Source organism: Miniopterus schreibersii (genome assembly GCF_964146895.1).
Source record: "Miniopterus schreibersii genome assembly, chromosome: 1".
NCBI lineage: Eukaryota > Metazoa > Chordata > Mammalia > Chiroptera > Miniopteridae > Miniopterus > Miniopterus schreibersii.
Window position 1 is genome coordinate 13,392,733 of NC_138101.1, and position 118,274 is coordinate 13,511,006.

At 38.0% G+C, this 118,274-nt stretch overlaps 2 protein-coding genes across 2 annotated transcripts; both read left to right on the forward strand.

The window, feature by feature from the left end:
• Positions 1-35,739: 35,739 nt before the first annotated feature.
• Positions 35,740-64,422, forward strand: PI4K2B (phosphatidylinositol 4-kinase type 2 beta). The gene is made up of 10 exons (XM_081123092.1): positions 35,740-36,164; positions 42,242-42,378; positions 44,036-44,236; positions 45,043-45,174; positions 46,490-46,643; positions 47,984-48,045; positions 50,681-50,780; positions 54,132-54,265; positions 54,827-54,886; positions 60,693-64,422. The coding sequence occupies exons 1-10, from the start codon at positions 35,873-35,875 to the stop codon at positions 60,864-60,866; spliced, it is 1,446 nt and encodes a 481-aa protein (XP_080979218.1). The 5' UTR covers positions 35,740-35,872; the 3' UTR covers positions 60,867-64,422.
• A 7,011-nt stretch (positions 64,423-71,433) lies between these two features.
• On the forward strand, positions 71,434-115,851 carry ZCCHC4 (zinc finger CCHC-type containing 4). The gene is given in 14 exon segments (XM_081161554.1): positions 71,434-71,580; positions 72,281-72,399; positions 73,090-73,172; positions 81,642-81,917; positions 82,334-82,414; positions 90,850-90,922; positions 94,733-94,883; positions 96,242-96,342; positions 104,973-105,094; positions 105,319-105,394; positions 107,843-107,894; positions 108,409-108,553; positions 112,672-112,717; positions 112,719-115,851. Coding segments are annotated over 14 exon segments (1,476 nt in total). The 5' UTR covers positions 71,434-71,453; the 3' UTR covers positions 112,743-115,851.
• The last annotated feature ends 2,423 nt before the right edge of the window (positions 115,852-118,274 follow it).

Consider the following 118,274-nt stretch of genomic DNA (forward strand, 5'->3'; position numbering starts at 1 on the left):
TTCTCCAGTACTGCCCAAGAGAGATGGAGCATCGATGACTCAATATGAGTCTTCCTTTCCTCGTGGCAGTTTCAGCATTTTAATCGAGAATGACTCACCCTGCCTCATCTGTGACTGTATTACTTAAAAATAGCCACTCCCTTTGCAATGGGCTCAAATCCTCTTTGGAAGGAGGTAGAAAGTAAACATGCTCTGCACCCTTCTCATCTTAGTTTCATTTCCCTTTTGATCAAACGTTATACTGACCATTTGATATCTGTGTTGGTATAGTTGTCACTTCTTCATCTCCCTAGACACTTATAAGTAAGCATTCTAGATTTTTTTTTTCAGTATTCTGTGAGTCTGAAATCATTTGATCAATGATTCAGTTCTACAGAGCCTGAAACTGTTCTACAAAGAACCAAGACCTTTTTGTGAACCTATAGACTTGAGTAAAAATGTGAGCTCATCTCCGTGAGAAGCCCATTAACCCTGACACCTTCTTTTACCCCTGACTTGCATTCCCAACAAATGGACAGACATACACTCCTTGATCAATTCTTAATTATCTGCATGTGGCTCATTCAAACCATTTATTTTTGATTCAATGAGAAGACTAGTTGGAAAGGGCAGGCTCTGAGTTCAATAGATAATGGGTTCACATCCTGACTCTGCAACTTCCTGGCTCTATGATCTTGGACAAGTTACTTCATTTCTCTGTGCTTCATCTCCTAATCTGTAAAAAGGAGCCAATAAGAATACTTACTTTGTGTGAGATAAAAGATATATAAAGTAACTGCACTCAATAAATAGTAGCACTTAATAAATAGGAGCAATTGATATTATTTGCTGGACATTACAGGAATGCGGAAAGCAAGCCACAATCAAAATCCTTTACAAATGTCTGGTCCAGGAGGCGAGGATGTAGCCTGCCCGTAAGTCAATGTAAGAGTATGAATGCGATGTGCCGTGTGCCTGAGGAACCCATCCAACTTAGACATCAAGCTTAAGTGGGAGGGAGCATTGGAAAGTGGTCTAGGGCTCTGTTCAAAAGTAGATAGAAAGTGGTCCAGGAGGAATGACGTGAAAGAGCAATAGTGCGGAGAAAAAACAAGCCTGATAGGCCTCTCTGGGGAAGGCCTTCAAGGCCAGTTGGAACTTGAATATTCAGATTGCAAAAGCAGCCACAAGGACTTCCCCCTCCTAGTAGCCACACCCTTAGGTAATTCTGCCCCACACTGACCCTGAATTTGGTCTTGCAACTTGCTTTGACCAGTAAGATGGGTGGTAGCAGATGTGGCTCAGGTAGAATGAAAAGGGCTTGCACATTTGGGCTGACCCTAACGCTGCACTTGGAACCTTTCTGCTGCCATGTTAACAAGCCAGCTGAAGCCAGTGAGATGCTGAGAAACTCATGGTCCAGTGCAACAGTCAGCACTGTCAGGGGAGCAACAACCAAGTTCCCTGCAGCTCACCACACGCAACCCAAAACAACCCACAGAACAGTGAGCAAAATATAGTTGTTGTTTTAAGCCACTACATTTTGGCATGCATTGTTAATGCAGCAAAAGCCTGCTCATAATGGAGAACCATTGAAAGGTGGGGACAGGTGAGCAACATGAGTAAACATCCAGGTGGATGTGCACTTAGAAAACTAGAGGCACATCATAAATACTAGACTGGACAAAATAATTATTAATGTAAATTTGCTTCAAAATGAAGTTGATGAGTGATGACTGAGTGTAGAAGGTAGCAATTCATGATATCGTGTACCCTTGCTATTCAAGGTGTTGTGTTTGGATCAAAAACATCAACATCACCTGGAGCTTACTGGAAATATGGAATTTGGGCTCCATTCCAAATTCATTGAATCAGAATATGAATTTCAACATCCACAGGTGATTCTTTGGACTGTTAAAGTTTGAGAAGCACTATCCTACCTAAAAATGCAAACTGAATCTACATTGAGCACCACCTAGTCTTTCACATTCTGGTCAGATTGTTTTTACTTCTTTGGATGCTTCAGTATAGCTTCCTTCGCACCTGCTCCTCATTGCTTTAGTAAAAGCAATGAAGTTGTATTTTATCTTTTGAAGCTGTATTTTCATTGAGGAGTGTGTCTGTATTCTTCGGAACTTTGAGTAGGGCCCATAAATGAGACTGCTTTCTCCATCCAGATTTTGGGACACTTAATAAGACAAAGGATAAAGGCAGATAGAGGCCAAAATTCATCTTAATCACTGATAAAGTCTAGGGTTAGAGACATTGTCCAATGGCTTCCTATACAATATCCAGAATTAACCAGGCTTATCCATAATCAGTGCTGGCACAGGGAAGTCTGGCTGCTGCCTTCCCCAAAGACAGGGAAAAAGAAAGGCCTGGCTGGGGGGCAGCGGGGAGAGAGTAGCAGTGAGTGAGGGGCTGAGGAGAGCCAGCAGAGTTATTTCTACTTAAAAAGAAGCACTAGGAATGGGCACAAGTATGTGTCTGGTGGTGGTGAGGGAGACATGTTCTATAAAATGTGGTCATCATAATTGCTTAGAAGTTTCTTAAAAGTCAAATTCTTCAGAAATGATCTTTAATGATGACTGATTGATGGTCTGATCTTCTGTTAAAATGAAATAAAAATTATGATTTGTGGACGGTTTTAAAATGAGATCAGAGTTTAGGCCGAATGGTATCGATAGCAGTGAACGTGTTTGAAAGTTTATGAACAAGAATAGTGTAAAAACTGAGATGAAAGAAAAGCAGTGCAGGTTCGGGGGAAGAAGCAGGACTTTCTGAAGGTTAATATTTGGCTCAGGAGTGGAGAGAATGTGCGAATACTTCCGTGCTACCCCATGGCCTCGAGTTGCCCTCAAACAGTGTACTGTTACTGTTAATAATGATCATGATAACAGTGGTTAAGCTCTCGGAGCACTTTCTGCGTGCCAAGTCCTGAACTAGGAGAACAATATTTTATTTAAGCCTCATAACAAGTCAGTGAGGTCGATGTTTTTATTGCCAGTGTTCTCATTTTGTGGATGAGGAAATCGAGACTTAGAAAGGGTGATAACTCATCCAAAGTGGAACAACTAATAAGTTGTGGAGCGAGGATTCAAACCCAGGCCACGAGCTTCCTCTTTCAACCTTGTGCCTGTTCTCCGTGTGTTATGCCCCAGCCCATTTGACACACAAAATTAACCACCAGAGTGGCAGAAGCACTAAGTGAAAGGAGTCCGGGTTACTCAATTGCCAACTCTAGGAGAAATCTTGCCAGACAGAATATCTTTCTTGGACTTTGCTGTGGGTGAAAAAAACACCTTCCAGTCCTGGCTGGTGTGGGTCAGTTGGTTGAGCGTCGTCCTGTGCGCCAAAAGTTCTCTAGGTCAATTCATGGTCAGGGCGCGTGCCCAGGTTGTGGGTTATGTCCCTGGTTGTGGTGTGAGGAGGCAACTGATCGATGTTTCTCTGACCCCGATGTCTCTCTCTCTTTGCTCCTCCCTTCCTCTCTCTCTCAAATCAGTACAAATAGATGAAAAAAAGAAAACCTGCTATTGTGTTGGAGCCATTATATAGTTATTTCTGCTGTGACACAGAATAGAAATTGCTGGGAAAAACCACACATTCAGCAAAGTTGTACATTCAAAATAATGCTTTTAGGAATATTAGGGTGATAGTTGAAGGACTAAAAATTTATGTAACTTTGTAACTAGAGCACTGACAAAAGCAGTAATTGGTTCCTTGAGAGACAACTTGGACAGTCCAGGCAGGAAGCTCAGCATGGTTGGAGGTTGCCTCAAGGCTTTTAAAATGCTATTAAAAAATAATTGTGGGAAATACAGAGATGGGAAACAGATTAGCTGTTGCTAGGGGTTAGAGATGGTGGTGGAAGGGATGGGCATGGCTCTGAAGGGATAGCACAGGGAACTTTGTGGTGACGCAGCAGTTTTGTAGCTTAGTTGTGGTAGAGGTTGTACTGATCTGTGCATGTGATAAAATTGCATGGAACTGCAGACACGCACACACACACACACGTAAAACTGGTGCACTCTGAATAAGCTCTGTGAATTGTACCAATGACCAGTGTCAGTTTCTTGGTTGTGATATTGTACTATAGTTGTGCAAGATGTTACCATTGGGAAAACTGGGTGCAGGGTCTATGGAACCTCCCTGTGCATTTTTTTTGCAGTTTCCTACAAATCTATAATTATCTCAAAGTCAAAAGTTTAAAAAAACAAAACAGTTGGGTAGAAATGCTGTCTGTGGTTTTAGAAATCACGCAGCTAGAAATGGAGACCTGAGCTCCAGGTGGCCAGAGGAAAGAGTGCGGTCTGTCCTAGAGGGCTGGGCGTATGGCCGTTTGGGAGGAAGCCCAGGGTGGTGTTGCACTTGCTTTGCTTTTCTTAAGCAGTACCTAAAAGGGCTCTGCCTGTGTGCCAGCCGCGCTGAGCACTTCCTCCCTTCCTGTGGAAGGTTAGAATTCTACTCCCCCTCTTCAAGCTGTTCTTCTTTCAAAGTATGAATGTTTTGAATTTGACTTGTTTTCTGCTTTTGCTTAGGACCTAGCTGGCCATTTAGAAAGGTATACTTGAGTGCATGTGGGACATTTTCAAAATATAGGCCATAAAATATTTTAAGGGACAGAAAGTTTTCTGGGAAGACTTGAATCATGTGAATAGACTTGCCCTTCGTGATGTTCAGGTGTCTTTGTGGGAACGAGCTTCTGCAGATTGTTGTTGTCCCGGTGTATAAAGGAATACAAGCAGCTCAGCCAAAACATAGTGACTGTAAAAGCCCCCAGCTCAGAGGTCTTAACCACCAGTGCACAGGAATCACTGGGGCAAATGCAGGTTACCTATGTCTCCCACTCCCAGTCTCTGAATCCTTGGTTTGGGAATGAGGTAGAGGCATATGCAGTGTAACAACCACCCCAGGCATGTGGATGGTGCCGACCAGAGGCTCACTTTTTGAAAAACACAGGAGTTAATCCTCAACAAGGAGGAAGCTGGCTCGCTACCTTTTAAGTATTTAGCTGAGTTCCTGCTGAAATAGTGTAATTTGGCTGAACAGTGAGCTGTGGAGGAGATGAGTAGAGGCAGTGCTTCAAAGACATGCTGAGCAAACTGAAAAGCCAGTTAAAGCACCGTGACATTGCTTCCAAAGCCCGGGATTGACAGCCGCTGACAGTCGTGCTTGTACGAGTGTCACCTCTGAATACAAAGAACATTGGGTATTTTGACTTATTTCAGCAGGAATAAAATGTTAGGGAGGAAAATCGTCCCCTAACTGGTTTCCTTCTCTGAAGCATCACTGTGGAATAATAATGCCTTATATTCATGCATCAGCTTCCCAATCACCAACTTATTTGAAGCCATCACAGAGAGATCTTTTAAATCATCCACCCCGAGGCAAATGGTACATTTCTTAAAATTCCTTGAATGTTGAAAAAAAATGTACTTTTGAAAAACACATCCCAAGTTCTTTATAACTTAGGAACAATTCCATCTCAGGATGTCAGATGTCCAGCTGAAATAAAAGTCAATACAAAGAGAGGGAGAAAGCTGATTAGCAGGTGGTCAGGACATCAAGGAAAATTCTATGCCCATGTGACACAGTGTAGCATCTGAATTTATAAAAATTATGAGAACCTGATTTGCCAAACACTGTCCTGAACACTTGAAGAACACGCCTCTTATACCCTTGGGACTCTGAGCTCTGTCTGTTCCATTTTTAGAACTTGGGTTTGGAATATTCTTGACTTCTCAGGGACAAGAACCATTGTCTGTTGATTTTCTATATTCCACATTTGCTACCCGATCCAATGTATAAAAGATATTAAATAATGTTGAAAGAATGAAGTATTTTTCCTAGAATGCACTAATCAAGGGAAACGTAGAATGGGGTGGTAGGAGGGGAAGGGAAAGATATCTCTTGGTCCCTTCCCCTCTTTGCTAATAAGTTGTTCAGATCCAAAGAGTTAACCAGGGTAAATAAGGTGATGAAGGACTTCTGTTGGCCAGAGGAAGCAGTGAGGAGTAAGAACCTGCAAGTATTCTCAAAAAAGCTGGACATCTTCAACAAATAAGACCAAGTTCCAAGGCAGTTTGCTCTAATTAGGCATTTGGATCAAATATAATTTAAAGCTTCTAGAGAATTTCCCCTAGAGAGATGATATGCCCATAGATTAAAAAACAAAACAACAATGCCCCGAGACTTGGTTTTATTGACCAAATCAGGCCAGTTACCTAATTTCATGAGCTCTTTTTTCTTTTCCAGTTATACTTATGTAAGGGGGGGAACTAATGTAAGGGGGGGGGGGACTTTTCCTCTACTCTCTTGCGTCTAGTGACCGGGGGCCCTGCAAATTAGACTGACAAGACAGATTAACAGGAGAAAAGTTTATTTTTATGCATTTGGCCTTTGTGAAAAAGTGAATACCCAAAAGAGTGATTAGGCCTGAGAACTTGTATATAGCTCTTTTTAACAGGATATGATGAATTGTGGAGATATGACAAGACGAAGGGAAAGAGGGTTGGGCTAGGGGTTGGAAAATGATTAGGAAATATGGGGGCAGCTAATGGAAGGTAAGGGTTATTTTAGTAGGGTTGGTTTGCAGACCTATCTGGGCACTGACTTTCTGTGTTCTTCATGGCCATTAGTTTTTTTGTACATATAGGGTGTCCAAAAAAATGTATACACACACTTTGAATAACTATAAAGATGATGTTTATTAAAATACATTTTATTTTCAAAATTGAGCTATCAGCTGTTAAATTGTATATACATTTTTGAGGGACACCCTGTATGCATGAACATAAGTGTAGGAAAGGAAAGGAAACTGGTGGATTTTCCAAAATATCCTGTGATACCTTGTGGAACATACTCGTGATATGTTTACCTTCTACTGGTGTCTCCATCTTAGGTCAGGTGCATCATTTTCTTCATTATGATATCTCACATGGTTTCATTCCTTCCACCCCATTTTATTTTATTACATATTTTAATTGGTCATTTCTTCTATTCTCTTTTCTTTACTTTTGCAAGCTTGGTCAAGTTTCTGTATATTCACAGTTCCTCCTTATTTTAGTCCCTAGTTTCCTGAAAGTTCTAGGCTTTTGAATTCCTCTAGTATTTATAGTTCCCTCTTTAACCTACATTTTTATGATTAAAAGTAGTTATTAATAAGCTGTCATATGCCAGTCCCATTGTTAGGAACCATGAAAGATACAAGGAAAGGTCATTCCCACTTCTGTAGGTTTCAAGATGTTTACTATTTCATTACTTTATGTCAGTAGCTCCCAGTCAATTACCACTCATCTTTGTACATTTTAGCTCACAAAATTAGGCTCCAGTCCTCTCTTTTCTTATTCTCTTTCTTCTTGTGGATGGATTTACAATTTCTTAAAAAGCCATTTATTGTCGTTTTTAGTGAGGACTTTGTAGAGAACAGAGTAGAATTATGTGCTCAATTTTCCATCTTTAACCAGCAACCTTTATTTTTCAACTAATATAGAAAAATTAAATAATGTTTATGCCACTCTAATAAGCTATTTTCTTGCCCACTTTCTCTAGGCTTTTATAATTTTTTACTTATTTAAACAAAAATTGGCCATATAGTTGTTCAGAAAGACAACCTTCTTGAAATATATTGTTTCTGTAGATCGATTTCTCTAACCATAAGCTAATAAAATTATGTCAACAACAAAATTATGTCAAAAAATCTTAAATAATTGAGAATTTTAGAACTATCTTTTGAAAATAAAACAAAATTGAACAACTTGGATCAAAGAGAGAAATCAAAACTGAGAAAATGATATGGAAATTAACAACAAAGAAAATATTTCATACCTAAGCCTGTGCATAAAGGTAACATTACACTCAAATGGAAATTTATAGGCTTAATGCTTTTATTGTTTAAAAACATCTAAAAACATAATAAGTGGTCAATTTAAGAAACCAGAAAGAGAATAAAATAAAACAAAGAAAGTTGGAGAAAGTAATGAATAAAAGCTAAAGTTAATAAAATATAAAAGAATAGAAAGAAAATACCCTAAGCTTGTTTTTTAAAGAACATTGAATAGGTTTGGGTCAAGATGGCAGCATAGCTTCTTCACTGGTTCCCCTGCTTCCACTCTTTACCCCACTACAATCAAAGTGATCTTTTAAAAACATAAATTAGCCCGGCCGGGCGTGGCTCAGCAGTTGAGCGTCGACCTGGGATCCAGGCGATCGGGGTTCGATTCCCGGTCAGGGCACATGCCCGGGTTGCGGGCTGCAGCTGATCAATGACTCTCTCATCATTGATGTTTTATCTCTCTCTCTCCCTCTCCTTTCCTCTCTCTGAAATCAATAAAGATATATTTTAAAATAAATAAATAAATAAAAACATAAATTATATCCTGTTGCTCTCCTGCTCAAAACCCTTTAATGCTCCCAACTGTGCTCAAAATGCAAGACACCTGTCTGTGCCTCAGGTCTCACCTCCTACTATTTGCCACCTTGCTCACTCCACTTTGCCAAGCTCGCCTTCCTGATATTCCTCAAAAACCCAATGTTCATTCCTAAACAAGAACCTGCCTTTTGCATTTTAGTTGACTCTGCTGGGAGTGCTCTTCTCTCAAATCCTTGTATTGCTGACTTCTTTCAGGTCCCTGCTCAATGTCACCACCTCAGGAAGGCCTTCCCTATGGCAGCCCCTCCCACCCCAACATTCTAACCCTTCACCCTGCTTTGTTTTTCTTTAAGTACATATTTCTGCCTGACATAATAAATTATTTGTTTTTGTCTGCCTCCCACACTAGAAAGTTCTCCAGGAAGGCAGACTTTTCTTATTCACTGCTCTATTCCTAGAGTCTGGAAGGTTCTTGGCTCATAATAATGCTCACTAAATAATTGTTGGATGAATAAGTGGAGATTGAGTTCCTTATTGTCATTTCTATGGATTGACAGCCCCTAAAGGTGGGGTCTCTGATTTTGAGGTTTGAGTGGTGGTCACAGGTTAGGTTTCTCAGAAAGCAGCCTCTGAGATGGAGATTGGTGTGCAGGCAATGTATCAGCATCCATGCAAGGAAGGGAAAGAAGCAGGATTGGGCAGAAGGACAAGTAGACCTGCAATACAATCTTCATAGGAGCCCCAGCCAACTCTACTAAGAGTTCTGAAAACAGGTTGAGCCTTTGAAACTGTTGGAACTTAAAAGTTGGAGCAGTGCGACAAGGCAGCCCTGCAACTAATGCAGTCCCTGTAGACAGCTCAGGGCTCACTGCCAGCAGCACACCCAACAGCTGGAAAGTTAGTTCCTCACTTCTGAGTGGCACAGCAAGGCCTCTTCCACAAATGGGAAGACATGCGGTCTAATCGTAGTAATGCCAAGGAAGTTGATAGCTCTTTACCCAGAGACCTCATAATGTGGCATCTATTTCCTTGACAACATTACAATGCTCCAGGGACTGGTTCTTGGCCTGCCAAATCCAAAGCTCTGGTGGTGTGAGCACAGAGAAAATAGACCAGTCTCAGTGGTGGACTCACATTAATTCAGGTTCACAGATAGCAATGCATGCAGCTGGATGGCAATTTATTTTACAACGAGTGACATAACTCTCATTAAAACTATAGGTGTCAGCAAGATTAGTCCATTCTTTCCAGAGCCTCCTGTCTATACCATTCCAGGCTGCATACTGCAGAACCCTGGGCCTGCCATTCCTGTGGACTGCAATGTGAATGGTACACCCCCACCCCCACAATTATTCAGTGCATCAGAGCTGAATAACTGGTAGTTTCACTGTTGAACACAGAACCAGAGGGAGGAGAGTCGGGTAGGGAGAGTTTAGTAGTGGTCCTCAGATAAAATGGCTTAAGGCATTCTTCCCCTCCTCAAAGATAGTCTTGCCAATAGAACCACAATATTTCATAAAATCTGTTGGTCAAGTTCCCGTCCCATGTGTAGCTTTTGAATGAGACCTTCATTTTCATCATGTTTAGAACCAAGAGCAGAAGGCTTACTTCACAGGTGAATTAATTGCCTCTTTGTATATGACACTTAGATATTAAATACTAACTAAGTAACTGAAATAAGCTATAGCTTATTTTTAAATGTTGTTCTAATAAGGCTTAAAAAGCATTTTTGTATTTTTCAGAGAGCAACAACAAATATATGCCAATATATACTATATTTTTTTTGGTTCTCTGTGCTAACTTAGGTAATTAAGAAACACAGAAGTGCTTGATAAATGAAAACTCTAGTTCAGTAATCAAACAGACAGCAGTTCAATTCCCTCTTCTGTCACTTGGCAGATTTGTGATCCAAGGCAAATTACTTGGTCCCTTTAAGCCTCAGTTTTCTCATCTATAAAAAGGCAATAATAATAAGCAATTCATAGTGTAGCTTTGAGGATGAAATAAAACTATATGAATAAAGCATATAAAACAACACAGCATCTAGCACACGGTATATGTTCAAAAATGTTCAATATTATTGAGTAGAATCAGGAGTTGGCAACCTTTTTCTGTAAAGGGCCAGACAGTAAATGTTTTTGGCTTTGAGGACCATGATGTCTCTGTCCTGACCATTCAGCTCTGTAGTGGAGTGCAAAAGCAGCCACAAATAACATGTAAGTGAATGGGCATGGCTACGTTCCAATAAAACTTTATTTACAAAAACAGGCAGTACACTACATTTTGTCTGAAACTAAGCACTTTGCCTAAACCACTGGACGATGTGAACTGACCAATTTCATGGCACCATAGTACTATTTATTCACTACTTTTTCCACTTATTTTGTTGTAGACTCTCGAATTGATGCTCAAGGATTCCTACAGCTAAACTGCTTCTCCTCGCTTCTTCCTTAATGAATATATCACTAGCGCTAAGGGGGAAAACGGTTTCTACCCTTTACCCCTTCAAGTTAATGGCTTCAAAGCCCAAGAGAAAAATAAACTTTCCAAGTGTTCTTACTGGACTCCACATACCCAGCGTATTTATATAGCCATTTTACATTTTCAAATGTTCTAACAGGTACCACATAATTAGGTTTAATCTTTGTGCCACCACAGTTAAATATTCTGAGTTCAGTGTCATTACTACAGAGCTCTGCCAGTGTGAATCTTAGCAACCGATAGGTGGCGTCCTCATTTAATATTAATACTGAATCCTCACTCAGTTGCAGCCCCTTCCAATTTGATTAAATAAGGCCCCTCTCAAGCCTTTCAAAATGGCTATTCATATTTAAGGTGAAATTATTATGTAACCCCCCCTAGAATTTCATCCCAATGGCTTTTTAAAAATTTTATCTTTATTGTTGAAAGTATTACAGATGTCCAATGGCTTTTATAAATGTACTTAAAATTACTATTTCCAGTTCATGATGGGTTGACTTTTGCTCCTCCCACCCTCCCAAAAAAGATATGTCTACTCCCTAATCTCTGGAACCTGTGACCTTATTTGGAAAAGGGTCTTTGCATATGTAATCCAGCCAAGTATCACAGCATGAGATTATCTTGGGTTACCTGGGTAATTACCTACATCCAATGACAAGTGTCCCTAGAAGGGACAGAAGAGAAAACAGGGAAAAGCCATGTAGGGAGAGAATGGAGTGATGTAGCTTCCTTGCCAAGGAATGCCTAGAGCTGCTAGAAGCTGGAAGAGGCAAAGAAGGATTTTTCCCCTAGAGACTTTGGAGGGAGCACATCTTGCCAACACGTTGATTTTGGACTTCTGACTTCCAGAACTGTAAGAGAAGAAATTTTTGTTGTTTTATGCCAACAAGCTTGTGTCATTTGTTAGGAAACTAATACACAGTCCAAGTAAATAAAACCAAGTCCAAAACAAGGTAGTTTAACAAAATCATAAAGTTTCTAACTCAACTAATTAATCAAAATGTTCAGCCTTCTAAACTGTACATCTTCTATGCATATATCATTTTGAACATGAGTGTTCATATCATTTGTGAAGCAGAATTATATTGGAGACTTGTATTTTGATTTCCCTAAATATAACAAATATTGTCTCTTTTCTACTCCCATACACCATTTAAGAACAATGAGGCATTCAATTGTCCACAACAACTTTTCCAAATGCAATATTAGAAACAGAGCAGGGACCACACAGAGATAAACACACTTTATAGCATCTCGGAATGCGTCACTCTTGTCTTATTTATTATGACCTCGCATAGGCGCTTGATCAGATACACTCAGCAAGCATTTATTGTGTACCTACCAGGTACCAGGCACACAGCTAGGTGCTAAGGAGGCAAAGATGGATCGGGCATAGTTCTCGTGGTTTAGTTGAGAAAATTAAAGTTGACTGAGAAAGACAAATAAGGAGTCAGATGTGGTGTGTGTGATGAGTGAGAAAGCATGACGGTGAGGGGAGCCCAAACAGGTGCCCCTCACCCGGGGCCAGGAGGAGGAGGAGATGGAACCAGAGCTGAATCCTGAAAGCCTGGTTATCTGGACTGGAGGTTGGGATGCATGGTACAAGGTGGCAGACATTAGAGCATAGAGGTCTGGGAGGCTGCCAGAAGCTCAGTATGTCTGGGTTGACTGGGGGATTATATTAAGGAGAGGTAAGAGATGCAAACAGGGCTGCCGTGGTGAAGGGCCTTGGTAAGGGGTTCAGGTTTCATCCTTAAAACAACAGAGTGCCATTAAAAGGTTTTGCATCAGTGACTGAGTGATACGATTAGACTGTTTTTTTGGGAAACGTTCACCTGCTGGTGTGTGCATCCTGGCTTTGAATGGGGCAGCAACAGCAGGGATGCCAGGTTAAGAGGCTGCTCAGCCATCATCCAGAAATAGGGGTGAAGAAGAGGAAAAGCCTGGAAAGGGCTTTAAGGGGCTAGTACTTTAGCACTGGGTGTGGGGGCGTGGGAGGGGAAAATCGCATTCAAGAATCACTCTTGCGAGTTTTTGAGCTCCTGACACATTAAGGGCTGTCTTTTTATTCATTTCTGTGCCAGCCCAGCCACTTGTATAAAATAAGCCTTCAATTTGTTAGTGGTTGAATCAAATTTCCAAGGTTTCTATTAGAAACTGAGGTCCCAGGTACTTTCCACGGTGCTCCGGATACCCTTCACTTTCAAGTATATAAAGCTGTTATGAGAGATAATTTACAGCTCTCAGAAGGGCCTCCTGTTTTTGTTCGTCTGCCCATTTAGCGGCTTCTTACTGGATTAATGGCCTGGTACATGAATCACTGTGGCTACCTGCGCAGAATTAAGTGCTAGCTGGAGGTTTCAGGAGAGCCATCTCTGATGCCTCCTGGAGTACCAAGCAAAGGTCAGCCACAGCTGAGGCCCCCCACCCCTGCCCCAGGGCTCTCACAGTTATCTGTAGCATGCATATTTATACTCATTCTGTAGAAAGACCCCCTTTTGTCTCTCTAGCTACAATCCCTAACAGAATTCCTACAGCACTGCCACTGAAGCCTTTTTAAATCATTTTGTGACTGACCAAGCAAGCAAATCATGGTGCTTCTGAACTGCTGGGTACGAGAATCTCAGACTGGCTTCCGGAGGTCAGAGTGCCTCCAATGTGTTTCACAGACAATCTTTTCTACCTAGAAGAGAACCAGAGAATGTAGGACTAAAAGCTATGCAGGAGCAGCAGAGGTAGCAACAACCTGGTGTCACTGCAGAGAGGTGACTTGGCCAGGTTGGGCAGAGAAAGCCTCACAGAGATGACCTGAGTTAGGTTTCTAAAGACCGAAGTTAGCCAGAGTTTTTGGGGGGAGTGCTATAGCGCTGTTGGAGATTTGGAGCTGGGTGATCCATTCATGCTTCTGCATGGCATAGCATAATATTTAGCATCTCTAACTCCTGCCCACTAAGTACCAGTGGGTCCAAATGCCCCCTGGAGGACTGTGCTTTCCTGGGTGTGAACCACTGATGGAGAACAAAGGGGAGTGTTCCAGGGTGATTCAAATGGAAGGGATTAAAGTGTGGAGGAGGAACGCCCGGCTGAGCGTGGCTCAGCGGTTGAGCGTCGACCTGGGATCCAGGCGATCAGGGTTTGATTCCCGGTCAGGGCACATGCCCGGGTTTCGGGCTCGATCAATGACTCTCATCATTGATGTTTCTATCTCTCTCTCTCCCTCTCCTTTCCTCTCTCTGAAATCAATAAAGACATATTTAAATAAATAAATGAATGAATGAATGAATGAATGAATGAATGAATAAATAAATAAATAAATAAATAAATAAATAAATAAATAAATAAATAAATGTGTGGAGGAGGGACACATGAGACTCACTCGCCCACCGCTGGGCAAGCACTGTGACTGTGGTAGAGGGTGTGATAAAAACATTGAAACAGGTTAAAACTGAGGTCTGTCATTAAATGCTAATGACAACATGTACAAATGGCCCCAAAAGACCATGTTAAACACCATTGTCAGATCCAATTAATAAGTCAGGGGCAAAAAAGGGAAAAGAAATCAAAGGCATGTATGTAGTAGATGGGATGTGAGCTCTGAACTCAGACCTACTTTGAATTCCATCCTCACCATCTACTAGCTATTTCCCTGGGCAAGTTACTCATGTTCTCTCAGACTGTTTGATCACTTACAAAATGAAGATCATAACTCCTCAAAGAGTTGGTAGCATGTCCTCAATCTGATATTAAAAATATTTGAGCCTGGAAATTATTGTAAATCAATATAAGTGCTCTACCATTGTATCAAACTCTTTGTAAGCAGCTCCTCTAAATTTTGGTTGCATGTTGCTCGAAATAGTTGGCTTCTTTCCTATCTTTTCTGTTAATCAAAGTAATATTTACTAACTTTAAGTGTCCAATTTGGTGAATTTTGGTAATTTTGTACCATCATTTAACCACCACCACAATCAAGGTATAATATGATTTTCTTACCCTAAAAAGTTTCCTCATACCCATTTGTATTCAATCATCTCCTCTCACCCTGACCCCAGACAACCATCGGTCTGCTTTTTATCATTGTAGCTTTGCATATTATAGAATTTTATATAAATGGACTCTGCCAGTATAGAATCTTTGTTTGACTTCTTTCCCCTAGCGTAATATTTTTGAGATGGATCTATGTTGTTGTCTGTATCATATTTCTTTCTGTTGCTGAGTATTTTTCCAAGGTATGAATAACCGCCCTTGGTTTATCCACTCAACAGTGATGAACATTTGGATTGTTTCCAGTTTGGGGCTATTATAAATAATGCTGCGACAACCATTCATGTACATGTTTTGTCTGGACATATATTTTTATTTCTTTGGGGTAGATACCCAGAAGTAGAATTTCTGGCTTGAATGGTAATGAATCTTTATAAGGTAATGCCATACTGTTTGCCAAAGTGACTGTATTCCTACCAGCAGAGTCTCAGAGTTCCCGCTGTACCACATCCTCGCTGACACTTGGTAGCGTTGGTCTTTTTTACTTTATCCATTCTGTTGTATAGTGATATCTCATTGTGATTTTAATTGACATCGCTTTGATGACCAATAAAGGTGACATCTTTTCATGTACTTATGAAATTTTTTAATCAAAGTATTTATCAAATGAAATGCCAAAATGCAGTTATTAGAAGCAAGATTTGCAAACAGGAAGACTTGAAATTTATCCTTTCATAAGCACAGGAGATACCAAACAAATTAAAAAATGAGCCCTCAAATGGTATACAATATAAATATTGAAATTCTGTAATGGCATTTCAGAATATCTCAACTTACAGGATAAGTCATTTGTTGAAGCACCTATTTTTAATTTGATAAATTTATGTTCTGTAATGGAATGGAATGAAATTCAGGAAGCCTAACATTATGCAGAATCATATGTAGAGACAACTTATTTGATGAGGTTTTCCTTATGAAATACTTGTTGAAGAAAGGTACTCTGAATTAAGGCCAAAAGGGCAGCATCTGGCTGAATATTTTGGCTGAAATATTTACACATTTCAACATGCAAAAACTTAAAATTGTGAATTAGTTTGCTAGGGCTGTCTTAACAAAATACCACAGACTGGGTGGCTTAAACAACAGAAATTTATTTATTTTCTTGAAGTTCTGGAAGTTGGAAGTTCAAGATTAAGGTATCAGTGGGTTTAGTTTTTTTCTGAGGCCTCTCTCCTTGGCTCGCAGATGGCAGCCTTCTCACGGTCCTCACATGGTCTTTTTCCTGTACTTGCCTATCGCAAGTGGTTCTCTGTGTGTCTGATTTCCTCTTCTTATAAGGCCACCAATCAGACTGGATTAGGGCCCACCATCTAGCTTCATCTTAATCACTTCTTTAAAGACCCTATCTGCAAATAGTCTCATTCTGAGGTGCTAGGGATTAGGGCTTCAACATATGGATTTTAAGGAGATGCAGTGCAGCCCATAACACTCCTCCATTTAGCAGACCAGTTTCTGACATCCCTCTTACTTGACCACCAGCATTTAGTGAGAGTTATACCATGATTCAGAAAGTAAATACCCTCTGCCTGCAATCTGGAATCACCCTTTACTGTGTGCTTTTCCACATGTCATCATTGACCTGCCAGGTTCCAAAGTCTACCTGTTTAGATCAATAATATTTATCTGACCCTGTCACATTGACATATTTTTTAAAAATAGTTTTGTTTCTTCTGTTTATAAAAGTAATATGTGCTTATTGAAAAAGAAAAAAGAAAAGATCAGACAGTAGTGAAGTATAGAGAATCAACTCCTAAAACACATTACCCAGGAATAGCCACTGTTAACACATTGACTGTATGTCCATCAAAATGTTTTCTCTATGCAAAAACTTGTATGCTTTTTAATATAAAAGTAGAAATCAGAGCATATACAATTCTTCAGTTTTGTTTTCTCTACTTCATGTATTATGGTGAATGAGACATTAGGCTCGTGTCAAGTGAAGCTGAAGTTTTTCCTTTCTTCTTGAACAAAGGGATTTGTGGTAGAAAACAGGGACTGGAATAATCAGGCCACATTCCCCAATCACATGATCACCACCACTACTGCTGTATCACACTAGGGTCAAATCCTGCCCACCTACTTCTTAAGACTTTAGTGGAGCAAAGAAGGAGATGAAGAAAAAATAAAGATGAAGATGAATGAAATGAAATAAAGGCTGTAAAAGGTACAATAGGGATAACTCTTGGCCACTTCTCCTTACTTCAAAAGGTTCAACAACAGGTGCAGGATAGACGCTGCCCAATCTGATGGCAACTATAAATTGTTGTCCCACATGTATGGATGCTATCTGGCTCAGTAGCACTGTGTCCTTATCCCTCATCCTCCAGAGTGGACACCTTTTCCTGGAACTAATGAGGAAAGAATATGGCTTTTTTTCTGCTAAGAAGACAGATGTTGGTAGCTGTCCTCTCACCACTAGAGATCAGCCTATCTGAAAATGGAATCACTATAGAGGAAAGCAGGAAAGACACAAGATGCAAACCAACCCTTTGACAACATTCGAGCACCTGGATCCAGCCATAACTGAGGTCAGTATGGCCTATACTTTTCAGTTATGTAAGCCAATCAATATTTTTTCTTGGCTAAGAAGTAAGCTAAATTTCTGATATTAAAATCTAAGAATCTTATCACATCCATATATTCTTCCCCCTTTTAAAGTTCCAATGCCAAAGAAGCCACTAAATGCCTTACACAGGAACAGAGAACAGTTTGTATCTAAGAATTGGGAATAAACCCAAGGTAGGCAAATGATGTTCATGGGTGAACATACCAATTTCCTAGGCACCAACTCCTGAAATTATTACCCCTTATTCCCATACTCACAGCCTGCAATTTTTAGAAAAGCATGAATAGCAACAGAAGGAGGAATTGGCCACCAGGATGCATGGAGAGACACCAGTACATTGAGTATCTTATCTCTCTACTAAAAAAGATTTAGCACTAGCTGCAGTGAAGTTTCATATCCCTAAAATTCATTACAGCTATAAAAAACACCACCATATTTTCATGAGCTATTAAAACAAACAGTTAAAAATAAAGCCTATTTGGTATACAATATCCTTCACATGATCATATTTTTTCATGTATTTGTGAAGCGACAAAATTTGGTTAACTGCAATACATTTTGTAACTGATTCAGATTTCCACTTTCTCCTTCACCTCCGAAAATAATAAGCTAAATTTTTCTAGCCATGTGATTTATAAATCACATAGACTTATAACATGAAATACGTTCTTTGTTTCTCCTCTTCGTCTTTCTCAATTGGTGTTATAGTTTAACAATTCTTGATGAAATCTCCACAAAAATTGAATGGCATGGGTATAAGAATAATGTAAAGGGAGGATATTAACATTTATTTGGTACCTATTATGTGCCTATCACATCACATGTTATTTTATTTTATTTAATACTGACCCTAACCCTTAGAGCAGGTGTTACCCAAGTTTACCCAAGTTTAAACAGCTATGAAATAGATATGGGAGACACTGTTAGTTGCTCATACATAACTATTTTCCTTCTCCTTCTTTGCCGGTTGAACATGCTTCTCATTAAAGAAGTTGAAAATGCTGAATACATTTTATCCCAGAGTTCTCTGCTGCCTAGAGCATGAGCCTGTGACCCAATCTAGCCAATGGGGCCTGAGGAAAAGCTGCTGTGGATTTTTAGGAAAGTTTTCTCCTTGATTAAAAAATAAAATAAAATATACTCACATAAGAAGGGCCTTCTTTCCCCCTACTTTTTGTTTCTGGATGAGGTCTTATGATGATGTGATACCTGGAGCTGCAGCAGCCTCCTTGATACTATGAGGATACCAACCTGAAGATGAAGTTAAGTGCTCTAAAACAGTCTAAAAATGGTGAAAAGGAAAAGTGGTCCTTAATGACATCCTTGAACTTCTCATTTAACTAACCCTGGAAGCCCTCTACCTCAAAACTTAGAACAGTGCCTGGTAAATATTAGGCACTTAACAAACATTTACTGAATGAATAAATGAATGATTTTGACTTTCCAAATTTGTCATCATAGAAGATAAGTAAAGTATCTATCAAAGCTACATCAAAGCTCTATGACCCAGCAGTACCACTCCTAGGTGTATATACAAAAGAAATGAGTGTTTGTGTCCACCATAGACATGTAGAGACATTCTTATAATAGCTCCACACTGGAAACAACACAAAGGTCCTTAAACAGGATAATGGACAAATAAATGTTGGAATATTCATATATTGCAATACTATACAACAATATAAAAGAACAGACTATTGATACTCACATTAGCATAGATAAATCTCACAGATATAATATTCACCAAGAACACCATACACACAAGACTACATACTACTTGATTTCAATAAAGTTCAAGGACAGGAAAAACTAATCCATGGTGATAGAAGTCAAGGGTTGCCTTTGGGGCAAGGGGGTGGTTATTGAGGGGGAAAAGGCATGAGGGAATCTCCTGGGGTGATGTGACTCAGTAATACTCTCCTGGAGTGTGTATTTTTCTATAGAAAGTGCCTAAGTAGAGCAGAAAGACTTTATGTATAAAGATAGTCAGTGCAGAATTTAAATTAGTAAAAAACTGGAAACAACCTAATTATTCAACAGCATAGAATTAAGCAAATTATAATACACATATTCAATATAATTTTATGCAGCCATTAAAAATTATGCTCAAGAAAGCTGACGATATAATGTTCAATGGGGTAAAATGGAACTGAAATTGCAAATACTTTAAGAATACAACCATGAAAAAAAAATGTTAACTGATGCCTGAAGACAGAAAAGGCCTGAATTGTTTGCAGGTGAAGACCATTATCGGTCTGCCTCTGAAGAATGACTCAGCAAGGCGGTTGTAGAGTTGGGGGGGGACCAGTAGGAAGCAGACAAGGACTTTCCTTTTTTGCTTTATAAACTCTGTATTTGACTTTTTTTACAATGAATATGCATAATTTTATAATAAAAATTTTAATTCATTGAAAACAACTGGAAGAAAATTTATAAAATGTTACCAATGCTTATCTTTGGATAATGGGATTTGGTAGATTTTTTTGATGTCTTCTTTCACTTTTCTATGTTTTCTAAGATTCCTATGATGAGTATGTGTCTTTATATCTGAAAAAAAAAAACTTACTTCAATGAGATGATGCATTTGAAAGCACACTGTAACCCTTGAAGCGCTTCAGTTATAAAAGTGTTGTATTACTATTGTGAAACAGTGAGTGCTGGCAATGCCATTTGTCAGGGCAGAGGGCAGATCCTCTTATCCAACCACCCAAAGGCTCAAGTTTTGCCTTGGCTGCAGCCTTTGGAAGGTGAGAGGGAAGCTGAGCACACACCACCCACCCACTCAGAGCAATTATAATGCTTGAGAGTTTTTCTGGCAAAACCAAAGATGTTAGATTAGCAAAGTATTTCTTGAGGCTGTGCTTCTCAGCCCACGCTGCACGTTAGAATCACCTGGGGAAGTTTTTAATAATGTCCAACCCCCAGAGATCAGAATTCAGTTGCTTGGGGTGAGGCTCAGGCAGGGGTATTTTTAAGATATTTCCCAGTTAATGCTTTTTACCAGGGTGGAGAGTGATGCCTCTGGGTGATGCTGTGGGTGAATTCTCTAAGTCAGGTGCAGGCAAGAGTTCCAAACTGCCTCTTGGAAAGTTTAACTTCCTAACCAAAAAACCGGAAAAGCTGTTTTCCTCAAACAACTGGAGGTGTTTTTCGGGGTTTTTTTGTTTGGTTGGTTTTTTAGTAAGAATTTTAATCACCACTCCTATATTTACAGTTTACAGAGGGCACTCATGGAGATAATCTCATTTGATGATCTCATTGAACTGCATGTACACTGTTAAGAGGTGTAACTGCCTAGACACTTCTGGGAGGAAAGTAGGCAGAAACCATTGTTTACATTTTGTCCAGGAGGGAATTGAGAGGGAAGCGTTCAGAAGTTTCCTAAGATCAAACAACAGCAAACTTGAACCCAAGTACTCCTTTCTCCAACTATAAAGTTCTTTTTGAGAACTGACATATCTTTTAGTCATCAATGATGTTGAACTATGACAAAAGATTTAAAAAATATCTTGCCTGCCTTTTTTCCCATTTCATCTTCAGAACCTGGAAAGCAAAGTGAACATACTTTGTGTCTGTATTATGCATGAAATTGTGCCACCCAATAATACTGCTGAGGACAGGCCTAGGCACGTAAGTAGATATTTAATGAAAGAGTGAATGACTATATCCTCCAAGATAACATTGCCCCCATTTGTCTTAGTCCTTTCGGCTGCTATAATAAAATACTATAGACTAAATGGCTTATAAACAGGCATTTATTTCTCTCTGCTCTGGAGGCTGGGAAGTTCAAGATCAAGGTGCCTGAAGATTCAGTGTCTGCCAGAGGCTCACTTCTGGTTCATAGACAACAGTCTTCTCTATGTAACCTCACATGACAGAAGAGATGGGAGATCTCTCTGGGGTCATCTTTATAAGGTCACTAATCCCATTCACGGGGGCTCCTCCCTTGTCACCTAATCACCTCCCAAGGCCCCACTTCCTAATACCGTCACATTAATGGTTAGGATTTAGCATAGAAATTGGGGGGGGGGCACAAACATTCAGTCTATAGCATCATTTTACAGAGGAGGTAACTGAGACTCCAAGAGGGAAGATATATGCCCAAGGTAACAGAACTTATAAGAGACAAAACTGGAAGGAAAGACAACTCAGGACAGCCAACCTTGCTCCTACCCAGCATACTGAAGTACCAACTGGTTGTAGTTTTTAAAGATCAAGCCCTAAGGACAACAGCCTTAGAGATAATTTATGTGAAACCTTCTCTAGATATGATACACAGATAGTATAATGGGAGGAATATTGAAGAGGAGTTGGCAGCAGTGATTTGCTATTATAGCATTCTATTGAAGCAATTCATTTTACTTAAGATTTACTTCCAAAATCCTTAGTCTGACTAATGACAACCTTCTGAAATGATTTTTAAAAAAAACAACAAAATCATTTTGCTTCCTGAAAAATTCATATAATAGAGTATATGACAGATTACCATAGTCATATATTTAGATCTGCAATTACTAGATACAAATAAAGGAGAGCTAGAGAGAAGATATCATACATGCTTTTAATCAGGAAAGAAAAGGACCTCTATAATCAGTGTCTTGCAAAAACCATTAACCAAAGTCCTAAACTGAAGCTCAAATAATTGAAAAATGAAAACGATCCATCTATTCATGACAGGGAGATTGCAGTCTTATAAAAATGTTGAATGCACATATGGATGAAAAGGGTTGACAATGCCATTTGGTAATTGGCTAAATAACAGTCGTAAACAAATGGAAGAAATAACGAAGTTGAGAGCAGAAGTCAGAATTTTCCCCATCAATGTCAAGAGACCACGACACATTCATCCAGAATTTTGATGCTTAAATCTTTAGTTATGTGGAATAGAATGGAGAGTGGTAAAAGTCATTACAATTCATCCATTCATTGTCTGTCTGTCCATCCATCCATCCACACATCTATCCATCCACTAGGTTTAACCACATGAAAATGCCATTATTTAGCTACTTTTGACTTAGAAGAAAGGCAACTACATATAATTCAATATAAAATATTCAATTAATACTTATTGAACATGCTACCATGTCCAGTGCACTACACGAGGTTGGTGGGGTAAGGATTAAATAAGAAATACTCTCCATCTCTGCGCACTCCCAGCGGGAAAGCACATACCAACTATTTATGAAAGAGTTGTGAATGTACAAAGTGCTATGGGATTACATTGATATATGGGCATAGAACAACAAATTGTCAGTAGGGATGTGGTTTACTTTTCCTTTTGCTTAGCTCTAAAGACTTCTTTATCAATAAAAATGCACTATTTTTATAATTAAAAGTTTTTTAAATGTACCGTGTATGTTGCAGAATTGATGGCTATTAATAGATATGATTGAGATAAAGGATTTAAAAGTTAAAATAGATGAAGCAATGTAGGTAAAATAAGAAGTGAGAGACTAAATATACAAACAGACAATGGCTAGACCATATATAAAAACAGAACTCTGACCCACAACCTGCAGCAACCAGCCTGGGAAACCAACCTATTACCTAGAGTAACCAGCATAAGAAGCCAATCTTCTATCTATAAGTCAGACCACTATCTCCATCAACCAGCTCAGGAAGCTAAACAGTGATCTCGGTAACAACTGACCCCAAACAGCCAGGACTTGATTAATAACTGAGCTTCCCTAATTTTTGTCCCTACTTCAAATTTAGGACCAACCAGTCAGAGCCCCATATACACCCCTAACCAATCACATAAATGACCTGCTTCTAGTTAGCCCACCTCCAGCTCCCCCAGGCCAATGACCCCTAATCGGGGCACACCCAAAGCGTTCCCTTTGTTTCACGCTAAAACTTTTCCACTCCTCTGCCTGCCTTGGGAGTCTCTGCCAAAACGCAAGTGATAGTGGCTGACTCCCTAAGTACAGCAAGCTCTAAATAAAGACACCTTGCCCGTTCTCATTTGGTTGGTCTTCATTTATTCCCACAGAAGAGAAAGAGAAATGAACTTAGGAATTAGCTTAGCACACAGAATTCAATGACAAAGGAATGTATGTTTATGAAAAATAAGCATTATAGTAACTCTCCATACCCCACTGACCACAGGGACCAGCTGGTTTCTGATTAAGCCCCAGGAGATGAAGTTGTTTTACCTTTTTCTATTTCCTTCTTCATGTCTCCTTCCAGCATACTCTATCCCCCAGCCCCTTAACCTGAAAAGGACAATCTAGAGCTACCATATGCTTTGTTTTGGTTTGACCTTTGAAGGCTGAGTCAGAATCAGAAAACCTAGGAACCAGATTTAATCACTGGAATACCAGCTCCATGAGGGAAGGGAATGTGTCTGTTCAGATCCTCTCTATGCGCACAGTTGAATGATTGAAATAAACACATGGATACATCCAGGGCATAAGCACCACGTGGTACCTGCAAGAAGACAAATGACAAGATCAGATCAAAAATCTATCTTGCTTCCCTGAAGTTCCTAAACCAAGGCACAGTCAGAGAAAACCCATGATTCAACACGCCAAATGTGGCACAGACAGACACAGGAACCAGAGATTGGGGTCATCGCTCCCTAGTGATTTGTCCTATGATGCTCAGTGCCTACTTGGATACAGCTGCATTTCTAAACTCCATCTTCCTCTCGTGCTCACTGGATAGTAAACATGAATCACTATTAATAATAATTTTCCACTGCACGTCCAGGACAATCCATCCAGAGAAAATTGGAACTTCTTCTTTGCTGAGGTCCGGTCCCATCAATTTGATGCTCATTTTATAGAAAGGCCATTGAGCAAAATTAATGTACCCAAACAAATAGAGTTTGTCCTTGTAACTGATTCAGAGTATGACAGGAAACAAGAGGGCTGCCGTAATAGCTTCCTCTGGGAAATTTATTTTCAGAACATTGAGTTATTTTCTTCTACTCTACCAGATTTCATTAAAATCTTTTTTTTAAAAAAGGGAAGGAAGAAAAATAAAACTTAGTTGTCTGTTTTCATAGAAATCACTTTGAGATCTAGCTTCATTTAAATTCACTTGTTATTGTCCAAGTCAAAGACTGTTATAATCTCAGGGTTATTTTACTTCTTCCCATTATTCATTTCCCCCCATTTTCTTCACACTGTCCCCAGCATGTTTTATTCCCAGCCTCTTAACCTGAAAAGGAAAACTTAGAGCCACCATATGCCAGAAATGAGGAAGCCTGAGCCTCTTTAAAATACTACTATACCTTGCCATGAAATAACACTTTGGACTGTTACCCAAAAACTCTGGTCATCTTTTTTCTGCATGTTAGGTCAGTGATGGTACCTGCCTCACTCTCAGTCACCAGAAGAGAAAATAAATGCCTCCCTCCTGTGATCTGTCTGCCTCTGGACCCCTCTCTATCACAGCCGATTGGACCTAAAAACAGCCAGTTCGTGCACTAACCTGTGAAGACATGAAAACCAGGCATGAAGTCTGAAAAGGGTACATACTGTGTGACCTTCTGGAAAAGGCAAAACTATGCAGACTAAAAGAACCAGTGGTTACCAGGGGTTAGGGAAGAAGAAGGAATAAACTAATGGAGCATAGAGGGTTTTTAGGACAATGAAAATACTCTCTCTGATACCAGGTGGTGGAAACGTATCATTATACATTTGTCCAAGCCCATTGAATGTATAACACCAAGAGTGAACCCCAATGTAAACGATGGGCTTTGGGTGACAATGACAGGTCATTAAGTTCAGGGATTATAACAAATGTATCTTCTTGGTGTGGGATGTTGACAGTGGGGAGGCTCTGATGCGTGGGGGCAGGTGGTATATAAGAAACCTCTGTACCTTCTGGTCAACGTCGCTGTGAACGTAATACTGCTCTGAAAAATAAAATCTATGTAAAACAAACAAAAAACAAGCATGAAAAGCTCTATCCAAGCAGGAAAGGCAGTAAAAAAGAAGCGAACCAGAGTGCCTTGGTCAGAAACTAGATTTGGAAAATATGAAGAGAGTCCATTGGGTGGTAGAGACACTGAAAACTTTCAAAGGGAAGGTTTGAGTGAGTCAACTTTCCTCATAGGAGTTAGGAAGGCATGAACAGACTGGCTGTTGGTGGGCGGTAGCAGCAAAAGCAGAGCAGAGGAGATGGAGCAGAGCTGAGTCTGCATGATGGCAGGACACTGGGGATTATTGGCTGCTGAGAGGCAAGGAGAGAGCCTAGTTCCTGGTCAGGTTTTCACAGGCTCTGCTGGAGGGCAGTTCCTTTCATGTGAGCTTCCTGTCATCGTGTGTATACTTAAAAACACAAAACCTTACTGCCTACTATTTAAACTGCCTTTTCCATTACTTTTTATCAAATTTACTTTAAATAATTATTTCCGCCCAGCCGGGCATGGCTCAGCGGTCGAGCATCGACCTAGAATCCAGGCCCGGAGTAAACATTCTATAAATCAGAGGTCGTAAACTGGAAATGTGTTTTCAAAAAATTCAACCATCTCTATTGAGATCAATTCTCAACTGCCAACTGGGGAATTTCATGTTTAAAAAAAAAAAAAAATCTAGACTTACGACTTTTCTTAAAAAATCAGATCTGGCCCGGCCGGGCGTGGCTCAGCCATTGAGCGTCGACCTAGGATCCAGGCAATGGGGGTTCGATTCCCGGTCAGGGCACATGCCCGGGTTGTGGGCTCAATCAGTGACTCTCATCATCCATGTTTCTGTCTCTCCCTCTCCTTTCCTCTCTCTGAAATCAATAAAGATATATTTAAAAAAAAAAAAAAGTTGAGGGTTGATGGCTTTCACTACAGAACTCTTTTAGATATGATTTTATTCATTTATTGTTTATTAATTTATAACTCTTGTCAAGCACACACTAGGAACTGGAGGAACTGAGAGAGAAATAGAAGAGAACAGCATATCCCTCTTTGCAAGGGGCTCACAGTTTCATGGCATTTTTGAATAAACTTCAGTGGGAAAGGGCTGCAGCGGAGGTCAGAGTAAGAATTTGGGGAGAGCACAGGCCAGAGACATGTTATCTCTGCTTAGGAAACTGGGGACAGTGTTCCAAAGGAATTGACATTAAACTAGGAGTTAGTGGCCAGGTAGATGTTGGTCAATTCGAGAAGAGGGTAAGGATATCCTGATTGTAAGAATAAAGACATAGAGGCCTGAAATAACTGGTTCTAGAAGTAGGGAGGAGTTCAGGATGGCTGCAGCTGGAATGAGGTGAAACAAGGCTTATGTTAGAGGTTAGAGCCCAGTTTGTGGGAGGAAGTCCATTCCACAGGAAATTTTTAGGGTTTCGTTTTGGGTTTTGTTTTTTTTGGTGAACAATGGAATAACATTAGAAGTTAGTGCCAGTGATCAGAATTGTGGTTTAGAAAGAAGCTTCCCCTGGTTTCCTAAGCGAAGAGAGGCTGCATAATAGAATGCCTAAGAGGATGGCACCAGACCACCTGCATTCTGACTCTAACTCTGCCACTTGGATCTGGGTGATCTGGGACAAGTTACTTAACTTTTATATGCCTTCGTTTCTCCATGTGTAAAGAGAGGCTAATAAGAACCCCATGCCTCAATGGGTTGTTGTGAAGGTGTATATTCTAATGAACTCAAGGCCCATGGAATAGCATCTGCCCTCAATAGCCTGTAGCCTTATTACTGCACTAAAGCAGCATTTGTTTCATGAGCGTTTTATTTGCATGTAGGTTTTTGGGAACAGTTCTGGTTAAAGCAAGATCCAGTATTAGTATAAAATGAATTTTGGGAATGACAGAGAAGTGGGAATTAATTTTTCCCTAAATATAGCTGTATTCAAATCACAACATATACATGTAAATATTGAAATGGAACAGAATACAAAGATTGGAGGGCTCATCTAGAGGATCTCTGTGTTTCTTCACGGTAATAATAGATGCCCAGGAAGCAGAAGTCCACTGCAGTGAGCTAACCAAAGCCAATGCAGATCATCAACCCAGTGGCCATTATCTGATTCACTCAAAGGCTAGTGCTCTCTCTGTTTTCCGTGCATACTGATTGCTAATCAGAAGAATCATAACCCTAAAAATCCACATTTAATTAAGATTTCACCTCAGTCAAGTAGTTCTTGTTTCTTTTTTCCATTGCTATAAAAATCTTGTAATGCACTAAAATAATTTTTAATGTAATTTTTTGGTTAAAAAAAAAACACCTTAAACAGATCAAAAACATGTACAGAAGTAGGAGCTCCAGAACTTCCACAAAGAAGGGATTTAGAACTATATATTTGGAACATCCCTCTCCCAGGTAGCCTATAGCCATCACTGTCACCTTCAGTTCCATCAAGACTCTCTTTGAGTGTTTGACTAACGTAAATATTAGTTTCTTGTATATGCTGGTATCCCTTGGCCTCCTCAGCTTGTGGCCACATCATTCTGTCTGTGCCTCACCTTCACATGTCTCCATGTGTGTCCTCTCCTCTTCTGTTTTAAACCTGTCTGCCTTTTTTTCTTTTTTTCTTTTTTAAATCATGACCTGAGGATATTTTTTCCATTGATTTTAGAAAGAGTGGAAGGGAGGGAGGAGGAAGGAGAGAGAGAGAGTGAGCAAGAAAGAAACATGGACACAAGAGAGGCACATCGATTGGTTACCTCCCCACCCCCTGCCCCCCAACCCCCACCCCCACCTGAGGTCTAGGATCGAACCTGCAACCAAGGCATGTGCCCTTGACTGGGAATCGGACCTTTGACCCTTTAGTCCTCAGGTTGATGCTCTAACCACTGAACCAAACCAGCCAGGCGTCCACCTTTCTTTTACAAGAACAACTTGTCATTGGATTTGGTGCCAACCAAGATAATCTGGGATGATCCCACCCCAAGATCTTTAACGTAATTACATCTGCAAAGAACATTTTCCCAAACAAGATAATATTCACAGGTTTTGGGGATTTGGTGTGGACATATCTTTTGGGGGAACCACTATTCAACCCACTATAACCACCTTATATAAACTAGCAACCACCCATTCACACCACCATAATTCTGTGCTCCTCACCCTGCATTATCCCTGTAGCATTTGTCATCATTTCACATTCTAATATTCTATTAATTGCACGTTACTGTTTGTCTCCCCGAATGAGAATGGAAGCTTCGTGAGAACAGAGATGTGTTTACTCCTCTCCTCAGCACTAGAACAGCACCTGGCACAGTTTATTGTTGAATGAATGAATGAATGGAGGAATTAGGAAACATTCTTGAATCTGTGCTTGCTTGGCAAGCATGGTTTTCTACTTAGACCGTGTATTCATTTGGGATGCCTTAGGGGGAAGAGGTTTGCTGATGGTACACAACTGGTAGCAATAGCCACCCCATGGTCCTGCCACTTGCATCGAGAGAAAAGCATATCTCATGCCCACCCCATGTTCTCATCTTCCAATCCCTCTCTAGAGGCCACCACTGTTACCACATTTCTCTGTATATTTCCCCAAACATTCAGTGCATGTATATGCACCTAAGATTGAGATTAACCTTTAACAGTATAATAGGATTATCTCAGTTCATTTATAAGGGGAATCACACATTTGTTTAATGTCTCTTTAGCCCTGGCCGGAGTAGCTCAGTTAGATGAGTGTCGCCCCATGTACTGGGAGGTCACTGGTTTGATTCGCAGTCTGGGCACATGCCCAGGTTTCGGGCTTGATGCCCAGCAGGGGGGTGTGCAGGAGGCAGCCGATCAATGTTTCTCTCCCTGTACCTTCCTCTCTAAAATCAATTTTTAAAAACCATATTTAAAAATAAATAAAATCTAAGCAAAAGTTCTTATCCTTTTGGGATGGCTATGAACTCACTGAATTTCTAATTAAGTCCAAACTCTGCTTAACCCGTGCAGTCCAGTTTCATAAATCCCCTAAATCTCTAATCTCATTTTGTGTCATTGTCCACCCTGTGGATTTTAGACAGAGAACAGCTGGGTGGTCAGGGCCTTCAGCAAAAGGACTGAAAATATTGGCATGATATTTGTACTGAAAGGCAGCACAGTGAGGCCCTGGACCACCTTTTGGACCCAGTGTCTTGCTTCACCCTCTCACAACCCCCATTCTCCACTTTGTGTTCAGCCCCAGAGATCTCTAGTGCTTAATGTGCACCTCAGGGCCTTTGCTCAAGCTGTCTCCTCTGACAGGATTGCTCCTTCCTCCATTCTTTCCATAAACAGCTCCTCCTCATCACTCAAGTCTGTACCTAAATGTCATCTACCCTGTGAGGCCTTCTCTGACCTTCTACTTGCCCAGCAAAAAGCAACAGCTGGATTGTTTAAAAAAATGATTAAAATTTTCAGGTGAGATTTTACATCACCCAAGTCTCTCCCCTACCCCTATATTCTCTTTTATAACCCCCTTTCCTGATCTTAGCACCTTTTTTAAAAAAAAAGTCTTTGTTGATTTCAGAGAGAGGGAGAGGGAGGGAGGGAGGGAGGGAGGGAGAGAGAGAGAGAGAGAGAGAGAGAGAGAGAGAGAAACATCAATGATGAGTCATTTATCAGCTGCCTCCTGCACGCCCCCTACTGGGGATTGAGCCTGCAACCTGGGCATGTGCCCTGACCAGGAATGGAACCGAGATTTCCTGGATCATAGGGCAATGCTCAACTGCTGAGCCACGCCAGCCGGTCTGATCTTAGCACCTTTAATTGCTCTCTTAGCAGCCTGTACTTCCTCCACATAGTTCTCAGCATATTGTATTGTACCTGCCTGTTTATTCATCTGTAAGTTCCATCTCAGCATGATCTCCAGGAGAGCAAAATCCTTGAGATCTTTGCTGAGTTCTGTAAGTTGTTCTAGCAAATTACAGAACCTGAGGGGATCATGGGTCCCCCAAATTCATGGACAGCCAGTCATAAATGGGGTGGCCTGGAGACCACTAATTGGTGGCTGACATCTGAAGTGACAGCAGTCTTATGGAGGACTGACCTCTTAACTTGTGGGATCTGTGCTAACTCTGGGTGGTTAGTGCCAGAATTGAATTGTATGACACTAGTTGGTGTTGGAATGCCTATACTGAATCTTACAGTGGCTCCTTTCTCCAGGGTGCATAAAACCCGAGGCTCCCAACAAAAACTGGATTTGAAATACAGGTATTGGCAAAGCCTCCTTTAACAGAGGCCCCATAAGGAGGAGAAGTGCTTCATGTCTTTTCTTATTAAAGGAGCATTATTTTAAAGGTGATGGTGATACTGGACATGGTGCGTTTAAGCCTGTGTTAGGATGTTCTGAATACATATAGCTACTGTAGAGTGAGGTTGAAAGAGTGATGACAAGTTTCATTTAAAGGTTTTGCCTTTTCTAAACCCTGAGTACTATCAAAGAATACACTCCTAAGGAATATTCCATGGGAACAAAGTAAAGAAAGTGTGAGAAATAATAAAGGCAGCAGAGCCTTAGAATTCAAAACCGAGATGTTGACGCAGGGGTATATTTTAACATGTCCGTGTGAACTGAAAAAAGTCTGTTTTGGCTGGTTGATTTGATAATGAAGTCTGGCTTTGCCAATTAACTTTTAAGTTATAAGTTTTACATGCAATGAATGAGCCAAATCTGCAGTTCTAGGGTTTTAAATATATATATATACTTAAAGCTCATAAGATAATTTTAATAAATAATATTATATTGGCAAAAGGTTTGTAGAAATGTTAATATCTTTATTTTCTCAACTCTGAGTTAAAAAATAAGGTGCCTTGAAATGAAAGAGTTACAGTCAATTACTAATGATTTGCTGACTTTTACAAGCCTTTTTGGTATACTTCCCAGAAACTGAGAAAGTGAGTAACTCAGAGAAGACCTAAGTGAGGTGCCTGATGATAAGTCATAAAAAATTGCTTAGTGATAGAGGACTATGTGATGTTTAGCATAGATCTTGGAAGGAGATTAAAGATTTGAGTGACACTGCTATTAAGAAATGTTTTCCATATTTACCTATTTGGACAGATTTTCTCAGTGTTTATGTCTACAAAAACACACCATGAATAAAACTGATGACGAATCCTGTCTTACCTAGCAATAACTAATATTCCTCTGCTAACATGTGAACTACTGACAAAAGTGTAGCACCATGCATCTCATCAAAAGATATGTCAATAAAATAGGTCATAGGTTATATCAGACTAACCTTTTATGGATAAAATTATAAACTTTGGATAAAATATAAGAACAATTACAGTCATGCGCCACATAACGATGTTTTCGTCAATGATGGACCATATATATGACAGTGATCCCATAAGATTATGATGGAGCTGAAAAATTCTGTTACCTAGTGATGTCACAGTGGTTTCAACATCATAGTGCAACTCATTACAATTGCCTACAGTATTCAGTACAGTAACATGCTGTACAGGCATACAGCCTTGGAGCAATAGGATAAGCCATCTAGCCTAGGTGTGTAGTATGCTATACCATCTGGGTTTGTGTAAGTACCTCTATGGTGTTCACACAATAATAAAATCGCCTAATGATGCATTTGTCAGAACATATCTCCATCGGTAAGTGATGCATGCCTACATTTGAAGATACTGGAAAGTAACCAAAATCCAGCTGGCAGTAATTGAAGGGGTGGCCACTCTTCAAAGAACTGAAATATAATGAGTGTGATTTATGCTCATACATCTTCTCATCTGAAAGCACTACTCAGTTTGCACTATAGAACGCAGCTGGAACTCAATTAGAAAGCCACAGTCTTAACGGCTTAAGGAATAAAAGGATGAAGTCTGAGGCTTCCACAACAGCTAGAAATCGAGGCGAGAAATCCTGAAAAGGAGGGAGTAATAGAGGGAGAGAATTCCCAAATCTATACATATACTCTGCCTAAATCCTTCGTTGACTCTTGAACTTTGTGTGCATGGGGGGATATTTCAAAGAGTTCAGAAAAAAACAACAGCTAAAAGAAATGATCAGAAATAGAATTTTACTCTAATTGAGTTAACTTACCTACTAGGAAACATCAACACTCATCAGAGGAATGTAACAGAATCTAGAGGCTCTAAATATTATCCATAATATCCAGTAAAAGGTAAAAATTAATGGATATGTAAAGGAACAGGAAAGTTTGATTCATAGTCCAGAGAAAAAGTAGTCAATAGAAACTGACTCCAAGATGACTCAGATATAAGAATTAACAACAGTTATTTTAAACAATTATTATACATATACTCAAGAATTTAAAAAAATAAGTGGTCATAATGAATTAACAGATGGAAAGTAGCAGAGATGCAGAAACTCTTAAAAAAGAACCAAATGAAAGTTCTAGAACTGAAAACTACAAAATTTGAAATGAAAAATCCACCGGGTGGGTTTAACAGCTATGTCTGAAGAGTTGGTGAATTTGAAAAAAGTGAAAAGAAATTATCCGATCTGAAAAACAGAGATAGAAACTATTGAAAAAAATGAATAGATTCCTACTGACCTTTAGGACAATATAAAAGAGTCTAACACACATGTAATAGGAATGCCAGAAAGAAAGGAAAGAGAGAATGGGACAGAAAAAAAAATACTTGAAAAAATAATGGCTGAGATTTCCCCAATTTTGGTGGACTACATAAATTTACAGATTCAAGAAGTCCAGAAAAAGTCAAGCTGAATATATATACATAGAAATTCATACAAAGAAAATCATGGTCAAACTATTGAAAACAAAAGAGAGGGAAAATCTTAAAGGCAGCTAGAGAAAATGAACATAATACAAAGTGGGCTGGTGGGTGAATGGATGTGATTCAGAAACAATAAAGGCTAGAGAACAACAGAATTACACTTTTGGAGTTGAACTTGGAGTGGGGAAGGGGTTTACCATTAATCCAGAATTATATATCTAGGGAAAATATCCTTTGAAAATAATGGTGAAATACAGATAATTTCAGATAAATGAAAGCTTAGAATTTATCACCAGCAGATCTGCATTCTAAGAAATACTTTTTAAAAATTCTTCAGAGAGAAGGGAAATAATAGTAGACAGAAACTTAGATCTACAGGAAGGATTGAAGGGCACTGGAAATATGTAGGTAAATATAAAAGACTATTCATTATTTTCTTTCTTTTAAAGACATGTAATTGTTTAAGGCAAGAATTATTCACTGTATTTAAACATATGTGGGTTTAATATATACTACAACAATAAAGAATGAGGGATAAATAGAACTACACTTTTACAAGATTCTTATATTTTACATTAAGTAGTAAAATATGGGGCTTAAGTACATTGAAATAATTTAAGGAAATATACACTAAATGCCAACGTAAGCACTAAAAATTAATGTAAATAATTTTAGCAAAAGGCCAATAGAATAATTAAAATGAAATATGAAGAGATACTGATTAACTGAAAAGAAAGCAGAAAAGGAGAAACAGGAACAAAAAAGAGTGAAACAAACAGAATACAAATAGAAAAACAGTAGATCTAAATCCTACCACACCAATATTACATTAAATGTAAATAGACTAAAAACTCCAATTAAAAGGCGGAAGTTATTAGACTGGACTTTTTAAAAATCAGAAACCAACTATAAGCTATCTACAAGAGATACATACATATTAAATATAAAGTCACAAATAGATTGAAAGGAAAGGATGGAAAAAGATTTACCAAGTGAGCAGTAAGCCTAAGAAAGGTGGAGTTGTTATATTATCAAATAATATATACTTCAAGCCTGGATCATTAAGAGAGATAAGGAAGAATAGTTCTTGAGAAAGAGAGAGAGAGAAGAGAGAGAGAGAAGATCAAATTATCAGGAAGAAATAAAAATCCTGGCTATGCATGTACCTAATAACAACTTCAAAATACATAAAGCAAAAACGCACAAAACTAAAAGAATAGACAAATTCTCAAGCATAGATTGTAGTACCCTCTCAGTGAACAATAGAACAACTAAATTTAGTTGTGTTTTTTTTTAATATCTTTATTGATTTCAGAGAAAGGAAAGGAGAGGGAGAGAGAGAGAAACATCAATGATGAGAGAGTCATTGATCAAGCCCACAACCCGGGCATGTGCCCTGACCCAGAATGGAACCCCGATTGCCTGGATCCCAGGTCGATGCTCAACCGCTGAGCCACGCCCTACTGGGCTAGAACAACTAAATTTAAAAATCTATAAAGATATAAGTGGTCTGAACATTATCAACACTGAACTGAATTGATATTTATAGAAACAATTGATACTTTCAGAACCACTCAATCAGCAAAATACACATTCTTTTTAAAGCAAACCTTCACCAAGGTAAATAATATGCTGGGTTATTAAATAAGTCTCAATAGATTTCAAAGGTTGAAATCTTAGTGTATCTTCTTGGCACAACAGAATTAAATTAGAAATCAAAAATAGTATCTAGGAAGGCGCCTAAATATTTGGAAATTAAACACACTTCAAAAAAGTTAGGCAAAGAAGAAATCATAAGGGAAACAAAAACTATTTTGAACTGAATGAAAATGAAAGCATATCAAAAATTGTGGAATGCACATAAAGGAGTGCTTAAAGGAAAATGCATAGCTTTATTTAAAAATAGAAAGCTTATTAAAAAACATTAAAAATAGAAAGGTGAAGAATTAATAATGCAGCCCCAGCCACGTAGCTCAGTTGGCTGGAACAACATCCTGATATGCCAGCGTTGCCAGCTGACCATAGGGGCACCTGCAGGAATCAGCCAATGAATGCATGGGTGGGTGGAGCAACGAATTGATGTTTTTCTCTCCCTCCCTCCCTCTAAAAATCTATAAATAAAAATTTAAAAAGTTAATAATGCAATCTTCTACACTAAGCAGCTAGAAAAACAAGAGGAAATCAAATCCCAATTAATAGGATGAAATAAATAGAGCCAAAGTTAAGGAACCAGAAAACCAATGGTATAAGAGGTAGGTTTTTTAGAAGATTAAAAAAATTGATAAACTTCTAGCTAGATTAGTCAGAGAAAAAAGAAAATACCATCTACCAGTATCAGGAATATCTGAACAAAAGGTCCCTGCCTCGTGGATTTCTAGCGCGGGAAATAAATGTTAAACTGTCGTGCAAGGAAATGTATAGGTGGACTGTGGTAACTTCTAGGGGAGACATCTGCAGTACAGAGAGGCCGATATAGAACGGAGAGGGTATTCCGAGTAACCTAACTCGGACCCAAGCGGCCCACGAAGAGCAGCACCCACCTGCCCCACGCGCCTTCCGCGAAGTTCGGAGACAGGTGGCGGCGTCGAGTCGCTGGCCGTGCCCCGCCCACCGACGCCCCGGCTCTTTGGCGCAGGCGCGGGGCGCGGGACGCGGGGCGCGGCGGGCGGCGGGCGAGGCGGGGCGGGGCAACCAGTGGGCGGGAACCAAGCGCGGCCGCGCGCTAGTGAGGTGGCTTCGGTCTGACCCAGCTGCCCGGTTTTTCCCGCGATGCCGAGACCAGACCCGGACACCTCGCCTCTCTGAGCCCGTCTCAGCGCGGAAAGCACGGACGAGGCCATGGCGGAGTCCCCCGGGTCCGGGAGGCGGGCGGCCGCGGGCGGCGAGAGCCTGGACGGGGAGGACGAGGAGCGGGAGCCGCTGCTGCCGCGGATCGCCTGGGCCCAGCCGCGGAAGAGCGCCCCGGGGACCGCCGTGAGGCTGCTGGAGGCTGCCCGGCAGAAGGGCGCGGCCTCCGCTCGCCAGGCGGACGACCAGGAACTGCTGATCCGCCCCAGTGACTCGCCCCGCTGTCCCTCCCGGGGCGCGGGGCACCCGCAGAGCTCGCCCACCGACCGCGGCATGGTTTCAGGTGCGACCCGGCGCTTCCCGTCTCCTCGCCGCTCAGCCCCCCACCCCCGCCCCTCCCGGCCCCCGGCCCGGGGCTCCCCGCCCTGCCGCCGGCTCCCTTCTCCGTCTCGCACTAGCACTCGGCTGGTAGGAGAGGCAGTCCGCCAGGCATCCCGCGCGGAGCCCCGGGGCGCGGCCGCTGCTCGGACCTTGGACGCCTTCCTTCCCCTCCCTGCCCCGCGTGTCTGCCCCTTTCCCAGGGGCTGTGGGCGCTTCACCTGGGCCTGCGGTTGTCACGGCTAAACTGTTCCCGAGCCTCCCTCCCCTCAGAGTGAGCCTGAACTTTTAGAATCAGACACTGAAGAAAACTTAACACTGGAAAATGACCTAAGTTGTTTGCTTAAGTTTGAACTTGAGTTTTGGGTTAAGAACCCTGAACTATCAAAGTTCCCCGGGCGGTGAATCTGCAAGGGTACAGTAAGAATATCCAGTTGCCGCTGGGACACGTTTCGAAAACTTCTGCTGTTAAATGTTGTCATTGTGACGTTGGCCCGAGGGGGCAGAGGCAGTTGACTTTCTGTTCCTGCTCTCTCTCCTGCAAAGTTGTTTCTTGCGTTGTTTCTCTATTATACTTTAAAAAGAAAAAAAATTTTTTTTTTCATGATTAAGCAAACTGATAGCCTCAGGTGAAAGAGAAGGTAATTGAAATGATGTTGAAGGTTAGTAAAATGTAGGCATGCTACTGCAGGCATGGATATTAATAAAGCTAGTTTTTTGGCGTGTCAAGTGGAGTTAGTCTAATTTGGTCGTAAAATAGAGTAGACTTGTAAGAGTCCTAGCTAGAGATGAGACCAGCTAGTTTGTAAAATTGGGATAACACCGTTTGCTAATGGTTAGGATGGTTTAAATAAGATGGTGTGTGCACTTTGCCTGAAGTATCACTTCATACAGGATAGCTTAAACACATACACACGAAATGTAGTTTTTATTAATACTGCTTAGTTTTTCTGGAGTTAGATTTTACCTCTGCTGCTACTAGTATGCTAATGGGCCTTTTACATTATAAAGAATTTTAGATAGGTTATTTAAGTTGTAGTTGAACTAAACAAGTCAGAGTAAAATCTAGAGTAAATAAGTCAGAGAGGCCTAAGAGGCAGACTTTCCTATTCAAGTATTTCACCAATAATAAAGTTTTAGCAGACCAGTCAGACATGCAAGTTGACTGACCATTATGATGTTAGCTAATGGACATCACAACATTTAACAGAACAAACAAACAAGAAGTTGGAACCACATCACAAATGGACCCACATTCACCTAGCTACCTTGATAGTTTGGATATATACTACCTAGAATCAGTCTGTGAAGTAACTAAGATCAGTGTGGCTAGCTTGCCACATTTGTTTGATTTACTTAAAATGAGAACTTGATAAGTTATTATGCATACTTTATAACTAAAAGTAGTTATACAATGGGTTCTCTTATTCCATTTTCAACTTCTACTTACTAAAGGACCAGTAATAACCCTTAAGTGTGGTTAAGAGGATAATTTGTTAGCTCAGATTTCTTGAAAGTCTACCTGTGCCCAGTAATGTTTTAGGTACTTGGGATATATCAAAGAACAAAACAAAGATCTCTGTACTGCTGGAACTTAAGTCATTTGTTATAGCATTGCAGGTGATCAGATGGAGTCAAAGGATGAGTAAGAATTAGCCATGGAGCCCGGCCAGGCGTGGCTTAGCAGTTGAGCATCGACCTAGGATCCAGGCGATCAGGGTTTGATTCCCAGTCAGGGCACATGCCCAGGTTGCAGGCTCCATCCCCAGTCGGGGACATGCAGGAGGCAGCCGATCAATGACTCTCTCAGCATTGATGTTTCTATCTCTCTCTCTCCCTCCCTTTTCCTCTCTCTGAAATCAATAAAGTTTTGTGGGTTTTTTTTAAAGAATTAGCCATGGAGAGGAAGCTTGGCAAATACATGGGAACACCAGGGGTAATGCTTCAGAGGGTGGGGTGGACATCTTGTGAAAGTGAGAAGCTTGAATAGGATTGGAACTTGACTAAAAGGTCACTGTGTCATCTTAGAGGAGACCAAAGGGAATACACAGAGATTCTCCTCGGGAAATCTGAATATTCTTTGATACAGAGACTTTATTAAAACCCCATAGTTTATTCCTTAAAAGAAGTGATAGTAATTTTAACTGAAAAAAATTTAAAGAAAATATAGCTAACCATGTCTTCAGCTATTACAAATCAAACCAGACAATGACAGTAAACCTTCAAGCCAAATCTCCTAGCATATATAGCTTGAAGCATAACTTTTGGGGGTGTCTTCCAAGTTAAACTCATTGACAAATGTACATTTAAGTAACTGAAGTGCAGAAAGTTGTAGAATATGAGTTATGAGTCTCAGTTAAAGAAAAATTATCTAAAAAACAATTACTTTGATTTTAGAATAATTGATATGTAGCCTCTTCTCCTGGCAGTAATTAGATAGTAGGACCAGTTGTCTTTTAAGTGCCTTTCTAGATTGTGACGATTAATTCAGGCTGTCTCAAAGAATGCCCATTTTCATGGGGCCAGATTATCTCACTTAACCAAGATTGTTGCTCAGTGAGGGACAGATTAGAGAAAAAGGGATTAAGAATATGCTGGCTGATTTATAGAAATGCTTCTGTTCATCTGATTTTGGTTGAAACTGAATTAAATATTCAGAGTATGATCTTGGGCTCCATGAGAGCAGCAAAGACAGTTTCTATGAACAATTCATAAAGCTTAACCCATAAAACAATTTTATATACATTTAATAGTAATAGTGTCAAAGTCCTCACATAGTTTCCAAAAGAACTATTCAAGTACAGGATGGGAGAGACCAAGAGTAGTCTAAGAATTTAGCCATTTCATTTTGAATTAGAAGTATGACAGGACTCCTAAACAACAAATGTAATGCTAGAGTGCTTATTTTGATGTGGTGTCAATGAGACTGAGAGATGTCTCTATTCTCTGCAATAGGTTGCTCAGTTCTAGAGACCTTATTTTAAGGAGGCACATTGAAAAATTGAGGTGTGAAACAAAAGTGACTCAGATGCTGAAAAGCCTGAAAACACTTCCATATGGAAGGAGGCAGAAAATAGACTTAGGGGAAAAGGAAATGACCTTCAACTGTTTGAAGGACTATCCCTGGTAAGAAAGGAGTAGGTAGACTTTTGTTTTGCTACAGATGACATGTCTAGGATATTAGGTGAAACTACAGGAGACTTACTTCTGGAAAAGGAAGAAGTTTATATATGTTTTCAAGCAAACAATAGGAGCATGAAAAAAAGAGTGATCTCTCTTTGAAAGTGTTTAAACATTGACCCAAAGACTACCTGCTGGTGATATATTGTGGAAAGTACACCAGTACTGGGAGCAAGGTTGAAATAAATAACTTTTCAAGTTCTTTCTTGTTTTAGAGCCCTGACCTAGAAGGAATATTTGACTAGTAATGATTACTGGCACACTCTAGCATCTAAATAATACATTTATTCAATTCAGTATTAAGTGCCGCCCTCTTCCAGGTGTTAGGGATACACAGTGAACAATCAAGACAAAGTTTCTTCCTTCATTTGTAAGGATTTTCATGGGGTAGATAAGAATGATTTGGAATTAGCATATTAACTATAGCCATGACTAAAATACTTAAGAAAATTTATTCTTTTCAGTAGTTAAATACACCCAGTAGGCCTTTTTGTAGTATTTCTCTTAGCACAAACATTTAAAAATTAGTAAATAGCGATTTTATTTCTGTCTGAATTAAGGCAAATTTTAAATTACAGAAACTTTATGTTTTGAATATTTGTAATATTGGATGCATGTAATAGTATTTAAATAACCTTCCAAAGTAAGTAATTTTTTGCATGTCTACCACTTCATTTTTTAAATTTCACTTTAAATGACTATTAATTCATTCTGCAAGTGTTTATTGAGTGCTTGTTATTTTCCAGGAACTTTAAAAGTTCTGGGCATACATCAGTGAAAGAATACTTGTCTTCTTGGAGCTCACAAAGATAAGTTAGTTGTATGTTAGGTGATAAAATGCTAAACAGAAAATTAAAATGGAGGTTAGGGGAAATTGGGTAGGGTCTTGGGGACCATTATAAGGACTTTTATTTTTTTTTTCAAATGAAACAGGAAACTGTTGTGCTGTTTTGTACAAAGGAGTGACATGATCTGATCTATTTTCAAAGGACTCCTATAGCTTCTCTGTTGAATATAGAAAGGGCACGGGTAAAAGAGCAGTTAGGAGACTTGTAATAACCTAGGTGATAGTGGCTTGATTCCTGTGGCAGAAATGGAGATGCTGAGAGGTGGTTGGATTCTGGATATTTAAGGCAGAGCCACGCAACTTGTTGATGGATTGGATGTGGGGGGTGAGAGAAATGATCCAGTAGAGAGAGAAGTTTTGATGCAGGGACAAATTACTGAAGAAATGCCCTGGAGTAGTCCCTAAGATAGGGTTTGGTACACATAGAGGAAGAGTTGATCGTAGAGCTTGGACAGGTCATCTATAGCAGGGATGGGGAACCTTTTTTCTGCCAAGGGCCTTTTGGATATTTATAATTGTCACTTGCAGGCCAAACAAAATTATCGGCTTAAAAATTAGCCTGCTATATTTGGTTAAACATTTAATTAACTCACCCCTAATGTGATGGCTGGAACTGCTTCTCTTTGGTGAGGCCTTGGCAGAGCCAAACCAAATGATTTTGGCCCACAGGCTGGACGTTCCCCACCCCTGATCTATAGTGATGGAATGGATAGGAGTGGGGGGTAGACTTGGTGCTGAGAGCTAATGCTAGTTTTTTTCTGATTGCCCCTCTTTTCTTAGTGAAATTGGAAACTAGGTCAACTGCTTAGAGAGAGGAGGTATAGGGAATTTGAGGAGAGGAGAGAGTTTGAGGTAGTTGTTCAGAAGAGTGGGAGAGTCTGTGGACCAGGGGAGTTGTCTTAGTTTAGGCTGCTATAACAAAATGCCACAAACTGGGTGACTTAACCAACAGACATTTATTTCTCTCAGTTCTGGAATCTGGGAAGACCAAGATTAGGGAGGCAGCATAGTTTTATTCTGGTGAGGGCTCTCTCCCTGGCTTGCAGATGGCCACCTTCTCATTGTGTCCTCACATGGCAGATGGAGAGAGGGAGAGAGAGAGCTCACTCTGGGCACTAATCTCCTTATGGAGGCCCTATCTTCATCACCTCATCTAAACCAAATTACCTCTGAAAGACCCATCTTCTGATAAAATAACATTGGGGATTCTTTAGCATATTTGAGGGGAGACAAACATTCAGTCCCAAACTGGAATTTAGCATGTGTCCTGGGCAACATGAAGCCCACCTGAAGTTTGTGGTGATGGGTTTAAAGTGAGACCAGGCATTGTGTTTGTGTGTGTTTCTCTTGTCAAATTTAGCTGTCCAAGCCTAGGCACAGTCAGCTGACTGTTGGGTTTAACCAGAATTGGGATTTTTCCAGGTGACCATGATGAGGGGAGAGAGGAAGAGATTGATTATTTGATGATTGACCCTAATTTAAGCTGATCAAGGAGGGAAATGAGGGCACAAAGGAGGTGAAGCTCAGTGACAACATGATAGATCAGTGCTTTGTAGGTCCCAGTGAGATGGAAGAATATGGGGGCTCAGGATGCCAGAGGGAGGAAATTAGGAAGATATAAAGTACTTGAAATTCTAAGTATGGAGAGATTACAGGTATTGGTAATAACAGATCTGAGGTATGACCTTGCAGTTGGAGACTTAAGTAGAATGGAAAATAAAATCACTGGAAGAGAGGAGTTCAAAGTAATGTGCATAGTAGTGTGAGTATATCGACAAGTAGGGATCTTGTGTTCCATGTGTCATTACTTGAAGCTTAAAGAGAAATAGGGGTAGCGGGGTCAAAGCATCCCATATAGTACTTGATTATATTTTTATACTTTCATGTCCTAATGTTATTAACCTGATCTAATATTACAGGTTCATATCACGAACATTGTCATAGCTGGTCTTTCTGCTGCTTCATGTGCTGTCTTAACATTGATTTTCTTAATGCAGTAATTCTTGGTTCTTCAGAGTTGAATATATTCTTGGATGATCCAGGGTTTGCTGATACTATATTGAAAGCAGAGCAAGCAATAGAATTTGGAGTTTTTCCAGAAAGAATTCGTCAAGGTTCAAGTGGAAGTTACTTTGTGAAGGATCCTAAGAGGGTAAGAATTTCACAGACCTACTGTATATAACAGAAATTTTTGGAAAACACTAATTTAAATGTGAAGTCATTGTGAGTTTTTGAAGATATTTTCCTAATAAATCTGATTGCACTGTCTTTTTAGAAATAAAGTTCAGTTTTTTGTTGTTGTTTACTAAAGCACTACTATTTAGAAGTAGAGCTATTCATTTGAAATTATAGTTTGCTATCCTATTATTTTAATATTTGGTTTCAAGCATTTATTGAATACTCACTTTCAGCTGTAGATTTGTTGAGTTTATCCTAAGTCCTTACCTCACAGTAGTCTATAACCATATTAGCCAAGCAAAGTAGAAGTTTAAACTTTCAAAACCTGTTTAATGTCGTTTCCAAATTGCTTGATTTTTTTTCAAAGATTTATTTTACCCTAGGAATATTTTTTCCCTGCATTACCCCAGAGAAGGAGCCTGGGAAGTTTGAAGTTTGAAGGCCCTGGAATGTGACAAAATGAAATGAACGAAAGTATAATTCTAGGGCAGAAAAGAGAAGCTGATATGGGACTTTGTTCCACTCAGTCTATAATTTTTCAAATATCGACGTGATCATTTGTAAAAGCTTTCTGAATGTTGCATAGCCAGAAGTTCCTTTTTCAGGAAGAAAAGAGATTGTAATTTCATCCAGATATTTTTTTCCAAAGAAATTATATTTTTAAAACATAGTCTTTTCTGAAGTTTTAAGTATATAAGTAATCTTTATTCCAAGTTGATTTCTCAGTTTGTTCTTGTTGACTTTCATGTTAGTGGTTCAGGCTTTTGGCATTATAAAGCAATTATATACTTAAAATTATAATAAGATTTTTATTTCTTGTCTACAGATAATTCAGTCCCTAAATTTAATATGAATATATTCTATCAAACCAGTAGTAAAGATTATGGACTATTAGACATCCATGAGCAAACATTTTTTTTTTTTTTTAAGAGGAGAAAATTTATTTAAAATTGGTTCGTAAAAAAAATTTGGAAAAAAGATTAGGGTCAGAGAATCTGACAACATAGATATTTACTATACCTTGTCATTACCTTTATATTTTAGCTTCATCGTTATCTGTATAGAGAACACTGTTTGTCATTGGAATTATCAATTTAACATGCTGGAATGACTGCTATGTGTTAAGTACTTTTCTGAGTACTTGGAATAAAGTCCTAAGAAAGTTCATGCCCTTTTAGAATATACATTGGGGAAAGTTGACAATGAACAAATAAACATATAATTTGGATATTTAACAGATACTGAATAATAACTGTTTGATCTAGAGCAGTGGTTTTCGTACATTTTGAAATCAGTGGAATCCTTTAATTAGTTGGAAGTCTAGTAATATCAAACAGGTGGAATCAAAGTCTATCTTGTTAAGTGGCATGATGTCTTAGAGCCCTGCTCTCACCTCCCCTCTCACCTTCCCTACGGTTGCTCATAGCACAATTTGAAAACCACTAGCCCAAAGGATTATTGATTTTAGACTGTTGAATAAGAAGAAACATAAAAATGTGATTGGAACTAAATCCCTTAATGTTTAAGGGTTATGTTCAAGTCTATGGTGGGAAGATTTATCAGAATGAATTTTATGGCTTATTATCTCTATATTAAAAGTCTAATACAATTTCTTCTTTTTTCCCCTATAGAAAATTATTGGTGTGTTTAAACCCAAATCGGAAGAGCCTTATGGTCAACTGAATCCCAAATGGACCAAATATGTTCATAAGGTCTGCTGCCCTTGCTGCTTTGGCAGAGGCTGCTTGGTTCCTAACCAGGGATACCTTTCTGAAGCTGCTGCCTCCCTGGTGGATGAAAAGCTTCACCTGGGCGTTGTACCAAAAACAAGGGTAAAGGAGAATTAGTTTTTAAGCATGGACGTTGACTTGTAGCCTACTTCTCTGTTAACACATTTCTAATGACAGAGCCTAAAATTGAGCCCCCTTTTTTTGGTAATCCAGTCATGCATGACTAACAAATTGATTCTAGTATAGATCAACAGAGTACCCAAGGGAATGTCTTGCACACATGGGCTGAGATGATGCTAACAAAAAGGAAAAAGAACTAGCTTTTATTTTTATTTATTTATTTTTTAAATACATCTTCATTGATTTCAGAGAGAGGAAAGGAGGGGGAGAGAGAGAGATAGAAACATCAATGATGAGAGAGTCATTGATCAACTGCCTGGCCTGCAACCCAGGCATGTGCCCTGGCCCAGGAATCGAACCCTGATCTCCTGGATCCTAGGTCAACGCTCAACTGCTGAGCCATGCCTGGCCGGGCAGAGCTAGCTTTTAGAAAGCAGATAAAGGTCAGGGATCTAGAAATTCTGTTGAAGGTATAGATAACCAATGTGCTCAAAAGACTTTTTTTCCTTTATACATTTTTACTCGAAGACTTCCTCAACATATTTATTCCTGATTGTACAAATTACTTCTTTCTTCCACTGGCTAATTTAGGGAGCCTCTCTCAGAGAGAAAGATGTGCCGTTTAACTGACTTCAAAATCCCTTAGCTTTTCTATTTTAGATTCTCTGAGGCATTTCGTGTAGGATTAGACTTTGCTAATTTACAGTATTCAAGCTTCATAATGTATATGAATATAAATACTTTCATGCAAATTCTAATAACCATTTTTCTAAACCATATGTTTCTAGGTGGTTTGGCTTGTCAGTAAAACATTTAACTACAATACAATTGACCGTGCAAAAGCTAAAGGCAAAAAGTATGCTTTACAGAAAGTGCCAAAAGTAGGTAGAAAATTTCATCGGATAGGACTCCCTCCTAAGGTAAGTTACTGTGATAAGCTTTATTTGGGGGGCAATTCAGCCCCTATTAACTGAGCTCCATGTGCTAGGCAGTGTGCTGTGTGCTGTGGACATAATAGTAATGAAAACAATTTTTCATCTTCAAAATGCTTACAGTAAAGAAGCAATCTCTATGCAATGTAACATTGTTAGGATGGTTAAGTGCCAAGAACTCCGAGAGGGCTAGGGAATGTTTGTAAGAGGAAGTTGCATCTAAATCTTTATAAAATAATGGCTAAAAGCACAGGTCCAGAATCACACTTAGGTTTCACTCCCATCCTCTCTTCTGGTTAGCTCTGAGACCTTGGGCTAGTCGCCAAGCCCCAGCTTCAATAAAACAAGAATAATCGAAACTACCTCTTAGGGTTGTGAGGGTAAAATGAAATTTAGGTCAAGTACTTGGTACAGTCCTAGCACATAGAAAAGTAAATGGTACTAGCTTTGTTTACTCACTATATATTAGATTTTGTTTTTTCTTACCACTTTTAAATGAAACTAAGGGATGATTGATTAGCAGCTAGCTAAGCAAGGGTAGGGAGGGTTCATGGGAAAGGTATTTTAGAAAAAGCTCTAGGCTTTTTAAAAATATATATTTATTTGACCTGCAGTTTTGTTGTGTTGTAGCCGTGCATTTATCTCGATAAAATAATTTGAGTAGAAATTAATGGTCAGTCTAACTTGTTTTTAAAATTGTACTTGAAGTAAGCAAAGGGTTAGAAAAATTTTTATAAGGCCTGTTACTCCTTGGATATGCTGAAATAAGTGTGACTGAAAAAGGATATTATTTTTATATTTACGACTACTAGGACTTAATTATAAGTGCTTTAGAGAAAACCGTTAGGAAATCATTAAAATTTCATGCCAATAACAAGAACATAAATTGTTAAGAAAGATAAGAAATAGATTTCCTTTGTCATTTGTTTGTATTTATGAGGCCAACTAGGTTACCCATTATCTGTGTGTCAGGTGCTTTTTAAATTTGTATTTCCTTTAATAACTTTTCAGTGTTAACAACCAGTAATTTTAGTGATAGAAGTGACTTTTATCCTAAAATAGCTGTTATGCTCCTTGAAAGTCTAAGGTTGAGCATTTTTTATTTGCTATGTCTTCTTTATGATTATTTAATATTGGTGTGTAAAAATAGTGTTCTTGACAAATGTGGCTTATCTAAGTTAGTGTTAACTCTTCTATTTTTCTTATTGTGTTTATATACTTTATGATGATACTGCTAAGAAATTAAAAAAATAATTCCTTTGTTCTTGTACTTTCTTTTCTAACTATATGCTTAAAATTATAGATTGGTTCCTTTCAGTTATTTGTTGAAGGTTACAAGAATGCTGAATTTTGGCTTAGGAAATTTGAAGCTGACCCTTTGCCTGAGAATATTAGAAAACAATTTCAGTCGCAGTTTGAAAGATTAGTGGTTTTGGATTACATCATCAGAAATACAGGTATTGAAGCTCTCTCATTTGTTCACTCAAATCTTGGTAGTTTTCAAACTGTATACAACTCCTATTATCCAAATCAAAGGCAAAGGGTTTTTTAATTTAATTTAGATACATTTTTAAAAATTGATATCAAAGAGAGGAAGGGAAAGAGGGAGAGAGAAGCATTAATGATGAGAGAGAGTCATTGATCGACTGCCTCCTGCATACTCCCCACTGAGGATTGAGCCAGCAACCTGGGCATATGCCCTGACCAGGAATCGAACTGTCACTTCCTGGTTCATAGGTTGATGCTCAAGCACTGAACCACACCAGCCAGGCAAAGACGTAAAGTTTTGATGCAGAAGTCTTGAGGCCACTTTTTCTCTACCTGCCTTAGAAAACAGGTACAGTCCTAACCCTCCTGGCAGAATTGGAGATCCTGACTCCTAACAGGCTTCTGCCGTGGTGATCATGATCAGTTCTTATTCCTACTGGGTTGCTTCTTAGCAGCAGGACAAAACCAGTTATCAGAAATGTTATCTGCATAACATGAGTAATTAAAACCCATTGTATAAATTATTTTAGATGCTTATTTTGACTGTAGGTAACTTATTGTGGTCCATAAATACATTAAACTTTTAATTTTTTATGAGCTGGAAGGGAGCAATGATATAGGTAATGTAACACAGTGGTTTCCAAACATGGTTCCTGGCTTATCAGGTCAGTGTTACGTGGGGACTTGTTACACAAGCATCTTTTATTAGCCCATCCCAGAGCTACTGATGCAGAACTGCATGTGGGGGCCAGCAGTTTGTGTTTTAAAACATCCTTCAGGTAATTCTGCTGCACTCAGAAGTTTGAGAGCCATAAGTTCAAATTTTCACTCATTTATATTGGTTTCACAACAAGCACTATATATACTTTTCTAGATTTACCATCTTAATTAATATGGTCTTAGTTTAATGTTAAAATTAGGTAAAGTCTAGAATACTCTAGGGTTAGATGCTTTTTCTAAGGTGAAGAGAAATTACTCTTAATTTTAATAACCTTGATTTAATAGTTGTTGACAATCATATACTACCTCACAGAGTAGTTATGAGGATTAAACGAATTAATATGTGTTAAGCACTTACAACAATGTCTGGCACAGAGTAAATGCTCATAAATGTTAGCTAATATTTATATGTATTTTTTAGTTTATTTATGTTAAATTGGAGCCTTTAATATGTAAATATGTGTCTCAAATAACCAATGAAAGTCTTGAAAAGCAAGAGGTGACTAGATTTTTCTCCTTGATATTAAGCTATTATTTCCATAAAAACAACAACAAAGTAACAGATTTTTTTTTTTTTCTATTTTGAAAGACAGAGGAAATGATAATTGGTTAATCAAATATGAAAAGCAGAAACATGGAAAGGAAATTAAGGTAAGGAAATTAAAAAGGATCTATGTGTTGTACATACACACAATTTCTATAAAAGATTCCTTGAAGTTAGTCTTCATTCTTTTCTCATTTCCTTCACTCAGATTCTTGGTTTTTATCTCCTTTTTCTGTTTTTCTAATCTTTTTTCTTTCCTTCCCATGTTTACATTTTTTAATTCTATTTTTAAAACAATCTCCATGAAGCTTTATTTTTTATGTTGCATTAAAATAGAAGAGTGATACCAGCTTGGTACTTTTTATAGAGCTTGGGAAATTTTTGTAGAACCACCAGATTTATTTTGCTTTCATGTAATAAAAGCTTCTGATATTTTTGGTCATGTTTACATATTACTAATTCACTTCTTTCTGAGTCCTTTGACTCAGTATTAGGAAACGTGCACTTTACCTGTGAATCATATATATTGAAGTTTAAAAAAATGTTCTACTTATATGAGAAGCTGTGTTTAATGCACATATAATGGGCTGCATAGACCCATAACACCATCAGAATGATAGATTTTAGATCAGTTTTTGTCAACTTTGACTACCCCAAGTTCAGATTTTTAAATATTTATATAAGAGATATTTTCAAAATAGTTCTACTGGTTTAAAACAGTCTACACATTTGGGAAAGATTTAACTAGTTAAAGATATAATTTCTCCGATACTTATCGTCTGTGTGTTCTCATCACTTAAAGCTGTAGCATCACTTTAGAAAGTCTGTACTTTTCATTGTTTATCAAAGAAGTTTAAAACTTCATGTTCATAATACTTACCAGTAAAAAAGAACAAACTCAATATAGGCAGTTATGTGGACAAATCTCAAAATCCTACTGAATGAAAGAAGCAGTGAAAGAAGCTGCACACAAAGGGAACACACTCTCTGATTCTAGTTATACAAAACTCCAAAAAGTACAAACTAAGCCCTATGACAGGAAGCAGACTGTGGTTGCCTGCGGGGGAGGGAGAAGAGGGAAGGCAGGACTACAAAGGGACACAAGAAACTTTTGGGTGAAGGTTTCACATCTATCTATGCTTATCAAATTGTATTCTTTAATATGTGAAGCTTATTGTGTGTGAATTACACCTCAATAAAGTTGTAAATAGAAAAGATAGAAATAAAAAAATAAATGCCAGTTATAGCAGAAATGTGTTTAAAATACATACTTAAATATACATATTTTTAGTAATTTCTAAATATATTTTATTGGTATATCTTGAGCAATTAGATTTTACTGAAAACTTCATTATTTTGCTCTTAAGTATTTTGTGCATTTTCATGGAGATACTTGATAATAAACTAAAGGAAATAAACCTGGCATATATCACACAAGCCTTTAATACTTTTAATTCTTTTAAATTTTTTATTAATTTAAAAAAAATTTTTATTGAATTTATTAGGATGACATTGATCAATAAAATTATATAAGTTTCAGGTGTTCAATTGTATAATAAATCATCTGTATATTGTATTGTGTGTTCGCCACCCCAAGTCAAGTTTCCTTCTGTCACCATTTATTCCCCCTTTACCCTCTCCCACCTCCCCGGCTTCCCCTTTCCCTCTGTGTTGTCTGTGTCTGTGAGGGGTTTGTTTTGTTTTTTGTTTGTTTGAGGGTTTTTTGTTGTTTTTCTTTTTTGCTTAACCCCTTCACCTTTTTTACCCAGGCCCCCCCTCCCCTCTGACAGCCGTCAGTTGTTCTCTATCTATGTGTCTGTTTCTATTTTGTTTGTTTGTTTATTTTGTTCACTAGATGCCACATATAAGTGAAATTATAGAGTACTTGTCTTTCTTTTACTGGCTTATTTCACTTAGCATAACACTCTCCAGGTCCATCCATGCTGTCGAAAAAGGTAAGATTGCCTTCCTTTTTACAGCCAAGTAGTATTCCATTGTGTTAATGTACCATAGTTCTTTTTTATCCACTCATCTACTTTTAATTTAAAAAACTGTCAAATTCATCTTTTATTATTTTATCTAGGCCACTTCATAATGGCAACTGTCTATCTTTAAATAATAGGAAGTACTCTTTAACATGAAAACCTTCTTGCTCCTGAGGTCTTTGTTTCTGCTATAGAAGAATGTAGAAGTTAGCAATGGCCTAGATTCTGTAACCAAGAGTTTCTTGAATTTCCTTCTACTGGACCTTATTATACTTAACTATGATCTTTGGCAAGTTTTATTTAAAAACATTTTGTATTTAAAATTATTTATTTCTATGGGACCCTAGAAAAGACTAGATTTTAATAAGATAGCTTGTTGAGTTGTTAAAAATGTCCATATTTTGTAACTTTCATACATTTATGCAATGCATCTAGCAATAAATTATCCAGGATAACACTTTAAGTCTTAATAATTTCAAGCCCTCTTCCCCAAAGAGGGGGAATTAAAAAGAAACCGTTACTACATGAATTTATAATATCAAATTTTTTTAAAGTAGTGATTTGAAATTCTTGCTGATTTTTAAGACAGCCTCTACCCTTTAATGATAAATTTGTACTTTCTGGGAACTTATTTTTTATTTTTATAGGCTCTTCAGATAAAATGTCTTTAAACCTCAATAATTTCTTAACTACTTTATCTGTTAAAAATATTTATATACATTTTTTTTTATCAACAGACTATTTTTCTCCTTTTTAGGAAGCAAAATGGATTGATGATAAAGAACCCCTTATTAAAATAGCTGCAATTGATAATGGTCTAGCATTTCCTTTTAAACATCCTGATGAGTGGAGAACATGTGAGTATTTAGAACCTTTTATAAGTTCTATAATTATCCCTTTTCCAGAAAAGGAAGGGAACGGAACTCATGGTCATTAAACTAGCAGAAGAAAAATGAGATGAAGTATTATTCATTAGTCTCTGTTCCAGATACGAAATCCAGAGATGTGTACTATATGGGTTTTGCCGTGTATATATTCACTTATCTTTGGATAACTGTGTCTGATTTTTATTTTTGGCTTGTATTAACGTTGTAAAGTAAGTTTGATAGCTTTCCAATTTTAAATATATATATAACTTGGGGATTATCAATTTAATATTTTGGTAGAGCTTTATTTAAATGTTTTGGGTAATATTCACTGATAAAACAATGTAAGCCTCCCCCTACCTGCCACCTCTTTTTAGTGAGTGGTGCTTTAACTGCCTTACCTATCTCTACTGGTTTGTTTCTTAGTCTTAAAGGTCTGGTATAAGCCAATTTTAGACGTTTTTATTTTGTTTAAAATTGTCCTTGAGTTGTAGATTTATGGGTATAAAGTTTTTTATAGAATTCTCTTATAAATAAGAAATTTTCCTCTATGTATATTAAGTATTTAGGGGTGAAATTTGCCTTAAAATACTTAGGGAGAGAAAACAGGGATAGATAAAACCAATTTTGTAAAAATTTGGGAATAATTGAATTAGGTTATTCAGAATATGTACTAGTTTTTTAATTTTTGTATATGTTTTTGAAATATGTTTAATAAATTTTAAAAGTAATCTCTGCATCTGTGACTATGCCACTTTTAAATTCCTACTGTGCATTGGTAGCCTTTTTTATTAGAGTTGCCAAAGATTTGTCTATTATATAACATTGGCCTCTTTATATTTTTTGTGTGCTATTCAGCTAGTTGACCTTGTTTTATCAGATTTTCAGTTTATTTATTTGCTTTTGCTTTTTCATTGATAATTTATGTTTTCCATCATTATTATTTTCTTCTGTATCATCCTGTATTGTTTTCCTAAATGTTTTTCTCTAGGTATCATTTTGGCTAAGCTATAGATTGGGCATCCTTGCTCTCTTACTCTGCTTTATAGATTTATACTTTCAGATTTTCTTTTTGTCAAGAGTAATTTAGAAGTATTTTGTTTTGATTGTAAAATTTCTACATCAGTTGATTTTCTAAAAACCTTGTCCATTGTTATTTTCAAATTTTCTTGCTTTGTGATCTGTGAAAGTGATTGTGTGAGATCTGCTTTTTGACACTTGTTAGCAATTCCTGTGTAATCTGATATATGGCGAACTTGAAGGACTGTATTTGAAAAGAATGTGTTTGGGCACAAAGTTCTATATCTGTCTACTAATTAATGCTTGTTAATTGTTAGTCAAATCATAGTCTTATTTTTTGACCATTTGATCTGCTGATTTTTTAGAGAAAGTTAAAGTTCACTATGATTGCAATTTTGTCTATTTCTTACATTTCTATTTTTTGCTTTGTATTTCATATTCCTAAAGGCCCAGCATTTTATCTTGCTGGTGGCTTGTTCTTTTATCAATGCGAAATATATACCACTTTATCCATCCCAATGTTTTTTTCTTTTCCTTCTTCTGTCTTGTAACATTGGTGCATCTTATTTCTTTTTATTAGCATTTACCTGGCATGATTCTATACTATTATTTTTAACTTCCATCATTTTGTTTTAAGTATGACTTATAAACATCACTTACCTAGATTTTTTTTTACCTAGCCTGAGATTCTTTTAATAGGTAAACTTAACTCTGTAGTTTGTCTCAATAAAGTAGTAGTTTGTTTGAATTCTTACTGCCATCTAGTTTATTTCTCTTTACCATAAATTCCAATTATTTCTTTTTTTCCTTTCCTACCTTTATTGAAATGACTTGAGATGTGTTTGTTTCATTTCTTTTTCTTCTAATGATCTGTATGCAAATTGCACTTTAAAAGTGTTAAGTTTAAGTTGCTTACAATACATCTGGGAAATTTTACCAAACACACAGTGGGGATTGAGTGTCTTGAACTTGAAAGAGGAAATGGTATTAAGGATATAGTTTTTAAACTCTCACCTTGGTAGTGGAACCATGGTGGTGTTTGCTATCTCCCATGGAAATCATGGTGAACAAATACCATCACTAGGATAATTCAAAGCACGTAAGTACTTAGTGTTCCATGAATGTTTAGTAGACGAATGAGAAAAAGAAGTAAGGATAGACTGGGGAAGAAAAGCCAGCATACTAGAGAAGTGGCTTGAAAGACAGGAGGTGAGCTTCGAGAGTGGTATCTCCAAAGCCACGTAGGAGAGGAGGAGGAGATGATAGAAAACAGTGCTGCGTGATAGTGATACAGAGCCATTAAGTAGATGCGGGCTGAAAATGGGCCTTTGGAGAGACTCTAATGCCGTCACTGGTGGTCTTAGGGGAGAGAGTGATAGTAAAGGTGCGGCGTAGAGATTGGAAGTAGAGTCAGGAATTAGAATAAAGGCTTTTCTTTTATGTAATTGATCAGGGAAAGGTAAAAAGGAAACTGGATATAGCTTCAGGGAGATGTGGGCCAACGGAAAAGCTTTCTTTGGAATGGACTGTGTACTTCCCGCAGTGTACAAAGAGATAGATGAAAGTAAGAAGGAATGACTCTAAAGGCAGATTTCTTCCTCAGGGCTTTCTAAATGGTAGGAGCCATTAAAGCTGGAGGTTCTCATTTGATGTACCCGCAGTAGTTCTATGGGTGATGGCTTTGTCATAAGCTGTATACGTTGGTGTAGGAAACTGAACGTGCACTCTCTCTAGAATATTTCACTGCTTTACAAATCCTTCTAGTCCTAGCACTGTGTAGATTATGGTCCTCTTGGGAGAAAACTACAGTTAGCCCAGAGTGATGGGTCTTTTATCCCTTAAAACCAACTCACCTATTTACCTACTAATTATTTAAAATTTTAGAAGATCATGAGTGTGTCCAATTCCTGATCATTTGTGGCTGGAAGGGCAGGGAGACCTCAGCCAAGATGTTTTTGATCTGGGGCTATGAACAAATTATAGCTATCTCTTCATTTCCAAACTTAGGAACCAGATTCAGATAATATGTTTTTATATAGGACTGTTTGAAATAGACTCATTATCAAAACTCTTACTCTTTAAAACTCAGAATCCTAACTAGTTCAGGTAAAACCTTACTGTGTTTCACCGTCTGAATTGAACATCCAAACTTGGAATTTGAATAAATTAAGTAGAAAAGGATAATTGTTTTCTGATAACTTTTTTCTCCTGCCTGTTTTTTGCTTGTTTTTTGAGAACCTGGGAATTGTAGGAAAAGAACTGGGATAAACATGGGTCAAAATAAACCCTTTCCTTCACTGATTAGACTACTTTTTGTGTTAGATCCATTTCATTGGGCTTGGCTTCCTCAAGCAAAAGTTCCTTTTTCTGAAGAAACAAGAAACTTGATTCTACCATATATTTCTGACATGAACTTTGTGCAAGATTTATGTGAAGATCTTCGTAAACTTTTTAAGGTAAATAAATCTTTAGTTTTAATTATTATAGAAAATGAAATCTTAAAATAGAAGAGATTTTCTTAGTAGAGATACTTTTTAATTTACTGGCTTTTGGTATCACTTCTTGCAGTGCAGCTTGACATAACAGAAAGGAATTAGCAGTTTTACTCTACAGAGCATCAATTTGTGATGTTACACTTACTATAGTATTCTTTGAAGTGAAATTTAAAACTGGAGAAATTGTTGCCTTCAAAAGTTGAATATTTACATAATGACTAAAAATTATAACAACTGTTTGGTGACCTATTATAATTTACTTCTCTCAAAAAAGCCTAAACTCATTGGATGGAGTGCCATTTTAAATCTTTTCTGGAACAAGTTGGAGTATAAATAAACTTTTTATCATTTTAGGTGTGTACAAAAATACCTCAAGTAAAAATACTTTTTCATGTTATTTTATCAATTAGGAAAGCTTTCTAATGGCCTTATTGCTAAGTTGAAAGAGTTTGTTTTCAAATATTTGTTTCAAGTATCTTGATTTTTGGAATCATAATGATGTTTTTTTCCTTTCTGTGATAGACTGACAAAAGATTTAACAAAACTACTTTTGAAAGTCAGATGTCTGTGATGAGGGGTCAGGTAGGTCACCTTTTTATGCCTTGCTAAGAAAAAAAAACAATCTCTTTGAAATACTTACCAACTTTTTTCTCCATTGTGACCCAAAGATGCAATTCTGGATACTGTCTTTATGCTGAACCAAAATAGCTCAGATGATTAGACATGAAGTTGATTTCAATAGTACCTTTCCTCTATTGTCTTATAAATTAGATATCCCTGACTTGGTTGTGTTAGTTTCCACGTACTGTGAATTCTTTGTCCTCATTTTGGTAACTGTTTTCCTGATTCATACTAGATTTTTCCTCCGAATTTCACGTGCTGAGATGGACTGTTGCCTATTGATTGTTTACCTACTAGAACGTGTTTGGCCTTTGCAAGAGCAGTCAGTAAATAACCATGTCACCATGGGGCATAAAAGTAATAATTGTAACTCAGTCCTCTCACCCCTTCTCACCTCATAGATACAAGGTATTAGGTCTGCTGGCGTGGGCCGGGAGGCTGGGCTGCCCTGTAGATGACATCTGGTTCTTCCACTCTTAATAGTATTTAGATTCCAAAAGGAAGACTTGAAATGAAAATAAACTATACTGTAAATAGTGTATTTTAGTGAGTTACTAACCTTTTCTTCCTAAAATATACACTTAATTTAAGGTAGCTGTTTGCTGCATCCTTGTAGCAAAAAAGACAAGTCTAGATTTTGCACTATTATATAACTTTAACAAATAAATATAATTAAATTAGATAATCATTTATTCACCAAATGTTTATAGTCAGAACTAGTGCCAGAAATTGTTCTAGTCATTGAGATAAAGCAGTCAGTAAAACCCAGTTCCTCTTCTCATGAAGCTCAGGGAAAGGGGACGGCTACCAGCTTGTACATCTCTGCTCCATTGCCTATGCAGTGCTTTGCTGGAGTCCTAAGTTTTAAACAGGAAGGGAAATGGCTGGGGCACTAGTATAGACCCAGATCATAAAGGGCCTTAGGTACCAGAATATAGATTTCACACAGAAGGGATTGGATCAGTTAAAGATTTAGCATTAAAAGGGGCTTTGGTGAGACTGACATTTTGGAGGAAATCTCATCCTGAGTTTCTGCTCTGATCTCCTTGAAACTGTGCGCCAAATTGCACATGTAAGTGTGTTCTGGGCATGGCGGGAAACCATAGGATTTCCATCTCAGCAAAAGGGATCCCTATCCCAACAAAGATTAAGAACCACTGTAGAAGGTTAGGCTGGACAGTGGGGTTCAGGTTTACTTAATGGAAGAGGAGTCTAGAGCCTCTTGGGGATGTGTTTTACATAATTCAGGCATGAATGAAGGGTTTAGATCAGGGGTGGGGAACGTCCGGCCCTTGGGCCAGAAAATCATTTGGTCTGGCCCTGCCAAAGCAACCGCAGGCAAGACTCGAAATTCAGTAACTCTAGGAGCTTTTTCATAGCTAATTTTTAAATTGATAATTTTGTATGGCTTGCAAATGATGTTGGAAATATCCAAATGGCCCTTGGCAGGAAAAAATGGTTCCCCACCCCTGGAATTTTAGATGATCAGTGATTGTAATTATATTGCAATGCAGAGTGTTACCATTCCAAATATATTAGAGCTAAATTTTCAGGCATTGATAATTATCCTCTAACCTCACCTTTTTGCTTGAAACAAATTAACTTATCAATATGCTCCATCTTCTGGAATTATCCCTAAGTATATATCTTTATCTTAGAAATAATTTTTTAAAATAAAGGCTGTAAATAATTTTGTAAACCTTTGTTGTTGATTAAAGTTAGTACATAGAAATTTAAATGTAAAAATGCTTATCTGAAAAGATATAGAGATAGTGTACTACTGAGTGAGGTCTGTTACAAAGATATACCAGTACTTATCTGCCATTTTAGCTTTATTTATTCATATCCTATCTCACTCACAAAGGAGTTAAAGTATTATATAGGTGTATATAATAAAGTAGAAAACTGACAGGATCAAGATCTGGGGGAAAATAAAATGAAACAATACCTTTTCTGTATGTTTAATTTTATTTTATTATTTTTTTTTAATTTTGGTTTTGACCTTTCTGATAGCCAGAAAGAGTAGAGTGCCTGACCATGTACATGATTATGTAGCTCTCTAGTTTTAATGACATTTTTAAAAATCTGGTGTAAAAAATCAGGTAGTAATTTATATTCCAAAGTAAATCAGTGCTTAATGAAACAGAGACTTAGCAAACAAAAACCTATGTTCCAAACAATAGAATCATCATTTAGTTAGTTCCTTAATTGAGTCAAATTACTTGTGCTATTTCCATCATTTATAATTATCCCTTAAATCCCTCTTCTCTCCAATTTTGCCAATTAACTTTATGATTTGTGCTTTGTACAACCAAGTCTTTTGCCCTTGTTTATACTAAGTCTTCAGTTTTACACACAATCAGTGTCATGCTCTGATTCTTCACATAAAGATGTGGAATGGAACTTGAAACTAATAGGAAGGCATTTCTTTTAAAATCTCGGCTGTAATGTTTATGAGAATTAAAGATAAACCATGTTTTGAATTTTACATTAAATAGCTGTAGGTCAAAATGAGGTTCAAAAACTCATTCATATCCCTTTCTCCCTGTGCCAGTTTGGAACACTAGGCCTCAGAAAATATTTATGGGCAGTGTGAAATATATTTTATACATGATCTCAAAAAAAAATGGCAGAAATAATAAATAGGCCCTGGACGGGAGCTCAGTGGGTTAGAGTGCTGACCCAGTACGCCAAGGTTGCAAGTTCAGCCCCCGTCAGGACACATACGGGAAGCAACCAATGAATGCATACATAAGTGGAACAACAAAATGATATCTCTTTCCCTCCCTCCCTTTCTCCCTCCCTCCCTCCCTCTCTCTCTCTCTCTCTGTCTTCCCCCTCCCCCATCAATAAGTAAAAATTTTGAAAAAAAGAAATAATAAAACTGCTTTATCAGTACATAGTGAACTTGTATTCAGTGATTTGTAAACCACACAGTCATTTGCAGATTCAGAAATGATTGATGTTAAGAAAATGAACTTAACACTTTAGTAGCTCCTGAGTACTTGACCTTTTACTATTTGTAAGTTTCTTATCATTTATCCTCATAACAGCTCTCCATAGTTATCTGCATTTTCTATGGAGGAAACTTGGTTTAAAGGGGTTATAACATCTGTAAAATAAGGGGGTCTCTCTCAGCCTGGCAAATCTGCAGCAGTAAGCATTCCCTCTTCCTGGGGACTTTATCATCTCTTCTCTGGTCTAACGCTCTTCTAAGTGGTGTCCTTACCTCTTTTCCTCTCTTTTCCACACTAGACCAGAATGGTCTCCCTCAGAGCAAATCTGATCCTACCTTTCGTGACAAAAAATGCCTGTGATTCGTCAGTGCGTACAAGCTCAAGTCTGGGCCTCGAGCACAGTCAACAAGACCTTTCACAGTCTGCCTCCAGCCAGTCCACCTGCTTTTATCTCTGTCATTTGCAGCTTCCCCTAAGCCTGGCCACTCTTAAGTGCTTGTCCTTCTCGTTTTCTTTTCCCAGTGGTGCCATCTCTCCTCCTTGCCTTCTCTTACTTTGGAGGACACCTTCCTTCAAGCTCCAGCTTTGTCTTCGTAGACTCCTCCTGCTACCCAGGGAGTTCTCATTTCCACAGCACTCTGGGAATCCACTGCTGGCCATTTTACTCAGAAATTTGATGTAAACATCAGCATATTGGGCACATTATACTATTAAAAAGTAACTTAAAATCAACCGTAAAGTAGAATATATGTGTCCTTAAAGAGATACAGTAATTCTTGTGCCCACTAAAATTTGAGGACCAGTGAAATGACTAGTCAAAAGGAAAGAAATCTGTGAGTTTATACCATCTGCCCTTGACATAACTGTCAGTCCCTACCAAATTATCAAATGTGGCATAGATGGAGAATTCTGAAGTGTTTCACCTTGCCTGCAATGTTTAGTCTATTTCTGAAAATTATCTTCTCTGATTTAAGCATATAATAACACATGAGTGCTGCAGGTGGCTCTAACTTGACTAGACTCTGCTCAGTTCTCATGGAAAAATGTAAATAGATTTGCTTATTCTTTGAGAAATGAAAAAATGGTGGTAGGTAGGAAAGAGGAACAGATTTTAAAGTAAGGGCATAGGTCTTCTTCTATTGTTAAGTGTCTATTACACAACATTGCCATTATTTGTTCATGCGGCTGTTGTTTCTAGAATGTGGGTATTTTAGGGCTCTCCTCCCCAACACAGTATGTGCTCAGTAAATGTTTCTTTAGTAAATGCAGAGTTATCGAGTGTCTTCTCAACTCCCAAAGAAATTATAATACTTAGGATAGCTTTAAGATAGAATAATTTTTGCTATTAGTATATATTTGAAAATTGTTAATTCTGTAGAATGACTTTTTATTTTCTTCGTACCATTCTGTTTTCCAGAGTCTCTACAACTGTTATGTATTGTTTTTAGAGACAGGAAAATATTAGCTGTTGCTTAAATTAGTGTTTTTAGACTAACATTTTTAGAACAGAATTTTTAAAACCAGTAGAGGGAACTAATGAGAACATTCATTCCTTAGACTGTGCTGGTGCCCACTTTTTATTTCATGGTAAGAACAATGCTTATGAGGGTAAATTTTATAAATTCTTTATGTCTTGTTATTCAGATATGGCCACTCTAGAAGATTTTAAGGGAAGAACTTAAAAAGGGATCCCCAAACATAGATGCAATGAGTATATACTGTTGCTAGAAATAATTCCCTGATGTGTTAAATACTTTAAATCTTCTAAAATTGAAAACATCTAGTTTATACTATTTAAAGTATTATGAAGTATATTTATTAGTATGGCTTTGTGTTGAAACCTTTATGCTTATCACTATTAGTCTTAATAGTGCATACTATCTGTATATTAGATATTTATTTCCAAATACTTGAAGGAGACATTCCTATTTCTAAAGTACATGCATAACGGTATTTTTTTACCTGATATTTAGGGGGGAAATGAATTATTAAAATTTTATTTTATCTGAACAGAGTAGAATAGGCTGCAATCTATGTATTGAGTTTCATAACCTTATTTTTATGCTCAAGTAGCAATTCTAAGAATATGTAAGCATGGAATGTAATATTTTACTTTTCCTAGTTTATGTTTCCTATTTAAGAGTTAGCTCTGAAATAAAACTTTATTTTAAATGGCTACCTTCCCAAATTCTGTAACCCACTTGCCCACTGGCCATACATCATGCTTTTTCATGGCACTTCTGCCTTCTAGTACATGGTACAATTTACTTATTCATAATGTTTATTGACTCCTCCCCCTGCTGAAATTAAGCTCTGTGAAGGCAGGAATTTGGTTTGTTTTTTTCAGTGTTTTATCTCAGCACTAGAACAGAGCCTAGCGTGTAGTTTGCTTGCAATAAATATATTTGTTGAATGAATGGATAAGGCAATTATTTAGTTAAAACCAGACTATTTAGACCAGTATTTGTTTAGCTTCTATGTCAAATAGAGTACGTGGAACCATTCACTTTATTCAGTCTCTGGTTTCATTTCTATTGGACGTAGGTGCATTCTAGAATATTTTAAAGGTACCGGTTGGCCTAAGTTATTTAATTCTACTTTTGTGCATTTGTGTGTATATATGTGTGTATGTGTAAACATAAATACACCCATATAATATGTATTTATAGCAGTTACTCCTCATCACAGTCTATTGGGCATAAGTGGATGAAATAAAAACTGTAATTATGAATAAATGGTTAAACTAATGTTAGTAAACTGAAGGAACTTTGTCTTTTTTGAACTGGTGACAATATCTCTTCTTTTCACAGATCTTAAATCTTACTCAGGCTTTGAGAGACAGGAAGAGTCCTGTCCAGCTGGTACAAATGCCCTGTGTAATTGTGGAGCACAGTCCAGGGAAAACTCAGGGTCGGAAAGCCAACCTCGGCAGTTCCTTCACCCAGACTTTCCACTGCAGGAAGCCATTTTTTTCCTCCTGGTAGCAGATGCAAGAGAAACAATCTGTGTGGCATTCTTGTGTTGTTAAAATGTAAATGTATTTACATTACAGTGATGTAAATCTGCTATTAATAAGAGCTCCAGTTGCCAAAAGCTCAAATAACATGTCTTTAAAAGGTTATGTGTTGAATGTAATCAAAAGTTTACAGTTTTTGTCCAAATAGTAAATTCCTACTTCAGGGAAGAAGCGATGTATCTTCTATATAGTATTTTTATAGAAAAATTGTACTTTATGTTGTTGATGTTAGTTTAAAAGGTAATTTCATGGTTTACACATTCTGAAATGACCATAATTACTTCAGAATTCCAAATACAAAAGTAAGGTATTTATTGACTTTGAATAAAATAACTTTTTATATACTTCTTAAACATTAAGAAGGTTAACTCTTCTTGTATTATAAAAGGCCTTTGAGTGTAAAACTGCTCTTATGAACTCTAACCAACTAGTTAATAGAAAAACAGGTAAGAATAAAACAATGCTGCCTTAATTTAAAGCGCTGCTGTTTTAGAACGTGAATAAGTGCCCCTAAAGTGACCATTATGAGGGACCAGAAAATTATATCTTGGTTAAGTAATAGATGACCACTTTCTTTTTTGTACTTCAGAATATTTTTGGTCAATTATTTTGTTAAAGTGATGAAAAAAATCTAAAGACACTTCCTTTCTTAAAAATGGAAACACTCAACTGAGACTTGAGGAGAATTATGTAAAATTATAGTAGATTCTAAATGTTTTTGAAATTCCAAAATAGCATTAAAAATTCCCTTTCCTTGCATGGGATCAATTACATAATCAATTAGTGCTCCAGAGGTACTAATCTTGTTCAGTTTAGTACTTTGGTTAGTATTAAACTTCACTGAAAATTAAACCACACATCAAATTGCATATTGGATTATATTTTGGGGTCCTAGGACATAAACTTAAAAATAACAGCAGTGTTTTAAGAAACTTGAAATTCCCAATGTTATTATAATTACAGTCAACTTTAGAATATCAGTCCTAATTAAAGCAGACCATAACCAAGATAACCATAAAATCATTTATATTTGATTTTGAATATCAGTATGTCTGACATCTTGGGAACTTGTAGCACTTTTAACTCACTAAGTGATTTAAATTGAGGTGAACCCAATATGAAATGTGATTCCAAAGAAGCAGGAGTTTCATTCTCTTCTTCATGCTCCAAACAAATACCACCACCACTCGGACTAAACTGGGTAGTTTGTGGTCTTGGCCGTGACGAGAGAGCACACTGCTGTCCAAGTAGAAGTGCTCTCCTACCTCCCCCGGCCCTTCGCCATCCTAGTGCTGAGATGATGGAAAACTGGAAGTTTAAAGCTCAAGCTACTAGCTGTAGATAAATACTAGTCATTGAAATGTGCCTTTGAGGATGTGTTCTGAAAGAACTAAGCTGTTGTGATGTGGGTACTGCTTTCATAAAACAGTTTCTTTCAGTATTTTGAGAACTGCTATTTAATTTTTATAATGGAAACCTTGTAAATTTCTACTGCTTTATATTCTAAAATTAAAATAGTGTGGAACTACTTTTTAGTGGTCTTACCAGGCCAGAAAAGTTAAGTTGAAGTATTTAAGATGTGATTACAAGTCAGAGTACATCAGTTATATTTTGTAAATTTTCATGAACTTAATAGTTATTTAAATATTATGTTAATTTTTTCAGCAAGTATATTGTAATGTCACATGGTAGACTAAAGGTACTAAAAAACCATTGTCTTAAGGCTTGATTTCTCCTGGAGTATGTATGCATGTTGAATATTTATGTTTATAAATGATGCCAAACCACCATTTTCTTATTTCATATCATAAAGATATAGTTTAATGCTTTATAATTCCAAAAGATATATTTAACTAAAACCTTAATTGGAGACATTTAAATTTTATTTAATTACATGCTGCCTTATTCTCCCCTAATTTGTCAGCAATTGAAGACTGGAAACATGGCATTTTGCAGACTTGAAAACTTGATTCACAGTTTATTTTTTAAAAATTTTAAATACTATACTAATAGAATTAAAAATTTATTTAAAAATGCTGGTGACCTGTTCTTTGATCAGATTACTTCTTAGGTCTTTTACAGATATATGAAAAGACAGGCAGTGTCTTATGTTTTATAGTCTACCTTCTTTCCCGGAGTTGCTTGGGCACCTGTGTGGAGTTTTGGCGGAGATTCTCAGTCTACCCTATGTTTTCAAGCCTACGTTACAGTCAGTTTGGGACCGTGCAACGGAGTTCTGGACAGTGAGATGTGGGAAAAGTGATAAGTGTGACTTCCAGATCCAACAGTAAAGCTCTGCCATCACAATCAGTGGTCGTGATTGAACACAGTCTCCTGTATTCTTGTTTGGCTGTAAACACAGTTTGCAAAACGGAAGCAGCCAAGGCCCGTGAGGCACTGCTTGGAAAGGAGATCCCGCTGACTTCATTGGACTATGACATGAGCAAGAAATAAATGTTTTGTTTGGTCATGAAACTTTTGAATTTATTCATTACTAAAGCATAAGCTGTCCTATACTGGCCATTATAATGTAAATAGAAAAATATAAATCATTTAGAAATAAAATATGGTATAGGAAGCAGGTGGCAGCAGCAGTGGGTAGTTTTTCAGTCTCCCCAAATCCCCATAGAGCTATCCCCATGGAGCAAAAGCAAAAACAGTGACACCATCTTCACTAAAATTAGGTGATAGTCTCCAAGAACCCCAGAATCTGAGCAGTTTGGGCTAAAACCATCAATAGCAACAAGATCACATGGGAGCAACAGCTTGGAGGAGCAAACAGAGAGAAAGTAAAGGAGAGCTTGTGAAGTTTGTATGAGCCAAAGAACCCAGAATTTGCCACTGTGTACTCAGCCCCAAAGGAGGAGTCCACAGTAGTGGCAAGCTCAGCCGGTGGATCCAAAAACCACAGTCACAGTTGGGAGAGGGCTGCCCAGCAATGACTGGGAGTAAAAGGAGCCTACAGAAAGGTATGAGGGTGCTAGGGCAACCTGGTCCTCAGGGTTCTCAGAAGTAGCCAGTGAGAGAGCATATAGGCCTGCACCGGGCAAAAACATTGGATATAGAACACAGATGGACAAGGGAAGGATGCTGGGGGTAAAGAAGAGAAGGTTCAGGCACTCAGTAGAACAGAGGACCAACCAAGACAAGTCAAAGTACAGAGTGCACAGAAAACCGTATTACCCAATACAGTTCAGTAACTACAGAAGAGAACCCTAGAGCCACAAAACTGGGATACTGTCCTGGCTCACCTCACCTCCTACGTAGGAATCTTTGAAGAGTATAGGAGGAAAAATGTAGGAAAACCCGTGTCACTTAAACATGACCACATCGAACAATATGCTCTAAAAAACCGGCTGAGATCAGTTACATGACATTGTCCTATTCAGTATTGGACTGTAGAGCCCGGCCAGTGCAGTAAGGGCAGGAAAGAGGTAAAAGGTATGAGGGTCAGAAAGTAAGAAAACTATCATTATTTACAGATGACATAATTATGCATGTAGAAAATTCAAAAGAGCCTACCAATAACTATTAAAATTAATAATTGAATTTTGTAAGGTTTATATACCAGCAACATTAGAAAAAAAAATGTTAAAGATACCATTTATAGGAGCAACAAAACATCAGGTGCCTAGGCGTGAGTCCAACTGAAGACGTGCAAGATCCCTATACCAAAACAAAGTACTGAGAAAACTGCAGCAAATGTGACAAGATGCCCACATTTATTAAAATCTGAGCGGTAGGTGAGTGAGTGTTTTTTATATTCTCTGTTATTTTCCATGTTTCGATTATTTCATTAAAAGAATAAGCCTTTATATGGGAGCATGTTTACATGAATGTTTTATTTGCCACCTTTATTAGTTTGCTGGGGCTGCCATAACAAAATAGCACAGACTGAGTGGCTTAAACAGAAATTTGTTTTCTCAGAGGCTGGAGCCTGGGAGTCCAAGGTCAAAGTGCCAGCAGGGTTGGTTTGACCTGCCTTCTTGGTCCAGAAAGCCTCCTCATTGCGTCCTTACATGGCCTTTTCTCTGTGCACTCACATCCCTGGTGTCTTTTCCTGTTCTTATAAAGACACCAGCCCTATAGGATTAGCACCCACCCATATGACCTCATTTATCCTTAATTACCTCTTTAAAGGCCCTGTCTCCAAATAGTCACCTTGGGGGTTAGGCCTCAACGTGAATTTTGGGGAGGACTCATGTCAGTCCATAACACCACCCAAAGTAGGAAACTTAGGCACCTACATATGCATTAGTCCCTAATGTGGACGAGATCAGCCTCTACCTTAGCCAATACTGCAGTCCAGCCACCTTCTGAGTCATGTTCCTAATGGAAGACAGAGCATAGGAACACCCACTGTAAATATTTTCTGAAGTGAAGTCTGAGAGTTTTTCTTCTTAATACTGTGCAGGAGCTTTTCAACCTGGATTTATAATAATTATTTTGTCTACAGGGATAAATGTCTTGCTTACTGCTGGGCTCTGGGTTCTGTTCTACGTAATTGTAAACCAGAACCTCTCATTTCTCAGTTGTGGCAGATACATGAATTTGCTTTAGCTATTTTTCATTTCCTTTATAAAATCCCAACTCCTGAATGGATCACAGTTGGTGTGATCGATATAAATCTCTCATTGAATTCAACACGCTTATTAGGTACTCACTGTATGCCAGATTCTCCAAAAGGTAGTAGGAATACAAAAATCAGTAGGATGCAATTTCAGCTCTTGGATTTACTCTTCAAATGCTGTTCAAAGGGAGAAGGAAAACCTGAAAATGGTAATAGATCTAAAATCAAATGTTTTTTAAGGACTAATGTCCTTCCTAATCTTTGATTATGTGTCCTACACCGGCACATTTCTATTTGCCTCTTAGATTGTAAATTCCTTGCATACAAGAGAGGGAAAGCAAATGCTTTGTAAACTAAATGCTTGACTGCCTTTGACTTGAGCTCTCAACATTTTTCTTTTTATAGAAGCGTATTTTCAATGTCTAGATTTCTCTTGGATTGTGGAGGGTATGACTCATTCAGCCTCTTGGCCCATGGATCACATAGTTTATGTATATAACAAAAATGCATTTATCTAAGCAAATTGCATTATTTTTTCATTGAATTTATTGGGTTCACCAAACCACACAGGTTTCAAGTGTACAACTCAATAAAACGTCATCTGCACACTGCATCGTGTGCCCATCGCCCCAGCAAATGGCATAATTAATCAGCATCATTTTAGTCAGTTTTTACCTGCTCCAGAATTCTTGTAGAGTTCTTTGAGAAAAATAAACCCGTAAGCTTTAAAGTTTTTATTCTACCACCAAGTAATGCAATAGATTTAACTTCTGTCACTTCAGAATACTGTAAACATCCTTATGTTCTGATATTGCTATCTTCAATAAATGGAATAGACCTGCATGTAAGTCCTGGTTCTGCCCGTATTAGCTCCGTGTCCTTGGTCAGATCTTGCGGTCTACGTGTAAAATACACGACCTGATGGTAACAAGAGATTTGTAACGAGGACCGAACAAGGTATATTTTGTGAAGAGTGCAGTGCAAATTCTGTTACTTCTAGATTCGATTTCCACCCGAGAAGCTGTCTGTGTGTGTTAATGGCACGCTTGGAGTTTCGGGTTAAATGGTGAAATAAGGCATGCATCCGTGTTTCTGGGTTTGGATTATTGCGGAAAGGGGGCCTGTGCACACGCAAATTTCTAGATTTGATATCGTCTTTCCTGGAGCGTGGTGACAGATTTGGAATCAAAAGGCCATTTTAAAGCATTCTGTCTTGTGACACGGGTTGATTTGTGGTTGAGAGGAAAAGGCACCTTAGGTCCCCAGGTGATAGTAAGAGACTCCCTGGGAAACTAAGCAACATTTCAAAAGTTTTTTTTGTTCCAAATCCTGACACCAGGGTCCAGCTTGTGAAATGCTAACCTGGCAGCTGGTGACTGTGCCTCTCTCTGTCCGGTGGGTTTTTTTAGACCAGGAAATGGAAAGCATGTGATATTTTAAAACAGCAAAAGCAGCCAATGTGCTCTGTAAGCAAAGAGATGTGTTTATTTTTCCTTTGACTCCAGGCAGCCTGGCCGCTTCTCAGCTCTGGTTACACTATTTCTGCCTGGCAGCTTCAGGCCTTGGACACCATCGAGACCTGCTGAAACCAGAGAAAAATCAGAGAGCCTCCCCTCCCCGAGTTGTACAAACATCTCTGGGCTGGTCCCTGGTGCGGAACTGGCTTAACCAGATTCAGTGACACCTAGGCCTGACCTCCTGCCGAGGTGAATAAAACTGCCTTTTATCTCAGTGTGACTTTGGGAACAATCCAGAAAGCTATCCTACCCTTCAAGTGTTTGTCGTAAATTGCAGTACATACTTGAAGGTAATCGGGAACTACATTTAAACCAAGTGTGTACTGCTTTAAACCAAGGTCGCCGCTGCCCTGGAAGTTTCTAAGCAATGTGACTTCTAGCTCCACTTGCTATCAGTACTATCAGTGAGGCGTTGGAAAGGCAGAGTCCTCTGAATCCAGCTAAAATGCTGCTTATCTACTGGACAGCATCCACCGTAATATTTTTTGAGGGGAATTATTACCTTTAAGTTTTGAAAGAGTGTGGCTCAGAGAGGTCAAGTTGTCCCTGACGCGGAACTTGGCGTATATGGAATGCAGTAGAAAAGCTTTTGACTCTGAATGAAGAGATGGAGGAGGGGTAGTGGAATAAGCCACTCTCAAACAGGCCACTTTGGCATAAGGATTATTTCAAGTTGAAGGCAATTAAAAAGAAGCACATACGAGAAAAGCTCTCTGCCTTCTCCTGTTTGCCTAAAAGCAGGACATGATTTGTAAAGACACCTGCCCCCTCCCCTCTCTACCTGTAAGGAGAGAAGTTAATCAGTGATCATTCTAGACCCTCAACCATCCAGAGAGAGCACCAGAGGCATCTACCCAACAATGTTTGCTACCACTAACCTTTATCTACCATTAGTTTCCCCATGTATTTGCCTTGCCACAATTTGCCAGGCCTAGACGCTCAAAGTCCTCCTCTTTGTCGTATCATGTCTCTAAAATTTTATTTATTTTTGTTAAGATGCTATATAAGCCCAAGTTCTAATCACCCTTTGGGTTACTCACCTCTAAGTGCTCCATATGTGTGCTTGATGGGCAGTTAATTAACTTCTGTTTTTCTCTGTTAATCTGTCTTTTGTTAGTGTAATTTAAATGGCCTCAGCAGGAAAGCCCGAGATGGCTTCCTGGGGAAAAAGATGGAGGGAAGAGTAGCAGGATGATTGACAGGCATTGTGGCAGGGAGAGTGAAGAGAAGGGTTAGCTGGTCTTGCTGGGAAAGAGCTTTGTGACATATTAATAGACATTCATGCATCTAATATTGTGGCTGCAGCCGTAGAACGTTAGTTGCCATTCTTGGTTGTGACTGATAGTGATACTGTTGTAATTAGCTAGTTATTAATAACAGGGAAGGAAGAAAAGGAAGGCCGGACATTATATGTATGGTAATTTGGGCAGCTTCACCAGGAAATTGCAACTTTGCACTCCCTGGAGAACCACCGGTCCATTCCCTGAAAAACACTGGGGGAAAGGATTGGACAAAGGGGGAGATGGGCAGTAAAGTTGGGGTGATGTAGGGAAGGTACTTGCCTCTCAATCTAGCCTGGGGAACCATGAACTGGCTAGAGGGGACAGGGCCAATGCAAGCCCACAGAAATTTGGGAATAGGTAATCCCATAGAGAAGGAAGCTCACTCTCTTGGCGCTCTTGGCTCTGAGCTTTTGTGGCTCTTTTGCATTCACCCATGTTTCCTCCATAGTTATGTGGTCCCATGGACCCCTCACACAATGGACTGATGGACTGCATCAGGAAACACAAGCTAGCCTGATGCTGGATTAGACTGCGCAGATACGGAAAGGAAACTCAGGGCAATGTCTTTAATCCTAGCTCTGCTGAAGCCCCAGCTACACTTCTTCTGTGATGGGACAAAGGAAAATTGGACCTTGGAAACTCAGGGATTTAATTCTACTTAAATAAAAATCACTTATTCTTCCACGGGAGTCTCAGAAAATTCTTTTTCTCATGCTGTTGTAAGAAGCCCACTCCCACCAGCAACTAGTGAGGATGAGGAGAGCTCCCCACCAATAACAATAGAACTAACCCCATCTCAAACTGGCTTAAGGAGATAAAGGAATTCATGACTCATAACTGAAAACAGGAGGCATGGCTGGATCTAGGTGTTCACATGGTATCACACATTCCTGTCTCCTAGTTCTGTTTCCTTCTTAGTGACTTCTTGCTAAGGCAGGGGCTTCTGAAGTTTTTGGAAACACTGCCACCAGCCACTTGGTCATCCCAGTGAAGAATGCTTCTGTGACAGATTGTGTCATTGGTTCCAATTCTTCACCTCTTTCTGACCCATCCCCTCTGCCATGTATCTTTGCAGTGCTTGGAAACCAAAAGAAGGAGGTAGAAGTGATAGTGGCAGCTCCAAACTTAGGCCTCCAGAAGTTTGACTGTGTCTCCTAGCTCTCCTCTGCTTCTGCCATCTCTATGAGAAAGACATGCCCAGGCTGACCCCCAGGAGGAGTGTCTTAGTTCATTAGGGCTGCTATAACAAAACACCACAGACTGGGGAACTTAAACATCACAGAAATTTATTGCTCACAGTTCTGGAGGCTGGAAGTCCAAGATCAGAGTGCCAGCAAGATTGGGTGAGGGCTCTCTCTGGGTCATAGACTTCCTTGTACCCCCACATGGCAGAAGGGAGTAGGGAGCTTTCTGGGGACTCTTATAAGGGCACTAATCCTATTCATAAAGCCTCTACCCTCGTGACCTAAGCACCTCTCAAAGGCTCTACTTACTAATACTGTCATCTTTGGGGGTTAAGGATTTCAACATGTGAATTTGAGGGGGACCCAAACATTGAGTCCATTGCAAGGAGGATGAGAGATACAAGGAGCAGAACTGAGTTATCCCAGCCAAGGTGAACCTGGACTAGCCCACCACTAGATGCACGACCTAGCCCAGAAAAGACTGAAGAACTGAACCCCTCAGGCACATGATAAATCAGTATTATGGATGCCACTGAGATGACAAAATCTATTACAGCTGTTTTTTTAGACATTCCAGCCTTTCCCCAAGTCATCTGCCCAAACCCAAACTAGTCCTTATGGTTCTTTGTACCTCTTAAGCTACATGGGCTAAACTTGTATCATTAAACATGGGTCCAGAATATTTCCTATTCTAAAGATGGAGACATGCCAATAACTTGTGCTGGATGACTTGAAAAGGGGAATTGTTATGCCAAAGACCAGGTGCGACAGGTGCAGGTGAAGGATTTGAGTGAAATCATTGCATAAAGTGTGCTTGGGAAAGAGCAATATTTCTGAATTGATATACCATAGTAGTAAATGTGAGTTTGAATATGTCCAAGTACTATTGATTCTTTACTTTAAGGAGATCTATTTATTTCATCTACAACCATACGTGTGTGTTTGCTGCAGCTATGTAAGTCCTGAATTTGGATAGATTGATTCCTCCCACTTTATTATTATTTTTCAAAATTGTTTTAGTCATTCTAGATCCCTTGCCTTTTCATATAAATTTCAGAATAATATGGTCTATAGCTACAAAAATCTGACTGAGATTTTGATAGAAATGGAGCTAAACCTGTATCTCCTCTAAACTTAGTGAGAACGGACATGTTTACTACATTGAGTCTTCTGATCCACACAGTATGTCTTTACATTTATTTAGATCTTCTTTGATTTTTTTCATCAACATTTTGTAGTTTTCAGCACACAGGTCCTGTGTACGTGTTTTGTCAGATGTACGTAAAACCTAAGTATTTCATTTATTTGAGTGGTGGTAAGTGGTACTCTATTTTTAATTTTTGTGTTCCCGTGATCTTTGCTAGTATATAGAAGTACAGTAGAGTTCTGTATGTTTATCTGGTATCCTGCAACCTTGCTGAACTCAGTTTAAACTAGTGTTCTCTTTGTAGATTCCTTGGGATTTTCTATGTAGACAATCACGTCAGATGCAAATAGGGACAGTTTTATTTCTTTACAGTATATAAATGTCAATGGATATGTGACTATAACATGTAACTATAAACATTGTCCAGAAGGTAGAAGATGACACTGTGCCTCCAACTTTGAAAAGAGGGTGGTTTCACCAAGCGCAGAGGCTTCAGCTATGTCTGTTGTCAACTGCTGCTGGTGGTGATGCTGCCTTTTGGACTTAAACCCAACGAAATCTTTGCTCCAAGGAGTCACCTCATCTCCTGCCTGTATTCTTATGAGATGAGGGTACTTACAGGTGCGAAGGGGGGCGGCAATAAATAGGTGAGTTCATTGCACAGGTCCAACGAGTCGTGCCCCACTGTGCCAAGGACTGCTTAGGGGCAGCCCGGGGCTGGCGGCGCCTGCGTTTCAGCGGCCGCAGCTCCTCCTAGGCGCGCGGGGGCGCTGTGAGTATCTGCGGGTGGTGGCGGCGCTCTTTCTCAGCCTCCTTATTGGTCGGACTGAGGCTGTCGGGACCGCGGCGGGAAGATGGCGACCCTGTGGGACGGGCCGGGAGCCGTGGAGGCTGAGGGGAGCCCGAGCAGCCGGGGGAGCTCGGGAGTGGAGCTGGTGCTTTCCTCCGATCCCGCCACGCCCGCCCCGCTGTGCCCTCACGGTGGGTCGTGTTTGGGCTCAGCCTGGCTGCCGGGCGCCTAGGCGCGAGGGTTAGCCTGAGTCTCCATGGGCTTTTAGCGCTCCCCGACTTTTACCAGCCTCTCTGCCCCACCTTGGGTGATACCTAGAAAACGCCCCTTCCTCGGGAAGTTGTGGTTTTCAACTTACCTAAGAAACCGTCATAAAAAGTCCCCGCTGTTGTGGTTTTGGCCCCAGGGCTGTTACATCTTTTTTTTTTTTTTCTTTTTCCTTTTTAACGAAAGAGGCAGAGGCTAGGCAAAAGGGATGCGTGTTACCGAGCAATTCCCATTGCCAAGTACTTGGAGATGTCATTGGTTGGTTTGCTGTCTTTTCAGTAAAAAAGGGTTAGTTAAGGGGAACGGCGGAAGGAATTGTGGCGGACGGGGGGTGTGTCCAGTTCCAAAGGCTCAGGTTTCGGCCGAGTGGACGGAGGCGGCGGAGCGCGCGGTTCCCAGCACCCAGGCCATTCGCCACGTAGCTGCGGCTCCGCTAACAAGAGCGCTTTATTGCTGGAGAGACCGGTTTTCAAAATTGATGTCTTAAGTAAATTACTAAAGTAGTGGATTTAATTATGATAAGTCGTGCATAAAATTAAAAAGTTTTCTTTAAGGGTGGTGAAAACTGGGAACTTGATGTAGAGGACTCTTGTTTGACGTGTGTTTTTCCTGTTCTGAACCTAGGACCCACTCTTTTGTTTGTAAAGGTGAACCAAGGGAAAGAAGAAACACGGAGGTTTTATGCCTGCTCGGCCTGTAGAGATAGAAAAGATTGTAATTTTTTTCAATGGGAAAATGAAAAGGTATATTAACTTTTTGGATATATGTATCTATTTTTGATGTATGTGACATTTTGGAGAATGTATGAAATAAATCTTTTAAGAGCTGAAGATGCCATGTTTTTTTCTTAGAGATAATGGAGTTTCGTACTTACTCTGAACTTACTTTGATCATTGATGTCTTAAACTACTGTCTCAAAGACTTAGTTCCCATTAAGACCTTCTGAGGCGTTAGTACTGGGTTTGCAAGTGTAGATTTCTCCCTAATGAGTCTAGGTCATGATCATTCCAGAAAGTGTTTTAGAAAAACACTTATTTTGAACATTTGCATTGAACATCCTTTATACAGCTACTGGATGACTGATGAAGGCACTTACTGAAATAGTTATGAGCTGAGTATCCTCTTGGGCTCAGCTCCAGTTAAAGTTTCTGAAGGTTTTAACTAGAATATTTTCAGCTTTGTTAGGTTTCTTAGAAAACAGTCTTCTGCAGACCTGTTAAGATCACCACATGTGCGTTGATCTCACTGCTTTTGGGTACTGCTTCAAACTACTCTAGAATTTTTCCAGGTTAATGTTTTATTTTTTTCCCTCCTGAAATGAATATTTGTTTACAATTTTGAGCTGCTTGAATTTCTGGCTTCTTGATGTCAGAATGTGATACCAGTTTCTCTAGCATGGTAACAAGTACACTAAGTGGATTTTGTGCTCTCAGTTGTCAGGAGCTAGACTTGCTGCCCGAGAAGCTCATAACCGAAGATGTCAGCCTCCTCTATCCAGAATGCAGTGTGTGCAAAGGTACTTATGTGGTGTCATTTTTACTTATCCTGTCTGTCTGTTTTTTGTTTTTTTTACCTGTGCCTTTAAGTTTAATTAATTAACTTATTTTTATTGTGGTAAATATATATATATAACAAAATCTGCCAATTCACTAGTATTAATTACATTCACAGTGTTGTGCAACCATCACCATTATTTCCAAAAATTTTTCATCACTCCAAACAGAAACTGACACCATTAAGCAATAACTCCCATTCCACCTCCCTCCAGTCCCTGGTAACCTCTGATCTACCATTTGTCTCCATGAATTTGACTATTGTAAGTACCTCAGATGAGTGAAATCATCAATATTTGTCCTTTTATGTCTGGCTTATTGCACCTAGCGTAGTAGTATTTTCAAGGCTTCTCCACATTGTAGCATGTGTTAGGATCTCATCCTTTTTACAGCTGCGTACTGTGCTGTCGTATGTATACGATGCTTTGTTCATTCACCCGTCAGTGGACACCTGGGTTGTTCCCACAGTTTGGCTGTTTTAATAGTGCCACAATACACATTGGTGTATAAATATCTGTTTGAGTGCCTGTTTTCAGTTCTTTTCATATATACCTAGGAGTGGAATTACTGGATCATGTGGTAATACAATTTTAGTTTTTGGAGAAACCACCAAACTGCTTTCCACAGTGGTTGCACCATTTTACATTCCCACTAGCAGTGTATGAGGGTTCCAATTTCTCCACATCCTTGTTGACACTTATTTTCTTTTTTTTTTTAATTATAGTCATCCCAGCAATTGTGAAGTGGTTTGTCATTTTGGTTTTAATTTTTTATCTCCTGATACTCATAATGTTGATCATCTTTCCATGTGTGTTTTTTTTTTTGGCTATTTGCTTATATGCTTTGGAGAAATGTCTATTCAATTCTTCTGTCAATTTTTAATACAGTTTTCTTTTTGTTGTTGAGTCACAGGAGTTCTTTATATGTTCTTTTTTTAAATATATCTTTATTGATTTCAGAGAGAGGAAAGGAGAGGGGGAGAGAGAGAGAGAAACATCAATGATGAGAGAGTCATTGATCAAGCCCACAACCCGGGCATGTGCCCTCACCGGGAATCGAACCCCGATCGCCTGGATCCTAGGTCAATGCTTAACCACTGAGCCACGCCCGGCCAGGCTCTTTATATGTTCTTTATACATTTATATGCTCATTCTTATCAGATGATTTGTGAATATTTTCTTCTATTCTTTAGATTATCTTTTCATTTTCTTGATGATGTCCTTTGATACAGAGTTTATAACTTTGATAAAGTCCAATTTATCACATTTTCCTTTTGTTGCTTGTGCTTTTGAATTCATTGCTAAATCCAAAGCCATGAAGATTTCCTGTAATGTTTCTTTTTTAAAATACTAAACGAACTAATTTTTTTAAAAAGCAATAAACACCTGTTTTTAAATATCTCCACTGCTAAAATGTTTTATTGGGTGAACTGGAATTGTGTCATAGATTTAATTCTTTAGCAAACCTGTGAAAAGAATTCATTCCTCTCCTGTGTCATAGGCCTCTGTGCTGGGAGAAGCTCCTTATGAATCCCTTGTTCTGGGTTGCTGTTGACTAATAGGTTTTCACTCTCATGGCTACTCCTTGTGGCTACCTGGGCTGCTGTGTTTTGAAGGATTCTGAGGTCTTATCCAGGTTAAGTGGAAAGGATTACTGGGATCTATTAAAAATGTCTTCCTAAGCTGCTTAGTAGATTTTAAAGTCCTTTGAAGGAGGAGGCTTTTCTTAAGATAAATGGATTCCTCTTAACCAGAGTAATTAATCAGTGATGTCTACTTAATTTATAGGAATTCAGTCGATAACAAAAAATGTTGAAAGGGGAAGTAATATAAATTGAGCACTACTGTGAGCTAGGCACTAAACTAAATGTTTTACATGAGATATTTTTTAATCCTGCTGAGTTGGTTTACTTAGATGAGAAAATCGAGGTTTGGAGAAGTTAAGTAACTTCATCAGATTCATACTACTAGAGTGACTGTATTTTTATTTATTTTTTATTTTTATTTTTTTAAATATATCTTTATTGATTTCAGAGAGAGGAAAGGAGGGGGAGAGAGAGAGATAGAAACATCAATGATGAGTCATTGATCGGCTGCCTCCTGCACGCCCCCGACTGGGGATCGAGCCCGCAACCCAGGCATGTGCCCTGACCGGGAATCGAACCCTGATTGCCTGGATCCTAGGTCGACGCTCAGCCGCTGAGCCACACCTGGCCGGGAAAGTGACTGTATTTTTAAATATAAAAGCAGATAGTAATTAATATATGATGTGTAGTGATTCAATTTAAGGAGACATCAGGAGATAAAACATGAGGAGTTATATAGAGATATATCATAACGAGATTATCACAATGAGATAGAATGAGATGTGGAAAGTAGGAAAACATCGCCCATGCTTTCTCCCTTTGCATCCCTCACCTTGGTCCATTTGTTACATTTCCTCCAGGCCTGCTGTTTTTCCTCTGCCAAGGTTTGTTTTACAAGGTTGTAGTCATAATGCGTACGTAGTTTTGTACTTTGCCTTATCACTTACTTTTGTCTGATAAGCATGTTGTTCTTGTTATTACATAAAGACATTGATGATTCAGTTAAGCTCTATAAGAAAATCTAGGTGCTCTTGTTTCCCTGCATAATCCCTGCATAATAAAACTTTAGTCTGCAGCTGAAACACTGTTCTTGTCTTGATACTGCCGGAGTACGGTTTTTTGATAATAAAGAATTTTTGAAATTTATATTTCATGCTTGTTAGAATATAAAAACACTGGCCAGAATATGAAGTATTTAAGAATTTTACAAGGTTGTTTTTCCTGCTTATAGAGGTTATTGACCTCATGGACTCGGAATTATTTAAAAGAGAAAAAGAATGTATAGGTTCAGTAAGACGATTTCATCAGTTATCTAGTGCTGATTCTTGAGAGCATGTCTTAAAATAATTTTCAACATCTTAAATCATCTGTGACCCATAACCTTGGATTTTGTTGCCCAACCCACCATCCAACCATCTATCCATTCAACCATTTGTTCATTCTTTGTTGAGGGCTGAAAAAGAACTTAATGTGCTAGCAGTGAAGTCGAGATGTATTCAGAAATTACACGGTGTGTAGAAGAGTGCCGACGCTACTCAGAGGAAAGACTAGTGCCCTATAGTCAGAGTGCTGCAGCTTACTTGTGCCTTAGCGATCAACATAGTTGAAGGACCTGGAGTTTGAAGAGGTTTTGGAAGATGAGTAGAAGTGTAAGCTTTTTGAAATATAATGTCTTTGATTTCACTGCATCGCTTTGTAATTTGCCCTTATGATTTCTTACATGCTTTCTATCAAGTAAAAGGTTCAAAATCAGTCATTCCTCTAACAACTTAAATTTTCGCTTTTAAAATCAAAGGCTTACTAAATTATCTATTCTCTGTTATTAACTACCCATTCTGTTAGTGTGTCTTCAACTTAAGACTAGCAGTTCATTCTTTTTTTAAAAACATGTCTTTTTATGGATTTCAGAGAGAGGAAGGGAGAGGGAGAGAGAGAGAAATACCAATGATGAGAGAGTCATTGATCGGCTGCCTCCTGCACATAACCTACTGGGGATCAAGCCCGCATCCCAGGCATGTGCCCTGACTGGGAATTGAACCGTGACCTCCTGGTTCATAGGTTGACTCTCAACCACTGAGCCACGCTGGCCGGGCTAGCAGTGCATTCTTGTGTGTAAATGGACCTAAGGATGATGAACCATTGCTTGAGATTGTAGTTGCTTTCTAATAAAACTTTATGTAAGTCATGTTGTCTTATTAAATAGCTACTGTATTTGAAAGTAGTAAAGTACATTTAAACATTATACCTATTCTATAAAGCAAACTTCACCTGTTATAGTAACAGTAGCTTTCCATTGACTAATTTTTGAAATTGTTAGAAAGGAGTGATGGTAGCTAGCAAGATAAACTGACCTTGTTACTTGATTTTGATTACAGAACTGGCAGTGCTGTACAGACTTCTAGGTTTTACAGACTAGGACTTGATATTCATTTTCCTAATCTCACTCTGAACCATCCTTTATATTTCATGTGCTCAGTTGACAGATTTACATTTTGTGCCTGAGATTTGACTTTCCTTATAGTTTCTAGCTTCCTGTTAATGTGCTGAAATGTGTTATTCTATTATGTAGTACATTGGCACCTTTATCGTGACCTATGAAGTCTTAGGGAAGATACATTTTATGCTAGAATCAGCATTAATTTATTTGCATTCAGATAGTTTTATCTAGTTCATATTTTATTTTGTTATTTTTTTTCAGAGCTCATTTAAACTCAGATTTTCAAGGTCTGCTATTAGGGAAATGCCATAAACATAATTTGTCTACTCCAGGAAAGGCAAATGGAACATCAAATGGAGATCAATAAAAATGACATTTCAAAACGCTAGCCTGCAATTTGTGAATCATGCTGAGCCATGTGGCAGAATGAATTTCTTTTCCCCCTGGGGTATATGTAGTAAGTACAAATAAGGAGAGAGCACTGAGTAATCCTTAACTCTTCATGGTTTCATGTTCTTGCTACCAAACTTAAAAAAAAAATCTTGTGTCTGATGGTTTCCAGAGGGGAGGGGTGTTGGGCCATTGGATGAAAAAGGTGACGGGATTAAGAAGTATAGATTGGTAGTTACCAAGTAGTCATGGGGATGTGTAGTATAGCATAGGAAGTATAGTCAGTAATATTGTAATAATTATGTGTGGTGCTGGGTGAGTACTGGAAATATTAGGGGAAACACTTAGTAAAATAATATTGAATGTAAGCTGTAATTGAAAAGTAAAATTAAAAAATATGGTCTAATAACAAAAAAATAAAAGTAAAAAAACCTCCTGTCTGAATGTTAAATTTAAAGCAGTATGGTTGAATGATTATGATGTGATTTGGAATAGAGAGAAATATGCACAGTATCTCAGTTTATCTTTTATCTTATTGGTTGATAAACAAGCAATAAAGCTTTCTGAAGGACAACTCTGACAAGGCACAAAGATATATAAATGGAGGATATTTAACAGTGTTCTTCTATTTATTATTTATTATTTTATTTTAAAATTTCTTTTCACCCTCATTTATTAAATTTAAAATTTAATAAATTTTAAATTTATTATCACCCGAGGATATTTTTTCCATTGCTTTTCAGAGAGAGTGGAGAGGAGAGAGAGAGAGAGAGACATCAGTGTGAGAGAGACACATCGATTGGTTGCTTCCCGCACGCTCCCTGACCAGGGCCAGAGATCGAGCCTACAACCGAGGTATGTGCCTTTGGCCAGAATCAAACCCAGGACCCTTTAGTTTGTGGGCTGGCGCTCTAACCATTGAGCAAAACTGGCTAGGGCAACAGTGGTCTTCTTTTAAACATAATTGAACTTAGTGCCTTAAGTGCCTTAAGGTAGTCCTATATAGTGAGTGAACTGTCACACTGGCCCCTCGTTGCCTTGGACTTTATTTCACCTCTCTCTCCTGATTTTGCAGCTTCCACCTTTAGTTGGCATCACAGAACCTGACGCAACTTCATCCACTTGGGGATCCTCCTTGTTTTTTTCCCTATAAAGCCCTTGATTGTTGTCCTTCTTTCAACCATGTCAAACGTTTGCTCTGTTGCTCAGTTTTGGTGCCTGGCTGCCTATAAACTGTTTCAGGACTGAGTCATAGGCTGATGGCGGTGACACCCACCTGTAGCTTCAGCAGTGCTCAGTACTGCATCCAAGAGATGACAGCGTGAAGAGCCAGGACCAAGTTTGCACGTGGGTGGACACTCCCTGCCATGCCTGGCCTCTGTCTGGCTGACAACAATTATAAATCTTATGTCAATGTCCTACATGCTAAAATGTGAAAAAATAGGTTTCTTGAAAGTGAGGAAATAGTGTGGTTGGTTTTTGCTTTGTGATCCAGTCTGACAGGCTTTCTTTTAATGGGTGGATTTAGCCCATTTTCATAGTGGATATAATAAATAGGCTTGGTCTTAGTGTTGCTGTATTTTATGCTTTCTGTTTTTATTTCTTCTTTTGGTTCTCTTTCATTGTATATGGTCTGCGTTTGCTTTGCTTGTTTTAATGTACACTTCCATGTTTTTGTTGTTATGGTTGCTTTTGTGACTTCCTGTGGCGTATTCAACCCATTTACTTTTTATCATTCATCTAAAAATGAGAAATGATGAACCTAGTATGTTTCTTCCTGTCTCTTTCTCAGTCACTGATTTTATTTGATTGTTTCCTTTTAGGGTTAATGCACCTTTGAATATCTCTTCCAGCGCTCATCTCCTATGCTGCTGAAATTCATCTAGCAATTTTTATTTTTTAAATAAAAGTTTTATTAATAAAAAAATTTAAATAAAAACTTATATGTGGCTATTATATGATTCCATTGATATGAGCTGTCCAGAATAGGCAAATCTATAGAGACAGAGTATCAGTGGTTTTTAGAGGCCAGGGGTGGCGGGAATTGTGGGGTGACTGCTGATGGGTACCAGGTTTCTTTTAGAGGTGATAAAAATGTTCTGCAGTTATATTGTGGCAATTGTGCCTAAAAACCACTGAATTGTACACTTTAAAAGAGTGATTGTGTGGTATGTGAATTAAATTTCAGTAAAGAGACCTGTTTGTGGCGATAGAATCAAATAGTTCTGTGAGGTTTTACAAAGAGCAATATGCCTGTCTCCACCCATGCATTTCCCCCTCCCCAGAAGCAGGCACAGTCAGCTCTCCTGGCTAATCCTTTTAGAATTCACCTTCCTATCTGTAGAATACCAAACATGCTTGGCTTATACTTCTTGATTTATCAGTTTTGGGAATTGTCTGTTTTTTTTCATATGGAAGATGAGGGTTTATCTTTCCCACCTCTCTCTGCTCTCTCTCCTCCAACCTCCCCCATCCCATACTTTTTACACCTTAGTCTTATATGGTTATATCATGAATTTGGTTAGGTTCAAAATTAAGTGTTTGCATTATTATAACCATATAATAACAGCTGTACCACTCACTCATCTGTTTCCTTCTCTTATCATTCACTGGGCTGTCAGTTGTCCAATACCTTAAAACTGTGGCTTCATGTATTTTGTCTGTTTAGAAAATTTTTGAGGGCCAGGATGGAAAATCTGGCCTCTGTTACTGTATCATGGCTGGATGTGGGCATCTTCGACACAACATTTAATAATGAAAGGTAACAGCAGTAAATTTAATGCTTCTGTGGCTGCAACGTACTGGTTCTTTCCACTTGCATTTCATGTGTTAGGGGCCCTTTTCTTTACTAACATTCTTTCTGTGAATTACTATAAAAGTTTCTTCTAATATTGCTGTCCTTTTTCTTTCCAGTCATAGATAAAGCTGTCAAAAGAACAGTTATCACAGAAATAGAAACATTTAAATATTGGCATGATAAGCTTATTTCTTGCTGTAGCCATTCAGAATATCTATTTGTTACTGCCTTGGGTGCTTTGAAATGAAACTGTGCTTAGAAATAAAATGTTTTAAAACCCACTTTGATTCTACATTAAGTTATTTTTTCCAGTGAAGTTCCAGAGTTTAGTTCAATTGAAACCGTGTGACTCTTCTCAGACTAGAAGAATCCTTTAGTGCACTATTTGACACGCTTAGATTTGGACATTCCTGACCCTCTATGAGCCTCGATAAGCTTATTTATTTGTCTTTTGTTTTTCTTCCTCTCATTTCATAGCTGGCATAGCATATATAAAGTCAGCAGTTTTTAAAACATACTGACCGTGATGATTTTCTCTCTTTACTCATCCCAAATAAGAAGAAAAAAGAAAACAAAAGGCCAAGGTGGTGACTTTGAAATCAGATATAAAGATGACTTGAAAGATTGGATTCTATCTTTCAAATGGGATTCTAATATTTTTTAAGGCTTTGAACTTCAACTGGCTGTTTGGGGGATGAGCTTCTCAGAACTGCCTCCATCAGTATTGCTAAGAATAGAGGAACTTTGTAGGAACATTTGTTCTTTTAGGAGGTAATTTTTCTCGCTAAGTATGCCATAAGAACTTGAAGAATGATCTTAATTTCTCATTTTAAAATGACTGTCGTACTGAGCCAGACTGTTTAACACTTCGAAGTTAGAGCACATGGATTTGTCAATAAATTTAAACGTGATAGTGGTCTCCATTACTACTAAGTTGTTTGAGTAGTATATTATGTTCACATTTTAAATGGGTATTGATCTTCATTCAGTGACCGAATTGGAGCATCTCAATTCTCATGAAATTGCTGATTCTCTTCCACTTTGTAGGCGTGCAGCCAGACATAAATTCTAGCCAACAGTCCACAGATTTTTCTTACCTCTGCTTCTTTATGCAGTAGTCTTTAGGAAATAATACTTTTTGCATACTAAAAATAGCAAAAGTAAATTGTCTTTAAAACAACAAACCTAAAATATATTCCTTTGTGTTCTGTTGTGTCTTGAAGGTACTTGAAGTTTGTTGAGTTGCCATTGTCTCAGAGAAAGTTTTGTCAAAGATGTCAGCAGCTGCTCTTGCCAGACGACTGGGAGAAACATCGTGAGCATCAGGTCCTAGGTGATATATCTGTCGCCCAGTTAAAAAGGCCCAGTCAGCTCCTTTCTCCGCTGGAAAACAAGAAGACGAATGCTCAGTATTTGTTTGCCGATAGGAGCTGTCAGTTCTTGATAGACTTACTTTCAACCCTTGGGTTCAGGAGAGTGCTGTGTGTTGGAACACCAAGGTATGTTATGTGATTTTTTAAAGACTTTACCTAGCACCACTATTTAAACTGTAAGAAGAAATTATCAAGTTCCAGGATATAGCATAAAGCTTTGAGTATACAAAGTAGTATAAAGCTTAGTCCCTCTAAAGAAGTTTGCAGTCTGTATTCCATTTGAGAGAAATCTTTATCGATTTCTGATATACGATAGGAGATTCTTTCTGATTTGATTCTTAAATTGTTTATTATTTTAGACTTCTCTCAGAGAAGTTCTGCCTTTCTAAAAATATTTGCAAAACTGAAACTTTGGTTTTATCTGCCAAATTCTCTTCAGTGTTTTATTAAAATATTAGAAATATTAAGAGAACATTGAAAATTTTTTGGTTTATATATTACTTGTAACTTCTTCTTAAATCTGCTTTCACCGATTGCTTTAGGTTGCATGAGCTGATCAGGTTGAAAGCATCAGGTGACAAGAAGTCTAACCTTAAAAGCCTTTTATTGGATATTGACTTTCGGTAGGTTTATAAAGTATAATATTTATTCTCATTCATTGTCTCCTGTTTTTAATGTTTTCCTCTTTTTAATTGTTTATTACCCATTATAATAATCCTAGTTAACATTTAGAAATAATAGGTTATAAGGCATTTTTTAGTCATATAAAGTCCATATGTAATCTTCTATATTTCAAACAGAGGCAGTGAATTTCTCTTTTTTTTCCTTTCTTTTCCCCTACTTTACCCTCTCCTACCTCCCCCCACTCCCCTTCCCTCTGGTAAAGTGAATTTCTCTTTTCCCTAGTGTGCTTCCTAAATTTTCTCCATGAATGTGCCTAGCTATCTTTGGCTTATAATTTAGAGATAAATTCCTATTGAGTGAAATTTCCTCTCATATACTTGTTTTCAATGATCACCCTGAGCTTCCTCCAGGAGTTTGTTTCATCATGTTTTAAGTAGGATAAGACATTTAATATTTTTACCAGATGATGGGCATGTTGTTGTCTTTCACTGGACCTAGCCTAAGTGAAGGACGTCAACCTGGGGAGCAGACAGACCCCAAGGCTGAGGACTAGCCTACGGAGAGCTTCAGAGTAATAGGTGGGGACAGACGGATTTGAGACAGAAAGAGGACCACGCCTTGACTCTCCCCTCTGGCGGTAATTTAGATGATACAGCCTTTTGATTTATAACACTACATGGCAAATATGTTTATGCACAGTCTATATAAATTCGGTAAATTTGAAGTACTCTTCTAGTTGCTGTAATTATTTAAATTCCTGGAGTTTGTGGTGAGTCTATAAGAAACTGTGATTTAGTATCTTGAATATATTGAAGGAATCAGGCTTTGTGTTTCTTTTTATTTAATATGTTAGAGTCTGTTTGGCTAATATTCCAATATTTGTTGGAGAAAATCTATGAAATTACATATACTTTTTCTCACTAAAAACAAGGCACACAGATATTTAAAGTGAAAAAGTCACACAAAAAAGTATAGCTTTTATAATTTATTTTTACTTAGATTTCCAAGTCACATTTGGGTTATCTAAATATAAGCAGCTATTGCCCTAGCCAGTTTGGCTCAGTGGTTAGAGCATTGGCCCAGACTGAAGGGTCCCAGGTTCAATTCCGGTCAAGGGCCCATACCTCGGTTGCAGGCTCAGTCCCCAGCCCTGGCTGGGGTGCGTGCGGGAGGCAACCAGTCGATGTGTCTCTTTCACATCAATGTTTCTTTCTTTCTCTCTCCCCTTCCATTCTCTCTGAAAAGCAATGGGAAAAAACACCCTCCAATGAGGATTAAAAATAGATAAATAAATAAAATAAGCAGCTACTTTTCTCAGGAATAACCCACACTTTCTGAACCATCCATTTCTTGTTAACAGGACTAACAGTTTAGGAATATCCGCTTGACATGAGTGATCTTGGCAAAATGGAATTCCATAACTGACAACACAGAGTCCTTAAAGATAGACTCAGTTTCTTTTTCTAAATTGAGAGAGAATTTACTTAAAATTTACCATTTTAAAGTATATATTTCTGCAGTTTTTGGTATATTCACTATGTCTTGTAACCACCATCACTATTTAATTCCAGAATACTGAAAAGAAACTCCTTACCCATTCCCCTGACAACCACTGATCTGCTTTCTGTCTCCATGGATTTGTCTGAGTGTTTTATATAAATAGGATCATACAATGTGTGATCTTTTGTGCCTGATTCTTTCACTTAGCATGTTTTCAAGGTTTATCCACGTCATAGCATATAACAGTACTTCATTTGTTTTATGGCTGTGTAATGTCCCATTGTATATAGATATATTAATTTCTTTTTTTAACTACCATGTTTTTTCCTAAAGTAGTAGGTTGTTAAGTAATTATAAATGTTTATTTTAAAGGTAGAAGTTTAACTTTTGGATTCTTTATTGTAACAATATTAATAATAACTGGTATTTATTGAGTGCTTGTCATGTGTCAAGCCCTGTTCTAAATCATTTGGTCCTTACAGTAGCCCTATACGATAGATGCTGTTGTCCTCACTTTACAGATGGAAAAACTGAGGTGCAAAGAAGTTAAATAACAACCAAAGTCACAATTTAAAAGTTGCCAAGTCAGGATTCAAACCCAGTCAGTCTGGTTCCAAAATAAGTTAGCCTCTGGATATAGCTTTGCTTTTGAAATTATACATAAGCCTTCCTCATATAGTCCATTTCTCTCTTGTCATCCTCCTGTCTTTCCTTTTCTGCCTCTATCCCCCTGCCTAGTTCCACAGTGGTTTTCAAATGAGTCAATAACTGGTTTCCAGATTATTCATATATTCAAAATAAGGCATTCATATTAGTCTGGAATCTTTCTTTCATTAGATTCCTAAAAATTCATTTATATCAAAGAAACTGCATTGGATCACATTACTGGAGTCTGTGATATAGCAGGCTTTAGTTCAGTCAAGATCCTGGACCTCACACGATGTTGTTAGGGGTCTGTCTTTCTCTCTCTACTTCTCATCTGTCTTTCTCTGTGGGTGGGTTTTATTCTACAGACAGCTTCCTTCATACTGCCAGGGACTTTGCTGGGCAGTAGCTTTAGCTTACGTAGTCTCAACTTAACTGCCCAGGAGGAAGAAGCTGTCTTTCCTGAGTGCTCTAGCAGCAAAACTCCAGGGAGTCCTCCACTTAGCTTGCCTGGGGTCATGTGCCCATTCCAGAATCATCACTGTGGCCTGACAGATAGAGTGCTCTGGCCTGCCCCTGACCAACCACATGAAGTGGGTTCTCCATGGGAAACAGGGAGGCATAGGTGCTGGAGAAACAAACGAAATCCTATGTCCACAGATGAATTATTTAATGCAATAGGTATCAGTTGTCAGCAGCACTAAAATCCCTACTTCGTCACTTCAGTGAAAATGGTAGTGTTGTCTTTCCAATAGTATGGTTTCTTGAAATTAAATTATATAATGAATGTGATTTCATTAAAGACAAGCTTTTTCTAAGCTAGCTGTGGCTTATACACAAAAGAACTGGAAAAAATCATAGTGTTTCATCTCAAAGAACTTGTTCATTTTCCAAGGATCTCTGGTTTACTTTTTTTCATTTTGAAGGAAACATGATCTTTAATGTTTTCACCCCAAGCATTTTGGATTTTGGCTTTTTAGACCTTTTTTATGCCTTTAAAATTTTTAAAAAGTAGGTTCATAACTTATAGTCTTTTTTTTCACTTGCTGTATTTTAGGCACATTTAAAAAAATTGAGATATATTTTACATACATTTTTAGTAGTATTCACAAGGCTATGCAGTCATCACCATTGTCTTATTCCAGGACATTTCCATCACCTTTGAAAGAAACACTTCCAATAAGCAGTGTCTCTTCATTTTCCCCCTCCCCTAACCCTTGGCCACCACTAATCTACTTTCTGCCTCTTCTGGATATTTCATATAAATGGAATCATATAATATGCGGCCTTTAGTGTCTGGCTTCTTTCCATAATATTTTCAAGATTCATCCATGTTGTAGTATGCATCAGTATTTCATTCCTCTTTATGGCTGAATAATATTATATTGTATGGATATACCAAATTTTGTTTATCAGTTGATGGGCATTTGGGTTGCTTTCACTTTTTGGCTATTATGAATAATGCTGCTATGAACATTTGTGTACAGTTTTGTTTTCATGTCTCTTGGGTATTAATTTGCTAGAGCTGCCATTACAGAATACCATAGACTGGTGGGTTAAACAACAGAAACTTATTTTCTCATAGTTTTAGAGGGTAGAAGTCCAAGATCAAGGTGTTGGTAGGTTTGATTTCTTCTAAGACCTCTCTTCTTAGCTTGCAGATGGCAGCCTTCTTACTGTGTCCTCACATCATCTTTCCTCTGTGTGTGCACATCCCGCTGTCTTAGTGTGTGCATATTTCCTCTTCTTGCAAGGACACCAGTCATATTCATTAGGGCCCATCCTAGGGACCTCATTTTAACTTAATCACTCCTTTAAAGGACCTATCTCCAAATACAATTATATTTTGAGGTACTTGGGGTTAGGGTTTTAACATACGAATTTTGAGGGACACAGTTAAGGCCATAACAGGTGTCTACCTAGGAGTAGAATTGCTGGGTCATATGATAATTCTGTATTTAACTTGTTGAGGAACTGCCAAAATGCAGTTAACTGCATTTTATTGATGGCTTATGATGTTGAGCATCTTTTCATGTGCTTGTGGGCCATTTGTTTATCTTTTTGGAGAAATGTTTATTCAATCCTTTGCCCACTTTTAATTGGTTGTCTTTTTATTGTTGAATTGAAAAAGTTCTTAATATATTATGGATACTAGACCCTTATTGGATATATGGTTTGCAAATAATTTCTTTCATTCTGTTGGTTGTCTTTTTATTTTTGATGAAGTCCACTTCTTTTTTCTTTGGTTGCTTGTGTTTTATATATCATATCTAAGAAACTATTCCCTAGTACAAGGTTATGAATATTTATACCCGTTTTCTTCTAAGAGCTTTTTATTTTAGTTCTTGTATTTAGATTATTGATTTATTTTGAGTTAATTTTTATATATGGAGTTAGGTAGGGGTCCACTTCATTCTTTTGCATAGTTGCCTTGGAATCATTTGTTGAAATGATTCTTCTTCCATTGAATTGTCTTGGTACCGTATTGAAAACCAAATGACCATAAATGTATGGGTTTATTTTTGGAGTCTAAATTCTAGTCTATTAATCTGTGTTTCACACAATCTTGCTTATTGTTGCTTTGTAGTAAGTGTTGAAATTAGGAAATGTGAGTCTTCCAACTTTATTCTTTTTCAAGATTGTTTTGGCTCTTTTGGGTTCCTTGCATTCTATGTGAATTTTAGGATCAGCTTGTAAATTTCTACAAAAAAGCCAGCTCTGATTTTTTTATAGAGATTTCATTAAATTTGTAGGTCATTTTGGTGAGTATTACCATCTTAATATTAAGTCTTCCAGTCCATAAACATGAGAGTCTTTCCATTTACTTAGGTCTTCTGTAAATGATATTTTGTGGTTTTCAGTGTATAAGTCTTGCACTTCCTTTGTTAAATTTATTCCTAAATATTTTGTTCTTTTTGTTATTGTAAATTGTTTTCTTTAATTTCATTTTGTATTATTCATTGCCGTTTCCTTGATTTACTTTTTAAGAAAAACAAAATTGTGACAAAATATACATAGCATGAGATTTACCATTTTAACCATTTCAAATGTACTATTTGGTAATGTTAAGTAAGTAAAGTACATTTACATCATTTGTGCATCCATTCTCCAGATTTCTTTTAATCTTACCTGACTTAATTTTAATTTGAAAGATTTAAATGGCCCCATAACTCTTTTGCCTTAAATGCCATACCTTGTGATTTTACCTTTCTTGAGCCTGGAGTTGCAATCTCTTGGTTAGAGTAGGGAGTAGGGTATGTGGGTAAAGTTATTTTTATAACTAATGGAATACACTGATACTTTTTTTTCATCTCTCTAAACCTCTGTGTGTGTTGCAAACAAAAGTCAAGGTGTTGTACTAAGAATATCCTAGCTTAGTTTCTTTGATCCTGTACTCTCTTACTGAGTGAATTCTACAAAAGGTCAATATTGAGTGTTAAGAGAGAGCTGGTCTATTGAAACACAGGAGTAGCCAGAATGAATTCAGTCTGCTGCCTGTATTTACAGTATCGTGGAGTGTGTGGTTGGTTCAGAATTGTCACAATTAAATCAGGAAAAAATTCCTGTGTGATATAGAATGGCAGTAAATAGTTACTGTTGTCATTTTGACTTTGGTTTGTTGTTGCCCTACAAAAGGTCTGTCAAGGCTGCAGAGAACTGCCTCAACTCCAGCGTTTTATGTAGATGTGCTATAAATATCCTTTTTAGGGGGTTTAAGATATGAAGTTAACATTTACTAAGATGGATTTCTATATGCTCTAATTTTAGCATTAGAGATGTGAAACTCTATTTGGCAAACTATCATCCAAATAAAGTTATATCAAAAAAATGGATTTCTTGGGTTCATTTCATGAACTGATTTTATTCAGCTCTTGATTACATTTCCTGTGTGTAGAGCATGTTTCACACTTGGTAACTGACTCATTTAAAGAGAATGAATGGCCAAATTAAATGAATGTCCTTTTGAGCATTTTTCAAGTGCATGCATTTCTGATTGGTTTTGTTTGCCTTATTGAGTGTAGAGAATAAGTCTTTGTGGCCAATTTCATTTTAAGAGGGTAATGTTGAGTGATTTTTCATAATTTAAAATATGAATAATTATGCTCCCTTGTTTGTATTCGGTGAAACTTAGAGCTGAAATCTAGGCTTTTTTCTTTCTCTGGCTCTGCCCACTGCTGCCCAGAAAGTTTTGGGCAGCTGTGCTGTGTTGAATTTTATGTAAATAAAAATTTTTTTTAATTAAAAAAAATGACTATTGTGTCATTGTAAAGCAGTGAAAAATGGAGAGAGAGGTGGTAGAAATATATTTAAAAAGCGGTTGTATTTTTTTTGTTTTGTTTACACAAAGCAATGCAAGAGAGAAGAAAAACTCTCAAATGATAGTTTACTCACAGCTGTACTAATATTGATAGATACATATTATTTAAATAACCGGGATATATATATATATTATCAGCTATTTGGAATTTAATTAAAGAGGAAGACATTTGTTTATTAATGGTAATTGACATTGTTCCACACTGTTTGGAATGTTCATTAAGTTACAGTATATAGTTAAAATATTTTTCAGTTATCCAAACCTTTTGTTTATTTCTTCAATGCAAATTTGTTTTATGAAATTAGCAGATGTACTGACAGTATCTTAAATAATATTATGGGATAACATATTGAGAATGGTGAACAGCTGTCTTCATCTCCAGAACAAGAAGAAGTGGTTTAGATTATAGGAGTGGAGATTTTGGTTAGATGTAAACATAATTCCCTAATAGTAGGGCATTAAGACATAGATCTTTATAGCTGGTGTTTATTAAAATAATGATACCTAACATTTCAGTATATGCTGTGTAGCTGGCACTGTGTTAAGCACTTTACATACATTTTCTTATTTATTCTTACCAAGGCCTATGATGTGGAAACTACTATGTTTCTCATTTTGTAGATGAGGAAACTGGGGCTCAGATAGGTTAAATAACTCACTAAAGTTACACTGCTAATAAGTGAGACCCAGAGTTTGAAACCAGACCATCTGACTATAGAGCCTGTGCTTTTAGTCACAGTGTAAAAGGCAGATGGCAAGCCAGGGTTGCCCATTATAATACTATGGTTGGTGAATCAGGCGTAGACAGTGATGGGTCACTGAGAACAGGAGTAGACACACGAAGCGCTGCTGTCGTGATCTCATTGAAGAAGTCGTATAAGTGAGGATGTGTCCCTGATTTTTTTTTCAGTCTTTCCACTAGGTTATGCATTCTGTAGAAGGATGATGCAATTCATATGTGAATTGTTTAAAACAAAATTGTCAAAGTTCAAAATCCTACTGAGATAAAAATGAGGTTTCTATAATATATGAAAAACTCAGAAATCAGCAAGACAGACATTAAGACCCATATACATAAATGGAGAAAACAGAGACAGACAGTACAAATACACCAAAGGAAAGAAGAAATCTCAGTCTTATAAGAAATCAAATAAAAGCAAATTCAGACCATTATGTGGTATGAATTTTACCTAGTAAATTAGCAAAAATTTATAAAATGTTAATACCCAATGCTGGTATTCTCATTCATTGCTGATGGCATTTTAAAGTAGTGTGTTACTACTACACTTGAAACTAATATTATATGTCAACTGTAACTGCAAAAAATTTTTTAATTAAATGAAAAATTTTTTTAAATAAAGTAGCATGTTAGAAGAATAAAGTGATTCAATCAGTAAATAAATATCCCTCTTTCCTGGCATTAATTCAGTAAATAGGAAATGCACATTCTTTTTTTAATGTATTGGAAAGCATATTTTATAAAGCAAATATGCACTAGACAAGAAAACCTTTGCATTAAGTACTTTTTTTGTGTGAATCACAGAAGAAAATACAGTAATTAACAGCTGTTGAGCAGAAATGTTGATTTAGTATTTTCCTTAAAATTATTAACTGTGATAGATGTCTTTTAATTGCCAACCTATCTCAAGCTTAAACTGCATAATAATCTACCAGTAACCTGATTGTTTATGTATGCTCTTCTGGCCCATAAGAACATATATATTTTATATATAAGCGTTCATAGTTTTATCACTGCTTTCTTAAACTTGGGAAGATAATTTAAGTTTGTCATCATCCACTGTTACCGGCTGAGATTTTGAGAAAGTATTCTTTACTTGAAAACACTTAAAGCATGATGAAATAGATTTTATTAAAGGTGAGATTTCATAGTTTTAAATTTTAGTTTATATTTATTTATTGTATAACTATGACTAGACAAGTAACTCCGGTAATAAGCAAATTATTTTACAGGTATTCGCAGTTTTATATGGAAGATAGCTTTTGCCATTATAACATGTTTAACCATCACTTCTTTGATGGAGAGGTAAGAATTATAACCATTATCTCTTTCTTCTCTTGTGGAAGAACAAATTCAAGAGTATCTCCTTTGTTATTTTTCCAAAGTCCCTTAAGATCAAATTGTGCCTGTTCCACCATTTACTGATAGAGATATTTTATTCATTAACTGTGTATGTACTGAGCTTCTAGAATTGATCAAATTAGTTCTCTTTCATGACTATTCACTACTTTTTGAGTAAAGACCCACTTTCTTTCCAAGGCCCATGTGGCTCTGTGTGTCTGACCCCTGCCACTGCTTGAGCCTCTCCTCTCCCTGCTCCTGCTCTGCTGTTTGTGTTCAGGGCACATGATTTTCATCTTGAACCTCCATCTGTAACTGGCCTTTTCACCACAGGGTCTTTTTGCCCATGTTGTTTCCTCTGCCTTCTACTCTCTTTTTGCCTCCTTAACTTGACCTCATGCTTCAAAGCTCTGTTCTAAGTCACTTTCTCCAGTCTCCCTTGAGCCCCAGGCAAGGTCAAGTTCTCCTTCAGAGAGTTTTGATAGTTAAATAGTTCTGTGGTAGTTTGGTATATACCTCCTTGGTAAATTTCACGTCCCATTTAAGGAGATTTGTGGTTTCATTAGATTAATCCTTAAAAAGTAGTATCAAGAGTGCACCCTAATGTAAACTATGGACTCTGTGTGATGAAGATGTGTCAACGTAGGTTGATCAGTTGTAACAAATACACCCCTCTGGTGGGGAATGTTAATAATGGGGAGACTGGGCATGTGGGATATCTCTGTACCTTCTCAATTTTTCTGTGAACCTAAAACTGCACCCAAAAAATAGTCTTAGAAAAAAGATAGTGGCTTAAAACAGAGCTTTCAACATGATGTTAATAGTGTCACTGTGAACAAACAGCACAGCAGAGCTGATCCTCCCACTCCTAGTTTGAGCTCTTTGTCAGTCTTATTACAAAATAAAAAATAAAACCACAGCCAACCAAGTAGTCACACCTGACAGGAGGTTATAAATTTGAAAATGTTTTGGAATTATCAAGACTACTTGAAGCATATCTCTGAGTGTGTGTGTCTGTGTGTTTGTGCGCATGCGCTATGCTTTAGTATATATTGTGCTTTAAGGTACTAGCTAATGACAGAATGAAAACAAAGCAAGACTGAAAAACAAAGCATTTAGGAAATGAAAATAAATTCTGAGTTGTAGGTTGGGATTGAAAATGAGTCTCTTGATTTAGTAAGTACAGCCTCCCATCAGAATCAGTTTGGCATTGGGATAGATCTATTTTTTAGCCGTGATAGCATGAAAAGCAAGTGTTGAAATAAATAACAGAATTAGATGCATTTTACTGTTTCCCAAAGGGTTTAGTGGTTCATCACTGGGATTTGAGGACTGATTAGTGTGAAGGAGCGAGGGGTTGAAAAATCACGTGACAACAAGTGATGAGGGACTTCTCAACTAGGACAGTGGCAGTGGGAAAAAGAGGAAAGATGTGGATTCTATAGGCATTTCACAGATGGAAACAAGAAGACATGGTTGTAGTCATGTTGTACAGTTGAAATTTAAAAAGTAGTACCTCGATTTTTAAAAAAAAGACTTGGTGATAAGTGTTTTTGGGAAGTCAAAGATGACTTGGTGTGACCTGGACTCTTATTTCATCAGAACACAGGGCAGAGAAGTTCAGAAGTGAGGTTTGGAAATGTTGAGTTTGTGGGGCTGGCGGTGTATTGATGTGGAAGCATCCAGTGTGGCCTCTTCAAACTGTGGAGCCTTGACCTCAGACTGGTGACAGAGATGAGGAAGTAACCGAGTTTATATTACTGCCCGACAATGCTGCAGGAGTGGGTCAGGGGTTGGTTATTTCTTTTTAATACCATGCCGTGATTTTGCTTCTTATTTTGAATAATAATGACAAGATTAGAGTAAAATTACATTTAAATACCTAATAAGTTGGCTAGCAATTTCATATACTTTAAGAAAGTAACATGCAATTAACCTTTTTTAGGAAATTCTATGTAACTTCGATTGAAAGTTTATAGAATTACCTTATGAGTTTCTAGAACAACGTTTAGAATAAGCTGCCAAGACTGAGCTCCACTTTATCTTTCCCAGTGGAAAACAGTCGTCCAGCTCAGACTTTCCTCTCTCTATTTTAGGAAGAGCCTCTAAGTAGCCCTGTAACTGTAGAGATTGATCTACAGAAAACTATTTTAATGTTTTACACTCTGCCCTTTTTCTGTCTGCTTCCTGAGTCAAGGTTTTCAGTGAAGATGACCATCTTCTAATCAGTCACTAAGTATTTGGGGTCCACGAGGTGCCTGTGAAGGTGTGCAGGGCACTTTGGGGATAGAAGCCTCTGTCCCCCCACCCAGCACTTTGTAGTCCACTGGGTTAAATGCAGGCATTTCCTGCACAGGATTTTTCATAGCAAATAATAGAGTATTTGGATGACAAAAAGTGTCATATGAGTTAATGGTAAAGGGGTTTAAAGTATGTCTAGAGCGTGGCATTTAAAATGCCTAGCACTTTTTAGTGATAGCCGAGATGAAGAAAAGAGTTAAGTTACAGTCTGTGTCGGTGGCAAAAGGGAGCATCTGTTTCCAAAGGTGTCAACATTAGGATCCTTGGCAACTTAGGAACCCAGATTCTTACCTGGAAGGATTGTCTTAATGTTTTTTAAATTTGGTTAAGAGTTTAGGCCTAGTTTACTTGTTTATTTTCTTTTTTCTGCTTTTAACTCTAAGGAATCTGAAGGTTTTTTAGTAACATCATCTGTGCTTTAGGTCCTTATTCATGTAGGCAGGTTAAGAAAGTGCCAGGCAGCACTTGAAAAATGATTAACCTTCTTGACACACTATCCTTTGCTGTAGGACCTCCAGTAGGAAGCTAATAAAGACTCTCCTAGGAAAGGGATTGGGATGTGGTGCTTTTTCCTCTCATCCGTTGGGTCTTCTAAACTGATTTAGTAGTAGAACAATATGTATTTTATTATAAAGTAAATATAGGTTTATTAAAGTTTAAAATACCATTAAACTTTAAAAGGATATGCTACTTAGTATGTTGTTCACTGTTGATTGGCTTTTATAGATGAGTACATACTTGAAAACTATTACAAAGTCAGTTGACTGGAGTTATTATAGATGTACTTCTCCCAAAGCAAAAAATTATACACATCCTTGACAGTGGTTAATGTTAACTTTGCAATTACTAAACATACTTCAACCAGTTTGCTGGGAAAATGTGTTACTAGCCTGGTTTCATGGCCTGGATAAGTGTTATTGTTTGTGACTGTCCCTTCGTTTATTTATTTACTGTGCATGTTCGGATGGATGTGTCTGTCACTTACCTGGTACTCAAAAACATGAGCATGTTTAACTGGTAATTGTAGCTCTTATTAAACTGAACACATGGCAGTGGACAAACCAGATAGGAAAGAAATATGTCTTGTCTTTGTGTCCCCAGTGTTTGGCACAGTCCCTGCTTCTGTTTGTTGAATTGAATTTCTCGTTGTAGATAGTGTTCATGGGTAATGAGTTTCTCTCTTTTAGGTTACTAAATTTAGTTTTTTAATTTAACCATTTGAAATGTGTAGGCCTCTGATAGTGATGGTATTTGAATTTGCAATTTAAAAATCTGCTTATCAAGTAACCCAAAGATAAAATCTCACAGGGGCTGAATGAGAGAGGCAGGAGGATGTCGGTGAGGGACTCTGGGGTGGCAGATGGGTGAAATTTCAGTACAAAGAGTGAGACCGAGCCCAGTGCATTCTCCTCCAAATAGGACGAAGTGCCTCCTTCTGGTCCTAATACAGAAATGAATTTTTATTTGTTCCAGGTTGCCCTTGAAGTATGCAGAACATTTTTACAGGAAGATAGAGGTGAAGGAGTCATTATGGTGACAGATCCTCCTTTTGGTGGCTTGGTTGAACCTCTGGCTGTTACATTCAAGAAGTTAATTGCTATGTGGAAAAAAGGTCAAAGCCAAGGTGTGTAATTTATTACATACTGCAAAATAAACATGTATCTATATATATGCTTTCTGTCAAATGTTAGCAGATCTCAGTGAATCAGGGCACTGATAAAATATGCATGCCTTGGGTTCTGGGCTTTTTATAAAACAGGCTTATTTGATAATGGAGCATATTTTATCATCATGATACACTTTGTATTGTCTTAATCATGTGTTTTTAAAATGGCTCGTACGTAAAAAAATTTTGGGGAGGGGCATAAAGGGACTTTATGAAGAATAGCAGTGAATTATCATTTTTTCAATGAAAGGCCGCTATGAACTAGGTACTGTTTAGGTGCTAGACTTAGAGTAGTAAACAAGACAGCCACATAGCTCTGTCGTCATGGACTTGACATTTCCTGTTCCTAAAGTCTTGCCCAGAACTCTAAGATGGCACCCGACCTCTGGTCCAGAATGCTAAACTGCCACAATTTGGGTGAGAAAGTCATATCCAGTGGCCTGACAGTGGTTATCAGTGACACACAGATAGGTCCTAGAGGCAGAGTATTTGGCTGAGGGTTGTTACTCCATTATTTCAAGTGCCTTGGGACTTCCAAGTATTTCATATAGTCATTTAATTGGTCTGTACAGTAATTTTTTAGTTTCCAGCTCACCAAGTTGATAAATTTTAAGTGTCAGGAGTTTGTGATCAAGTTTCTCCATCAATTGTGCTACATAGTGTGTTTTGGAACAGAATGCAAACAAAATCTAAAATATGACTCATAGTTTTAAGTATTCCACTTATTTTCAGTTCTCAAGTCACTTTATCAGAGTGGATAAAGTGTATGTTATTGGGGAAGCAATAGAGAGCTTCATGGGCTTGAATTCCAGTTCTGCCACTTATCTGTTGCATGAACTTGAACCAATTACTTAAATCTCGTGACTTCATTTTCCCCTTATGTAAAATGGGACTGTTTTATCTAACTCTGTAGGTTATTATATGCAGATAATATATAGAAAGTACCTAGCATTGTGCTCAGCCTATTATTAGGTGCTTTGTAAATAATAGCTGTGTTCCTGCCGCTTGTAAAAATTAATATATTTCCCACTTTTTTTTATAACGTCTCTGCCTTTACAAATACTATTGTGATATGCATGTAAGGATTACTTCACATAACTTTATAGCTGTGCTTAGATACAAAAGAACATTTCCATTGCCTTTGGGAAAGGTCTCGTTGTAAATGGCGCTCAAAAGGACATTCCTTCCTTTTGAATGGTTTAAATGTATTGAATGATTATAGTTTCTTCTGATATCAGAAGCTTTCTAGTTATAGCTGTTTTATTTTTTCTTTAATATCAATTTCTTACCTTTCCCCCCTTTTTGTGATCCATTAGATAACAATCACAAAGAATTACCCATTTTCTGGATTTTCCCTTATTTTTTTGAATCCCGAATTTGTCAGTTTTTTCCAAGCTTCCGCATGCTGGACTATCAGGTATGGTAAATATTCTGTCTTTTTGCATGGTTGGGGAATGTATATTTAGCTTAAATAAATATTCTGATAAGACTCTCTGTCAGTTTTAGTAAATGAAAATACTATAAACTGTGATAAACACTAAAATACCATATGTAGCTTAGTCGAGTGGTACTCAAATGTCTGTTATCCTTATGGTGCTTATTAAAAAATATATTCTTGCCCGGCTGGGCGTGGCTCAGCGGTTGAGCATCGGCCTAGGATCCAGGCAATTGGGGTTCGATTCCTGGTCAGAGTACATGCCCGGGTTGTGGGCTCGATCAAGGGAGAGGGAGAGAGAATAGAAACATCAATGATTCCCATCTCTCTTCCTTCCTCTCTCTGAAATCAATAAAGATATATTTTAAAACATATATATATATATATATATTCTTAGCCTGGCCGGTGTGGCTCAGCAGTTGAGCATCGACCTATGATCCAGGAGATCACAGTTCAGTTCCCGGTCAGGGCACATGCCTAGGTTGTGGGCTTGATCCCCAGTGGGGGGCATGCAGGAGGCAGCCGATCAATGACTCTCTCATCCATTGATGTTTCTCTCTCTCTCTCTCCTTCTCCCTTCCTCTCTCTGAAATCAGTAAAGATACATTTTTTAAAAAATTTTAAAAATAAAATAAAAGTATATTCTTAGGTACCAAAATAAACCTACTAATCAAAATCAGAGGGTGGAGCCCCACAAAAAATATTTTACTAAGCTTCCTAGGTGATTTTGAAATGCAGCTGGGTTTTAGACCAACTAGTCTAGTCTTTTATCATCACCAGAAGATTTTATAGCACCCCAGGTAATGCAACAGGTTTTCTCTGTTTAGAGGTTGTAGAGAAGTAAATAGCTTCTTCTGGTCCGTAGACTGCCATGAACACTTTATTGTGCAACTCTGAGGGTTCTAGGAGCTCTAAGGCGAGGTGTGCCTCAGGTCATGGGGCATCAGAGAGCAGAGATGCTGAGGTCTGTGAATGTGAGCGTGAGTGTGCTGATTCAGGGTGGAATTGACTAGACCTTCACATCTCTGCCCAAGGCCCTGGGAACCTGCCTTAGGTGAGAAGAGACACCAGAGGCCATGGGGACCCTGCCTTTCAACCCGGTTTTCTGCTTTAATGTCCATTTTGCTGTGTTCCTGTCCTTGAGTTCTGAAGTTAACCCCATGTTGCTATAACTGTGTGTGGTCACCCAGTGGGCACTGCTTCCTCTTTGTAATTATATTTTTCTATTTTAGTTTTCTGAGCAATTGACTATCCTCTGATGAAGGCTCTTCGTCCCTATAAATGTAAATGTCTTCACTAGTTATTCCAAGCCAGCAGTAGGTTCTAATCTTTCTAGTCTTGAGGATATTCCATTACGAAAATTATTTAGGAGTTCTGAAAGGAGTGATGTTACTGAAAATGAGGGGACAGTCCATGCCTGTGATTTCACCCCAAATAGCAAATACAATTTTGCAGTATTTACTTCCAGTCTCTTAATTTTAAAAGCAGTTTTACATATTTGTAATCATAGCTGATGAATTAGAATTCTGTTTTCTTCACTGTGTCTTATATAAATGTACATTTTTTAATGTAGCTACATAATTATTATGCTTTTAATAACTGATTTATTTCATTGACAGGCTATGTTACCATTCTCTTCTTTTTGGACTTACAGGTTGTTTCTACTTTTAAGGTCCTATAAATAACTCTACCATAAACATCTTTTATTCATATAATTTTCTCCCATGTTTTACATAACTTCCTTCAAATTCCAAAACTAAAATAGAATTCTAAAAATTACATTATCAAATTTAATGGACAGTTTGATGACTGTTGGACCATATTAACTGGTTCCTTCCCAAAAGTATTTAACACATGCCATTTTAACCTTGACTCTCTGAGCTCTGCTTTAGACAAAATCCACATCATAATTCTTCTTAGAGGTGGTTTTCTTTCCTTTTTCAGGCACCCAGTTTTCTGTTTCTTGTCTGTGGGATGCTTCTAATATTGACATTTGCAATGCAGAGGTAGCTGGCATATCCTAAAGATGTTAACTAAGTAAACTAGTTCCTGTTTCCAGGAGCATGTGCTGCCTTTGACAGTGAATTATTATCTAGTACAATGCTTGGCACATAGTAGGTGCCCTACATGTTGAACCAAAACTTAATTAAAAAGTTAGCATGAATTCTGGATTTGAAAGGAACTGAGCTTTAATCCTGGTTCTGCCACTCACTAGCGAGGCACATTTTATCTAACTCTGAGCTCATCTTACCTGTCAAATGAGGATAGTAATACTGTATCTGTCTCAGGGTTTTAAGAATTATATGAGACAGTACATTGAAAAGGCTTAGCCTAGGCCCTAGAACACAGCAAATGTAGAGTGAAGGTTATTGCTATCAGCATTGTCATAATCATCACTATTGTCATTCAGATAGTCCCAAGGTGGGGGTAAAACTCTCCTCAGGACCTTTTTTGTACAGACTCTGAGACATTAAAATTGCAAAATACAAGGTCCCTCAGAAAACTGATCCATTTATTGTGGACAAGAGTTTGAAATGGTGAGAAGGCAACGGCAGATCTGGAATAAAGCGATGAGAAAGGTTAATGTAAAGTAATCCATTATCATTGGTTAGACAGCCTATTTTATTAGGAAAGAACTTTTGCAAATATTGGAGTTTTAGTTTCGAGAAATAGTTTCAAGCTTCAGGATTATTGGATTATAATAAATAATTTAGTGTATTATAAAAATAGGTTCTAATTAGGTCATGGGTATTGGACAAGGTGAAAAGCAATCTTCAATAAAGAGAAAGGCTACTTGTAAAAAGAAAAATTAGAATAATATCTGTAAAACAAAACAAATACTTGTTTTTCATGATTTCTATTGAAGATAGGAACACCACTGCTCATGACATGCTCATTGGGGAGACTGATTTCACCTTGTCTCTTGGAGCAGCGATTTTCAACCGTTTCCATCTCATGGCGCACATAAACTAATTACTAAAATTCTGTTGCACACCAAAAAATATATTATATTTTTAGCTGATCTGACAAAAAAATATAGGTGTAATTTTGATTCACTCACACCAGGCAGCTATTGTTGTGTTGGCTGTTCTCATATTTTTTGGTTGACCATCTTAAGGGAAAAGAGGTCAGTGCCCTGACTAAATAGTCAGCTATCGCATGTTTTAAAATCCCTGTGGCTCACCGGCTGAAAATCGCTGTCTTGGTGGATTTAAGCTTATTTGTTGTACCTCCCCTTTCATGATTTTTACCTTTGTTTCTGAAAATTTATCTGGACTTAACATTATTATTACCATCATAATCCTCCTCCTCCTCCTCCTCTTCCTCCTCCTCTCCCTCTCCCTCTCCCTCCTCCTCCTCCCCCTCCTCCTCCTCCTCTTCCTCTTCCTCCTCTTCCTCCTCCACATCCTCCTCCTCTTCCTCCACATCCTCCACCTCCACCTCCTCGTCCTCCTTGTCCTCATCCTCCTCCTCCTCTTCCTCCTCCTCGTCCTCTTCCTCCTCTTCCTCCTCCTCCTCCATATCCTCCTCCTCTTCCTCCCCCTCCTCATCATCCTCCTCTTCCTCCTCTTCCTCCTCCTCACCCTCCTTCTCATCATCCTCCTCCTCCTCCTCCTCACCCTCCTCATACTCCTCCTCCTATTCCTCTTCCTCCTGCTCCTCCTCCTCCTCGTCCTCCTCCTCTTCCTGGTCCTCCTCCTCGTCCTCCTCCTCCTCCTTGTCCTCCTCTTCCTCCTTGTCCTCCTCTTCCTCTTCCTCCCCCTCCTCCCCCTCCTCTTCACCCTCCTCATCATCATCCTCCTCCTCCTCCTCACCCTCCTCCTCCTCCTATTCCTCTTCCTCCTGCTCCTCCTCCTCCTCACCCTCATCATCCTCCTCCTCCTCCTCCTCACCCTCCTCCTCCTCCTATTCCTCTTCCTCCTGCTCCTCCTTCTCCTCCTCTTCCTCCTCCTCCTCCTCCTTCTGGGCCCTCTGCTTTCTTTTCTTCCTTTCGCTACTTTAGCCTCATTTCCTGGTAATTTTTCTTTTGTGTCAGCCACCTTTATCAAATAAAATTTGAGAGTCTCCTCTCCTCCTTCACAGATCTTTTCCCGTAGGTCTTGATTAGGCCTTTCTGACATTGCCTGAGATGATTATAGGCCCCCAAACCACAGTGCAGCAAAAAACCAAATATCACTAAATCTTTTTTAGAGATATTTTTCAGGTGAGAGGAAGGCAGAGATGCTGCACATCTTCATAAAATATAAATTATGTAGACTCTTCCATGATAAAGCACTTGATGAGTGCAGGGTAAAATAGTTATCAAAGACCTGGGAAACTAAGGTTTTATTAAAGGTAGATTAGAAAGGAAGAGTGTGATAATGAAAAGAAATCCTGATTTAGAGTCAGAAGTTTGAGTCCTAGTACTTTTTAGAGACTATTTAATGTTGGGAGAAGTCACTTTATCTCTCTAGATCTGTTTCCTTACCTATAAAATAAAATAAGATGAGCCTGGTTGGCGTGGCTCAGTGGTTGAGGGTTAACCTATGATCCAGGAGATCGAAGTTCCGGTTGCGCGCTCAGTCCCCAGCAGGGGGTGTGCAGGAGGTGGCTGATCAATGGCTCTCATCATTGATGTGTCTATCTCTCCTCCCTTCCTTTCTCTGAAATCAATAAAAATATATTTTAAAAATAAATAAAATAAAATGATTGACCCAGAAAAGGGATGGCAGATAAATTTCACGTTTAGCTCTAAGCCTGCTAAATTAATTGGAGAATTTGTTGAGAATACCAGGCTCAGTGGTAGAGAGTAGTGTGGCTGATGAGTGATGTCTGTTCCAGGGTCAGGGTCAGGCACTGGTACTGATGACATTCAGGTCTTGCATTTAACATATCTGAACGAGATTATCTCACTTACCTTCTACCTGGAACATGCTATATGTTCTCTTATTTCTGCTTAATCTGGGACATTTGCCTGGATTGTTAAAAGTAGAGCTCTTTGCTTTTTTTTTTTAAGGCTATCTTTTAAAAAAAAATCATCCCATATAGAAAACTGTGTGTGAGTCTAGTAACATGTTTAGAAATGAAGATATTTTGAGGTATATGAAGAATCTCTGAGGTACAATTGTAAATTAAAAGATAGCAACTGAAATTCTTAAGACGCTATATGCAGTAAAACATAACGGGTTTGGAGTGGCAAAAGTAGATTTACAGTTGTGAGTACATGAAACAGTTTATTCTTATTCTTATTTCTTAATTATTGTATTATTTTCCATATGAACAACTGTAAACCTACTTTTACCCCATGCTGTGTGTAGTAATTTTAAACGAGGTTACATGGGATGTGGAGAACGTGAGTAAAAGACCTTGCTGCAGCCTGATAGAAGTTGGTTGATGGAGCTGAAGAGTTAGTTCACGTGCGATCTTTTCAATATACTGAAATTAAATAGAACCCAGTCCTTAGGGAGTTATGAAAATACAAGTACTCTGTTTTATTTAATCTTTGTTTCCCAGCATGACACCTGGAGCATAGTAGGTGCGAAATAAATGTTTGCGAACTTGAATGTCTTGGTTCCTGTATAACTAGTTTCAGTCTCATGTTACAGAAGAAATTTGCGTAGAGATGAAATTAAAAGTTAGGAAGTGCAGAGATTTTGTGCTTCCCCTCATTTCTATACAGTACTTCATCACATTAATCAGTTCCATGGGAGAAATTTTCTGTTTGAAAATGCCTCTCATCATCATTGTGAGTGAAATGTCAGGGATAATGATGGGAAAATGGTGTATCAGCTCTACTACTAGTGATATGCAATTTGCAAAATTGTGTTTGCTTTTCAGTGCTTCCATAGGAGGTTTATTTGTGTGGATGAAGCTATGAAATATGGATGTATGTTAGAGGTACATTAATTTACCCTAGCAGCATGCATTTTACATACCATATGTTTATAGTTAATTAGCACAACAAACCCGCATTTAAAAATAATAATAATCTCAATTAGGTTATGCAAAATCAAGCAATCAACCACCTTCCTGACACATACATTCTCTGACTCCTTGGGTAACCATAAAGAAATTGTTCTTTTTTTTCCTTCTCTCCCATCTGCTATCTATTATATTGCATGGAATATTCCATTTGCTAGAAATTGTTCTAGATACTCTTTTTCAACATTTGAAAATCTTTATAAGATTCTCTTGGGAAAAATTTTTTTTCTTATGATGCTCATAAATGTTCACAATACCTTTGTTGAATTTAAAAAGGTGCCATATATTTATTGAGTACGAAGAGGAGTACAATGGGGAAAATTATGAATTTAAATCATTTTAAAAGAAAACTACTGAAGGTACTATTTTAGGATGATTTGAAAGTAAAATCTACTTTTGTATCTTAGCCTCTAATAGGTAACATATATTAATAGAATTTTAAAGTTGTAAAGAAACATGGAGGTAACGTAGGCTAACTTCCCAGCGTAATAATCCTCTCCACTAAATTCATGACATGTAGTCATCTGTCCTCACTTGAATGCTTTCAGTGAGCAAAGTCCTACAGCCTTATAAGGCACCTCAATTTATTTAATAGCTCTAATTGTTAGAAAATTTTCTCATATTGAGATAAAATATGCTCTCCATTAACTTCTAATCATTGGTCCTACTTCTGCTCCCCAGAGCAATAAGGGATAAGACTAATTTTTATTCCACATGACACCCCTTCAGTTATAAAGTAGCTATCAGATCCTCCCAGTCTTCTCTTTTCTGAATAAACACCCCCAGTATGTTAAACTCTAAATCCTGTTCATTTCCATTACTTTCAGTGGAAATGAGCTGGTTTTATTAATGTCTCTTTTAAAATGTAGTGATTGAATGTGGGGCTTCAGCTGTGATCTAACTCCTTTCCTTGCTTTCCTTTCCAGCTGGGAGCCTGTGCCAGCTTTTACAGTTATGCTAGACTGTGGGCCCACCATACTGACAGCCTACAGAACCCCCCAGGGCTTTGTTGTATACTGCGCCGTATACAACACAGTGTACAATACAGTATACAACACAGCTGGGCCTTCTCATCCTGGGCTTATTTTAGTCTTCCTAAATCTGTTCCCCTGTAAACCTAGTAGGCGATGGCAGGGCCACAGAAAGAGCTTAGGGCTCTCCCTTTAAAGGCCTCTCTTTCCATTGTCATTAATTCCTTACATTGTTGTGATTTGCTTGTTAAATAGCTAGTTTCCAAGCCAGTTCTGTTGTAAATTTTTAAGTGTATTCTTGTGTAGAATCTAAACAATTCATTACAGCTTATTTAAAAGTTGTGACCTACCAGCATTGACCTCATAAAAATCTCATGGTCTTCTTGTGGATAATCTAAAGTAGTAGTTCTCAAATTGTAGTGTGCAGGGACTTGTTAAAAATAGATTGCTGGGCCCCACCCCCAGAGTTTCTGTTTCATGAGCTCCGAATTGGGTGAGAATTTGCATTCCTAACAAGATCCCAGGTGATGATGCTGATCCAGACACCACACTGAGAATTTCTGATCTAAAGAAAGATGGACTAAGTGACCAGGTAGATCCATAGCAGGTTTAAACCAAATTAAAAATGTATGTGGATAATAGGTTGGGGGAGGATGGGAGCAAGAAGCTAATAGATAATAGAAATCATGCTTGTTGGTTTCAGTTGACTTTCAAGATAATCTGCTGGAACTGAAAGTCGAGTTAGGGGTCTTGAGAAGAGAGGTAGATGTTTGAAATAGTGATTGTGGGGAGAACTGTAGTTTAGAATCTCTCTCTTCATTGCCATCTTTCTGTCTCTCCACCATATGCCACTCCCTGAACTCAGTGTTTTACATACATTACCTCATTTAACCTGCACAGCATCGCTAAGGTGAAAATTACACATAACAAGTGAGCAGCAGAGCCACTGTCTGGCCTCCAAATCCGTGATCTGTCAGATAGAGATTGGTGGATGCCGTACTGAGAATGCTGAGCTGAAAATGGACATGTAATGAATTTCACACACAAAAAATGAAAACCCCCAATCAAGCTGGCACATACCTTCAAAGGTGGAATTTTTTTAATGCCAAAAGCTAAATTCTTTTTCAAAAAAATTTTTTTTGTTTGTTTTTCCATTACAGTTTACAATCTTTATTATTATTTTACATTGGTTTTAGGTGTACAGCATGGTGGTTAGACAATCATATACTTTACATAGTGTCCCCCCACCCCGATATTTCCAGTGCCCACCTGGCACCATACATGGTTATCAGAATATTATGATCTATATTCCCTATGCTGTACTTTACATCCCCATGACTATTTTGTGACTACCAATTTGTACTTCTTACAAAATCTAAATTCTTAATTACATAATAGCCTTTCTTGTAAAGTCTGTTGTATTGGATAAAAGGTCAGAGTTGTTCTCAATGTGAATTTGTCATAACAAATTTTACCGTTTTTATAATGAAATTTCACTGCCGTAGAGGCCTTTCTGAGGCTGCTAATTAGTAAGTAAACTTGCTTGTAAGAATTTCTTATTAAATACTTCAGCTTAACTTGTATCTTGGCATCAGCTTGTTCATTTGCTGGTTGAAGAATCTTACAGAGTATTGACTCAGTTGAGTACATTTTCTTTTTCATTTTCTTTAAACTTTCTAGGTAGATTACGATAATCATGCACTTTATAAACATGGAAAGACAGGTCGGAAACAGTCTCCTGTGCGTGTTTTCACCAATATTCCACCCAACAAAATAATCCTTCCTGTTGAAGAAGGGTACAGGTACGATCACAGTGGGACCTTAAAATTCACATCACTGAAAATATAGTTCCATATATCTAATGTTAAAATGCTTTTAATATTGACTCATGCAGTTCCATTACTTTTAACTGTGGCCCATAATTTTTTATTGAATTAAATTTGGATTACACCCAGTTTTTGTAATGAGTGCCTTGCAAACTTTTATCTACCCTGTGAATCTCTATAAGTCTTTCTTTCCTTCTTAGGTTTTGCCCTCTGTGTCAACGATATGTTTCTCCAGAGAATCAGCACTGTGAGCACTGTAATTTGTGCACGTCCAAGGTATAGGTTTCTTTAGAGTACGTTTTTATTCAAATATATTAGTTTTATTTTAGTTTACTCGCTTTCATTACATTTGTTTAATGTTATTTTGTTAATAGAATTTGTATTAATATGTTATCATTTATTAATTATACTTTAATACAGTGTTTTATTTCTAATTATAAAGTACAACAGGCTTTTTAAAAATACTTAGGCAAATAAGAGGGTCCTAGAGCAAATTAAGCCTGAAACATTGCTGGAGGCACAAATTAAAAAACTGAAGCTGTCCTACTGAGAAGGCAGGGTTCTGTGGAAAGACAATAATGCTGGGAAAATAAGGGAGCAGAAAAAGAGGAAGGTCAAATATGGGATGAATTGACTCCATAAAGTAAGCCATAGGCATGAGTCTACAGGAGCTGAGCAGGACTATTGAGGACAGGACATTGTGGACATCATTCATTCATGGGGTCGCCAGGAGTGGAGCCAACTCAACGGCACGGAACACAGTTGGCTTCATCATCATTAATAATTATTTGAAGTCATTTTTATATCGTACTGTATGACTGTTAAAATTATTAGTGTTTTAAATAAGGCACTGAATTTTGTTGGGCACAGAATTACAATGTTTCAAATAAGGCATTGAAATATTAGAGACCATCACTGTTCTGGTGAAATCATAATTAATGACATGTCCTGTGCACTTACGTGCCAGGCCCTTTCCTAAGTGCTGTCCATGGACTAAGTCATTTACTGCTCACAGTAGCCCTTGTAGATAGGTACAGATACTCCTGGCTTTTTACAGATGAGGAAGGACTCCATGGGACAGACCTCCTTTATTTTTTAGGAAGGTGGGATCACCCTTAAGTTGCTCTGTTATTTTATTTTATTTTTATTTTTTATTTTTTTAAAAATACATCTTTATTGATTTCAGAGAGAGGAAAGGAGAGGGAGAGAGAGAGATAGAAACATCTATGATGAGAGAGTCATTGATCAGCTGCCTAGCCCGCAACCCGGGCATGTGCCCTGACCAGGAATCCAACCCTGATCGCCTGGATCCTAGGTCGACGCTCAACTGCTGAGCCACGCCCGGCTGGCTGCTCTGTTATTTTATTTATTTTATTTTATTTATTTTATTTTATTTTATTTATTTTTTATTTATTTATTTTTAAAAAATATATCTTTATTGATTTCAGAGAGAGGAAAGGAGAGGGAGAGAGAGAGAAACATCAATGATGAGAGAGTCATTGATCAAGCCCACAACCCGGGCATGTGCCCTGACCGGGAATCGAACCCCGATCGCCTGGATCCTAGGTCGACGCTTAACCACTGAGCCACACTTGGCCGGGCTGCTCTGTTATTTTAAATAAATCCACTCAGAAAGAAGATGTGAAGTTTAGTTTGGCCGATAAGCACATATTATTCTTCAAAGGAAAGGGTGTATTTTCATAACTATTAGAAAGTACATTTTTCATAACTTTATAATTTTATTACTGGTTATATTAGCTTTTAATTATGTTAACATATCTGATTACATATATTTTCAGTTCATTTAGAAATTATTTGTATTCTTCACTTTAATAAATGATGCCCAGCCCGGCCCAGCGTGGCTCAGCGGTTGAGCATCGACCTAGGATCCAGGCGATCGGGGTTCGATTCCTGGTCAGGGCACATGCCCAGGTTTCGGGCTCGATCAATGACTTTCATCATTGATGTTTCTATCTCTCTCTCTCCCTCTCCTTTCCTCTCTCTGAAATCAACAAAGATATATTTAAATAAATGATGCCCAGAACATAAAAGTTCAAAATGTGGAAAGTCAAGCTTTGTTATTTAGAGGTGCACACATGTGGTAAGAGTAAACAAAAGCAAGGACATGACCATCATGGAAACCAGAGTAGGCGCCACTCCATGGGGGCAGGAAGCTGGGGTCGGGAGGGGCATGTGAGGCAGTGTCCAGGGCTGGTGCTAGTCTCTTTCCTGACCTGTTGGGTTCATCACTTTTTACTTTGCATTTTCATCAAACTGGACATATGCGTCTTATGTACTTTTCTAGGTATGTTTTACTTCACAGTTTTGAAAGTACCCAAGTAGTAACTATCATTTCTATCTTTCAAAATTACATAGTTTTCAAATATGAATTTTATTAAAAATTATGAATCATTAATTCTCTTGAAATTTTCATTGAGTCCTTCCTCATGCAGATTGAGTTGCTTGATCTGGAGTGGATGTTCAAGATCATTTAGGTAACCCCCCCCCAGTTTTAGAGTTAAGGAAATTGGGGCCCACCAATGAGGCATTGAGTTGAGTGGAGAAATTCATAAATTAAAATCAAAGTATGTAATTTTGAAGCCCAGGAAAGTGAGAAATAGGAATTAATAATTTACACAGATTTTAATAAGACATTTTAATTTTTAATTGTGGAACTTGATTTTTAATGACAAATTAAATGTAATTTAATATTTGTTTTTGTAGGATGGCAGGAAATGGAACCATTGCTTTCTCTGCAAAAAGTGTGTGAAGCCTTGTAAGTATTTAGACTTAGTGTTTGAGATTTTGTGAAAACATTTCAGTTTTTCTTTATCTATATAGGATTTGTATTTAACTGGATTTATGAAAAAAATTAACATAGAGACCTGTATTAATTTACTTGCTTTTTAATTTTTATAATTACCAAAATGTGTGTTCTCTACTTCATAGAGAGACATGACTGCTAACCTGGCATGGTTAGTGTGGCGTAGGGTTTGGCTTATTTTAATAGGGTTTCGTGTCACTCAGCGAGCCCCAATGTGTCAGTGGCTCTACAATCACAACTCACTAGAGAAGGGCCAAATTTGCTGCTGTGTCCCAGAAGGAAGTTAGCTGGTTCACAGGGATTCCAGCGTCTTAACTTTGGGCTCTTTAGTCAGATTATAACCAGCTATGCAAACCCATCACAGTAATTGAAGTAAACACTTTTCATGCTTCCCTATCATAAAGGTTAATCAAATGAAAAACTATATTAAATGAACCTCTTCTAAAACTCAATTTTTATTTTACAGCCTGGATCCACTGTAGCATTTGCAATCACTGTGCTCTTCCAGATCATTCTTGCGAGGGCCCTAAAGAAGGCTGCTTCATTTGTGGTGAATTAGATCATAAACGCAGTGCTTGCCCTAACATCTCTACTGCGAAAAAAGTTAACAAGTTAGTTGAATTCTTTTACTTACTTGAAAAAAAGTTTCCATGTGTGATTTGTACAGAATAATCCACAAAAGTGTCAATAGTTAGAGGATTTGGAAATGCTAAATTAATTGTTGCATTGTTTGCATGGATGGGGGGAGGGAGGATATGAAGATGAGTCCAAGAGCTTAGAATTTTATAGGATAGACATGAAAATAACCAAAATATAAAGTGGAAGTGACTAACTTTATATCTCCTGTGGTTAGTGTGAAATTATAATTTGTGGGGTGAGAGTTCAGGCTTTATTGAAGGACAGGATGTTTAAGTCAGGACAGATTGGATGTAGACTCATGATAGTGGGTAAGGCTGGAGAAGGCATCTCAGATATAGTGAGTGAAATGTGTAATTCTACAGTGGACACATTGGAAAATGAAGTTATTTCTTTAAGTTATATCAGACTTCAAGAAAATATTTAGACATTTAATATTTAAATATTTAAAGTTTTAATTTTTACCTTTTTTCTGGCATTTCCCTTCTCTCACCAACATTTGGTATTGCTTCTAACTCAGAACAGAGTTATACCAATGAGAGCATATTTAGAAAATCCATTGCTATTTCAACTGGGCTAACTTGAATGATTATACTTTTTTTAAAACAGGGGCGATGAGTAATGAGTCCTCTTGTTTTTTGGATATGAAAACCAGATAGCCAAGTTTAACATTACACGAAAATCGAGATCAGGATCAAATTTTGAGCTACATTATCACTCGTGATTAAAAAAGTACCTATTGCCCTGGGCAGGCGGCCCAGCTGGCTGGAGCTTCGTCCCGTAGCCAGGGGTGCAGGCCCGGTTCCCGGGCGGGCGCATTCCAGGTGGCAGTTCCATCCTGGCCAAGGCTCCTGCAGGAGGCAACCCGTCGATGCTTCTGTCTCAAATCAGTGTCTGTCTGTCTGTCTCTCTCGTCCTCTCTCTCTAAAAATCAGTAAAAACATGTCCTTGGATGAGGATTAAAAGAAGAAAACAATCTGTTAGTGATGGAGGAACCCGATTCTGTGGGGCTGTTCATGGTTACGTTAGAATTCTTACTCATTCCTTCATTTATTATTTATTCATTCATCAGTGGAAATTATTTTGTTCCATTGTTTTCCAGCCATTTGAATTCTGCCTACTATTTAAACTGCCTTTTCCATTACTTTTTATCAAATTTACTTTAAATAATTATTTCCGCCCGGCTGGGCGTGGCTCAGCGGTTGAGCATCGACCTAGGATCCAGGCAATACGGGTTCGATTTCCGGTCAGGGCATGTGCCCGGGTTGCGGGCTCGATCAATGACTCTCTCATCATTGATGTTTCTATCTCTCCCTCTCCTTTCCTCTTTCTGAAATCAATAAAGATATATTTTTAAAAAATGCTTATAAATAATTATTTCCACTAAGTCCAGGATAGAAGTGGTACTTTTTTTTTTTAATCCTTACCCAAGGATATGATTTTCATTGATTTTTAGAGAGAGAGGGAGAGAGGGGGAGAGAGAGAGAGAAAGAGAGAGAGAGAGGGAAAAAAAATCTATTGGTTGCGTCCTGTATGTGCCCTTACTGGGGATCAAACCCGAAACCTGGGTATATGCCCTGACTGGCAGTTGAACCCGTGACTCATTTGTTCATGGGACAACGCTCTAACCAACTGCACCACACTGGCCAGGGCTGTGGTATTTTTAAAATTAATTAAAGAGGGGTATTGAAGAATCTCACAAAATATTTTTCCTTAGAAACCTTCCAGAATAGAACACAACCTAATAAACTATTAGTCTGGGATTTTTGCACTATTTACAGTGTAGTTCTGGTTTCAAACAGAAGTTAGTAACATGCTTAGCCTTTGATTCTGTGATCTTATGATACATGGGAACTGAATGTGCATTTTGGTACTATATTGCAGGCTCTTCAGTGGTTCTTAAATAGCCCTTGCTAGTCTATTTGGTAGTAATATGTTGTTTTCATTGAGGGAAACCATCTCATATGTTTTCATACTAGATTTTATCAAGTTTAGTTTAAAGAGCAAATCTCTTAGGATGTGGTACTTAACTTCTCTCAGAGAAAACTGCTAAAGTCCTATTAACAGTTATCTTAAGCTATTGCTTTTAAAAAAATTTTATAATGAAACTGAAAATGTAAAACATTTTTTTTTAAATATAAAAAATAATTTTAATAGCCTTCTTAGCATATATGGCATAAAATATCTTTTCATCTTACGTATTTTATAGCTCTCTCATATTAATTGGCTTTCCCTTAGTATTAATTTTCCTTTGGTTGTGAACTGGAATGATGCTGGCTCCCTCTTGTGGTTAAAGCTCATTTTATCAGTTATATAAATTCCTGATAATTTAGAGGATGAATACTAGGTCAATTTCATTTTAAGGCAAAATAAAATAATTAATTGATTTACACTTAATCACTTCATCACTGTTGAAAAACTTTATGTCTAGAAAATTTTGTTTATTTATATTACAAGTTAATATTTTGTTTTTATTTACTGTATCCTTTAGTTAAACCTGGTTTGTGTTTAGTTCTTGTAAGTGGATAAGCCAAAGCAAATTTGTTTAAATTTTGTATACAGGCATGCATAGCTTCATTGACTTTGCCATTAAGAGGTTATACTTCATTAAATTTGCAAAATCATCACGTATCAGGACATTATCCTACTTTTAAATGGCTGGAGGGAAAGGAGATTTATATAACATGCACAGAACAGTAAAAATATGATTATTTGTTTTATAAACTGGTAGGATACCCCAGTGCATAGTGCAAAATCTAAATATGAAAAACTTGAAGTTGTCAAGCAAAATTCTGAGTAATAGTCATATGGAGCTACTAATAATAGCTAATATTTATTTAGTGATTACTATATGGTTAGCCTTCTACACACCTAAATAATTTATAGTAGAGGACTGCTAATTACCATATCACAGTAATTAAGAGCACAGGTTCTGTAATCAAGCTCGTTCTGCCACTTCCTTACTGGATGACTTCATAGCTCAGTTTCTTCCCCAAAAAAGTTGGGAAGGAAAGGGAAGGTGCCATCTACCTTGTCTCAGTCTCCCAGCTCCTTGAAGTCAAAGATTATGCCCATTCATTTTTGTATTCCCAACACTTAGCATATATATGCTGAGTGAACAAGAGTGAAGCCAGAGTTCAGTTCACTGGGGGATTATATACTGTTTATGAAGCTCCTTTCCCAGGTTTTGGTCCTGGGAAGATCAAGAGTAAGCTTTTCCCTGGGGCTTGTTGTGGTTTAGGAGGATGAATCTAATGATTGATATTGCTGTGTAGCCATGGGAAGGTTCCAGTTTGCCAGAGCTGGGGGCTCCAGCTCATTCCGTGGTTCGTGATATGATAAATGGCATGATTCTGCTGGCTTGGAGAAAGAGAATGAACAGACTGGCAATCTTTCTCAGCTATAGATTGCCTGTAAGTTAGTTCAGAGAATACCAGAAACAAAGAATCTGTTTTTTTTCTGGTGTGGTTTAGTGTTTTTAGAGGGTGAGTTCCAGCTTGTTCATTTTGAAGCTAGTCTTCAAGAAGACAGAGACCGCAAAATGTGGACATCCTGCATGGCACTTGTCAGGACTTTTAGATCTACTGAGGCAAGGAAAATTAGCCGTAGCATTTAAAAGATGAGCCTCTTTATGTGTTGTCAGTTTTTTCTGTTGTCCTATTTCATTTTCCCACCCCTGCTAACTGCCAGAATATATCTGTCCTTTTTCTGAAAAATGTAATTCAGGGATTTGGAGATTGAAGTGCTGAGTTGAGTGGTAGAGATGTAAAAAAAATAAAAAATAAACCCCAACGAAAAAAAACTCCCAACCCCTTGGCTTGATTATTTACCTGTTGTGTGTTTGTTCTGAATAGATTGTTCTAAATCTGTAGTAACCATCTCTCAAAGAAATTTCTTTTCTCTATTTTGTTTGGTCAGCCCTCTGACGATCTCCTTGTTATTATGGTTTAGGATTCTGAAGATTTATGCTTATAATACAGTAAATTCTTTCCCTTCTGTTTTCTTATTTGGTTAGCTAGTTAATTAAACTTCAGCCTAAGTACATTATTCACTGTGCTCATTCTATGAAATAATTTAGCACCTTGTTTTTCAGAGCTGTCAGAAAGCAGAAGCAAAGAAAAAGTAATAAGATGAAAATGGAGACCACTAAAGGACAATCCATGAATCATACATCTGTTACAAGGCAGAAGAAGAGGAGAGAGAGCCCATCAATATCGTTGCTCTTAAATGTCCAGTGACTTGAGAATAAGAAAGATTTATAGTCCAACCTTTGATGCCATTTTCTGCAAGTGCCATGCTGGACTTAAATTCTGTCACTTTCAAAGGTGTGCACCTTTCTAAGCTAGATAATAGGCAGGTGGCATTTGCTGGTTTGTAGACCCCTCATCAGTGTCTCAGGAGACCTGGTGAGTTGTTCCACCACTAGCTGGTTTATAGCTCTGTCTCTTTTTTCTCTGTTTAAATTCCTTCCAATCATATTATTTTAGTCTCTTTTATCTGAAAAGTGGGTGTATTCTTTTGCAGTCAGAAGAAAATGAAAATCTGAGGTTTTGTTTATATAAGGATATATTAAGATAAATGTTTTAAATTAAATATTAAAATATTGTACAATGGCTTAAACCCCACTTATTAAGAGAAGTACAATGTACAGTTATTTTTAGACAATCTGAAAATGATGGAAAGAATTTTGACAAAGGCAGTCTAAAGCTATAAAGATTATAATTATGGTTACAGTATTAAATATGTTTTTTCAAGTACTTTTTGCAATTGGTCCTTTGATGGTATAGAATCACCCAAATGCTTGTTGAATGAATGAAGTATTTAGAATTAGGACTTGCTCCATTAACCTAAGCGGTAAGTTTCTCTGTGTAAAAGTAGTGTAGAAGGTAGAATAGTTCGGTGATTAAATCTCCGTATTCCTCTTTCGACTAACACTTCCTGGCATCATTATGTCCTTGCCAGGTTACTCACTTTTTATTTATTTATTTTCCTTCAAGATGGATATTATTAATATCCACTTTTCACAGTTGAGGACATTGAATATATAAAGTAATATTCTCATACTTTGGAAAGTTGGTAAAAGTGGCTGACTTCAGACGTCAGCACAAGAATCTACCTACAGAGATTTTGCTATTTACAGTCATAATTTCTTCGTAAAGAAATTAGGAGGAAAATGGGGCTGATCCTTAGCAATAAAAAGGAGACACAGTTACTAGATCTTGGATAGAAATTAGAGACAGACTTTCAGTAAATGTTCCTTGGTGCTGTATTTCTGATCTCTCTGTAGAAGTTTGTGCGTGACCTGGGATGAAGGTTGTGCTGGGCCTTGCAGATAGAATTCAGATAACCTGATTGAGGAAAGAGATTTGTTTGGAGGGCCTGGCTTAGAGACCACCTCTGTCTTATCATCACTTATCAGTGTTTCCCTACTGCAGGCAGGATGCTTGCAGCAAATAGTCTATCCTTTGTTCCTGATTTAATTTTATACTGTCTTGATTATGCACAAAGTTTCTAATATATCTCAGGCACTTGCTTGTTGCAAGGCACTTCATGTAGGTTCTCCAAGGATCATTAGTTCCACAGGAATCATTTTGGAGGCTTGAAGACCCAGATCAAGGGACTGGCAGATACATTTTTTGGTGAGACCTTTTTTCTGGCTTGTTGATGGCGCCTTCTTGCTGTGTCCTCAGACAGCCTTTTCTCTGGAGAGAGGGAGAGAGGCAGGTTAGTCCCTCTTTAGAAGCCCCTATTTCTTCCTTCTCATAATGGGGATAATAATAGTTACACCTCAGGTTTGTCTTTGTGATGAAATTCGTGTGCACCTGGCTCAGTCAGTCCTGGTACTGGTGAGAAGTGTTAGCAGAGAAGGTTGCTCTGGAGCCCTGATGTTGATCATCTGGTGGTCTAGCATCACAGCACTGTACGAATGGTGTAGTTTGAATTCTGAGAACAAACTCCAAGTTCATCTCCCCATTTCTCTGCTAGACGCCTGACATTATCTCCTGAAAACTGAACAGTTTTGAATGGCTTACATTTGCATAATGACTTTTCTCATTCCCAGACACCTGTTTTAGAGTGAGTCTGGAGGCCTCTTTGCTGGGGCTTCGCTAGGGCCCAGTGAGTAATGGCAGAACTGCACTCCATCTGGTATTGAAATTCCATCTGGTATTTAAGTTAACACTGTTTGTTGCCCGATATGGGATACTCAAGCAGGGCCTTGGTCAATGCAGTGGTAGTGTGGACATCAGGGGACATCAAATGGTAAGCTAAGCTCCTGGACTTAATAGGCATCAGGAAACTCTTCTCTTGCCCTCTTTTCTACATGGGTTGCTATGGTGATAGGATTAGTACCGTGAAATATGAACCTGTAGAATCACTGTGAGGGTTCCCCTCTCTAATTCAGGCATGGATATGGACATTGCCTTACTTTCGTGGTATCCATGATATGATAAAATCTATTGATACCTCCCCTGAAACACAGACACCTGAGGGACCATGACTACTGCAGAATTGGGTCTTGATGACAGTGGTTCTTATTATCACCATATTTACAATCCATCAATTATAAAATGCACTATTGTTGTAATCATAGCTTTTCACAGAGAAAAACTCAGTAATTCATTAATTGTACATACTAAATTTTAGATGTATCTTATTTCAGAAATATTGAAATGTGAAAAAAGTACATCTTAGAATTGAGGAAATAGGGTATTACTTATAATCAGGAATTATGTACTTTAAAACTTTGTTACCTTCTTAGAAAGTTAAAAATAGGGTAACTGTTGATTCTGTTCTTATGTTCAATTAATACTAATTTTTAGGACTTAATGTCTTTCTTTTCTAAACATAAGCTAATTGGATGTAAAAATGTCTCTGGGAGGTAAAGTGTGATGGGAGATGAGGTCATTTGTTCTAATAAGAAATTTGTAAATCTGAGCTTAAGATACCTACCCAGAACAGCAACAACAAAAAATTGCTAAAATTTTACAGATAAAACTTTGTTTTCAGAAGGACATTTTTCTTAAACAGTTACAGCTAAATTTCATTCTGCTTCTTGCTTATAAAATTTAATGAAATATGGAATGCTACGCAGCTGTAAAGAAGAAGAATCTCGTACCCTTTGGGACAGTATGGATGGACCTGGAGAATATTATGCTAAGTGAAATAAGCCAGGCAGTGAAAGACAAATATCACATGATCTCGCTTATACGTGGAATCTAAGGAACTTTAATAAACTGATGAATAGAATAGATTCAATGACATGGAAGCATAGATGGGACTGACGAATGTCAGAGGGATGGAGGATGGTGGGTGGGTGGAGGGGGAGAGAGTAACCAAAGAATTTATGTGCATATATACACAACCCAAGGACATGGACAATGGTGGGGAGAGGGACTGGGGAGGGGGAAGGAATGGGGTGGAACGGGTCATTGGGGAGAAAAAGGGACATCTGTAATATTTTAAACAATAATAAAATTAAAAAAAAAAAAATTCCAACACAGAAAAAAAATTAATGAAATAGAGTCACTTTGTGGGCCCTGAATGATCAGTTTTGTTATTTTCCTACATTTAGTCTAATATTTAGACTAATTTATTTCTCCACAATGCCTCAGTCTTTTCATCCCATTGTCTTCTATCTGTTTGGAATATTTTCCTCCACAGGACTATCTAGTATAAAATCTTATGGAGCCTTCAGGTCCTGGCCCGAGTCTCTTCCTCTTCTGGGAAGTCTTGCATGAGTCCCTAATACCAACGAATACCTTCCTGTCTTAACTCCTTGGTGTTCTGCACATTTGAGGCACTTTTCATGTATTATTCTTACATGATTCTATTTACAGGTTCTATTTCCCCAAAGATTTTAGTTAATGTCAGTAACCATTTTATACACTTTTCTCTCTCTCATGCATTGTTGGTGCTCAATAAAAATTTGATGAAAGCATGGGATTTTCTAGAGGTTTTCAGATGGTAGGTGTATTAGTTTTCTAGGGCTGCCATAACAAACTGTCACGGACTGGGTGGCTTCAGTAATTTATTTCTCACCGTTCGGGAGGCTGAGAGTCCAACATCAAGGTGCTGGCAGGGATCTGAGGCCTCTCTCCTTGGCTTGCAGATGGCTACCTTCTCATTGTGTCCTCACATGGTCTTCTATTTGCACACATCCCTGGCGTCTTTTTGTGTCCAAATTTCCTCTTCTTATAAGGATACCAGTCAGATTGGATTTGGGCCCACCCTTACTTGATTTTACCTTGATCTCCTTTTTAAAGGCCCTGTCTCCAGATACAGTCCCATTCTGAGGTACTGGGGGTTAGGGCTTCAACATAGGAATTTCTGGGAGCACAATTCAGTCCATAACAGTAGGCATGCCTAAGATGCAGAGAGAACTTTCTCTTTTTTCTTATAAAGACCTGAAAAAGGAAAACAGACCTAAACAATATTGGGACGAATTGAGTCTCTAAATTCCAGGAGGACTATCCTAACACTGAGCGTTTAAATGTTGGGATGTGCTGTGTGAGCAAGATTGACAGCCTTATCTGGAAGTCTTTAAACTTAAAATAATTCTGTTTTCAAGGTTATTTTAAGAAAAACACTTAAGTTGATGTCTGGCCCCTTCAAAGTAATCTATAAAATACCAAAAATCTGAGAGAAGTTTGACTAATTTTTAAATATAAAATCACAGCCTGCAGGAAGTTCCTATCTGATGCCACCTCCTTCACAGTGTCCTTGTTGGTATCTAGTGAAATAGTACATTTCCTGCTGGTGAAATAAAAACGTGTGCTTGTGGGTCTTTTCATTGATACTTCTTTTGAGGTGCTTACTCATCCCTGTATTAGAATGGCTGTTTGTACTTGTTTTCCTTGTACAGATCAGCTCATGGATGGCAGGGGCCTGTGGACGCCTCTGTGCTCACTGGCTCCCAGAGCGTTCGTGTACGCGGTGCTGTCAGACAGCGACTGCAGCACGTGTGATCTCCAGTCTTCCCCACAGCCTTGGGAAGCACGTGGCCAGGCTAACACCCTCTTCACCATTCAAGTAGTAGCTGCTCATACATACACACTGAGTGAGTAGAAATGCCATTTAATGTACCGCTTTAGGCCTCAGAACCCTAACTGCTACATGAGTAAGAAGCTAATGTGCTCAGAGCTGCGTAGGTAAGGAAAGCCTGTGTAAAATGCAAAGGAAAATCCAATTTTACTTATTTGAAACAATTTTAATTGGAACATTAGGACATGGGTTAAATTACTTGAGGGTCAGCTAAGTTTACTGCAATCAATAAAGTGAAGATAAGATCTCTACTATTTGATTTTAGGTGATTTAGTATGAGTGTTAACTCAGCAAGACTGAGGAAAAAGCACCAAAACTGAGCAAGCAGATCTCTGAGGTCAGTTTTATCCCATTAGCGGGACAGTCAAGATTCTCACGCTGTTTAGTTGCTTCATAGCCCTGCAGACTAGAAGTGTAACATCCAGTGGTCTCTAAGAAACTAAGCCTGAATAGATGGGCCAGTTTCTCCATCTGCAAATGTGGAGGTGAGGAATGGGAGAGACTAGCATACCCAGCCTAAACATTCTACATGCTTAGAGGACAGAGGAAACAAAGGTTCCTGCCTGTTAACTTTATAAGACATGGGCCAGGTAAGTCCAAGAAAATGAAAAGCAACTCTAATCCTGCCCCCCAGAAATAATCAGTCACAGCTTC

Bases quoted from the DNA above. Each gene is read 5' to 3' on its own strand.
- PI4K2B (XM_081123092.1), top strand. From the start codon at position 35,873: ATGGCGGAGTCCCCCGGGTCCGGGAGGCGGGCGGCCGCGGGCGGCGAG. The intron at 50,781-54,131 runs GTGAGTATTTAG...TTTTTGTGTTAG, and splicing joins TCCTGATGAGTGGAGAACAT to ATCCATTTCATTGGGCTTGG. The intron at 54,266-54,826 runs GTAAATAAATCT...TTTCTGTGATAG, and splicing joins ATCTTCGTAAACTTTTTAAG to ACTGACAAAAGATTTAACAA.